Source organism: Rutidosis leptorrhynchoides, chromosome 7 (assembly GCF_046630445.1).
Source record: "Rutidosis leptorrhynchoides isolate AG116_Rl617_1_P2 chromosome 7, CSIRO_AGI_Rlap_v1, whole genome shotgun sequence".
NCBI classification, from domain to species: Eukaryota; Viridiplantae; Streptophyta; class Magnoliopsida; order Asterales; family Asteraceae; genus Rutidosis; species Rutidosis leptorrhynchoides.
The window spans coordinates 331840404-331984582 of record NC_092339.1 but is presented as its reverse complement, the minus strand read 5'-3'; the positions used below and the strand labels follow the sequence as shown (position 1 = coordinate 331984582).

Below are 144179 nucleotides of genomic sequence, written 5' to 3'. Positions count from 1 at the left end.
CATGGAATTGTGAAACTTCCTGGATCAGATAGTTTTTCTGGTATCTTATTCAACAGCACTGCTGAACAATTAGCATTCATAGTAACAGCCGAGAGTTCTTCCATTTTCTTTCTATTCGTGATTAGATCTTTCAAGAATTTAGCATATCTTGGCATTCCTGAAATCACATCAATGAAAGGAAGATTTACATTTATTTGTTTAAACATATCCAAGAATTTGGATTGCTCGGCTTCAAGTTTTTCTTTCTTCATTTTACTCGGATAAGGAAGTGGTGGTTGGTATGGTTTAACATAAGGTTTATCCTTAACTGTGTTATCTTCATTAACCTTTTTAACTACCGGTTCTTTTTCCTTATCTTGATCAGGTTGTGGTTCTTGTGGAGTAGGAATAGTTTCATCAGAAGTTACAGGTATTTCAGGTGGTTTAAGTGTTGTACCACTTCTTGTGGTAATAGCTTTAGCTGTTTCATTCCGGGGGTTAGCATTTGTATCGCTAGGTAGACTTCCCGGTTTTCTTTCACCTATTAACCTTGCTAGGTTACTTACTTCTTGTTCTAGATTTTGAATAGAAGCTTGTTGATTTCTAAATGCTTGAGCATTTTGTTCATTGGTTTGTTTTTGAGATGTGAAAAACTGCGTTTGAGTTTCAACTAGCTTCGTCATCATATCTTCTAAATTCGGCTTTTTATCATCGGTTTGTTGTGGTGGTTTGTTTTGAAAATTCGGTCTTTGCTGATTGTAAGTATTGTTGGATACTTGTTGATTGCTAGGACCTTGTTGGTTATTGTATGGAATATTTCGGTTATAATTCTGATTTTGATTATAAATCGGTCTTGGCGGTTGATAATTATTTTGATAATTATTTCCAGGCCTTTGGTTTATGTATGAAATATTCTCTCTTTGTTCCATTGTTAATTCAATACTGAGACAATCTTTTGTCAAATGTGGTCCTCCACACTGCTCACAACTAATTCGTATTGAGTGAATATCCTTAGTCATCTTTTCCATTCGTCTCTCCACAGCATCTATCTTTGCGGAAATGGAATCTAAGTCATGGCTAGAATCGGCTCTAGCTGCTTTAGATGATCTAATGATATCTTTTTCTTGGTGCCACTCATGTGAGTGGGAAGCAGTATTATCAATAATTTTGTAAGCATCGGTTTCGGTTTTCTTCATAATAGAACCACCAGCTGCTATATCTATGTCTTTTCTTGTAGTGATGTCGCATCCTTGGTAAAATATTTGTACTATTTGACAGGTGTCTAAACCATGTTGCGGACATCCTCTTAACAACTTTCCATATCTTGTCCACGCCTCATATAGAGTTTCATTTGGTTTCTGTGTGAACGTAACAATTTCTGCTTGAAGTCTTACGGCTTTAGATGCAGGAAAAAATTGTTTAAGAAATTTGTCAATTAAAACATCCCATGTATCGATCGCCCCTTCAGGTAACGATTCCAACCAATCTTTGGCTTCTCCCTTTAAAGTCCAGGGAAATAACATGAGATATATCTGTTCATCCTCCACTTCTCGTATTTTAAATAGTGTGCAGATCCTATTAAAGGTACGTAGATGTTCATTTGGATCTTCCTTCGGCGCACCACTAAATTGGCATTGATTAGTCACCATGTGTAGAATTTGTCCTTTGATTTCATAATCTGGCGCATTAATGTCTGGATGAGTAATTGCGTGACCTTGGCCAGTGCGTTTAGCTCTCATTCGGTCTTCCATACTTAAAGGTTCCAGATTCTCCATAATTGAATTTGTGGAATCGGTATCACTAGATGATTCTGATTTAATAGTTCGTTCCTCAACAATCTCTGTTTGAATGATTGGTGGTTCCGGAGGAAAGTTTAGTGGTTCAGGATCTACGAACCGTTCCTGAATATTTTCTGGATTCTCAATTGTGAGGTTTGTTTCAAAAACTGGATTATCGGAAATTTGAACTGAAGTACTTGGTCGACTGGATGACGATTCTAAAGAAAAATCAACGGCGGTTATATTTGTTAAACGATGTCTTGATCGAGTTACAGGTGGTGAACGTACAAAAGGTGATGAACGTCTTGCTCGGTGCATTCACAGAATATCCTATTAGTTTTTTAAAAGGAAAGAAAAATTAGAATAAGTTATCCAATAGATAGACTTTTCTGATTTTGCCCACGTTTCGAATAGCCAAAAGATGCAGCAGAGGGGCAGGATTCGTTTGGTCTCAATATAATTGAGGACTGTTTGGCTCCAATAACCCGGTCCACGTACAAATCCAACTATTACTACGAACCAGAAAATTTTGATGTCTATCAATTTAACCACTTAAAATAAATTTTCGTAATTTTAAGAAATTTAGATAAGAAGTAGAATAAAATTCTAAGTCCTAAAAACTAGAATGGCGAGAAATAAGAAAGAAAAAGAGTTCGTCGCAAAAGGTCGAAAAAGAAAAATGGTTAAAAAAAATAAAAGGTGACGGAAAAATAAAAGAAACTTATAAAAACTTAAAAATACTTAACTAATTTAACCTTATTACTATAACTAACTTAAAATTATAATCGCAAATTGAAATTACTAATTGGAATGATAATTGATACATAGTAAAAGGTCTAAAAATATTAAAGCTTACAAGAAAAACTAAATCCCAAATGGAAATAACTTAAAAAGAAACTAAAACTTAAAAAGGCGTCGCAAAATTCTAAAGCACCTAATTCTTAGTCTAAAGAAAAAGCACTTAAGGAATTCTACGGCAAAGCCTAAAAATCTAGGAGTAAAAATAACTATAGCTAAAACTAAGTTTAAAATTAATTATGAGCTAAAAAATACAAATATTACGCTACAACGATTAAAAAGGTACAAAATATAAAAATATACAAAAAGTTGTAAAAAGTACAATTTTTATAAAAATATTATTTTTATATTATTTATTTAATAAAACTACAAATAATACAATTTTATTAAAACTAATTTAACAAAATACAACAAATTAAATAAAAAGTAAAATTAAATCTAATAATAATAATAATAGTAATTAGGTTTTAATAATAATAATAATAATAATAAATAATAACCCGTGATTAGGGTTTTTGTCCGAGTGTCAGAGGCCCTCCGCGAGTTGCGGTGAATAACGAGGAAAACCCCGCGAGTCGCGGGGTTCAGGAATTCAGTTGACAGGTTTTGTTTTTACGCGTTTTTCTTTATTTTTTTTTTTTTTATTTTCTGTTTTCTGTTTTTTTATATTATTAAAAGATATTAAAATTAAAACTTATATTTTTATAAACTAAAATAGAAATAAAGAAACTTATAAAACTTAAATATTTAACAAAATCCTAAAAATACTAATATTTTTGTTTTTCTTTTTATATTTTTGAATATTTAAAACGTAATTTTTACAAAAACGACTTTTAATAAAAGTAAATAAAAATCTTTTTTTTTTTTATTAGCGTTGCGCTTCCGGCTTTTAAGAGTAATTCCCCGGCAGCGGCGCCAAAAATACTTGATGTCGAACGAGGTGTATATAAAATAGTTATTAAATTTTAGCAGAAAATACTATTAAATACGATACAATTTTACACAAGATATTTATTTATTTATAGAATGGATATACTTAAACCTTGCTACAACACTTATAGGCAGTGTACCTAATCGTACAGTAGTGTAGTTTTTAGTAAGTCCGGTTCGTTCCACAGGGAAATCTTTAAACAAAGCTCAACGCTATATTAATTTACTTTTATAAAAATACAAATATATATATAAGTAATATTATTATTATAAAGGGGGGTTTTTACCGTTTAATGACTGGTTTGTCGATTTTAAAACTTTAGTCGCAGTTAAAACCTAATGTAAAATATAAAATAAATACAAGACTTTAAATTAAAGCGTAAAGTAAATAACGATAATGAAATTGCGAATAATAAAAATGCGATAAAATTAAATTGCGATAATTTAAAAAGTACGATAATTAAAAGTGCGATAAAATAAAATAAATAAAAGTGCGATAATTAGAAGTGCAATTAAATATAAAATAAAGGAAATTAAATATGAAATAAAAGAATTATGCTTATTTAAACTTCCGTAATCATGATGTTTGACGTGTTGATTTTAGTTTTATGCCCATGGGTTAATTGTCCTTTGTCCTGGATTAATCAATATGTCCGTCTGGTTTTTGTCCATAACAGTCCATCAGTCATAAATATAAATTGCAAGTGTCCTTGTCAAATTATTATTATACCCGAAGATAAATATTCCAACTAATTGGGGATTCGAATTGTAACAAGGTTTTAATACTTTGTTTAATGAATACACCAGGTTATCGACTGCGTGTAAACCAAGGTTTTACTACTTTGTTAACAATTACACCAATTACCCTTGAATGTAATTTCACCCCTGTTTTGATTATTCTAGTGGCTATTAATCCATTTCCGTGTCCGGTTAAATGAACGATTATTCGTACATATAAATACCCCGCCCATCGTGTCCGATCGAGTGTATATGGTAATTTATAGGGACGCCCAATTGTAAATCTTTATATTAACATTAACAAACTTTCATTTAGTTAAACAAATATAAAGCCCATTAATAGCCCATAGTCTAGTTTCCACAAGTGTCGTTCTTTTGTCCAAACCCCAATTATGGTACAAAGCCCAATTACCCAATTTTAGTAATTAGCCCAACATCATGATTACTTCATTTTAAATAAGCATAATAATAACTTAGCTACGAGACATTAATATAAAAAGGTTGAACATAACTTACAATGATTAAAAATAGCGTAGCGTTACACGGACAGAATTTCGACTTACACCCTTACAACATTCGCTAACATACCCTTATTATTAGAATTATAATTAAAATTAAAATATAAATTATAAATATAAATATATTACGTATATATTGAGAGAGAGATTGAGAAAAAAAAGATGTGGTGTTTATTTTGATCAGAATTCGGGTTGATTTATAGCCAGGAATGATTTTTGGGGCTCCGCGACTCGCGGCAAAAAGCCCTTCAAACTCCGCGAGTCGCGGAGAGGTATTTTCAATTCACACCCTTGGAGTTTCTGGCTGCCGACAGTTTTAAATATATATATATAATATATATATAATTAATATAATTAATTATATATTATATTATATTTATATATATAGTTAACTTGTAATTTTTAGTCCGTTGCGTCGAGCGTTAAGAATTGACTCTGGTCCCGGTTCCGGATTTTCGAACGTCCTCGCGTACAATTTAATATCTTGTACTTTGCGTTTTGAATCTTGTACTCTTGTGATTTCGAGACGTTTCTTATCAATAATTGGAACCTTTTTGATTGTCTTTTGTACTTTTGAGCTTTTTGGTCGTTTGCGTCTTCAATTCGTCGAATCTGTCTTTTGTCTTCACCTTTTATTATTTAAACGAATATCTCTTGTAAATAGAACAATTGCAACTAAAAGCTTGTCTTTCTTGAGGAATAATGCTATGAAATATATGTTCGTTTTTAGCATTATCAGTTAGGTACGAGAGTGAAGAAGAAATTTCTGGAAACATAACAAAATGAGCTGGTCAAGGCTTATATATTTGTGTTAAACACAATACCCCATCACATACGGGTATTTACCAGTTATCTAATATCTTTCACACAAGATTAGGTAACCCAAACGAGGTCCAATTAAAATAAACAAACCTGTTCTGGGACCCTTGTCACAAACTGGTCACAACACAAATATAATAAAACACTAATAAAATAATTAAAATATAAACACTTAAGACTAAGCACAAACCCTACGGGCATAACAGGAAACTTACAACTAGCCCGGGTTTCAGTCTGTTACACAGTGCTTGGCTTGACTTCTATGTAACAGCAAAGTTATATACAGCGGAAGCAAAAAGTACCTGAGAATAAACATGCTTAAAAAGTCAACACGAGGTTGAGTGAGTTCATAGGTTTGTCATAATTAATGATTTTGATAATAGTAATAGATCACAAGATTTCAGTTTCCATAAATATCTTACACCGCAGTGTAATAAAAAGATTCTACAACCATGGGCACCTGGTAACAGCCTTAACGATAATAATATAATAATGAATACCCCTGATGTCTATAGAGCACCGAATCAAGTGCAAAAAAATACCCTCGAAGTACTAAACATCCGTTGACTGCTAGCGCGACTAGCCCGGATGGGGTTGTCAAACCCGATAGATCTATCAATAGGATTTGCGCCTATGGTACAGAGACCAGTAGATTAAGTTACCAAGTTAGGGGAATAATTTGTGATTCCAACTCACGTAGAATTAAGTTTAGTACTTGTATCTATTTTGTAAAACAGATATAAAACATTGCATGTATTCTCAGCTAAAAATGTATATAAAAAGGGAACTATGAAAACTCACGATACTGTATTTCGTAATAATTATGCGTATGACGGCACAGAACAAGTGCAGAGTTGACCTCGGATTCACGAACCTATATAAAGTATATATATTAACACATATACTCGTAGTCAAACAAGTTTATATATATATATATATATATATTATTTTAATTGTTATATATTTCTATATATATACTTATATATATATATATATATATATATATATATATATATATATATATATATTCTTAATATAAGTATTTATTTTATAAAATAATATTAATAACGATAATAAATAAAGAGTTGTATTATTTTGTAATAATAATAATAATATTATTAGTAGTAAAAATAATAATAATAATTATAATAATAGTAGTTTTTAATGAAAATGATAATAACAATAGTTCTTAATAATAAAAATACATATATTAATAATAAAATGATAATGAAAATAATAATTTTTGATAATAATACTTGATACTAGTAATAATAATAATAATAAGAATAATAATTATGATAATAATAATAATAATCAAAATGATAATTTTTGGAATAATATTAATGATAAAAATAATAATAATAATGTTAATTCCATTAAAATGATGGTTTTAATAATAATGAATATAATACTACTAATAATAATTATACTTATGTCAATTTTGATAATAATACTAGTAATGATAATACTAATAAGCTTTAACTGATAATACTTGTAATAATAATGATAGTAACATTCATAATATTAGTTTTAGTAATAACCATAATTAATCATAATAATAATAACATAATTAATAATAATGAAAATAATAGTAAAAAGTTTGATAATGAAACTACCTCAAAAAGCTTTTCAAAAAAATTTGCCACAGACGGGACTCGAACCCGCGACCTCTCGTCCACCCAAACTCACTTCAAACCATTTTTCTATTTTCGTTTTTCTGAAATTATACAGACCTTATTTATATTTATCCTTCTCTATTCTGTTACTCTTTCATCTTCTTAAATTTCAAACGACTCAAATCAAACAGCAAAAACTAATATAACGAATTTATAGTTTTGTTTAAAACTTGCAAATCGAATTACAGATGACCTGTGCTGGATTCTTCGATCAATAAAAAAAATGTAGCAGACCTGTTGCTGTTCGCGATTTCTTTTCTAAAAAAAAATTTCGATGTTTGATTTTTATGATGTTTTAGACAGTGCTTACAACATGAAATGTGTTTCAAAAGACTCCTAGAATGTTTCCAAATCATCAATTTAACTGCTAACATTAAAATGAGAACGAATTTCGTGATGAACACCAGGTTTGACTTTTTGAAATTGAATGTTTGACCTCAAAATTAGAACTCGATACTATGAATTGGAAATTGAAACTTTGCGGTTAGTTTAAGTCCGAGATTACTAACAAGACTACATTTATAGATTTTTAAAACTGATTCAGATTCGAGGTTTTGGTAAATTAAGTCAAGAACAGGGTACGGTTTCTTTTTTTTATTTATTTAAATTTATGTTTTAAATTGTCAATCAGTAGCAGATGCAAAATATAATAATAATGAGATTGATAAAACCAAAATTGAAACCAGTAGGAGAATAAAAAAAATACATCACGATTTGAAAAACAATTCCTCACGATCTTAATACAATCTGTTTCATACTTTTTTTTATAAATTTTAATAATAAATTAATAATAATAATATCAATAATAAATATTAATCATAATAATTATAATGATAATAATAATAATTAATATCAAGTATAATAGTTATAATAATATTAATAATAATAATATTATTAATGGTAAATAATAATAAAAATGATAATAATATTGATATGACAATATAAATAATAAAAATGATAATTTTAATTATAATTAGTAATAATGATAATAATCATTATAAAATGTTAATAATACTATTAATATTAATAATATTATTATTAATAATAAGTTGTAAATAATAATGATATTTATAATAATCTTATCACTTTTAGTAAAAGTGATAATACTAATAATATTAATAATAATAATAATAATAATAATAATGATATTTCATTATTTTCATATTAATGTTAAGTATTAATACTAATACTAATAATATTAATAATATATTAGTAATTATATTAATGATAATGAAAATTATTAATCATAATAATTATAATACTGATAATAATAATGATTGTAAATGATGTATACACACACACACACACACACACACACACATATATATTTACATATCTTTTTTTTAACCGGTTGTTCGTGAATCGTCGGAAACAGTCGAAGGATAATTGAATCCATATAAGCAGTTCAAAAATTTTGAGACTCGTGATAACAGACTTTGTTTATCGTGTTTGAATTATGAAAATAAGTCGAAATTTTCCCGGTCATTACAAATATACATGTATTTATTTATAAATATATATTTATTTTAAAAAACATAAAAGCCAATGTAAGTCAACATCCGAAATCTTTCCGAGATATTTTTGAGATGCCGAGATCTCTACAAAAATGTCTAAACGAGATCTCACCAAGATCCTAGTTCTCCAACCTTGATAACATCAATCATTCTATATATATCATCCATATATCTATACATCTATATAAACCAAAAAGTTTTGGTTGATTATGGTTGAAAGTTATTTAAGGATATATATATATATATGTGTATATATATATATATATATATATATATATATATATATATATATATATATTAATATAAATATATATATTATTACAATTAATATATTATTATTATTATTATATTATATAAAATAAAATATATATTACTCCGTAGAGTATAAAGCATTCAAAAGTTAATATGTGGACAAATGATATTTAACGAAAACCACCACAATCTGTGGTACGACTTAGGCCCTGTTTGAATTGGACTTATTTGTCTGAATCTGAATGAAGCCCTATCCAATAAGTCAACTAAATGTGTTTGTTTTTACCATATCAAATAAGCCATCTGAATTTGAGAGGTTAAAGAATTCTTTGGTAAATCATTTATTTTCAAATATGTCCTTCACTATCTCCACTCTTCCCACGTTGATGTTGGCGCCAAAAGAATATTTTTCCCACCTTCTCATGTGCTATTTAAGGTCAACAACCCTTCTTTGTTTCTCATCTTTAATTATTCATGATGTATTATTTTTGGAGTGTGACAAAGGAGATGTAACTAACGATGTGGAACAACATGAAGAGGGTGATGTAACAAATGATGTGGAATAATATGAAAAGGCTGAAATAGATCTTACTGGAACACAATGGGGTCCTTAAAGCATGCAATATATGGCAAATTTGCATGAAGAAATTGCTAATCATCTAACGGCAAGACATATCTCGACTTCAGAATAATTTTTATTTTACCTTGATTTATGTTTCTTTATTGTTGATATAGCTTACATTTGTTTTTTCATGTTTGTTATCAATGTAATGATAGGTTAATATATACTAAAAACTATTTAATTATAGGGTTAAATTAGTAATTGAAAGTCGTACAGAAAATACGTTCAACACAAAAAAAAACAGTAATTATTAATATGTGACTTTTTTCTCACAGACATATATTATTCAAATTCATAACTTAATAAAAAAAACAAACGGAGCCTTAATTATGTATGTATCTTGATATGCCTAATCACCTCCCATGATCATTAGTCAAAATTTAAATTACAACCCTACAAAAAGCTTAAAATGTAATTAGGAAAATAATTATAACACAATAAAACTTTATATAATCATTTTTGATGTGTTACAGCTTTTAATTACTAAAATATTAAATATAATAAATAATATTACGTAGTATATAATTTATATTTATATGTAAAATAATTAAAAATATATTAATGGTGAGATATAAAAAAAAATTGTAGCCGACCACTCAAATTCACTTTTAAAATTTGTCAACACCACGAGCTCTTAAACTTAACAGAATAATTGTTTGAAAAAATCTAAAACCACTTCTAAAGTTGTCAACAATACGGGCTCTTATACTTAAAAGAATTTATGTTATATGAAGGTATAAAGGTAGGTGATGTCTCACTATTGATACTGTTTGAAAATTTTAAAATTTCAAGTGATTTTTAACTATTTTTTAACTATCGTGTAATGTACGGGTTCAATATAAGTGTGCTTATCCATTAATATTAGGTTGTTTGCTTGCATTACCCTAATAATATTAATAGGTACTATACTAATTCGAGTATTAGTAATAATAATAATCTTGATGATGAAGATGATGATGACATGTGATATATATATGTATTATACAAGAATTCTTATAAAATGATAACATAGAACAAATATAACTTAGATTTACTAACGTGTTTTCATGTGAAATATTCCAAGACAAATTTTCAATAGACTCATATTTTCTCTAAATATTACGTAGTATATATAACTTATATATAACTAAAAAGATATTGATGGTGAGAAATAAAAAATTTTATAGACGCTAAGTTAATGACCCCCCCCCGAAATCACTTTTAAAATTTGTCAACACCACAGGTTCATAAACTCAAAAGAAAATTTTAAATTTCTCAATAACACGGGCTCTTAAACTCAAGAATAATTGTTTGAAAAAATCAATTAATTTTGCACGATTATTTTACCCTCACGTGCAACACACGAGCTCTAACGTTTTATTTGCTTTAGCTATTTACGTACTTGAATGATATAATCTTTTACGGTTTTTTCACGGCTTTTTACACACCCGTGCAACGCACGGGCTCTAAGACTTAGTTAGATATATACAAGAGGAAAAAGATTCACAATGAAATGAGCTTTTGCGAGAAATAAATATTAATTATACATATTTACAGAATATAATAGAATAGAATATTTCACTTATATTATTTTATACTTTTTACTCACTAGATGATATTTTTGTATAGTATTAATCTTTAATCTATAAGGGAATATAACAACTAATAAGAGTTTCTTTTGTTCTTCCTTCAAACCCTTAAAATCCGGTTTGATTTAAACTCAAGCCCCGTATAATGGAGTTTAGGCTGATATGCAGTTGAACCTAACTACCACAAATAAACAAATAAGTTTTCATGTTGAGAGGAGTATTTTTACTCTAATGTATGCAACCAAAATGGGTGATCTAGTGATCCTTTCCGACTCTTAAACTTGTGAAATTTGAACTTGAAACCCAGGGGCGGATGTATATTTTACCAATGGGCTAGGCTACCAGTGAAATACGTAACCTAGTGAAAAATATTTTGAGCTTTAACTAGTAACACCATTGGATAGTGTAACTTACTTTTGAGTTTTTAATTAGTGACACATGTGACTATGATTTCTAGATCCACCACTGCTATACCTCTTGTTGAAAAGAGAGAACTGAAAGTTTAGAAATCTGCAAACAATTAACTGAACAAGTTAGTGCAGTAGATTTCTTAACTTTCTTTCAATCAAAAGTTCTCTTTTGAAATTGGTGCACTTTTACATGTATGTTATGCTTTATGAAAATATTTTTGTTTGCACAAACCAATTTTGTGCACCATTCAAGTTAATATCTGATCCACTTGAATATAATCATCTAATATGGTAAAAAAGTTCCCACGAGATGGGAAGATTGAATTTCCTTGTTGAAGATGGTGGGAATGTCGGAGCAGAGTTGTTGAAAATCATCAGTTGCCTTCTTATGGGCAACGTTTAGTTCTTGATTTTGGGTGGCAAGGAGCTCTTTGTTAGCTTTTTCTTGGGACAAGTCTTTTTGTGCCTCGACTAAGTCCACAATGGCATGCTTCTCCTTCTCAGAAACAACATCCAAGTCTTTGATGGCCGTTGCGCCTGCTTCAACGCCTGCTCAGCTTCTGCAGTGGATTTTTTAGCCTGTTCTAGCTCCTTCCTGACAGACATAGCTTCAACATTCACTTCTTTGACAAGTGCTTCATCTCGGCAGTAGCGTTGTTCCATATTGTTTGACCTCATAATTTCATCACTGGTCAACGTTACACCGTGATAAAGATGTTGAATCCTCGCGCGATGCGCGATGTTGTCAGGAATCTTCATATGTTCCTCCATCAAGATTGGAGGGCAGATCCTCTGCAGATGCTCGAATTGTAATATAGCATCGCTATGGGGAATGTTCCAAATAACATCCAATGGGCTGAAGCTGGATTATTTTCCGTAACCAGGAGAATACGGGTCGGTGACCAAAGCCCTGTAGACCAGAATCGATCCCGGTGCTTGAAAGAACAACCGTCTTCTCCTTCTGCACCAAGGAAATATATTGATAATTGGGGAGGGAAGAGTCGATGTTTTGCTCTGAAGAAACAATAATTTTTATTAGTATCTGCCACTGTGATTTTGGAGACGTATTAAGATTATTATCGTGATTATAATAATACCCACCCTGGTTGGCATCAGTAAGGAAATTCTTGAAGTTGCTCTCCGCAACTTCCCTCACGGTTTTCCTTTTTTTTTTTGCTGCCGGGAGTCTCAATGAACTTCATTAGAATGTAAGGTCTCTTTTAGGATGCCACTTCGGGAGGCACAACGGAGATGGATCCGGATTGTTCACAGGAGTTGACATCCCCGTTTGAGTAACGGTAGCGGTTTCGGTGGTGGCGTTTGTTGAGGACCTAACTGCGTGTTGTTCCGTTTCCTTGCGGGGATCATCATCGGGCAGATTTGATTTCTTGATTCTCTTAAACTCAAGTCCCTGAAGAGTACAACGGCGCACATCTCCACCAAAATCAATCTCTGTGAATAAACAATATTTAAATATTGAAACGAAAAGAGAACATATACAAAGGACGCTACGACATGAAGAGCATACCCACTCCATTGAAAAGAAACACGAGAACTCTATTCATCCATGGCCAATAACATTGAACGCTACTAAGCTTTAACATCACTTCTCCATACTAGCGCATGTCAGGTTCGGCGACCTTGCAGAAATCGAACAATCGCTGCTCCTCTGTGTCTAGCTCAGGTGTTTTTGACAAGTCTGATGGACACGTGAAGTGCCATGGAACTAGATGGGCATGCCCTTTGCTGAGAGCGTCCTGATGAACATAACTATACATGTCCCTCCAGTCATGGAGGGACGGGGATTTCTTTGATGCAAATTTACATTTCTTTTCAAAAGTGTACCACCCCTTCCTAGAAGCCGACAATTTAAATGTCACGCGAAAGATGTTGAGGCGTGCCGGTCTATTCTGCCCCTTGAAGAACATCTCAAACTTATCACACACTGCCACGCGTGAGGGTGCACCTGTGAAACGACTATGTGATAATATTCCAAGACAGAAACTACGAATGGGGTTAACAGCAGGCATAGATTCCCAATCGACACGGCCTTCCAGTATAATGTGAAGTGATTCTCCGGCGGTGTATGGGCCCGCTGCGCTGGCGAGGCTATCATAATATGCTAGTCACCTAGCGGTAGATAGCCGCCGATAAATTCTTCTAATAATTTCGTCGTGATAGAACTTTTTTCTAACTTTACGTCAGCTCTATACACGGTGTTTACTAACCTTGAAAAGTACGAAACGCGTGATGAAAGGGGTTGAAGTACGTGATGGAATACTAACAACAGTTGATACGTATAATGTTTATTTGGAAATGGATAATAGAATGGTAAAAATAAGAGGTTAAAACCCCTTATTTATATGAAATATTTGAAATGGGCCACAACAGTGGGCTTTCATCCTGATAGTACATGCGTCCCTTCAACCTCAATTCATGTCCATCAGATTCGCGTCGTTTTGATTTCTACAGCTGTAATTTTCAAGGCAATGATGACAATTAACCTAGGAGGTGACAGGTTGGGAAGATGATGGGACGTCGATGGCGTGTCAGATTGCACATTTCAATTTAAACTAAGCTAATTGAGTTTGGTTACGATCAAATGTATTTTGAACCCAACCAAACCGAGGGGACTTAATGACGTACGTCACACATCAGTCGGTCACGTGAAACGCATAGCGTCTTAAACTTGAAGAAGTGATTAATTATCTATTTTCAACTGTTAGATTTTGGGCACATCATAAGTTCCCCCTTTGACCAGTCAATGTAACGCTACGCTACGGGAAGCGTAGTGTCTTATCATTGACCAAGTCATGTTGAGCTAGTGCATGTCTGAAATTATAGGAGGACGTGGACGTCATGGAGTAGGTTGTGGGTGATCAGAAGATTCTAGAGTTGGTTATTGATTGGGCAGTTATTAACATTGCGGTTATTGGCATAACCGCCAATTTTACCACTATATATACTAGCCTCAAGTGTCATTTGGAGGCCAATAATACACACTTATCCCTAATCTTCTCTTCAAACTCACCTTGGAGGCTCGGCAAAAGACAAGCACCACAACACCACCCAAATCCACCATTCTTAACCGTAGAAACACCTTCCGAAGGTTAGTCTACTTTTCACACATCTGCACTCAAGTCGATTTTGACTTGATCATATATCATCCATACATAGATATATACAAGAAGAAAAAGATCCACAATGAAATGAGCTTTTGCGAGGAATAAATATTAAATAGACATATATATATATATAATAGAACATAATATTGCACATATATTATTTTATACTTTTTACTCACTAGATGATAGTTTTGTATATTATTAAAAACCTTACTCTATAAGGAAATATAAAAAGTAATAAGAGTTGCTTTTGTTCTTCCCTCAAACCCTTAAAATTTGGTTAATTTAAACTCAAGCCCCATATATTGGAGTTTAGGCTGATATGCAGTTGAACCTAACTACCACAAATAAACAAATAAGTTTTCCTACTACATGCTGAGAGAAGTATTTTCACTCTGATGTATGGAACCTAACAGGGTAATCTAGTGATTGTTTCTGACCCTTAACCTTGTGAAATTTGAACTTGAAACCTTCGGGCGGATGTATATTTTAACCAACGGGCTGGGCTATCAGTGAAATTCGCAATATTGTGGAAGAAATTTTGGGCTTTTAACTAGTGACACCATGGGATAAATAACTTACTTTTGAGTTTTTAACTAGTGATACATGTGACTATGATTTCTAGATCCGCTATTACCGCGATCTTTTGTTGAAAAGAGAGAACTGAAATTTTAGAAATCTGATAACAATTAACCGAACAAGTTGGTGTTAGGGAATAAGCACTTGAGCCCTAACAAGACTTGATCACCCCAAGTTATCAAACCAACTTACAGTAAACAAAAATATTTGATGTGCATGAAGAAACTAGCAAGAATAATGAAGACAAGAGAATTTAACGAGGTTTTATGTATTCAAAGATGATTACTTTAATTCTAGGCCACCAAAGAGAGTTCTTTTTTTGATAATTTTTGTGGATTCATGTATGAGTTACAATAGGATGCTTAAATAGGCAAAACAATACAGGGAAATAGCTTTGGGAACAAGAATACACGTTTTCTTGAATTTTCTCCCATCCAGCTCTGACTCGCGATCTCGAGCTCATTGGGTTCACCAGTTTCGCGATCGCGAAACTCATCCCGGTAGAATCTCCGGTAGCGAGTTTCATACTCGTGATCTTGAACCCTGTGCAACAATTTTTGACTTTTTGATTCCTTGTTTAACTCGATTCGCACTTCTAACAATCTTTCACTCAAAGAGACGTTTAACAACACCCATCTTAACCTAACATCATTACAATCATCATCATCCCACAACAACCCGACCCGTTAATTATACCTCCTTTTGATACCGTCGAATTTTCACCCGAGTCACGTCGCACTTCTCCCGATAACCTTCGAGCAAGTGAAGTCTTTCGATACCAAAAAATACTATTGAGCTATAAATCGATCCTTTTGTTACTAGCTTAGGAAACAAGAACTTCTCTTTGGCCATGGAACCTACCTCCTTAGTTTTGGAGATAATGGGTCGTTTAAGTCCGACCCGACCCAATTAACTCCATATAACACCCCGTCAAAATCCATTAACCAGATTGTTAACTCTGGTCCCAGTGTTTGGCTTGACTTCTACGTAACAGCAACGTTCTACAGCGGAAGCAATTAATACCTGAGAAATAACACGCAAAATAGGTCAACAATAATGTTGAGTGAATCTACAGGTTTGAACAAATAGTTCATCGTATGTTTCATAAAACAGTTTCCAAAATTTGTTTATCAACAAATCAGTTATCAGAATCGTTTATCAGTAATCGGTATCCGAAAATTAGTGTTCAGAAGTCAGTAAACATTTATCAGTATAAAAACCACCAAGGTTTAATATCAAAAGTTTGCATACAGCAATGTCAAGTGTTAAACTATTTGTAATCAGTGATGTCAAGTTTCAACTGTGTGTGACATCAAAAATAGTTTCGTTTCAAATGTTTGTAGACATTACTATGTCTAGTTTAATTTCTCATGTTTGTAAATCACAGTTTTAAGTAAGGTAAAATAATATCTGAAAAACAGTATTCAGAAAAATAGTTTATTTGCATTTGACCACGAGATTTTAATAAGCACAACCCAATGTTGCAAAATGTACATAATCCATGAGCACTTGAATACTAGCATAATGACCTGCGTATAGTATACACTACACTTATCCTTTACCCCATAAAAATGTATACACTTGTTCGAGTGTACATAAAGTTTAAAGTAAATGCACCACAGTTATAGCAGGGTGAGGATTGTCTAACCTAACAGATCCGTCCATCTAAATTGTGCTTACCCAAAGGTAATAAAAGTATTCAAGATAGGGGCTTTGTGACCAATAACTCAATATGTAAGATAGTACTCGTGTCAAAAAGTAAAAGCATTTGTAAAATGTAATTGTAATAGCGTGTATTCTCATCCCAGAAAATATGTAAAAGTGGGATTGTAGACTCACCTTTGAAAAGCTCGGAATGAAAAGTAAGCGAAATAATTTGTACGGTTTACTTCCGAGTAATGAAACCTAAGTATACGTATTTAGGTTGGTCAATATTTATGTCTTATACAATAGTGGTTTTTCAGAGGGTAAATTGTCCTATTGCTCAGACTCGACGCGTTTCAAAGTAGAAGTCAACACATAGTCAACTAGTCATGCAAGTCAAAAAAAGTCAACCAAAGTCAAACAAAAGTTAAACTTGGTCAAAGTGGTCAAACTTGGTTCATGTCATTCAATTCAGTTTCAGTTTCAAGTTTCGTTAATTTCCGACTTCGTTGTCATACCGCATGTCAATTAGTGTGTAACTACGACACATATGAGCATATGACAATCAAGTACCACTTAAGACATGCAATTGATCATTAGTTAACTTATAACCATTCATGAGATCAAAATTATACTCTTAACATGAAGCACATAATCATTTTCATAAAACACGCTACACGAAATCAGTTTCAATCTGCGCATCAATCTCAAAATGGTCATAATCGGAGCTAGGAGTATGCAATTCAAGCAAGGTCAGTGGAAATGGTTCAAGGACAAGTCAAATTACCACATATCAAAAGTTGAGAAATTTTTGTTTAGCCATTTGGAACAGTTTATTCATGCATGCTAGGCGTTCTGTTTCAGCTCAATTCAGTAGTTATCAAAACTATGGCCTTATTTTGCATACAGTATCAGGTTTCAAGGTTTGCTATAAACTAGCCTTTGGTTACATATCATACAAAGTTCAGTTATCCAGAATTTCAAGTCCTCAAATCATCCACAACTCATCCAATAGAGCTAAAGGTGCATACGTAGCAGATTTGGACAGAATACAGGTTATCATTTTGACACGCACATTACGCAAGCTATACAAATCCATATAACACAAGGCTAAGATAAAAGTTATCTACAACATATGATTTTTCTAGATATGCAAAGACTTGATTCAATATCTGTGACGCCCCATACAAAACCATCGTGTACGGCTCGTCAATCAACAAGATCATCACAAGGTCAAACACTATATGCTGTTTGAAAATCAGTTTGCATTCATAAAAGATAACGTTTTACAAAAGATAGCGTGCATCCTATAAATAGGAGCATAGACATAATTATTTGACCCTAAGGTCGTTACAAAACCATTGTTTGAAATTAACATAAACTATGAATGCCAAAGAAAAGTTCCATGATTGAGACATCTCTAGTAATGCAGCGGATAACTAATACAGCAGGTCCTTAACAGCAAGACAGCAATTCTAACAGCGGAAGAAAGAAACCTCTAGGCACCTGAGAAATACACGCTTAAAATTCAACACGAATGTTGGTGAGTTATAGTTTAAGTTGTAACAGTAACGTAAGGTAGGCCACGAGATTTCAGTATAACAAACTGTATGAAAAGTATATGTATAACCGTGGGCACCCGGTAACTAGACTTAACGTTTATAGCCCCCTGAAAGTACACTTGGAGAGTGCGTATGTTCATGAAGTATTAAACACCCGTTAAATGCTAGCGCGACTAGCCCGAGTAGGGATGTCAAACCCTATGGATCCATATCTAAGATTCGCATTCACCAGTTCAAAAACCAATGACTAAATGTTACCGTGCTAAGGGGAATGTTTATGCCGTTGTATAACCCACACACATATAAAGTTTAAGTACTCGTGCCTAGTATGTAAAATGTAAAAGTGCATGTATTCTCAGTCCCAAAATAGTTAAAGTAAAAATGGATGCTATAACTCACAGTGATAAAAGCGATAAAGTCGGTAATGAAAGTACGCAAGTAGTAAGTCGGTCCGAAAGGTCGTCAACCTAAATCAAGGGTTACTAGGTCAGTAGGTTGTCTTTATAAGTTCTAATAGTGCATAAAATAAGTTTAAGTGTCATCATCATCATCATTCATCATCATAAAAGCTAAGTAAGTTCGACAAGAATGGAGATCGAAACAATAGGCTGACTTCGGTCAGCTTCTAAGACCTCTACGTAAATCTAAAAGACGCATAGTCAGTGGATATGGCTCCGTTTATGAGTCCCCTAACAGCTGACCAATTTTCAGAACCTAACTCGTCTTCGTTTGACCGTGGCGACGGTTTAAGTGCGAGTAGGTCAGAAATTTCAGCACAACGTTAATAGGGTGTAGTGACTCTCGGAGGGCTATAAATCCTAAACCGTAACTCGGATTAAGACAAGGCCTAAACAGAAAATCATCTATTCGAACCGAACTAACTGAAAATCACCTTTCCAGTAGCCCATGTGGTCTGATCAGATACGAAAATCAGTGGACAAGTGCTCCAGTGGGGTTCTTGGTGCTTGATGCTCATCATGGTTCTCATCCTTGATGCTTGTAGCTTCAAGTGTACAACTCGTTGATGGTTTAGCATCACTTTTGACCAAGATTCTATCATCAATACACAATATGTTAAGACCAAATGGTAACACAACTCATTTAAGAGTCTTAGATGGATGATGAACCAAGGTTACATCATATCCTTAGTCTTAACACAATTACAAGTCCTATTTACAACAAAGTTACAAACTTTACATCAATCAAACAAGTATGAACATGATCTAGGTTAAATGAAGTGATGGAACCCCAAGCTAGAGAGCTTGGATCCCTTTCACACAATTTATAAGGTCACAAAGCTAGAAAGCTTGAACCTTTAGTGTTCTTGAAGATCTTGAAGCATAAAGCTTGGATCTTTAAGTTACATGAAGATAACAAACACAAGTTTGAATCTTTTTAACAAAATAACAAGATAATAAGTTGGAAAACTTAGATCCATCAATAAGATATGAAGATTCAAGCTAGAAAGCTTGCATCTTGGTTGTTCTTGAAGATCTTGAAGCATAAAGCTTGGATCTTGAAGATACATGAAGATTACAAACAAAAGTTTGAATCTTTATCATAAAATAATAAGATTAAAGCATAAAAGAAGTAGATCTACAAAGTTGGTGAAGATTCAAAGCTAGAAAGCTTGAATCTTCCATGTTCTTGAAGGATTCATGTTTGAATCAACAAGATATAATCAAGATCAAAGCTAAAGAGCTTGATCTTCCATGATGATGATGATATGCCACGAAAATGATGAAGGAAAAGAAGAAGAAAAAAGAAAACTTACAAGTAATACAAGAAAGAAAAGAAAGAAAGAGCAAGTGTGTGTGAAAATCAAATGAGCAAGTGGTAAAATGAGAGGTAAATGGCTAGTATTTATAAGCAAAATTTTTGACATGGATTGATGACTTGGAAGGGCCTAGGGCCATGATTTTCAAAGGGGAGGGGAGGGGACACCATTTTGCTTTTTGGTTAGTGGTTGTCTAAAGCATGTACTTATGCTAGAATCCCATGTAACAATATGGATAATCCTTATCCAAATGCTTGTATGACTCATTAATTAATTTATTTTATTTATTATGGGTCACTAGTAATAATACTTGGGCTAATTAATTGGACCACTAGCTAGTGTAGGGTGGGCTAAGGTCCAATAAGGTAGAAAGTCCAACAAGACTAACTATTGTGATCTAGTAAATAATTAATTAAATTAAGCATCTAAAAGCCCAGGTAATTATTATTATAAAATAATAATTAATATTTCGCAGTCATAATATTTCGGTAACGACAAAAGTCAAACGTGCGCGCAGTTCGCCGTTTATTTGAAACGTTAAATAACACTAACGGTTATAAAAGCATCCGGTGAACAAGTTAAGTATCCTACGTACTCTAAGGCACGTTTTAACATATAATTGGAAGTAAACCACGTATAACAAGTTTCCAGAGTATAAAGTAACACAGTATGCACAGAATCGCAGTTTCGCAAAAATACAAGGCACAAAAGCAAGTCGAAAAAGTCGGGTCGTTACATTATCCCATTTTACATTGCCTTTAAAATTTATTTTGAGTTACCGAGCAAATCAATACTGCCAAGAACGTTCATTTAAGCATAACGTGAGCATTACAACTTCAAATAACATGATATCCTAGTCTAACTTGAGTGTTTTTGAATTCGCTACACAACTTAGATCAGTATATAACTTAATTCCATGCCCATTTTTCAGAATGCGAATAAATCACAGATTCATCAACAAAACTTCATTTTATCATAACTTACACATACGGTAATGAAAATACGCAAATCCAAAGCCTAACCCTAATCACATCAAACAATCGAATTAATGTAAGCAATTAACATAAACGCGTATAGACTTGAGCAATAGACATCTTACACTATCAAACATCAACAAAAACATATTTATATCAATTAGAGTTTAGAGAATTATACCTTAGATCACTAAATTGTTTACACCAACGCGTAGCTATCGATGTGAATTGCAACGTTTGTGTTGAAGGTTTAATCTAAAAGTGAAAATTTTGTGGTGTTATGGTGATGGGTTTGATCGACGATGGGGTAGAGAGAAGAGTGATATCTGGCTACTGAATTAGGAACACTTGCAGCTTGTAAAATAATCCAATTCAATTGTATCAAATTCTCTAATTTAATACAAGATCAGATTATATCTTTATCATATCAGGTTATCATTTTAACATGGTATCAGAGCGGTGTTGCTGATCTGGGATCATAGCATACACACTTGTAATCTCAATGATTTACCTTTCTAGATGGCTTCCATGCCTAATGAAGGCGTCAGCCCACCTTCGGTTTAATCAAGCCAACAAAGCCAAATCAATGATTTGAAAAATGAGTTGGTGAATTTGTTAAAAAAGAACCTGAAATACCAACAACCCAAAATTTTAGACACCTTGAAAATTGGTTTGAGTTTGAACAGCTCAAATTATACACTATGGTCAAGGATGATGTGAGTTGCAATTAGAGGTAGATCCAAAGCTCTTCTCAACCATTTGACCTCCAAACATCTTGATATTAACCATGAAGGATACGAAAAAAGGGAACAAGAAGATCTCATCATATCCTCATGACTAATTCAAAACATTGAACCAAACTTAGCCAGCAATCTGACCACGTTCTCAACTGCCAGCCTACTATGGGATGCATTGTCGACAACCTATAGTAGTGGTGTTGCAAACTCCAAACTTATGATTTGTTTGTTAAGGCTACTGAAATTAAACAAGGCAATTTGAATCTTGAAGAATTATGGATACGGTTACAAGGTATTTGGGGGGATCTCAAAATTAGAGATCCAAACCCCATGGAAAACGCATCCGATATCTCAAAATACAACAAGATTAGAGCTGAACAAAAGCTTTTTCAATTTTTAAAAGCTCTTGATCGAAAATATGACACAATCAAGAGAGAGCTCTTACGTTCTAATCCTCTACCGATAGCCGAGGAGCCTACGCCTCCGTGAGAAAAGAAACTGCTTATCGTCAAATTCTAGGGTTATCAACAAATGAACCGTCATCCATCCATGGTATTGCAACCGGTTTGGCTGCAGCTAACGGCAAAGGGTCTTCGAATCCTGTAACCCAAACTAATGGGTACTCATAAAGAATTGATAAATCACGACATACAAAAGAGAAGTGCTTCAAACTGAAAGGATTTCCAGAATGGTGGACAAAGCCAGGCAAGGCGGCGGCGGCGGTGGATGAACCTGCCATCACCATCACCGATCAAAGTTTCGGTGGAGTTGCAGCACCCAAAGAACCCACTGGTACACCACTTAAATCTTTTGTCTCTTTATTTTCAGATATAGGGAGAATCAAATCTAGGATTACTAGAGATGATAAATGATTTGGGGATAATAAAATTGGGGTACTAAACCACTCTAGGGTTAATAGAGATGGTGAAACGTGTGGGGATGATACAAAAAGGTGTATGCATCAACTCGATACCAGGGAAAGTTTTTGGGGAAACGTATCTGACCTTGGGAAATAAACAAATCCGGTTGAGTAAACTAACGGATAATGGAGAATCTGATCTTCGGAATAAACAAGGCCGTCTGATTAAACAAAGGGGTAATAGGCCATTTAGAAACCCAAGTAATTGGACTAATGGGTGGAATAAAATTAATAATGGGCTTGGGCAGTCCAAATCGAAAAAAGAAGAATTTAAGAACCTAAGATCTTGGACTAATGGTTGTAATAATTTCATAAGTGGGCCTGATCAGTCCAAAACAAAAACTAAGCCCAAAATTATCAATATGAGTTTACCAAATAATCCCAAACCTATTTTGTGTCAAAACAAATACAATGTTTTAACTAAAATGCAAAAAGACCCTTCCGAAGCAAACATTATTTCAAATAATGTCAAATCTAAATCGTGGATTTTCGATTGTGGGGCAACGGATACGATGACATTTGATGAAAAAGATATTATTTTTAAAACAAAACCTAGGAAAACTAAAATTCAAACGGCTAACGGGGAAATTGTCCAACTTAAGAGTGGCGGTACTATTAAAATCTCACCAACTATTAAACTACCTAATTGTCTATATATTCCAGCTTTGTCTCATAAGCTGTTATCGGTAAGTCATGTTACAAAAGAATTAAACTGTAAAGTCCTTATGTATCTGACTTTCTGCATCTTGCAGGACATCCAGACAGGACTATTGATTGGGCGTGGCACTGAAAAAGGAGGATTATACTATGTTGACGAGGTTTCTCAACAAGGTACCATGTCACTTGATCACGGAACACCTACAAGAGAAGCCTGGTTATGGCATAGGAGAGTGGGTCACCCTTCAGCCGGATATTTACATGCTTTATTTTCTAGTTTATTTTCGTCAAATGTTATTTTGAATTGTGAAACTTGTATGCCACCGTAGTACTTTTAAACCTAGTTATACTAGAAAAGATGTACCTTTTGCTTTAATTCATTCCGACTTGTGGGGTCTAGCTCCAGTTAATGGGGAAAAAACTTTCTGTATTTTTGATATTTATTGATGACCATACAAGAATAAAATGGATTTATTTTTTAACTCACAACTCAAAAGTGTTTGAAAAGTTTTCCCAGTTTTATAAAATGGTACAAACTCAATCTAACAAAAACATACAAATCTTATGATCCGATAATGGAGGCGAGTTTGTCAATGCCTCAATGAAACTGTTTTGCGAAAATAATAGTATTATTCACCAAACATCTTGTGCTCATACTCCCGAATAAAACGGAGTAGCTAAACGAAAAAATTGACTACTTTTATAAATGACAAGAGCTTTGTTAATAGAATCTAAAGTTCCAAAAAGTTTTTGGCCCGAAGCTCTTGCTTCCACTACCTATCTTATCAACCGTTTACCCACAAAAAGTTTGGGCACAAAAACTCCTAAAGATACTCAATCTCAATTTCACACCCTACCGACCTCATTAAGCATCGAACCACGAATATTTAGGTGCTCAGTCTTTGTTCACATTTCAAAAAATGATCGCACAAAACTTGATCCGTGTGCCGAAAAATGTGTTATGGTTGGTTATGGAATAAACTAAAAAGGATATCGATGTTATAGTCCTAGGAAACGTCATGTCTTTACCACAATGAACTGTGACTTTATCGAACCTGAATACTTTTATAATACCCAACTCACGAGTGAGGGGGAGACAAATAATAATGACACTCTAAGTTGGATAACATGGATACCTAAAGTTGACAATAATTCAACACCCAATCCCAATATCCAAACATCAACAACAAATCCCGATTCCGAACCATCAAATCCTAGTCCCGAACCATTAAATCATAGTCCTGAACCATCAAATCCTAGTCCTGAATCACCAAAAATTGAACCTACTGAAATTCCTTCAAATGATGAACAAAATAGTTCAAATTATGATACACCTATGGATAACGATTCAACTTCTGCTAATATCACCGAAAGATATGTTTTACCACAAAGAATAAACAGAATTGTTCCACCAAAGAGATACTCTCCGGAAAAGAGAGACCAAAGATCAAGGTACCCGATTGCTAATATAGCACAAGGGAATCTATCAAGTGAGGCACAAAAATTCAACTCTGCCTTATATTCTGAAGAGATTCTAACCACTGTGGATCAAGCCATGAGATCTGAGAAATGGAAAAAGGCTATGGAAGAGGAAAAAGGAGCACTTAAGAAAATGACACATGGGAAAAGTGTGCTATTCCTCAAGGGAAAAAACATGTAGGGTGTCGATGGGTATTTACAATCAAGCGGAAACCAGATGGCACCGTTGAAAGATACAAAGCCCGTCTTGTTCCCAAGGGATATACTCAAACCTATGGGATAAATTACTCCGAGACGTTTTCCCCTGTTGTAAAAATTGATACTATCAGGGTTCTTTTCTCTATTACCGCAAATGAAGAATGGCCACTTCACCAGTTTGATGTAAAGAATGCTTTTCTCCATGGCGAACTAAAAGAAGAAGTATGTGTGGAAGCTCCACCAGGATTTAAGGAAAACTTCAATGATAGAGAAGTTTGTCGACTTAAAAAATCTTTATATGAGTTAAAACAATCTCCACGAGCTTGATGTGGGAGATTTACGTTATTTATGAAAAAATATTATTTCAAACAAAGTAACTCGGATCACCTACTTTTTCTAAAACAAAAAGAAAACTTAATTACATGTTTAATCATTTATGTTGATGATATGATAATAACAGGAAATGATAAAGAAGAAATTTCTAACTTAAGATTAAACTTATTTAAAGAATTTGAAATGAAAGACTTAGGCAAACTTAAATACCTTTTGGGGATTGAAGTATTACGATCCCAACAGGGAATATTTATTTGTCAAAAGAAATATATTTTTGATCTTCTTGTAGAGACAGGAATGATTGATTGCAAACCAGCCGAGACTCCAATGATTCCAAATCAGAAGCTATTTATGGAAGATGATGCTGAGCTAGTGGATAAAGGACAATACCAAAGGATAGTGGGAAAGCTCAATTATCTTGCTCACACTCGACCAGATATAGCACATGCGGTATGTAACGACCCGGAATTTTCCGATCGTTCTATACTTATGAGATTAATATTTACATAAATTAAACCTTACCAACATAATAAGCAATCTAAACAGTTGAGACTTATATTTTTGAAAAGAGTTTTACACAACGTTTGACCGTCCAATTTGACCGATGATATCACGAACTATATAACACACGATAATTATACGATTATGTATATGTACATATCTATACGTATTTAACATGATTTAAGGATGGTTTAACATTTCATTGTGAACTAACAACAATGAGTTATAAGTATACTTTGAGACCACTAACTTAAGTTTTCAAAACGATAACTATATGTAACGTTCTTTGACATATATACTTACAATCTATAATGTGTTGTGATTTATGTCACCAATATGATTTAAGTGTAATGGGATTAATTTGTAACCAAAATAATCTTGATAAATATCGAACAAGTTTGGGGAAGTGTGGAGTGCACACTTGTTTGAACTTATCTTGATTATGACGGGGGTTCGGGGGCAGCGCCCCCGATAAGCGGGGTCCAAGGGGTGGCAACCCCTTGCGGGGTCCAAGGGGCAGAGCCCCTGGCTGGGGTCGAGCTGCCAGGTCAGCTTGGAAATTTTTTTTTTGGGCTAACATTGCTTTATTAAAAATGTCTTAAAATTTTATTTTTGGCCCGGTTGGACCCAAAATAAAAGCCCGATTTTGAGCTTCTTTTACCGTATCATACCCATCATCTATACGTATTTACTATTGATAAATACACATCAAATCAATATCTTTATCAGCCTTAGATCTGCCCTAGATAAGAGGGAATCTTATTTGTAAGCTAGCATACATTATTACTCAAAAATTCAACACAATAATTTGTCCTTGTTCCCTCAACAACCAGACTGTCCTATAAGTATCAACATCACCTTGGTTTTTCATTTCATTCTTACAACCATCTTTCTCTAACCAAAAACACACTCTTAGGAACTCTAAGTGTTCTTCACAGTCTCAGCAAATACTCATGAAGAACTAGCTTCATGAACAACCTATAATCATCATAAGAAAGTTTGATCAAGATTATTTTTCTATCTTTTCCAGTAGCTTTATCCAAGTAACTTGAGGTAGTAACCTTATTCATAATCTTATTCGATTCATATTTATATAGCTATCTTATTTTGTGTTATAAAATTTTTAACAACAAGAACATAGTTTGAATGATTTCAAACCTGTTCACAAACTAAATAGATCCTTCTAATTTGATTTTTAAAACACTTCAAAACCTGTAATATATCATATTATGACAAAATCGGATTAATCATATCTTGGCTAATTAACATAATATTTAATATATATTTACTTATGGTTTGATTTTATATATTTCAGGACCACCCGTAAACAACACGAGAAGATTAATCATAAGACCTCATGATTGTACGCAACACGTCATCTGACAACACGGTACTTTATGTACGCAACACGTCATTTGACAACATGGTACCATGGGTCGAGATTAATTATGATCAATACGAATACGATGGGGTCTTTATTTATTTTATTGAGCAACTAATTGTGGACCATTAACAACAGACTGCTAACTACGGACTAAGAAAATATTATAAGTATTATAAGTATATATATATGTAACGATTACTTGAAAAGAAAATATATTGATATATTATATATATGGTTAGGTTCGTGATATCTATCGGAGACCAAGTCGAGTTAAATACCTTCAAGGAAAAGGTGAGTATATAGTCCCACTTTTAAACTCTAAATATTTCGGGATGAGAATAATGCATTTTATGATTTACGTTATAGACACACGTACTTAAAAATATATTCTACGTTGAGTTGTACCACTGGCATATCTCCCTGTAACTTGGTAACTACAATTACATGCGGTATTGTAAACGCGAATCCTGTTGATAGATCTATCGGGCCTGACAACCCCAACCGGACTGGACGACCAGTATTCAACGGTTGCACAGTACTTCGTTTCGGTGACTACACTTGGTACGGTGTAGTAAGATTTCATAATAAAGGGAATATGCGACGTTGATTAAATGTTAAGTATGGTTATCAAGTGCTCAACAACTTAGAATATTTTTATTAAAACGTTTATATATGAAATCTTGTGGTCTATATTCATAACGCTGCAAGCATTAAACCTATATCTCACCAACTTTATGTTGACATTTTAAGCATGTTTATTCTCAGGTGATAACTAAAAGCTTCCGCTGCAACATGTTGAATTTAAGCAAGATCTTGAGTATGCATATTTGTGTCAAAAATAAAACTGCATATCGGAGGATTTGTAATGTAAAATATGTTGGAAGTCGTATTGTTATTATCACATGTAAAGTTTGTAAGTCTAACATTATCGCTAAACGATAATCATTATTATCTTGTTTAAACCTTGTATTTGTAATAAAAGTTATATGTTTGTATTGTAAAAACGAATGCAGTTTTTGAAAAAAACGTCGCATATAGAGGTCAATACCTCGCGATGAAATCATATGTTATTGTATTCGTCCTTATGATTAAGGTCGGGTTATGACACGGTAGGAGTTGTAAGCCAATTTATGCATCAACAACATGTTCATCATTTGGAAGCTGCAATGAGGATTATCCGATATCTAAAGAAGACACTAGGTCATGGAGTGGTATTTAGAAAAAATGGGCATCTAGAAACACAAATATACACAGATGTAAGCTGGGCTGGAGAAAAGGGAGATAGAAAGTCAACCTCTGGTTTCTTTTCCATTGTTGGAGGAAACTTAGTGGCATGGAGAAGTAAAAAACAAAAAGTTGTTTCTTTATCAAGTGCTGAATCAGAATTTAGAGGGATAGCAAAAGGAGTAGTCGAAGCTTTATGGATTCGAAAACTTTTAACAGAAATAGGTTTCCTTCCAAAAAAAGCCATTCAAATCTTGTGCGACAACGAAGCTGCCATTGTCATCTCAGAAAATCCGGTTTAACACGACAGGACGAAACATGTTGAAGTTGATAGACACTTTATTAGAGAAAAATTAGATGCTGAAATTATCTCTCTCCCAACAATTAGATCAGAAGACGAAGATCTGACATTCTCACCAAATCTGTAAATGGAAGATTCTTTAGCGAAGTACTTAGCAAGTTGAATATTGGAAACAACACTATTCAACTTGAGGGGGAGTGTTAGAATAAAACAACAAAGTCAACAAAATCAAATTACCTTTTTTAGGTAATTTGACTTTAGGATCAGAAGATGCTAACTTCATCATTTCCCAATATAGAGTATCACAAGAGTGCATATGCAGCTGAAATCAACGGTTACAAGTTATAATACAAACAACATTATTTCCTTTAATGTAAAAGTGATTCCAATGTGAATATGGATCCTAACTTAAACTAGAAGTAGCTGTTGCAATATTATATGTATATATGAACACTTGTATCCAATTCAATTGTATCAAATTCTCTCATTCAATACAAGATCAGATTATATCTTTATCATATCAAATTATCATTTTATCAATTTGCCCTTTCTAAAAAGTACATTGTTTTTACACATCACCAAGCTAGCTAACTATTTATACTCCATATTCTAGCCACATGATCAAGCAATATTTACAAACAATAATTTTATTCGTAGCAAGTTTTTTGTATCTACTTTCTTTTAAAAAATTTCTTAACCAACCAGACAACAAGCCCTCCAAACGCTACGATAATGACCGCAACACCTGCAAAGAAGGCTGCACAAAACCTTTAAATAAGTTTAGCAACCTCTAAGAGAAATAAGAGATACATATATAGGGATGAGCAAAAATCCCGAAATACCGAAACCGTACCGGTACCGTACCAGTATCAGTACTGAAACCGTATCGATACCGTACCATTCGATATCAGTACAGGTACGGTATCGGTACCATTCGATATCCGTACCTATGCAAATCACTTCATACAACTTTCGCACTACCTTCTATTTTTCAAAATGTCATGAAACCCTTGTCAAAAGATATATTCATGAATATAATTAAAAAAGTATATCAATATCAGTTGTGTGACAAAATTAGTTGAGTGAATTGAAAAAGAAAAGATGTAAAAATTGAAAAAAATATATAATCGGGAAAACGGATATAATACCAAAAATACTGGTACCGAACCAGTACCGATTTCGGTATTCGTACGGTATTCGGTTCTAGAATTTCGTTATTTTCAGTATTGGTACGGTACGGTACCTGTACAGATCTCATCCCTATTATATACTGTATGATAGGTTGACCGATATCTATTATACTGAACATAGGTCAAAATATGAAGGAACAAGGGAGGGATCCGCCCTTAGTGAATTTGTAATTTTTAGTAAATTTTTTTTTCTATATTTCGAAATTGTCCCCAGTGGATTTTTTTTTTTGCCAAAAAATCTTCATATCTTGCTGCAGAAACCTCTATATTATGTCCAAAAACCTCCATATTTTTCCTAAAAACCTTCACGTTTTGTCAAAATAAGTTGTTTCGCTTTTAAAAAAATTTCCGCCCCCAATAAAATAATTTCTGCTTCTGCCACTAAGTCTAAACAATGTATTTGGTGCAAGTGAAAGTTGGTCTGCTAACATACCTAGTAATATCCTCCATGAAGCTTCCAATAATGCTGTTTAAAAGTTTTTAAAACATCAGTTAACTACTAATTGTGCAACGAAACGCGAGAATTAGGGGTGGAAGCCATAGGGACTAGGGAGTGACTGCCCCAATAATTAGATTTAGAGCCTCTATATATATATATATATATATATATATATATATATATATATATATATATATATATATATATATATATATATATATATATATATATATATATATATATATATATATATATATATATATATTGGTAGGATCAAGATGGAAGTAACCATTCAGGGGAAGCGGGGGGAAGAAAAAACTTTTTTTTTTCGTTTTTTGAAAAAACTTTGTTCACGAACATTATAGATGAGATGAAAATATGAACATTTAGTAGAGACACTTTGTGATAAATGTTTTTATTTTGGCGGGAAAACGCTCGAAGAAGTAATATATAACAATTATCGTGTTTTTCGAGCGTATTTTGAGGTTTTAGCTATTGGAGTTTAGATATTAGGGTTTAGATATTAGGGTTTATAGGGTTTAGATATTAGGGTTTAGAAATTTAGGGTTTAGGGTTTAGATTTAGGGTTTAGATTTAGGATTTAGATTGAGTTTTTAACACGAACGGTTTAGAGTTTAGGGTTTAGGGTTTAGGGTTTAGGGTTTATTCCATAAACCCAAAATAAATCCTAAACCCTAAACCCTAAACTCTAAATCGGGCTAAATTTTACTTCACAAAACATGAAGAAAAAAAAACGTTCATATTCTTCACGAACAATATTATCTTGAATGTTATTTTTGTCGATCGTTTTTCCGCCTAAATAATAACATTCATCACGAAGTGTCTCTTCTAAATGTTCATATTTTCGTGTGATCTTGATACCGGAAAAAAATAAATTTAAAAAAAAAACGAAAAAAAAAATTTTGCTTCCCCCCGCTTCCCCCCGATTGGTTACTTCCCCATTGATCCTGCCCATATATATATATAGGCTTGAAGTATTTCTTTTGTTTATTTTAGACCCCCTCGATTAAATAGTTCAAGTTTGGCCGACAAATACTACCTTGTTCTTTATGTAAATGCCCTGTTAATAACTTCAGTTTTAAAAATGTTATCACTATATTATTACCGATAAGTTTTTTTTAAAAGGCAAGTTGTCAGCATCGCCCAGAAGGGACATAACCACCTTCGCGATCATATTTCACACACACGTGCTTTCGAGAGAAAACCCGAATCGCATTGCAGGACCCGATCCTTAAACCATCCTGAGAGGCTGGCGAACCAAGTTTGAATCCTGAATGGATCTGGTACAAAACTGATGTTGTAGGGATGGGGTACGAAATAGTATTATTTTTAGTACGAAATACTATTAAATATGCTACAATTTTACACAAGTTATTTATTTATTTATCGAGTGGATATACTTAAACCTTGCTACAACACTTATAGGCAGTGTACCTAATCGTATTATAATATAGTTTTTAGTAAGTCCGGTTCGTTCCACAGGGAAAGCTCGAGAAGTTTAACGCACACAAAATAGAAAAATATATATCTATAAAGTAGTAGTATTATTATTATATAAAAGGGGGGATTTTTACCGTTTAATGACCGGTTTGTCGATTTTAAAACTTTAGTCGCAGTTAAAACCAAATGTAAAATATTAAAAATAAATACAAGACTTAAATTAAAGCATAAAGTAAATAACGATAATGAAATTGCGAATAATAAAAGTGCGATAAAATAAACTTGCGATAATTAAAAAGTACGATAATTGAAAGTGCAATTAAATACAATAACAATAAAAATGCGAATATTAGAAGTGCAATTAAATATAAAATAAAGGAAATAAAAGAATTATGCTTATTTAAACTTCCGTAATCATGATGTTTGACGTGTTGATTTTAGTTTTATGCCCATGGGTTAATTGTCCTTTGTCCTGGATTATTTAATATGTCCGTCTGGTTTTTGTCCATAACAGTCCATCAGTCATAAATATAAAGTGCGAGTGTCCTCGTCAAATTATCCTTATACCCGAAGTTAAATATTCCAACTAATTGGGGACTTAAACTGTAACAAGATTTTAATATTTTGTTTAATAATTACACCAGGATGTCGACTGAGTGTAACCCAAGGTTTTAATATTTTGTTATCAATTATACCAAGTGTCCTTGTACATAATTTCACCCCTGTTTTAATTATTCTAGTGGCTATTAATCCATTCCCGTGTCCGGTTAAATGAACGATTATTCGTACATATAAATACCCCGCCCATCGTGTCCGATTGAATGTATATGGTAATTTATAGGGACGCCCAATTGTAAATCTTTATATTAACATTAACAAACTATCATTTAGTTAAACAAATATAAAGCCCATTAATAGCCCATAGTCTAATTTCCACAAGTGTCGTTCTTTTGTCCAAACCCCAATTATGGTACAAAGCCCAATTACCCAATTTTAGTAATTAGCCCAACATCATGATTACTTCGTTTTAAATAAGCATAATAATAACTTAGCTACGAGACATTAATGTAAAAAGGTTGAACATAACTTACAATGATTAAAAATAGCGTAGCGTTACACGGACAGAATTTCGACTTACACACTCAAATGATCTCTATCATAAATCTTATTATTATCATAATTTAAACTTAAAATTAAGATTATTGTTATATCTTATTACATTAACATTATGATAGAGATATAGAATATAGATATTGATAATTGATATTGATAATAGATAGATGGATCGAAAAAAGGATAGAAAAAATGATCGAAAAAGGTATATCCAATTGATCGTATTACATAGCCTTTTATAGGCGAAATTAGAATTGAAATTTTCATTTACGACCCCTGAACTATGCTCAATTAACAACTTTTTATTATTTAATATTATTCTTATTATGAATTATTTAAATATTATATTTTATTCTTGTGCATAGTTGACTCGTAATTTTTACACCGTTGCGTCGAGCGCTGAAAGTTGGTTCATGCCTCGGTTCCGGATTTTCGAACGCCCTTTCGTACAATTTTATATCGTGTACTTTGCGTTTTGTAACTTGTACTCTTGTCATTTTTAGACGTTCTTCATCAATAATTTGAACCTTTTTGATTGTATCTTGTACTTTTGAGCTTTTTGGACCTTTGTGTCTTCAATTCGTCGTTTTCGCCTTTTGTCTTCGCGCTTATTTAATATAAACGAATATTACTTGAAAATGGAACAATTGCAACTAAAATCTTGTATTTCTTGGGGGATAATGCTATGAAATGTATGTTCCTTTTTAGCCTTATCAATATTCCCACACTTAAGCGTTGCTTGTCCTCAAGCAATATAGTCTTGAAAAACACTTGAATCACTTCTTTATTCTTCACACTTTGTACATCAGTGATTTCAATACAGCGGTATAAACAATGGTAGTAACGATGTGGTTAAAGGTGGGTGTGTCTTTTATAGTTGCCTCGGGTTTAGGTCAACGACACTGGCAATCAAATAGCCGATTTACTTTCGGTTTCCAAAGCAAAGTGCACATTTGAAAGGCGGTTTACAGTCCCACATGACTATAAAAATTTAGATCCTTTAAGGAAATTGGATCTTTATGAAAACATTTGATCTTTTGAAAATTCAAGCTAGATTTTACCCTAGACAAGTTTTCTGATTTGATCCATCATTGGTGTTGCAAAATATATTTGTGGATCAATATTTTGGCTAAAACTTTTAGGCTCGTGTAATCCACTGCTATCCCGGTATCGAATAGCACACATCCAGTTTACTTGTTCTGTATATTACCTTTCGGTAAACTACCGTCCGGTTGTAAAGGAAAGCGATGAACAAGAAACTGTTAAGGCAATGTCCCGTGACATGCAGATGATTATGGTCTTTTAACGTGTCGGATGCTAGAACTATCCTTGGTAGGAGCAATAGTAAAGATCATCCTATGATTTTTCGGTCTGGCACAAGGTCCTGTCTCCGACCATGCTATGCAACCACCGTTCTTACGGTTGACACCCGATTTTGTTCAGGTGACCTAATGAATTCCAGGTGAATTCCTAGGATTTTACATTCAATGGTAATGAACGCATTGAAAATGGATTTTCAGAAAACAAATCGGTTTGTATTTTTGATCAAAATATTTTCTCGTTCAAGCTCGAGTTTAGACATCATCGAATTCCATGAGTTTGAATTCTCAATCTTTAAGGTCAATCTCAAGGATTGAGTAATATCAGTCTTAAAAGCTGATTTTTAATCTTTAAGGAGATTATCCTTTATGGGGATCTGATTCATTAGTCTTATCCAGCTAATTTGCACGGTGCCCCCCATTGTACGAGATAAATCCTTCTCATGGTTAGGATAAATCTGACCACCTGGCGACCCTGTTTGATGCTGAGGTCCGTGGATTTCCTGCTGATTTTAGTGATGACTTTTCTAGATTTTTCGTCAACCTATAGCTGATCTGGACGACAACTTCATGACCTAAATCAAGAAGCGCGTTTCTTTTTCGAAAGACTTTACTTCCTTTTAATGATGGAATTGATTCATCGTGTAGATCCATCTCTTCTTTTCTTTCATCGGGTAAAACAGTTTAGTTTAGTCCAAAGCAAAAGTATTTTCAGTTATTTGTTACAAAAATATGTGACATATGTTTAAGATAACTTGGTAAGTTTTTCCACACTTGGCTTTTATTTTCCTTTTTATCGTCCTCTATTCCATTTTAAATGAATTTCAACATTTTGGTTGTTTCTCAATTTATGTCCTTTCCGAGGTAACGATAATTTCGGCTCAATGACCTAGTTTTCATCGTTCATAAATATGTATAAACATGATTTTGAATTCATTTTGTTGAAAATTTTGAAAAATTTACTAGAAGTGGGTAGTCAGTATATAAGACTAGGGCTATTCCTTGTTATCAGAGAGCACTAGATTCTAATACAACTACTGCTTTACTAGTATTTTTAATGGTAACCAAGTGTATAAAGTAAAAAAAATTTTAAAATCCGAAAGAATTTAACCCCTTCCCACACTTAAGATCTTGCAATGCCCTCACTTGCAAGAAATCAGTAACAATTTAAATTATTGAGGGTGATAAGCGTAGAAAAGTGATTAAATTTTACCAAAGTTTCAAACATATTGTTGTTTGTTTGTTGAATGATAAATGGTGCACGTCATTTGTTTATTCCGTCTTGTTTGTTATTTCACACATATTTTGCATCTTGTCGTCAAAATTACTTGCTTTTGCTGAACTTAATGCCAGTCTTTGAAAACGCGTTGTTTTACCCTGTCATGTAAGATAAACTACAAACAAATATATACATACTATTTTTTTTTTATTTATAAAACCTTTAACTTATAAAACAAATACTAATTAATTTTAAAAATTTGTTTCTTTTAAGAATGAGGGCGTTTCGGAACGATGCCCTAGTCCGTCCCTCGACAAAATTTTAAAATTTGTCTTTTTGTAGCGATTGTTTTAAAAGCTAAGATTTTAGGGTTTTTTTTTTTTTTTTTTTAATGTTTTTGGCATACTTTAATTCAATAAGATTAAAAATAATGATAATAATAACTCTCGTCCCTCCCTCGGGTAAAGCAATTTCGGTTCAATGACCTAGTCTTCAACTTACGACGAATTTTAAAAATCATATTTTTAACTTAATGAGATAAAGTAAATTTTTGTTTTTAAATTCACACAATTTAAATATAAAATTCAAAATTAATATTAAAAATTCACACCAAACTTAAAATTTGAAATGCATAAAATTAAAAAATTCATATTAAAAATTCACACCAAACTTAATTTAAAAATTCATATTATAAATTCACACCAAACTTATATTAATTTTTCAAATATTTACAATTTTAAAAATATTGTTTTTACAAAGTTTACAATATTAATTTAAGATTTAAATATTAATTTTAAAAATATGGTAAAAATAAAATTAAAAATATTTTTGGCTTTTTATCCCACTTTAATCAATCAAATATTATCAAAAATATGCGCCCCTCTTTTCGGTAAAGTAATCTCGGTTCCAAGACCTAATTTAACTCATGACGAATTTTTGAAATATTTTGGGTTGATTGTTTAAAGATATTTATGCCTTAAGAATAAACGTTAAATTTCGCAGTGATGTAATAAATTTTTGAATGATATCAATAATTTCGGTCGCCAAACCTAATTTTATTCAATACCAATTTAATACTTTTTAGCGAACAAATTAGCGTTTATTATCAAAAGGTTAAAAATAAAAAAAAATAAAAATAAAAACTGTACAGACATACCTGTGAAATAGATTTCTTAGTTATATGATCTATCCCATTCATAAGATAGTCGGTTTAATTGGTTTTCCATGGCTACATAGGCGTAACCTCGAGCATTCAGTGTCTTTTCTTCTAAACATATGAACGGTCCGTCTCTGCATAAAGTAACAAATTCGGTATTTGAATAGGTTTGATTATTTGAACATTTACCTCCATGTGACCATTTTCTGCATTTGTGACATCTTTCTAGGTGTCGTGCTCTTCTTTTCGCTGCGGATTTTGATTTTCCTTTACCAAATTGTAACTTATTATCTTCGCATCTGGATTCTTTTCTAACTCCGTCCATTCTTTCTCTGATTACTGATACTAGTTCACTTGGTAGTATGTCATTATTTCTTTTAGTGATCAAAGCGTGTAGCATTAGACCATGGTTTAGTTCACGGGCAGTCTTCATTTTGTAAAAACCTAAAAAAAAATAAAAATTCAGAATGGGGGGAGAAGACTAGTTCTTTAGGGTCTGCTAGGGAAAGACCATTCGGGTTCCATTTTCGAGAACTACACGAAAACAGACAATCTAACTCTAACAAAAATACATATTATCCTTTAAAGACTTGATTCTCCCCACACTTAGTTAGCTGTGGTGTCAAAATTGTGATTAACTTCGTTGTCGACTTCCATCGGACCATGTATGTAATGTTTAACTCTGTGACCATTAACTTTAAATTCAATCACATTTGAATTTATTAATTCTATCGTTCCGTATGGGAAAACTCTTTTGACTATGAATGGTCCAGACCATCTTGATTTCAATTTTCCAGGAAATAGCTTGAATCGTGAATTGAAAAGAAGAACTCTGTCTCCTTCTTTAAATTCTTTTGAACTTCTGATTCTTTTATCATGCCATTTCTTCGTTCTTTCTTTATAGATTAACGAATTTTCGTATGCTTCATGTCTTAATTCTTCTAATTCGTTTAGTTGACTTAATCGTAGACGTCCAGCTTCATGTAAATCAAGATTACATGTTTTCAAAGCCCAAAATGCTTTGTGTTCAATTTCTACTGGAAGATGACATGCTTTTCCATAAACAAGTCTAAAAAGTGTGGTTCCAATTGGAGTTTTGTAGGCTGTTCTAAAAGCCCAGAGTGCATCCTCCAATTTAATGGACCATTCCTTCGGATTTGATCCTACGGTTTTCTCTAGAATACGTTTTAAAGCTCGGTTGGTATTTTCAACTTGTCCACTTGTTTGTGGATGATATGCGGTTGAGATTTTATGAGTTACTCCATAACGTTTGAGAACTTTCTCAAGTTGATTATTACAAAAATGAGTTCCCCGATCACTTATTAAAGCTTTCGGTGTTCCAAACCTTGCAAAAAGACGTTTTAAAAAGTTGACTACAACTCGTGCATCGTTAGTTGGGAGAGCTTGTGCTTCCGCCCATTTAGATACATAATCAATGGCTACGAGTATATATAGATTATTATGAGATTTTGGAAATGGACCCATAAAGTCAATACCCCAAATGTCAAATACTTCACATACTTGGATGACATTTTGTGGCATTTCATCACGTTGACTTATTTTTCCGGCCCTTTGACAAGCATCACAGGATTTGCAAAGAAAGTGTGCGTCTTTGTAAATTGTAGGCCAATAGAATCCAGCATCATAAACTTTTCTTGCTGTTAGTTGAGGCCCATAATGCCCTCCTGTTGGTCCTGTGTGACAATGGTTTAATATTTTACTAGCTTCATCTCCAAATACACATCGGCGTATTATTCCATCGGGACAACTTTTAAACAGATGTGGATCTTCCCAAAAATAGTGTTTTATATCACTGAAGAATTTCTTTCGTCTTTGGTACGATAATCCTTTTTCAAGGAATCCACAAACTAAGTAGTTTGCATAGTCTGCAAACCATGGGATTTCTTTATAATTTATCTTCAATAGATATTCATCAGGAAAGTTGTCTTGTATGGCCGATTCATTTAGAACTTCTAACTCAGGATTTTCAAGACGAGAAAGATGATCAGCGGCGAGATTTTCTGCTCCTTTTTTATCTCGGATTTCAATATCGAACTCTTGTAAGAGTAAGATCCAACGGATTAATCTTGGTTTAGCATCTTGTTTTGAAAATAGGTATCTAAGAGCAGAATGGTCGGTATAGACCACCGTTTTTGCTAGAACGAGATATGATCGAAATTTGTCAAAAGCAAAGACAATAGCAAGGAGTTCTTTTTCAGTAGTTGTATAGTTTGTTTGTGCTCCTTGTAACGTCTTACTAGCATAATATATAGGTTGAAATCGTTTTTCAATCCTTTGTCCTAAAACGGCTCCCATTGCAAAATCACTTGCATCGCACATTAGTTCAAATGGTAGATTCCAATTTGGTGTTATCATGATCGGCGCATTAGTGAGTTTTTCTTTAAGAATATTAAAATATTTGATACACTCATCTGAAAAGATGAATGGCGCATCCTTTTCTAGGAGTTTATTCATAGGAGTGGCAATTTTAGAAAAATCTTTTATGAAACGTCGGTAAAAACCGGCATGCCCTAGAAAACTCCTAACTCCTTTAACATTTGTGGGATGTGGAAGTTTAGCAATTACATCTACTTTAGCTCTATCCACTTCAATTCCTTCTTTTGAAATTTTATGTCCAAGAACGATGCCTTCTTTAACCATGAAATGGCATTTCTCCCAATTAAGTACTAGATTTGATTGTTCGCATCTAAGAAGCATTCGTTCAAGATTAGCTAGACATGATTCAAATGTATCACCGAAGACTGAAAAGTCATCCATGAAAACTTCCATGCATTCTTCTATCATGTCATGAAAAATCGCCATCATACACCTTTGAAAGGTTGCAGGGGCATTACAAAGTCCAAATGGCATGCGTTTGTAAGCAAAAGTACCATAAGGGCACGTGAATGTGGTTTTCTCTTGGTCCTCGGGTGCTATTGGAATTTGAAAATATCCGGAAAATCCATCTAGAAAACAATAGTAACTATTTCCGGCTAATCTTTCCAACATTTGATCTATGAAAGGTAAGGGAAAGTGATCTTTTCTGGTGGCGTCATTTAATTTTCTATAATCAATACATACACGCCATCCTGTTACAGTCCTAGTAGGAATAAGCTCATTTTTCTCATTTGTAATGACAGTCATGCCACCCTTCTTAGGCACGCATTGAACTGGGCTTACCCATGGACTATCAGAGATTGGATAAATTAGACCTGCGTCTAGCAGTTTAATAATCTCTTTCTTAGCTACATCTTGCATATTAGGATTTAGTCTTCGTTGGCGTTGCACATACGTTTTATGACCTTCTTCCATAAGGATTTTATGTGTGCAATATGAAGGACTTATTCCTTTAATATCATGAATCTTCCATGCAATGGCTGGTTTATGGGCTTTCAACACAGAAATGAGTTGTGATTTCTCATTTTTAGTAAGAGAAGACGATATTATTACAGGTAATTCAGATTCACCATGTAAATAAGCGTATTCCAAATGGTTTGGAAGTGGCTTTAACTCTAGTTTCGGAGGTTCTTCTATCGATGATTTGTATCGATATCTGTCTTCTTCTTTTAGCATTTGAATTTCTTCTGTTGTTGGTTCATATCCATTAGCTATAAGTGTAGCTAACATTTCAGCTTCATCAATTGGTTCATTACCTTCTCCTAAAGAACATTCTCCTGTTCCTTGTAATTCTGGAAATTCTTCTAATAATTCTGCATATGCATCTATAGTTTGAATATAATAACATGTATCATCTGCAGATTGTGGTTGTTGCATTGCTCTATCAACTGAAAAGGTAACACTCTCGTCCTCTATACTTAGGGTCAGTTTCTTACCGAACACGTCTATCATTGCTTTAGCCGTGTTTAAGAATGGTCTTCCTAATATGAGAGGAACTTGAGAATCTTCTTCCATGTCCAAAACAACAAAATCTACTGGAAATACTAAATTACCAACTTTAACTAGCATGTTCTCCATTATCCCTCTAGGATATTTTATTGATCTATCGGCTAGTTGTATGCTTATTCTGGTTGGTTTCAATTCTCCAAGGTCTAGTTTAGCGTATAGTGAATACGGCATTAGATTTATACTAGCACCTAAGTCTGCCAATGCTTCTATTGAACTAAGACTACCCAGAAAACATGGAATTGTGAAACTTCCTGGATCAGATAGTTTTTCTGGTATCTTATTCAACAGTACTGCTGAACAATTAGCATTCATAGTAACAACCGAGAGTTCTTCCATTTTCTTTCTATTTGAGATTAGATCTTTCAAGAATTTAGCATATCTAGGCATTCCTGAAATCACATCAATGAAAGAAAGATTTACATTTACCTGTTTAAACATATCCAAGAATTTGGATTGCTCGGCTTCAAGTTTCTCTTTCTTCATTTTACTCGGGTAAGGAAGTGGTGGTTGGTATGGTTTAACATAAGGTTTAGCCTTAACTGTGTTATCTTCATTAACCTTTTCAACTACCGGTTCTTTTTCCTTATCTTGATCAGGTTGTGGTTCTTGTGGAGTAGGAATAGTTTCATCAGAAGTTACAGGTATTTCAGGTGGTTTAAGTGTTGTACCACTTCTTGTGGTAATGGCTTTAGCTGTTTCATTTCGGGGGTTAGCATTTGTATCACTAGGTAGACTTCCCGATTTTCTTTCACCTATTAACCTTGCTAGGTTACTTACTTCTTGTTCCAGATTTTGAATAGAAGCTTGTTGATTTCTAAATGCTTGAGCATTTTGTTCATTGGTTTGTTTCTGAGATGTGAAAAACTGCGTTTGAGTTTCAACTAGCTTCGTCATCATATCTTCTAAATTTGGCTTTTTATCATCGGTTTGTTGTGGTGGTTTGTTTTGAAAATTTGGTCTTTGCTGATTGTAAGTATTATTGGATACTTGTTGATTGCTAGGACCTTGTTGGTTGTTGTATGGAATATTTCGGTTATAATTCTGATTTTGATTGTAAATAGGTCTTGGCGGTTGATAATTATTCTGATAATTATTTCCAGGCCTTTGGTTTATGTATGAAATATTCTCTCTTTGTTCCATTGTTAATTCAATACTGAGACAATCTTTTGTCAAATGTGGTCCTCCACACTGCTCACAACTAATTCGTATTGAGTGAATATCTTTAGTCATCTTTTCCATTCGTCATTCCACAACATCTATCTTTGCGGAAATGGAATCTAAGTCATGGCTAGAATCGGCTCTAGCTGCTTTAGATGATCTAACGATATCTTTTTCTTGGTGCCACTCATGTGAGTGGGAAGCAGTGTTATCAATAATTTTGTAAGCATCAGTTTCAGTTTTCTTCATAATAGAACCACCAGCTGCTATATCTATGTCTTTCCTTGTAGTGATGTCGCATCCTTGGTAGAATATTTGTACTATTTGACAGGTGTCTAAACCATGTTGCGGACATCCTCTTAACAACTTTCCATATCTTGTTCATGCCTCATATAGAGTTTCATTTGGTTTCTGTGTAAACGTAACAATTTCTGCTTGAAGTCTTACGGCTTTAGATGCCGGAAAAAATTGTTTAAGAAATTTTTCAACTAATACGTCCCATGTATCGATCGCCCCTTCAGGTAACGATTCCAACCAATCTTTGGCTTCTCCCTTTAAAGTCCAGGGAAATAACATGAGATATATCTGTTCATCCTCCACTTCTCGGATTTTAAATAGTGTGCAGATCCTATTAAAGGTACGTAAATGTTCATTTGGAACTTCCTTCGGCGCACCACTAAATTGGCATTGATTAGTCACCATGTGTAGAATTTGTCCATTGATTTCATAATCTGGCTCATTAATGTCTGGATGAGTAATTGCGTGACCTTGGCCAGTGCGTTTAGCTCTCATTCGGTCTTCCATACTTAGAGGTTCTAGATTTTCCATAATTGAATTTGTTGAATCGGAATCACTAGAGGATTCTGATTTAATGGTTCGTTCCTCAACAATCTCTGTTTGAATGATTGGTGGTTCCGGAGGAAAGTTTAGTGGTTCAGGATCTACGAACCGTTCCTGAATATTCTCCGGATTCTCAATTGTGAGGTCGGGTTCAAAAAATGGATTATCGGAAATTTGAACTGAAGTACTTGGTCGACTGGATGACGATTCTAAAGAAAAATCAACGGCGGTTATATTTGCTAAATGTCTTGATCTAGTTACAGGTGGTGAACGTACAAAAGGTGGTGAACGTTTTGCTCGGTGCATTCACAGAATATCCTATTAGTTATAAAAATAATAAGAAAAACTTATATAAGCTATCCAATTAATAGACTTTTCTGATTTTGCCCACGTTTCGAATAGCCAAAAGATGCAGCAGAGGGGCAGGATTCGTTTGGTCTCAATATAATTGAGGACTGTTTGGCTCCAATAACCCGGTCCACGTACAAATCCAACTATTACTACGAACCAGAAAAATGTCAACGTCTATTAATTTAACCACTTAGATAATTTTCCTTTTCGTTTAAGAAATATTAGATAAGAAGTAGATAAAATTCTATGTCCTATAACTAGAATGACGAGAAATAAGGAAGAAATAGATTGCGCGTCGAAAAGTGTCGAAAAATGAAAAAGGCGAAGAGTGGCTTGTAAGACTTAAAAACACGCGATTAATCCAACCTTATAACTATCACTATCTTAAAATTAAAACTACAAATGGAGATCACTAATTGGAATTGTAATTGATACATAGGTAAACGGCGTCGAAAAATAAGAAAATAGCACGAAAAATAGCGTCGCAAAATTTTAAGGCACCTAAATCTTAGACTAAGGATTAAGCACTTAAGGGATTTTACGGCAAAGCCTAAAAATCTGGTAGTATAAAAATAACTACGGCAAAAAAAACTAAATTTAATACGAAAAGTTGTGACTATAGTCTAAAAAAAACTAAAGGTAATAAAACTTAAAATATATTTTTTTTTAATTTTATAGACAAAATCTTAAAAATATAAATTTTTTTTTTAATTTTTTTTTTAAATATATATATTTTACAAGAACTAAAAAAAACTTAATAAAAAAAACTTTTATGTGGCGTTTCGCTTCGGCGTGTCCCCGGCAGCGGCGCCAAAAATACTTGATGTTGTAGGGATGGGGTACGAAATAGTATTATTTTTAGTACGAAATACTATTAAATATGCTACAATTTTACACAAGTTATTTATTTATTTATCGAGTGGATATACTTAAACCTTGCTACAACACTTATAGGCAGTGTACCTAATCGTATTATAGTATAGTTTTTAGTAAGTCCGGTTCGTTCCACAGGGAAAGCTCGAGAAGTTTAACGCACACAAAATAGAAAAATAGAAAAATATATATCTATAAAGTAGTAGTATTATTATTATATAAAAGGGGGGTTTTTACCGTTTAATGACCGGTTTGTCGATTTTAAAACTTTAGTCGCAGTTAAAACCAAATGTAAAATATTAAAAATAAATACAAGACTTAAATTAAAGCATAAAGTAAATAACGATAATGAAATTGCGAATAATAAAAGTGCGATAAAATAAACTTGCGATAATTAAAAAGTACGATAATTAAAAGTGCAATTAAATACAATAACAATAAAAATGCGAATATTAGAAGTGCAATTAAATATAAAATAAAGGAAATAAAAGAATTATGCTTATTTAAACTTCCGTAATCATGATGTTTGACGTGTTGATTTTAGTTTTATGCCCATGGGTTAATTGTCCTTTGTCCTGGATTATTTAATATGTCCGTCTGGTTTTTGTCCATAACAGTCCATCAGTCATAAATATAAAGTGCGAGTGTCCTCGTCAAATTATCCTTATACCCGAAGTAAAATATTCCAACTAATTGGGGACTTAAACTGTAACAAGATTTTAATATTTTGTTTAATAATTACACCAGGATGTCGACTGAGTGTAACCCAAGGTTTTAATATTTTGTTATCAATTATACCAAGTGTCCTTGTACATAATTTCACCCCTGTTTTAATTATTCTAGTGGCTATTAATCCATTCCCGTGTCCGGTTAAATGAACGATTATTCGTACATATAAATACCCCGCCCATCGTGTCCGATTGAGTGTATATGGTAATTTATAGGGACGCCCAATTGTAAATCTTTATATTAACATTAACAAACTATCATTTAGTTAAACAAATATAAAGCCCATTAATAGCCCATAGTCTAATTTCCACAAGTGTCGTTCTTTTGTCCAAACCCCAATTATGGTACAAAGCCCAATTACCCAATTTTAGTAATTAGCCCAACATCATGATTACTTCGTTTTAAATAAGCATAATAATAACTTAGCTACGAGACATTAATGTAAAAAGGTTGAACATAACTTACAATGATTAAAAATAGCGTAGCGTTACACGGACAGAATTTCGACTTACACACTCAAATGATCTCTATCATAAATCTTATTATTATCATAATTTAAACTTAAAATTAAGATTATTGTTATATCTTATTACATTAACATTATGATAGAGATATAGAATATAGATATTGATAATTGATATTGATAATAGATAGATGGATCGAAAAAAGGATAGAAAAAATGATCGAAAAAGGTATATCCAATTGATCGTATTACATAGCCTTTTATATGCAAAATTAGAATTGAAATTTTCATTTACGACTCCTGAACTATGCTCAATTAACAACTTTTTATTATTTAATATTATTCTTATTATGAATTATTTAAATATTATATTTTATTCTTGTGCATAGTTGACTCGTAATTTTTACACCGTGGCGTCGAGCGCTGAAAGTTGGTTCATGCCTCGGTTCCGGATTTTCGAACGCCCTTTCGTACAATTTTATATCGTGTACTTTGCGTTTTGTAACTTGTACTCTTGTCATTTTTAGACGTTCTTCATCAATAATTTGAACCTTTTTGATTGTATCTTGTACTTTTGAGCTTTTTGGACCTTTGTGTCTTCAATTCGTCGTTTTCGCCTTTTGTCTTCGCACTTATTTAATATAAACGAATATTACTTGAAAATGGAACAATTGCAACTAAAATCTTGTATTTCTTGGGAGATAATGCTATGAAATATATGTTCCTTTTTAACCTTATCAAAAACCCTCCTGGATCAATCCGGAGCTCCATATTTCAGCCAGATTGATTAATAGGATGGACAGAGCGAAGTTCGAACCCATGATCTAAACCCAAGCCCCACACACAAAGTGTGGGGATACTGTCCACATCCCTCCCATTCAACACATACCCGCGACCGTTTCTCCACCTATTTTGTGCAAGTGAAAGTTTGAATGCCTACTTACGCTTTATAAGCTTCCTTATAGCTCTCATGAACCCTGTTTTTAAAAAAATATAAAAGGTAATTAAAATAGTTGATAAAAACAAATTATGGTTGTTTTAAAACTGTGAACTCTATTAGAATAAAAACAAAAATGCTAAAGGACTAGTAATTTGTAATGAGGATAAACAAATCAATGAGTCGCATGTCATTTTCATATAAGATGAAGAGTTTGTTCTTGGTTTAGGCACAAACACAAGAACCCATTTGTAAGAGAGAATCATAGTTTTCTCTATTATCAGATGTTCAAATTGAGTTTTATATCAAGGCTTGTTAACAAAATTACCCTAATAGTCTTACTAATCCTAATAACTTAGATAAGCTTTATACTCCAACTTACTTGAGTCAGTCATATCGAATTAGAAAATAAACATTAAATTACGCCATTAGATAAGCTTTATATACCTTTTGGCTGTAGGCAACTGGTGCCTTCTTTGTACCCATCGCCAGGGAATCCACTTCTACACTTACACCGAAACCCACGGCTTGCATCCATCGGAGATACAATCGGCGTACAATCAGCTCCATCCGAAAAATCGCATGTCCCCTTAAGCCACCACCCCAACCTAACCATTTGAAAGTCGTAGGACACCACCTGCGTTTTATTTCGATTTGTGTTAACTGCTGAAACTAAATTCCTGCATCCCATCCTTGTCATGTTCCTATAATCAAGAAACATACGAGTACTAGCATCATCATCAGAGTAGCAACTAACGTTACCGAAACCATCCTGAGCATCACTGCAATTGACAATTTCCAAGTGGGTTTGTAACGTAGTTAACGGAATAATACAAGAATTTGTCCGTTCTGTGCAGTTTTGCGTAAGAATGGCGTTAGCAGATGTGGGAGCGTAGTGGTAACTGTAGAGGCGGTTGAGGGCGTCAAATGGACGGTTGCACTTGGTTGGAAGACTAACGAGTAATTCATTCGTTGTGATTTGGCTTACTGAAAATTCACCAATAAAAACGTGGCCGTTTGAGGTACAATTGAGCTGGATTGCGCAACTTGAGGAGAACCCGAAGGGGTATGGGACGGGACTGAGGATGCTGCCCAGGCACGTGTTATCGCAGTGTGTTAGTTTCTGAGATATGATGGATGGTAATATGAAGAAAAGTGTGAAGAAGTTATGCAGATTGATCATCATTTAGCTTAATTAGCTTGGAAATTAACAAGTATGTTGCTTCTTATAATAGATAGATAAATATATATATTTACCATTACTTCATATGTTTTTTTTATATTATTATCATCACTATTAATTACGATAGCACGTACAGTAAATTAACAACTACCGGCGACCTCTTCTGCACTTATCATTATCTGGTCTATTAAAAAATGTATTTGGTGCAAGTGAAAGCTTAACTTAATTACATATCATACGCTTACTTGAAGCTTTTATTGGTTCTTGTTAAAAAAATGGTAAATTGGGAGTGAAATTCATTGATAGAAACAGTTTTGATTGTTTCAACTGTCAACTCTAATAGATTAAGAACAAAAAAGTTGGAGAATTTGTGTGTAACGAGCGAGGCTAAAGATCGAATTCAAGGAACTGATCTCTCAATGAATTGAAGTATTCTAAGAACTACCCTTCAGCTCCATTTCTCTGAAGTTATCTTGACACTAACTATACTAGCAATGTGTTCATACTCATCATGAATGTTAATAAGCTAAAAGTCCAAAGGCTTTCACATAGGTAGGTTTTTTAATTCATGTACATACTCTTGAACTATTTCAAATGAGCTATTTAGAAGTATACTTCCCTTACCATCACCATGTCCAAACACATAACCTTGGGATGACACATATAACAATGTGCTTCAATATCTAGATGTAAGCTTTCCACATTAATATTAACTCATAAATCTAGTGAGGACAATAAATTACCAACAGGTTTCTGGGCTTCTAACCTAGCGATATAAGGGAACTCACTTGAGGTTGTGAGTTCGAGACCCGTCGTCTGTAAAAAGGGTGCATGTGTTTGGTGTAAAAAAATGAGGACTTTAAACTCATTCCTAATGCTAATTTGTTAACTAGGCTACTAACTAATACATTTGACTTCAAAATTTCATAAATTATGTTTTGTCATTCGGTCATTCTTCTTCATTACCAGCAACAACTAAATCAACAAAGTCACATTCTATTATTAAGCTTGTAATACAAGTTTGATTTTGGAAACTCGTGATATGGCACCTCTCCTGAGCAAGATTACCCCCACCACTTGTTGAATTGGTTATCCAACTTACATTAAAATAAAATAAGTTTGGATCATGATTATCGTTGGAAGGGGAGGTCCAATGTACTTTAAGTTTGAGAGGAGTATTATTGGGTGTAAATCTTTTTCTTACATCCAAACTAAAAGAAAATAATGTCTACATCCCTCTACCCATGTCTTACATACTGAAACAACTAACCATGAAACATAACAATGAAATGAACTGTGACTTTTGTGATTTCTTGAGACTGTATCCTTTTTGGTTAACCCTATAGCTGAAAGGACCCGTTCATACCGAATATAAACGATTCACAATAGTTGATTTCATTGCGAGGTATTTGACCTCTAAATGATACATTTTACAAACATTGCATTCGTTTTTAAAAGACAAACTTTCATTACATCGAAAGTTGACGACATGCATACCATTTCATAATATATCCAACTATAATTGACTTAATAATAATCTTGATGAACTCAACGACTCGAATGCAACGTCTTTTGAAATATGTCATGATTGACTCCAAGTAATATCTCTAAAATGACCAAATGCACAGCGGAAGATTTCTTTAATACCTGAGAATAAACATGTAAAAAGTGTCAACCAAAAGGTTGGTGAGTTCATAAGTTTGTCATAAACAGTAAAATTCATCATTTTGATAGACCACAAGATTTAAACACAGTACACCTATCTCGTGTACAAAACCATTTTTCATAATGTTTGGCAGAGTAGGTTCGTATCCTTTTCTCCCCCGTAGGTTGCCTCGCGATTTTTAAATAACCGTACACATATCTCGTGTACAAAATATAATACACATAACCTATGTATAAAAATCATTCTCTTGTTACATAACATTCACTTTGATTTCATTGCTCAACATGGTAACCGACCTTAACATATAATGCGCATCAATAATATCCCCAAAACAGGACATCTCGTCTCTAAAAATATATAAACTTCGAAGTACTAAACACCACACCCACTAGCTCTTCCGTCTAGTGAACATTCTGGGTGGGGGTGTTAAATCCGGTAGCTACCTTTAGGATTCGCGTGAATTAGGGCCATACCCGTTTCTAATTCTTAGGTTACCAAGCAATAATAATCAGGGGAAATATTCACAACAATTAGTGGAAATTATAACGTCCAACTAATTCAATAATAATCAACAGAACTTCTGTCTGCATAATAATTCATTCGAGGAATGTTTTGCTTGTGTCTGTCTCGTCAAACATTTATAAAAGCATCTCATGTATTCTTAGTCCAAAAATGTAGATTTCAAAAGCATTTAATAAAGCAGTTGTAAAACAGTTAGAAAAACAGCGGATGTATTCTCAGTCCCAAAAATGTAAAGAGTAAAAGGGAATCAAATAAACTCACGATACTGTATTTTGTAGTAAAAATACATATGACGACATTGAACAAGTGTAGGGTTGTCCTCGGATTCACGAACCTATATCATTTATATATATATATATATTAACACATATAATGGTAATCGAACAATTTTATATATTATTAGTGATTTAATTGTTATTTTAATTATGTGTTTCATTAATATAGTTATGTTATATGTAATAATTATATTTTATATAAATAATATTTGTTGTATTAGTAATAATAATACTAATGGTAATATTAGTAATACAAATAATGATAATAATGTTAAAGGTAATAATAATACTTATCTTTTATAATAATAATGATGTGATAATAATGATATCAATAATAAGAATAATAATAATAATAATAATAATAATAATAATAATAATAATAATAATAATAATAATAATAATAATAATAATAATAATAATAGAAGTAATAATAATAATAAATAGGAATTCTACCTCAAAAAGAAAATGGCTTAAAATAATGCCCCAGCCCGGGCTTGAACCCGCGACCTCCCGATAATCCGAAAACTACTACTCCATTTACCATTTTCTGTTTTAATCACCTCCCTAAATTCTTTTAACCTTGATCTGTTTCCATTTTCATAAACCAAACATTATCATCTCATTAATTTCATCATTCTTTTAAATCATGTATCATCTATCATCACCATAATCCTAATCATCATCATACTTATTTTATCATCATCTTACTTACGTACTTCATCAACATCATCCTGGATCCTTATTATCATCATATTTCTATGGTATACACATACTAACTTAATTCGTTATCATGGTTCTACCATCTCCATAAACACCGTTAATATTTATCACGATCATCATCATACATGAACGCATCACCATTTTAATAATTATCATTGATTATCATCATACGTATCCCTTATCATTATCATTTATATATCATTTTCATGATATCATTATCAAGCTTTTTATCACCTATCATCTTACGTATCCCCTTCGGCCCAACAAGAAAACACAAATGATGTCTCGACCCAACAGAAGCATAACTATATCTCGGCTCAACAGAAGCATAACTATGTCTCGGCCCAACATACATAAACATTTCGGCCCATACAACAAAATCACAAACCCAATAAAATTCAAATGGCCCGCTAGAAAGAAAAATAATAAAAATACGGTAATGAACTTGATAGAAACGAAAATAGAACTGCCACCCTTTATGGATATCACTTTCATTAACCCCACTTGTACGTTGCTTTCCATTAACAATATCAAAAAGACAGTTCACTGACAATTAGAATAATATTACTTTTGTATGAATAAATAACTAATTGCGTATGATCATAACATGTTCCACTTTTAATTGTACAGTTTACATGAATAATTCATCGTGGGTACTGCATATGTCGATAGGTTGAGTGGTGGTGGTTTGGCAGCTGTGTAGAACAGTGATGGTTGCAGTAGCATGACAGATATGTGATTAGTTGGTGGTGGTTGCGTGGTGTGACAGAAACCAGACGGCAGAACTGATGTAGCAGTTGACAAAAAAATAGAATGGGAAGCAGGAACAATGGTGTTGAAAAGTGGTTGTCGTGAGTGTGAGAGGTGGTTTATGGTAGTTTAACACAAGAAATAACATAAATTAAGGATGGTGTGGAATGTGGTTTACGATTGGTGGGTTATGGTGATATAGGTTTGGGTACTGATAGTTCAGAATTGTTAAATGACGATGGTAGTGATGGTTCGAAAGGAAAACAGAAATTTTGCGAGTGATATGAGGGATGAAGAAAGGTGGCGTGTGGTTTGTTTATGGGTTCATGGTTGCTAAAAGTAGGAACAAAAGTAGTAATAAATAAGATGCTAAACGAATGGGTTGGGATGTGTTCGCACAATAAATAGAAATGGAATCAGTAAGACAGCTGCAGTTTTGGAGTTTCAAGAATAGAAAAAAAAATGTAAATGCAGCAGTGTTTTGTGGGTTTGACGTTGGTGTTTGTGGTGGTCTAGACCGTGGTGGATGGTGTTCATTTATCAAACTTGAAATAATAACGGCTGTGGTAGGAACACAACTCGATGGTGCAATAAAAAGAAGGGTGTTGGCGGTGTTGATCAAGAAGAGCCTAAAAGAGTACAACAACAATTGAAACGAGTTCGATGATGGTGGTTTAAGGTGATCTAGTGATGATCAACGGTTTAAATGTTGTTCATTTGATGATGGTAGACTATGGTTGTTGTTGATCAAAGAAGTAGCAAAAATAAAAGTTGGTGATGGGTTGTTAATAATTCTCATATGCATATGCATATATAGATGATAGATAATTGAGATAGATGGTAGTGGAAAACATTTAATCAATCAAATTCAGTGAACATAAGGTTAATAATTCACTCACGGATATTTTCTCTGCCGACACTATTTCACTTTAACTTTATGGACTGGAATATCGGGCTCCGTTGTTAATTAGTGGTGGATAAAAGTCTTCGGAAAAATCTCAAAATTTTAAATTAACTATATTAATTTATTTTGGTCATTATGGTATAAAATTCAATCATTAATTTATTAAATAAAAATTATATCAACTGTCCCTCTCGATTCTGGGTAAAATATAAAAAGTGTTAAAATTTAATAACTAGATCCTAAATACATTTTTAGTAAGCCCAAAAGTTATAGAACTCATTTTCGGATCACCGTTTATTTTAAAATCATATGAGTTCGAATTAAACTTGCTTAATATCAATCGGCACATTAAACGAGTATTACAATCATTTAATATTTATTTTTAATATACTTTTATGTATATATAGATATGTTTTAAATAATAATTATTATTTTTACATAACTAATTTATAGCAATTACATCATAAATTATATTTCAAATTATATATATTTATTTAAATATATACATATCTATTTACAAATAGTTGTTCGTGAATCGTCGAGAACGGTCGATGATCAATTGAACAGTTCAAAATTTTGAGACTCAACCTAACAGACTTTGCTTATCGTGTCAAAATCATATAAAGATCAAGTTTAAATTTAGTCAGAAATTTCCGGGTCGTCACAGTACCTACCCGTTAAAGAAATTTCGTCCCGAAATTTGATTAGGATGGTCATGACTGACAATAAGTATGTTTTCATGACGCATACGAGCTAGAAATTAGAGTTTTTATCATTAGTGAGTAATATGGATAAAACGATTCATTTATGTGAAGAGTACGAGTGAAGCTATCACAAAAAAGTGAATTGATTAAATGCAAGTTCATCTTAACCGGTGACGTAGTCACGGTTGATTTCATGAATTCAAGGGAAAAGATAGAACTATCAAGAATATATGTTCTTGATATGCTTAGAGGTTAGATAGAATGTAAGAGTCGTGTAACATGGCACCTGATGACGTTAAGGTCTGTGAATCATCAAGTTCCATTAGAAACTTAGCATGACTTACTGTAATATAATCACGTTGATCAAGTGTCATTATATTATACTAACTCATGCTTCAATTCTTAACATTACTTTAAAAATATTCATACTTTAAACTTGAAGGTTTCAGAATTTAGAAACTAACAGTTTCCTTTATGATGTAATACAGATAACGCGAAGAGATAAATGATTTCAGATAAGAATAGTTATGAAAATATCTTCAGAAATATCGAGGATATTTATAATGAAAGATACGATGATATCTTAGAATTTATAATATCAAAAGATGATGAAGAAGATTTGTCCGCAAAGGTTTAGAGTCAGGAGCAAGGTATTCGTTAATGACTTCAGTAGATACTGAATCATTTGGATTCTTTGAAGGCAGGTTAGTCTTTGTGATTTGTCCACAGCCTCCTTCATGATTTGCTCAATCCGTTTATCAGTTCCAACTTTTCTGAGCTTCTTCAGCCATTATTCTTTATCATTAAACTTCCGATGGTTAGGGTGGTTTACAGTTGTCTACAGTTTCTGCTGTTTCGTTCAGCTTTTTCAAAAGTTGGAGTTTCGATTCGTAAACTGGGTGCTTTTCAGAATTTCAGAATGGAAGATCATAATTCTAAGAGATAAATGTTATACATATAACTGTTGATGAGACATGCTGCGAGTTTTCAAAGTGCTGATTACTGATTCACAGTAATTAGTATGGCAGTTCTTGTTACAAGATGCGGATGAATATATGATAGGGTTTTAATGAACAAATATAATTGTCTTTCAGAGAGACTTAAGCCAATGAGTAATGCAGTTACTGGTAAGTTTACTGCTAATGTGGTGGAATATAAACGGTTCTCCGGTAACGACGATGAAGGGCAAACTTTGTGACGACCCGAAAATTTCCGACCATATTTAAACTTAATCTTATATAGTTTCGATACGATAAGCAAAGTCTATTAAATCGAGTTTCAAAACTTTTGAACTATTTACATGGATTCAGTTAACCTTTGACTGTGCTCGACGATTCTCGAACAATTGTATGTAAATAAATATGTATGTATATATATATAAATGTAAATATATGTAATAGTCTGAAATTAAAAATATTATTTAAACATTAGAATTAAATATGTAAAATAAGATACAAAATAATTAAGTGTAATTTAAAATGAATCTATATATAAATATATATGATTTCTAAGTATAATTATAATATGTATATTATAATTTATAAAGAATCAATAAAAGATATTATATGATTGTTAAATATTACATAATTAATAATTAACAAATTAAAATATAGCCCTTATAGTAATATTATTATTACTTTTATTATTATTAATACTAATAGTAAAATAAATAATTAATCTTGGTATTAGTTACATCGTTATAGATAATATATAGATATGAAATTTAACACATCTAATTTGTCATTTTTACTATTATTATTATTAATACTTTCATTACTATTATTAGACTAAATATTAAAAATTAATATCAGTATTATTGTTATTATGTATAATACATAAATATGAAATTTGATACAATTAATTTTTTATATAATTATTATTATTAATATCATTATTATTATAAATAATAGTAAAGTTATAAGTTTATTTATTATGATTAGTATTAGGATTATTATTATTAGATATTATTATTACCATTATTATTAAAAATTATTATTATTATAGTTATTAGAAAATAGCACAATTTATTATCATTAGCATTAATAATATTGTTATCATTTTTATGATTATTAAAATTATTATTATTATTATTATTATTATTATTATTATTATTATTATTATTATTATTATTATTATTATTATTATTATTATTATTAATAATTATATATATATATATATATATATATATATATATATATATATATATATATATATATATATTAATTATTAATATTAATTTAATTATATAAATTATAAATCATGAAAACTAGTACGATTTTCTTTAATCTCAATCAAACTGTATGATTATTTGTTTCTATCTGATAATTGGTACGAATGAATTCTGTTAATTCCATAATCAAACAAAATCAGTTAGCCATTTTAATCAAAAATTGTACTCTTTTTATTTTTTTCTACTGAACGTATCATTCCTGTCTCCAAATCTGTTAAACGTCTATTTCATATCACTATACGAATCAATTATGAACCAAATTAACTGTTAAATTATGTAATCACTTACATTATATATATACATTTTGCAATTCAGAAATCAAAAACACACGAAGTCTATTTATTTTTTTTACGCCCTGTTCTTATCCCATTTTTCAAATTAAAAGATTTCGTAATCAATTTCAAATTGTGTTAATATAGTTCGGTTAGGAAATTAATAATTAATCTTTCTGCAAAACTTGAAGATCCAATTCTTAGTATTGAATTCTAATTTTGAGGTCAAAGTCGATTTTCAAAAAGGTCAAACAATCTGTTCATAGCAAAATTCGTAATTGTTTTGATGTTTTAATTCAAAGTGATGATTCAAACAGTTTCTAATAATGATTTGGAACCTCTTTCATATTGGAATCATGGTCTATAATAGTCTCAAAACTTCAAATTGATTTCGAGTTCATGTGGGTTTAAAAATAACCCGTTACAGTTTTATTTATTTATTTTTGTTGTTTTATTTATTTCATACACCTACAACAGAGTATTTGTTTTAATTACAAAGTCTAAGGTAAACTATAAATTCGATGTTTAGTTTATAGCATTCTTGGTCGATGGAATTTTGATGAAGAAGATGGAACAGAAACAAGAGAACGGTTTAAATAAATATAGGATTCATATGATTACAGAAAACAGAAAACGGATCAATTGTTGGGTGTGTTTGTGATAAGCGAGGGGCGGGGGTTCGAGCCCGGTCTTGAGCAATTCTTTTTAGGACGGATTTTAAAAAGGGTATACCTTGTTCTTTTTTTTTACTTCTATTATTATCATTATTATAATAATAATAATAATAATAATAATAATAATAATAATAATAATAATAATAATAATAATTATTATTATTATTATTATTATTATTATTATTATTATTATTATTATTATTATTATTATTATTATTATTAATGTTATTATTAATATTGTTATTATTAATTTTTGTTATTAACACTAAATATTATAGATTTTAATTATTATTATTACTAATAAGTATTAGTTATCCTTTATCATTATTATTATTATGATTATAGTTATAATTAAGAATATTGTTATTATTATTATTATTATTATTATTATTATTATTATTATCATTAAGTAATAGAATTATTATTATTATTAGTAAGTATTATGAACATTAATTATTCCTGTTATTATTACTAATATAAGTATTAGTTACCAAATATTATTATTGTTATCATAACCCTAGTTGCAATTATAATTATTATTATTATCATAGTTATTACTAATATTATTATCAATATAAGAATTATTGTTAAGTAATATGATTATTAATATTATCATTATTAATATCAAAAACTACTTTTTAAACAGATAAATATTTTGTACCTAAAATATACTTGATACATATGCTATAATTACAATAAAATTTCACAATTATATATATCAAACCTATTAATATCAATTATATAAATACATACAAATAACAAACTATTGATTTTAAATATAATATTAAACAATTATGTATATAAATATGAATATATTAATATAACTATATAAATATTAACCATTATGAATATATACACAAATTAAACGTACATAATATATAAATTAAAGATATAATAAATAAATTTGTTCAGTTACGATTATTATGTTTTAATATATATATAAATGATATAGGTTCGTGAATCCGAGGCTAACCCTACATTGTTTAGTATCGTCGTATGAATATTTTTACTACAAAATATCGTATTGTGAGTTCATTTGATTCCCTTTTACTCTTTACATTTTTGGGACTGAGACTACATGCGCTGTTTTTACAACTGCTTTATTAAATACTTTTGAAATATATTTTTGAACTGCGAATACATGAAATGCTTTTATAAATGTTTGACGAGATAGACACAGGTAAAACATTCCTCGAATGAATTATTATGCAGACAGAAGTTCTGTGGAATATTTTTGAAATATGTGGACATGATAATTGCCACCATTAAATTATGTGGACATGATAATTGCCACCAATTGATGAATATATTTTTTCCCTGATTATTATTGCTTGGTAACCTAAGAATTAGAATCGGGTATGACCCTAATTCACGCGAATCATAAAGGTAGCTACTGGGTTTAACACCCCCACCCGGAATGTTCACTTGTGGACGTGGTGTTTAGTACTTTGAAGTTTATATATTATACAGACGAGATGTTCTATTTTGGGGATATTATTGATGCGCATTATATGTTAAGGTCGGTTACCAAGCTAAGCAATGAATGCAAAGTGAATGTTATGTATCGAGAGAATAATTTTTATACACAGGTTTTGTGTATTATATTTTGTACACGAGATATGTGTACGGTTACTAAGATTTATAAAAAAATGGATTTTGTACATGAGAAAGGTGTCCTGTATTTAAAAGATATCGCATGTACATTACAGGTGGGTGTAGGATTCGGGCCCATTTGTACCATGCATCATTTAAATCTTGTGGTCTATCAAAATGATGAATTTTATTGTTTATGATAAACCTATGAACTCACCAACCTTTTGGTTGACACTTTAAACCATGTTTATTCTCAGGTATGAAAGAAATCTTCCGCTGTACATTTGCTCATTTTAGAGATATTACTTGGAGTTATTCATGACCTATTTCCAAAGACGTTGCATTCGAGTCGTTGTGTTCATCAAGATTATTATTAAGTCAATTATAGTTGGATATATTATGAAATGGTATGCATGCCGTCAACTTTCGATGTAAAGAAAGATGGTCTTTTAAAAACGAATGCAATGTTTGAAAAATGTATCATATAGAGGTCAAATACCTCGCGATGTAATCAACTATTGTGAATCGTTTATAATATATATGAACGGGTCCTTTCAGTTGGTATCAGAGCGGTAGTCTTAGCGAACCACGTCTTGAATTAGTGTGTCTAATTGATAGTTATTATGATGCATTAGTGAGTCTGGACTTCGACCGTGTCTGCATGTCAAAAGTTTTGCTTATCATATTGTGTCAAAAATTACCTACTTATCATTCATTGGGAATCACTTGCTTATCATTCTTAGTCTAGACACATCTTACTGGATTGATTTCATGAATAGTGTATAGACAAAATTCATATCTTAGCGTATCTGCTAATTCATATCTTAGCGTATCTGTTACTGTAAACTTTTCCTAACAGCTTCCGTAGTTTCCTCCGTAACTTACGGAATTTTAGTATTATGTATGCATATGTAAAATATGTATCGCAGGGTACTAATCTACGTCCTATAATCTATTTTCTATCAAAAATCAAATTTTCTGATCGTGCGAGATGGATGCCTCAACTAGTTCAAGTTCTTCGGAACCCGACAGCTATTCCGACATGGATGTTCACATAAGCTCCGGAAGCAGCGTCACCAGAATGAATCAACCAATCAGCCATTCCCAATTGATCTGATGGGTTCGTAGCCTACTTAATCACTAGAGACAAGAAGAAGGTAATCCCTTCCATCCACCTTATTGCCCTCTCGGTGAAGAACCTGAAATACTTACCGGTGAACCTGTCCGAAATACTATTTTCTCTCTCATTTCCAGAATATCTCGTCATGATTATATACTATCTCAAATTCTAGATCTTATTCATCCACACGTCCAATTCGACAACCATCCCGGTGTAATAGAAGAAGTCAACGAATTTTGCGCTCGAGTAATCAATTTGGAGAATATGGTGCAAAACTTACCAGCTTCAGCAACATCACCGGCACCAACAGTACCACCAACATCAACACCGGTATCCCCAACAATCCAAATTTTAACATCACACACTTCCATATCACAATCAATACCTCGAACTTAATCATCGTTTTACATATAGTTCTATATCATTTATCTTCGTTCTATCTATCATTCTATTTACTTTATCTTCGTTCTACATCATTATCTTCGTTCCTTATGGCAATTATGTAATCTCTAATATTTTAGAGATTATGTACTTTAGTTCTAACCATAAATCAAATGAGTTTAATATCATATTAACTCATTAAATCCATAATTACATCTGAAGAAAATATACATGTATATATGTTTTCATAAGAATTGTAATTAAAAATTCTTTTGTACAAACTTTTAATGGTGAAAATATTTTAACGGGTAGGTAATACCCGAGGAATATTTAGATTTCACATTAATAAGTTACACTGTACATTCTTCGAATCTGATTCAATAGTCATTTACTATCCTACTTACATCCACCGATATATGAATCCGTTCACCACAGAATAACCATCTTCATTCAATTTCATATTTGGATTTTAACCTATCAGAATCCAGCAAGTGGCATAATGAAGAAAACATTTGAAAAAATAAAATTTGTTATAAACAAATAAATTAACTATGAGAAATCCTGTTAAGAATCCACGCTAACAACATCCTAGCTAACTGTTCCTAGCTAACTGTTAATTCTGTATTACATTTCATTTATCGCAATTTATTTATCGCAATTTTCATTCTCGCAATTTTATTTATCGTCATTTAATTTCTGTATTTATTTTACGCACTTTAAATATCGGGACACGTATGCAAGGTTTTGACATATCGTATCGACGCATCTATATATATTATTTGGAATAACCATAGACACTCTTTATGCTGTAATGCTCGAGTTCGCTATACAGGGTTGAGGTTGATTCTTAAATAATATATATACTTTGAGTTGTGATCGAGTCTGAGACATGTATATAATGGGTCACGACACGTATTAATTAATTCGAATATTATATATTAAACTATGTATGAATTGTTGAACTACTAATTATGGACTACTAGCTGTGGACTAATGACATTGGACAATTAAAATGAATTAAAATATTGATTATAACATATGAAACTAAACATTTCTTCAAGTTTGCCACTTGATTTCATCTTAAACCTCATTTGTATCTTGACGATTACAATCAGCGTTCAAACCTTTCATGACTCTTGAAAACATCTCAACTGAGAGGATGAACCAACCGCACTTCATCTACGGAAGAAAAGATTGATGCATATAGTTTTGAACCTGAAAAACTCTTGGAAAGTGAGTAAACGTTTAACACATATCTGTGCTAGCTCCTTTGGCATTGTTATTACTGAAAATAACTTTGCAATCCCTCTCCAAATTAGTCAATTTTGTCATAGCTACAGTAAATCAACTTCGACTTTTTGTTCGAAACAACCTTATTATAATTTTGATATATATGCGTGCTCTTTTATTGTTACCGGGGAACCTTTTACATTCCACCATATTGCCATCAGCGTTTAATCATCTAAAAACACAATTCTATTGAAACCACCTCGGATTGATAACCGATGATTCAGATATGGTAGCATTAAATGCAGAGGAAACAGCAAAAATCGTAAATGGTCTAAACGGCCAAAAGTTTGATAATAAAGAATGGAATGTTGGGAACGCTCGATAGAAAATTTGGTACTGAAAAATAGATTGAGCTAACCATGAAGGAGACCAAGGACAAATACAAGGACCAAGCCCTATATTCAAAGAATCCAGGTAATTCTGGATCCGATGAAATCTTCAGAGAATATCCTGCTCCGAAGTCATGTTAAAATCTTGCGAAAAATTTTTCCTTATCAACTTTCGAACTTAGAAATTCCAAAATATCATCATAAATATCTTCGATACTTCTGAAGATATTTTCATAAATATTCTCATCTGAAATTATATACCTCTTCGTGCTATCTGTAATACATTATATTGGAAATTTCTGTAAAATCTAAGTATAAACTATGAATGAATTCTGAAGTAGTGTTGAGAACTGAAGCATGAGTTCGTATAATATAATGACACTTGATCAATGTGATTATATTACAGTAAGTCATGCTGAGTTTCTAAATGGAACGTGATGATTCACAGATCATAACGTCATCATGTGCTATGTTATACAACTCTTATATTCTACCTAACCTCTAAACCTATCAAGAAAATATTTTTTCCTTAATGATTCGGTCTTGTCCGAGGTATTCTGGTAATTTGACAAATCAAGATCGTGCCATTACAATTTCCTTCTTAGAACATTATCCATGTTCATTCAAAACTCCGTAACTATAAATTCTGGAACATTATTTGCTGTGTTTAATAGATAGAAGAGAAAACAGAGCATGAAGATCCAAAATAGAAATTGGAGTATAAATCACAGCAAATAGAAGAGAGCATTAACTGTGGATGACAATGATTATGGAAGACAGGAGCGGGGACTTTGAAATATAAGAGAAGATATAAAACTCAACAACAACCCAGAAATTACAAACCGTATATGTCTATGCATATAGCAATATAAAGACATGGGAGAACTAAAACACTATAAAACCAAGAATATAGTAGAAGTAAATAGATTCTTCCGGAGGCAGATGAAAAAGAAGAACGACAGATATGAAAGTGAGGAGTATATCGAGAATCAGCACTGGATGAAGCATATTGACGAATATTTTGGAATATGAGTTGAGGGAGAAAGAATAGAAGGTGTGAGTTGTAAGGAAACGAAGGAGGTGGATTTATAGTGAAATATCCGACAGAGAAATCAAGACAGATCATCGCATTTAATCATAGAGGATCATAATTTCCTTAATTATCAAAGAATCAAATCTTATCACGAAGATTTTCTCCAAATCCCTTGAACTCCGGAAATCAACCATATCTATGTCAAAGGATATGACGAAATATTATTTTCTCATTTCACTCTTTTGTGATAGTTTCACTTATACTCCTCGCGTAATCAAATTGTTTTATCCATATTACTCAATGATGATAAAACTCTAATTTCTAGCTCGTATGCGTCATGAAAACATACTTATTGTCAGCCATGACCATCCCAATCAAATTTCGGGACGAAATTTCTTTAACGGGTAGGTACTGTGACGACCCGGAAATTTTCGACCAAATTTAAACTTAAGCTTATATAGTTTCGATATGATAAGCAAAGTCTATTAAACCGAGTTTCAAAATTTTTGAACTATTTACATGGATTCAGTTAACCTTTGACTGTGCTCGACGATTCACGAACAATTGTATGTAAATAAATATGTATGTATGTATGTATGTATATATATATATATATCTATCTATATATATATATATATATATATATATATATATATATATATATATGTAAATATATGTAATAGTCTAAAATTAAAAATATAATTTAAACATTAGAATTAAATATGTAAAATAAGATACAAAATAATTAAGTGTAATTTAAACTGAATCTATATGTAAATATATATGATTTCTAAGTATAATTATAATATGTATATTATAATTTATAAAGAATCAATAAAAGATATTATATGATTGTTAAATATTACATAATTAATAATTACCAAATTAAAATATAGTCGTTATAGTAATATTATTATTACTTTTATTATTATTAATACTAATAGTAAAATAAATAATTAATCTTGGTATTAGTTACATCGTTATAGATAATATATAGATATTAAATTTAACACATCTAATTTGTCATTTTTACTATTATTATTATTATTAATACTTTCATTACTATTATTAGACTAAATATTAAAAATTAATATCAGTATTATTGTTATTATGTATAATACATAAATATGAAATTTGATACATTAATGTGTTATATAATTATTATTATTATTATTATTAATTTCATTATTATTATAAATAATAGTAAAGTTATAAGTTTATTTATTATGATTAGTATTAGGATTATTATTATTAGATATTATTATTACCAATATTATTAAAAATTATTATTATTATAGTTATTAAAAAATAACACAATTTATTATCATTAGCATTAATAATATTGTTATCATTTTTATGATTATTAGAATTATTATTATTATTATTATTATTATTATTATTATTATTATTATTATTATTATTATTATTATTATTATTATTATTATTATTATTATTATTATTATTATTTATTATATATATATATATTAATTATTAATATTAATTTAATTATATAAATTATAAATCATGAAAACTAGTACAATTTTCTTTAATCTCAATCAAACTGTATGATTATTTGTTTCTATCTGATAATTGGTACGAATGAATTCTGTTAATTCCATAATCAAACAAAATCAGTTAGCCATTTTAATCAAAAATTGTACTCTTTTTATTTTTTTCTACTGAACGTATCATTCCTGTCTCCAAATCTGTTAAACGTCTATTTCGTATCACTATACGAATCAATTATGAACCAAATTAACTGTTAAATTATGTAATCACTTACATTATATAAATACATTCTGCAATTCAGAAATCAAAAACACACGAAGTCTATTTATTTTTTTTACGCCCTGTTCTTATCCCATTTTTCAAATTAAAAGATTTCGTAATCAATTTCAAATTGTGTTAATGTAGTTCTGTTAGGAATTTAATACTTAATGTTTCTGCAAAAGTTGAAGATCCAATTCTTAGTATTGAATTCTAATTTTGAGGTCAAAGTCGATTTTCAAAAAGGTCAAACAATCTGTTCATAGCAAAATTCGTAATCGTTTTGATGTTTTAATTCAAAGTGATGATTCAAACAGTTTCTAATAACGATTTGGAACCTCTTTCATATTGGAATCATGGTCTATAATAGTCTCTTAACTTCAAATTGATTTCGAGTTCATGTGGGTGTAAAAATAACCCGTTACAGTTTTATTTATTTATTTTTGTTGTTTTAATTATTTCATACACCTACAATAGAGTATTTGTTTTAATTACAAAGTCTAAGGTAAACTATAAATTCGATGTTTAGTTTATAGCATTCTTGGTCGACAGAATTTTGATGAAGAAGATGGAATAGAAACAGGAGAACGGTTTAAATAAATATAGGATTCATATGATTACAGAAAACAGAAAACAGATCGATGGTTGGGTGTGTTTGTGATAAGCGAGGGGTCGGGGGTTCGAGCCCGGTCTTGAGCAATTCTTTTTAGGACGAATTTTAAAAAGGGTATACCTTGTTCTTTTTTTTTTTACTTCTATTATTATTATTATTATTATTATTATTATTATTATTATTATTATTATTATTATTATTATTATTATTATTATTATTATTATTATTATTATTATTATTATTATTATTATTATTAATGTTATTATTAATATTGTTATTATTAATTTTTGTTATTAACACTAAATATTATAGATTTTAATTATTATTATTACTAATAAATATTAGTTATCCTTTATCATTATTATTATTACGATTATAGTTATAATTAAGAATATTATTATTATTATTATTATTATTATTATTATTATTATTATTATGATTATTATGATTATTATTATCATTAAGTAATAGAATTATTATTATTATTATTAGTATTATTATTAGTAAGTATTATGAAGATTAATTATTACTGTTATTATTACTATTATAAGTATTAGTTACCAAATATTATTATTGTTATCATAACCTTAGTTGCAATTATAATTATTATTATTATCATAGTTATTACTAATATTATTATCAATATAAGAATTATTGTTAAGTAATATGATTATTAATATTATCATTATTAATACCAAAAAATACTTTTTAAACAGATAATATTTTTGCACCTAAAATATACTTGATACATATGCTATAATTACAATAAAATTTCCCAATTATATATATCAAACCTATTAATATCAATTATATAAATACATACAAATAACAAACTATCAATTTTAAATATAATATTAAACAATTATGTATATAAATATGGATATATTAATATAACTATATAAATATTAACCATTATGAATATATACACAAATTAAACATACATAATATATAAATTAAAGATATAATAAATAAATTTGTTCAGTTACGATTATTATGTTTTAATATATATATAAATGATATAGGTTCGTGAATCCGAGGTCAACCCTACATTGTTAAGTATCGTCGTATGAATATTTTTACTACAAAATATCGTATTGTGAGTTCATTTGATTTGCTTTTACTCTTTACATTTTTGGGACTGAGAATACATGCGCTGTTTTTACAACTGCTTTATTAAATGCTTTTGAAATATATTTTTGAACTGCGAATACATGAAATGCTTTTATAAATGTTTGACGAGAAAGACACAAGCAAAACATTCCTCGAATGAATTATTATGCAGACAGAAGTTCTGTGGAATATTTTTGAATTATGTGGACATGATAATTGCCACCATTGAATTATGTGGACATGATAATTACCACCAATTGATGAATATATTTTTCCCCTGATTATTATTGCTTGGTAACCTAAGAATTAGAATCGGGTATGGCCCTAATTCACGCGAATCCTAAAGGTAGCTACCGGGTTTAACAGTCCCACCCAGAATGTTCACTAGACGGAAGAGTTTGTGGGCGTGGTGATTAGTACTTCGAAGTTTATATATTATACAGACGAGATGTTCTGTTTTGGGGATATTATTGATGCGCATTATATGTTAAGGTCGGTTATCAAGCCAAGCAATGAATGCAAAGTGAATGTTATGTATCGAGAGAATGATTTTTATACACAGGTTATGTGTATTATATTTTGTAGACGAGATATGTGTACGATTACTAAGATTTATAAAAAAATAGATTTCGTACACGAGAAAGGTGAAATGTCCCGTTCTTATTGATTAAAAACGTTCCATATTAATTGATTTCGTTGCGAGGTTTTGACCTCTATATGAGACGTTTTTCAAAGACTGCATTCATTTTTAAAAGAAACCATAACCTTTATTTCATAAATAAAGGTTTAAAAAGCTTTACGTAGATTATCAAATAATGATAATCTAAAATATCCTGTTTACACACGACCATTACATAATGGTTTACAATACAAATATGTTACATCGAAATCAGTTTCTTGAATGCAGTTTTTACACAATATCATACAAACATGGACTCCAAATCTTGTCCTTATTTTAGTATGCAACAGCGGAAGCTCTTAGTATTCACCTGAAAATAAACATGCTTTAAACGTCAACAAAAATGTTGGTGAGTTATAGGTTTAACCTATATATATCAAATCGTAACAATAGACCACAAGATTTCATATTTCAATACACATCCCATACATAGAGATAAAAATCATTCATATGGTGAACACCTGGTAACCGCCATTAACAAGATGCATATATAAGAATATCCCCATCATTCCGGGACACCCTTCGGATATGATATAAATTTCGAAGTACTAAAGCATCCGGTACTTTGGATGGGGTTTGTTAGGCCCAATAGATCTATCTTTAGGATTCGCGTCAATTAGGGTGTCTGTTCCCTAATTCTTAGATTACCAGACTTAATAAAAAGTGGCATATTCAATTTCGCTAATTCAACCATAGAATGTAGTTTCACGTACTTGTGTCTATTTTGTAAATCATTTATAAAACCTGCATGTATTCTCATCCCAAAAATATTAGATTTTAAAAGTAGGACTATAACTCACTTTCACAGATTTTTACTTCGTCGGGAAGTAAGACTTGGCCACTGGTTGATTCACGAACCTATAACAATATATACATATATATCAAAGTATGTTCAAAATATATTTACAACACTTTTAATATATTTTGATGTTTTAAGTTTATTAAGTCAGCTGTCCTCGTTAGTAACGTACAACTAGTTGTCCACAGTTAGATGTACAGAAATAAATCGATAAATATTATCTTGAATCAATCCACGACCCAGAGTATACGTATCTCAGTATTGATCACAACTCAAACTATATATATTTTGGAATCAACCTCAACCCTGTATAGCTAACTCCAACATTCACATATAGAGTGTCTATGGTTGTTCCGAAATATATATATAGATGTGTCGACATGATAGGTCAAAACATTGTATACGTGTCTATGGTATCTCAAGATTACATAATATACAATACAAGTTGATTAAGTTATGGTTGGAATATATTTGTTACCAATTTTCACGTAGCTAAAATGAGAAAAATTATCCAATCTTGTTTTACCCATAACTTCTTCATTATAAATCCGTTTTGAGTGAATCAAATTGCTATGGTTTCATATTGAACTTTATTTTATGAATCTAAATAGAAAAAGTATAGGTTTATTGTCAGAAAAATAAGTTACAAGTTGTTTTTGTAAAGGTAGTCATTTCAGTCGAAAGAACGACGTCTAGATGACCATTTTAGAAAACATACTTCCACTTTGAGTTTAACCATAATTTTTGGATATAGTTTCATGTTCATAATAAAAATAATTTTCCCAGAATAACAACTTTTAAATCAAAGTTTATCATAGTTTTTAATTAACTAACCCAAAACAGCCCGCGGTGTTACTACGACGGCGTAAATCCGGTTTTACGGTGTTTTTCGTGTTTCCAGGTTTTAAATCATTAAGTTAGCATATAATATAGATATAGAACATGTGTTTAGTTGATTTTAAAAGTCAATTTAGAAGGATTAACTTTTATTTGCGAACAAGTTTAGAATTAACTAAACTATGTTCTAGTGATTACAAGTTTAAACCTTCGAATAAGATAGCTTTATATGTATGAATCGAATGATGTTATGAACATCATTACTACCTCAAGTTCCTTGGATAAACCTACTGGAAATGAGAAAAATAGATCTAGCTTCAAAGTATCCTTGGATGGCTTGAAAGTTCTTGAAGCAGAATCGTGACACGAAAACAATTTCAAGTAAGATTTCCACTCGAAATAAGATTGTTATAGTTATAGAAATTGAATTAAAGTTTGAATATGATTATTACCTTGTATTAGAAAGATAACCTACTGTAAGTAACAAAGGTTTCTTGATCTTGGATGATTACTTGGAATGGATTTAGAAAACTTGGAAGTAAACTTGCAATCTTGGAAGTATTCTTGATTTTATGAAACTTGAACTTTTGGAATTTATGAAGAACACTTAGAACTTGAAGATAGAACTTGAGAGAGATCAATTAGATGAAGAAAATTGAAGAATGAAAGTGTTTGTAGGTGTTTTTGTTCGTTGGTGTATGGATTAGATATAAAGGATATGTAATTTTGTTTTCATGTAAATAAGTCATGAATGATTACTCATATTTTTGTAATTTTATGAGATATTTCATGCTAGTTGCCAAATGATGGTTCCCATATGTGTTAGGTGACTCACATGGGCTGCTAAGAGCTGATCATTGGAGTGTATATACCAATAGTACATACATCTAAAATCTGTGTATTGTACGAGTACGAATACGGGTGCATACGAGTAGAATTGTTGATGAAACTGAACGAGGATGTAATTGTAAGAATTTTTGTTAAGTAGAAGTATTTTGATAAGTGCCTTGAAGTCTTTCAAAAGTGTATGAATACATATTAAAACACTACATGTATATACATTTTAACTGAGTCGTTAAGTCATCGTTAGTCGTTACATGTAAATGTTGTTTTGAAACCTTTAGGTTAACGATCTTGTTGAGTGTTGTTAACCCATTGTTTATTATAACAAATGAGATGTTAAATTGTTATATTATCATGATATTATGATATATAATATATCTTAGTATGATATATATACAGTTAAATGTCGTTACAACGATAATCGCTACATATATGTCTCGTTTCGAAATCATTAAGTTAGTAGTCTTATTTTTACATATGTATTTCATTGTTAATACACTTAATAATATATTTACTTATCATTTAACATAATTAACCAAGTGTATCAATATCTTAATATGATTCATATGTACCTAGTAAGACGTTGTTATAACGATAATCGTTATATATATCGTTTTCGAGTTTCTTAAATTAGTAGTCTCATTTTTATGTATATAACTCATTGTTAAAATACCTAATGAGATACATACTTATAATAAAATCATGTTAACTATATATATAACCATATATATGTCATCGTATAGTTTTTACAAGTTTTAACGTTCGTGAATCACCGGTCAACTTGGGTGGTCAATTGTCTATATGAAACCTATTTCAATTAATCAAGTCTTAACAAGTTTGATCGCTTAACATGTTGGAAACACTTAATCATGTAAATAGCAATTTCATTTAATATATATACAAACATGGAAAAGTTCGGGTCACTACAGTACCTACCCGTTAAATAAATTTCGTCCCGAAATTTTAAGCAGTTGGAGGTGTTGACGTATCTTCTGGAAATAAATGCGGGTATTTCTTCTTCATCTGATCTTCACGCTCCCAGGTGAACTCGGGTCCTCTACGAGCATTCCATCGAACCTTAACAATCGGTATCTTGTTTTGTTTAAGTCTCTTAACCTCACGATCCATTATTTCGACGGGTTCTTCAATGAATTGAAGTTTTTCATTGATTTGGATTTCGTCCAACGGAATAGTGAGATCTTCTTTAGCAAAACATTTCTTCAAATTTGAGACGTGGAAAGTGTTATGTACAACCGCGAGTTGTTGAGGTAGCTCCATTTGGTAAGCTACTGGTCCGACACGATCTATAATCTTGAATGGTCCAATGTACCTTGGATTTAGTTTCCCCCGTTTACCAAATCGAACAACGCCTTTCCAAGGTGAAACCTAAAGCATGACCATTTCTCCAATTTCAAACTCTATATCTTTTGTTTTACTATCCGCGTAGCTCTTTTGTCGACTCTGGGCGGTTTTCAATCTTTGTTGAATTTGGATGATTTTCTCGGTAGTTTCTTGTATTATCTCCGGACCCGTAATCTGTCTATCCCCCACTTCACTCTAACAAATCGGAGACCTGCACTTTCTACCATAAAGTGCTTCAAACGGCGCCATCTCAATGCTTGAATGGTAGCTGTTGTTGTAGGAAAATTCTGCTAACGGTAGATGTCGATCCCAACTGTTTCCGAAATCAATAACACAAGCTCGTAGCATGTATTTAAGCATTTGTATCATCCTTTCGCTTTGCCCATCAGTTTGTGGATGATAGGCAGTACTTATGTCTAGACGAGTTCCCAATGCTTGCTGTAATGTCTGCCAGAATCTTGAAATAAATCTGTCATCCCTATCAGAGATAATAGAGATTGGTATTCCATGTCTGGAGACGACTTCCTTCAAATACAGTCGTACTAACTTCTCCATCTTGTCATCTTCTCTTATTGGCAGGAAGTGTGCTGACTTGGTAAGACGATCAACTATTACCCAAATAGTATCATAACCACTTGCAGTCCTTGGAAATTTAGTAATGAAATCCATGGTAATGTTTTCCCATTTCCATTCCGGGATTTCAGGTTGTTGTAGTAGACCTGATGGTTTCTGATGTTCAGCTTTGACCTTAGAATACATCAAACATTCTCCTACATATTTAGCAATATCGGCTTTCATACCTGGCCACCAAAAATGTTTCTTAAGATCATTGTACATCTTCCCCGTTCCAGGATGTATTGAGTATCTGGTTTTATGAGCTTCTCTAAGTACCATTTCTCTCATATCTCCAAATTTTGGTACCCAAATTCTTTCAGCCCTATACCGGGTTCCGTCTTCCCGAATATTAAGATGCTTCTCCGATCCTTTGGGTATTTCATCCTTTAAATTTCCTTCTTTTAAAACTCCTTGTTGCGCCTCCTTTATTTGAGTAGTAAGGTTAGTGTGAATCATTATATTCATAGATTTTACTCGAATGGGTTCTCTATCCTTTCTGCTTAAGGCGTCAGCTACCACATTTGCCTTCCCCGGGTGGTAACGAATCTCAAAGTCGTAATCATTCAACAATTCAATCCACCTACGCTGCCTCATATTCAGTTGTTTCTGATTAAATACGTGTTGAAGACTTTTGTGGTCGGTATATATAATACTTTTGACCCCATATAAGTAGTGCCTCCAAGTCTTTAATGCAAAAACAACCGCGCCTAATTCCAAATCATGCGTCGTATAATTTTGCTCGTGAATCTTCAATTGTCTAGACGCATAAGCAATCACCTTCGTCCGTTGCATTAATACACAACCGAGACCTTGCTTTGATGCGTCACAATAAATCACAAAATCATCATTCCCTTTAGGCAATGACAATATAGGTGCCGTAGTTAGCTTTTTCTTCAATAATTGAAATGCCTTCTCTTGTTCATCCTTCCATTCAAATTTCTTCCCTTTATGCGTTAATGCAGTCAAGGATTTTGCTATTTTGGAGAAATCTTGGATGAATCTTCTGTAGTAACCAGCCAATCCTAAAAATTGACGTATATGCTTCGGAGTTTTTGGGGTTTCCCACTTTTCAACAGTTTCGATCTTTGCCGGGTCCACCTGGATACCTTCTTTGTTCGCTATGTGACTGAGAAATTGAACTTCTTCCAACCAAAATGCACACTTTGAAAACTTAGCGTACAGTTTTTCTTTCCTCAATACTTCTAGCACTTTTCTCAAATGTTCTTCATGCTCTTGATCATTCTTTGAGTAAATAAGTATGTCATCGATGAAAACAATGACAAACTTGTCAAGATATGGCCCACACACTCGGTTCATAAGGTCCATGAACACAGCTGGTGCGTTAGTCAATCCAAACGGCATAACCATAAACTCGTAATGACCATAACGCGTCCTAAAAGCAGTTTTTAGAATATCATCCTCCTTTACTCGCATTTGATGATATCCAGAACGTAAATCGATCTTCGAATAAACCGACGAGCCTTGTAGTTGATCAAATAAGTCATCAATTCTCGGCAGTGGATAACGGTTTTTGATGGTAAGTTTGTTCAACTCTCTGTAGTCAATACACAACCTAAATGTACCATCCTTCTTCTTGACAAAACAAACAGGAGCTCCCCATGGTGATGTGCTTGGTCGAATGAAACCACGTTCTAATAGTTCTTGCAGTTGGCTTTGCAGTTCTTTCATCTCGCTGGGTGCGAGTCTATAAGGAGCACGAGCTATTGGTGCAGCTCCTGGTACAAGATCTATTTGAAATTCAATAGATCGATGTGGAGGTAGTCTCGGTAATTCTTTCGGAAATACATCGGGAAATTCTTTTGCGACGGGAACATCATTGATGCTCTTTTCTTCAGTTTGTACTTTCTCGATGTGTGCTAGAACAGCATAGCAACCTTTTCTTATTAGTTTTTGTTCCTTCAAATTACTAATAAGATGTAGCTTCATGTTGCCTTTTTCTCCGTACACCATTAAGGGTTCTCCTTCTTCTCGTACAATGCGAATTGCATTTTTATAACATACGATCTCTGCTTTCACCTTCTTCAGCCAGTCCATGCCAACTATTACATCAAAACTCCCTAACTCTACTGGTATCAAATCAATCTTAAATATTTCGCTACCCAGTTTAATTTCTCGATTCCGGCATATATTATCTGCTAAAATTAATTTACCGTTTGCTAATTCGAGTAAAAATTTACTATCCAACGGCGTCAATGGACAACTTAATTTAGCACAAAAATCTCTACTCATATAGCTTCTATCCGCACCCGAATCAAATAAAACGTAAGCATATTTATTGTCAATAAGAAACATACCCGTAACAAGCTCCGGGTCTTCCTGTGCCTCTGCCGCATTAATATTGAAAACTCTTCCGCGGCCTTGTCCATTCGTGTTCTCCTGGTTCGGGCAATTTCTAATAATGTGGCCCGGTTTTCCACATTTATAACAAACTACATTTGCATAACTTGCTCCGACACTACTTGCTCCACCATTACTCGTTCCGACACCATTTGTTCCTTTCGTTCTGTTAACCCCTGGTCCGTAGACCTCACACTTCACCGCGCTATGACCATTTCTTTTACACTTGTTGCAAAATTTGGTGCAGAACCCCGAGTGATACTTTTCACACCTTTGGCATAGCTGCTTCTGATTGTTGTTGTTGTTGCGGTTGTTATTGTTGTTGGGATGATTGTTGTTGTTGTTGTTGTTGTTGTTGTTGTTGTTGTTGTTGTTGTTGTTGCGGTTGTTATTGTTGTTGGGATGATTGTTGTTGTTGTTGTTGTTGTTGTTGTTGTTGTTGTTGTTGCGGTTGTTATTGTTGTTGGGATGATTGTTGTTGTTGTTGTTGTTGTTGTTGTTGTTGTTGTTGTTGTTGTTGTTGTTGTTGTTGTTGTTGTTGTTGTTGTTGTTGTTGTTGTTGTTGTTGTTGTTGTTGTTGTTGTTGTTGTTGTTGTTGTTGTTGTTGTTGTTGTTGTTGTTGTTGTTGTTGTTGTTGTTGTTGTTGTTGTTGTTGTTGTTGTTGTTGTTGTTGTTGTTGTTGTTGTTGTTGTTGTTGTTGTTGTTGTTGTTGTTGTTGTTGTTGTTGTTGTTGTTGTTGTTGTTGTTGTTGTTGTTGTTGTTGTTGTTGTTGTTGTTGTTGTTGTTGTTGTTGTTGTTGTTGTTGTTGTTGTTGTTGTTGTTGTTGTTGTTGTTGTTGTTGTTGTTGTTGTTGTTGTTGTTGTTGTTGTTGTTGTTGTTGTTGTTGTTGTTGTTGTTTGGCCGTTTGTTGTAGTTGCGATTGTTGGGATAATTGTTGCGATTATTATTGTAATTGCTGTTGTTGTTGTATTGGTGATTCTTATCACCGTTTTCCTCCCACTTTCTTTTGACTTGCTTCACATTGGCCTCTTCAGCCGTCTGTTCTTTAATTCTTTCCTCAATTTGGTTCACTAGTTTGTGAGCCATTCTACATGCCTGTTGTATGGAGGCGGGCTCGTGTGAACTTATATCTTCTTGGATTCTTTCCGGTATTCCTTTCACAAACGCGTCGATCTTCTCTTCCTCATCTTCGAACGCTCCCGGACACAATAGGCACAATTCTGTGAATCGTCTTTCGTACGTGGTAATATCAAATCCTTGGGTTCGTAACCCTCTAAGTTCTGTCTTGAGCTTATTGACCTCGGTTCTGGGACGGTACTTCTCGTTCATCAAGTGCTTGAATGCTGACCACGGTAGTGCGTACGCATCATCTTGTCCCACTTGCTCTAGATAGGTATTCCACCATGTTAACGCAGAACCTGTGAAGGTATGCGTAGCGTACTTCACTTTGTCCTCTTCAGTACACTTACTTATGGCAAACACCGATTCGACCTTCTCGGTCCACCGTTTCAATCCGATCGGTCCTTCGGTTCCATCAAATTCCAAAGGTTTGCAGGCAGTGAATTCTTTGTAGGTGCATCCTACACGATTTCCTGTACTGCTAGATCCAAGGTTATTGTTGGTATATAGCGCAGTCTGTACTGCGGCTATGTTTGAAGCTAGAAAAGTACGGAATTCCTCTTCATTCATATTCACGGTGTGTTGAGTAGTCGGTGCCATTTGCTTCAAAATAGTCAAATGGAACAAGTTAATCATAAAGAATATTAAGAGTAGTTAATAGTATTTCGTAGCATAATATGAACTCATTTATAAAAGCTTTTTCTTCATATTAGCGTTTTATAAGTTTGAATTCGGGTAGTACCTACCCGTTAAGTTCATACTTAGTAGCTAATATACAATTCAACTACTACAATTCTATATGAAAAACTGATTATAATAATATTTCCTGTTCAAACTTTTATACAATATTTTACAAACTTACAATACTGCTTATTTTACATAAAGCATGAAATATAGCACACAATAACTTTGATACAAGATAGTTGTGAAGATAATTCTAGCTAGTACACAAGTCGTTCAGCAAAGGCAATAAAGACACGTAATTCATACGTCCAGAAACAAGTCATGCATTCTGGTTTTACTAGGACTACTTCCCATCCTTGGTCTTGTGGAACATAACCGTTATGGCCGTTGATAATACAGCGTGTTGTAACGTCGTCAAAGGGACGAGGGTTATGTAATGACCAACAGTCTCGTAATAACCTAAAAACCACATTTCTTACCCCAATTACTGACTCCGTCACTTGTGGGAACGTTTTGTTTAATAGTTGTAGCCCGATGTTCTTTTTCTCACTTTGGTGAGAAGCGAACATTACTAACCCGTAAGCATAGCATGCTTCTTTATGTTGCATGTTAGCTGCTTTTTCTAAATCATGAAGTCCTATATTCGGATACATTGAGTCAAAATAATTTCTTAACCCGTTGCGTAAAATAGCATTTGGGTTCCCCGCAATATATGCGTCAAAGTAAACACATCGTAACTTATGGGTTTCCCAATGTGATATCCCACATCTTTCAAACGAAAGTCTCTTATAAACCAAGACATTCTTGGAATGTTCTTCGAATGTCTTACAAACTGATTTCACCGTAAATAGTTGTGCCGAAGAATTCTGACCGACTCTAGACAAGATTTCATCAATCATGTCTCCGGGTAGGTCTCTTAAAATATTGGGTTGTCTATCCATTTTGTGTTTTTATACTGTAAAATAGACAAGAGTTAGATTCATAAAAAAAATACTTATTAATACAAGCAATTTTTACATCTATCATAAAGCATAAGCACACTATATTACATATATTACACCACACGAATATAACTATCTTATTCCGACTCGCTCATTTCTTCTTCTTCGGTTTTGGTTCGTTTTGCCAAGTTTCTAGGGATATATGATGTTCCCCTAATACGAGCTGTCATTTTCCACAACGGTTTAGAAAAACCTGGTGGTTTAGAGGTTCCCGGGTCATTGTTACTGAAATGTCCCGTTCTTATTGATTAAAAACGTTCCATATTAATTGATTTCGTTGCGAGGTTTTGACCTCTATATGAGACGTTTTTCAAAGACTGCATTCATTTTTAAAACAAACCATAACCTTTATTTCATCAATAAAGGTTTAAAAAGCTTTACGTAGATTATCAAATAATGATAATCTAAAATATCCTGTTTACACACGACCATTACATAATGGTTTACAATACAAATATGTTACAACAAAATAAGTTTCTTGAATGCAGTTTTTACACAATATCATACAAACATGGACTCCAAATCTCTTCCTTATTTAAGTATGCGACAGCGGAAGCTCTTAATAATCACCTGAGAATAAACATGCTTAAAACGTCAACAAAAATGTTGGTGAGTTATAGGTTTAACCTATATATATCAAATCGTAACAATAGACCACAAGATTTCATATTTCAATACACATCCCATACATAGAGATAAAAATCATTCATATGGTGAACACCTGGTAATCGACATTAACAAGATGCATATATAAGAATATCCCCATCATTCCGGGACACCCTTCGGATATGATATAAATTTCGAACTACTAAAGCATCCGGTACTTTGGATGGGGTTTGTTAGGCCCAATAGATCTATCTTTAGGATTCGCGTCAATTAGGGTGTCTGTTCCCTAATTCTTAGATTACCAAACTTAATAAAAAGGGGCATATTCGATTTCGATAATTCAACCATAGAATGTAGTTTCACGTACTTGTGTCTATTTTGTAAATCATTTATAAAACCTGCATGTATTCTCATCCCAAAAATATTAGATTTTAAAAGTGGGACTATAACTCACTTTCACAGATTTTTACTTCGTCGGGAAGTAAGACTTGGCCACTGGTTGATTCACGAACCTATAACAATATATACATATATATCAAAGTATGTTCAAAATATATTTACACCACTTTTAATATATTTTGATGTTTTAAGTTTATTAAGTCAGCTGTCCTCGTTAGTAACCTACAACTAGTTGTCCACAGTTAGATGTACAAAAAAAAATTGATAAATATTATCTTGAATCAATCCACGACCCAGTGTATACGTATCTCAGTATTGATCACAACTCAAACTATATATATTTTGGAATCAACCTCAACCCTGTATAGCTAACTCCAACATTCACATATAGAGTGTCTATGGTTGTTCTGAAATATATATAGATGTGTCGACATGATAGGTCGAAACATTGTATACGTGTCTATGGTATCTCAAGATTACATAATATACAATACAAGTTGATTAAGTTATGGTTGGAATAGATTTGTTACCAATTTTCACGTTGCTAAAATGAGAAAAATTATCCAATCTTGTTTTACCCATAACTTCTTCATTTTAAATCCGTTTTGAGTGAATCAAATTGCTATGGTTTCATATTGAACTCTATTTTATGAATCTAAACAGAAAAAGTATAGGTTTATAGTCGGAAAAAAGGTTACAAGTCATTTTTGTAAAGGTAGTCATTTCAGTCGAAAGAACGACGTCTAGATGACCATTTTAGAAAACATACTTCCACTTTGAGTTTAACCATAATTTTTGGATATAGTTTCATGTTCATAATAAAAATCATTTTCTCAGAATAACAACTTTTAAATCAAAGTTTATCATAGTTTTTAATTAACTAACCCAAAACAGTCCGTGGTGTTACTACGACGGCGTAAATCCGGTTTTACGGTGTTTTTCGTGTTTCCAGGGTTTAAATCATTAAGTTAGCATATCATATAGATATATAACATGTGTTTAGTTGATTTTAAAAGTCAAGTTAGAAGGATTAACTTTTGTTTGCGAACAAGTTTAGAATTAACTAAACTATGTTCTAGTGATTACAAGTTTAAACCTTCGAATAAGATAGCTTTATATGTATGAATCGAATGATGTTATGAACATCATTACTACCTTAAGTTCCTTGGATAAACCTACTGGAAAATAGAAAAATGGATCTAGCTTCAACGGATCCTTGGATGGCTTGAAGTTCTTGAAGCAGAATCATGACACGAAAACAAGTTCAAGTAAGATCATCACTTGAAATAAGATTGTTATAGTTATAGAAATTGAACCAAAGTTTGAATATGATTATTACCTTGTATTATAATGATAACCTACTGTAAGAAACAAAGATTTCTTGAGGTTGGATGATCACCTTACAAGATTGGAAGTGAGCTAGCAAACTTGAAGTATTCTTGATTTTATGTAACTAGAACTTGTAGAATATATGAAGAACACTTAGAACTTGAAGATAGAACTTGAGAGAGATCAATTAGATGAAGAAAATTGAAGAATGAAAGTGTTTGTAGGTGTTTTTGGTCGTTGGTGTATGGATTAGATATAAAGGATATGTAATTTTGTTTTCATGTAAATAAGTCATGAATGATTACTCATATTTTTGTAATTTTATGAGATATTTCATGCTAGTTGCCAAATGATGGTTCCCACATGTGTTAGGTGACTCACATGGGCTGCTAAGAGCTGATCATTGAAGTGTATATACCACTAGTACATACATCTAAAAGCTGTGTATTGTACGAGTACGAATACGGGTGCATACGAGTAGAATTGTTGATGAAACTGAACGAGGATGTAATTGTAAGCATTTTTGTTAAGTAGAAGTATTTTGATAAGTGTATTGAAGTATTTCAAAAGTGTATAAATACATATTAAAACACTACATGTAAATACATTTTAACTGAGTCGTTAAGTCATCGTTAGTCGTTACATGTAAGTGTTGTTTTGAAACCTTTAGGTTAACGATCTTGTTAAATGTTGTTAACCCAATGTTTATAATATCAAATGAGATTTTAAATTATTATATTATCATGATATTATCATGTATGAATATCTCTTAATATGATATATATACATTAAATGTCTTTACAACGATAATCGTTACATATATGTCTCGTTTAAAAATCATTAAGTTAGTAGTCTTGTTTTTACATATGTAGTTCATTGTTAATATACTTAATGATATGTTTACTTATCATAGTACCATGTTAACCATATGTATATCCATATATATATCGTCATGTCATTTTTACAAGTTTTAACGTTCGTGAATCGCCGGTCAACTTGGGTGGTCAATTGTCTATATGAAACATATTTCAATTAATCAAGCCTTAACAAGTTTGATTGCTTAACATGTTGGAAACATTTAATCATGTAAATATCAATCTCAATTAATATATATAAACATGGAAAAGTTCGGGTCACTACAGTACCTACCCGTTAAATAAATTTCGTCCCGAAATTTTAAGCTGTTGAAGGTGTTGACGAATCTTCTGGAAATAGATGCGGGTATTTCTTCTTCATCTGATCTTCACGCTCCCAGGTGAACTTGGGTCCTCTACGAGCATTCCATCGAACCTTAACAATTGGTATCTTGTTTTGCTTAAGTCTTTTAACCTCACGATCCATTATTTCGACGGGTTCTTCGATGAATTGAAGTTTTTCGTTGATTTGGATTTCATCTAATGGAATAGTGAGATCTTCTTTAGCAAAACATTTCTTCAAATTCGAGACGTGGAAAGTGTTATGTACAGCCGCGAGTTCTTGAGGTAACTCAAGTCGGTAAGCTACTGGTCCGACACGATCAATAATCTTGATTGGTCCAATATACCTTGGATTTAATTTCCCTCGTTTACCAAATCGAACAACGCCTTTCCAAGGTGCAACTTTAAGCATGACCATCTCTCCAATTTCAAATTCTATATCTTTTCTTTTAATGTCAGCGTAGCACTTTTGTCGACTTTGGGCGGTTTTCAACCGTTGTTGAATTTGGATGATCTTCTCGGTAGTTTCTTGTATAATCTCCGGACCCGTAATCTGTCTATCCCCCACTTCACTCCAACAAATCGGAGACCTAAACTTTCTACCATAAAGTGCTTCAAACGGTGCCATCTCAATGCTTGAATGGTAGCTGTTGTTGTAGGAAAATTCTGCTAACGGTAGATGTCGATCCCAACTGTTTCCGAAATCAATAACACATGCTCGTAGCATGTCTTCAAGCGTTTGTATCGTCCTTTCGCTCTGCCCATCAGTTTGTGGATGATAGGCAGTACTCATGTCTAGACGAGTTCCTAATGCTTGCTGTAATGTCTGCCAGAATCTTGAAATAAATCTGCCATCCCTATCAGAGATAATAGAGATTGGTATTCCATGTATGGAGACGACTTCCTTCAAATACAGTCGTGCTAACTTCTCCATCTTGTCATCTTCTCTTATTGGCAGGAAGTGTGCTGATTTGGTGAGACGATCAACTATTACCCAAATAGTATCAAAACCACTTGCAGTCCTTGGCAATTTAGTGATGAAATCCATGGTAATGTTTTCCCATTTCCATTCTGGGATTTCGGGTTGTTGAAGTAGACCTGATGGTTTCTGATGCTCAGCTTTGACCTTAGAACACGTCAAACATTCTCCTACGTATTTAGCAACATCGGCTTTCATACCCGGCTGAAATGTCCCGTTCTTATTGATTAAAAACGTTCCATATTAATTGATTTCGTTGCGAGGTTTTGACCTCTATATGAGACGTTTTTCAAAGACTGCATTCATTTTTAAAACAAACCATAACCTTTATTTCATAAATAAAGGTTTAAAAAGCTTTACGTAGATTATCAAATAATGATAATCTAAAATATCCTGTTTACACACGACCATTACATAATGGTTTACAATACAAATATGTTACATCGAAATCAGTTTCTTGAATGCAGTTTTTACACAATATCATACAAACATGGACTCCAAATCTTGTCCTTATTTTAGTATGCAACAGCGGAAGCTCTTAATATTCACCTGAGAATAAACATGCTTTAAACGTCAACAAAAATGTTGGTGAGTTATAGGTTTAACCTATATATATCAAATCGTAACAATAGACCACAAGATTTCATATTTCAATACACATCCCATACATAGAGATAAAAATCATTCATATGGTGAACACCTGGTAACCGACATTAACAAGATGCATATATAAGAATATCCCCATCATTCCGGGACACCCTTCGGATATGATATAAATTTCGAAGTACTAAAGCATCCGGTACTTTGGATGAGGTTTGTTAGGCCCAATAGATCTATCTTTAGGATTCGCGTCAATTAGGGTGTCTGTTCCCTAATTCTTAGATTACCAGACTTAATAAAAAGGGGCATATTCGATTTCGATAATTCAACCATAGAATGTAGTTTCACGTACTTGTGTCTATTTTGTAAATCATTTATAAAACCTGCATGTATTCCCATCCCAAAAATATTAGATTTTAAAAGTGGGACTATAACTCACTTTCACAGATTTTTACTTCGTCGGGAAGTAAGACTTGGCCACTGGTTGATTCACGAACCTATAACAATATATACATATATATCAAAGTATGTTAAAAAATATATTTACAACACTATTAATATATTTTGATGTTTTAAGTTTATTAAGTCAGCTGTCCTCGTTAGTAACCTACAACTAGTTGTCCACAGTTAGATGTACAGAAATAAATCGATAAATATTATCTTGAATCAATCCATGACCCAGTGTATACGTATCTCAGTATTGATCACAACTCAAACTATATATATTTTGGAATCAACCTCAACCCTGTATAGCTAACTCCAACATTCACATATAGAGTGTCTATGGTTGTTCCGAAATATATATAGATGTGTCGACATGATAGGTCGAAACATTGTATACGTGTCTATGGTATCTCAAGATTACATAATATACAATACAAGTTGATTAAGTTATGGTTGGAATAGATTTGTTACCAATTTTCACGTAGCTAAAATGAGAAAAATTATCCAATCTTGTTTTACCCATAACTTCTTCATTTTAAATCCGTTTTGAGTGAATCAAATTGCTATGGTTTCATATTGAACTCTATTTTATGAATCTAAACAGAAAAGTATAGGTTTATAGTCGGAAAAATAAGTTACAATTCGTTTTTGTAAAGGTAGTCATTTCAGTCGAAAGAACGACATCTAGATGACCATTTTAGAAAACATACTTCCACTTTGAGTTTAATCATAATTTTTGGATATAGTTTCATGTTCATAATAAAAATCATTTTCTCGGAATAACAACTTTAAAATCAAAGTTTATCATAGTTTTTAATTAACTAACCCAAAACAGCCCGTGGTGTTACTACGACGGCGTAAATCCGGTTTTACGGTGTTTTTCGTGTTTCCAGGTTTTAAATCATTAAGTTAGCATATCATATAGATATAGAACATGTGTTTAGTTGATTTTAAAAGTCAAGTTAGAAGGATTAACTTTTGTTTGCGAACAAGTTTAGAATTAACTAAACTATGTTCTAGTGATTACAAGTTTAAACCTTCGAATAAGATAGCTTTATATGTATGAATCGAATGATGTTATGAACATCATTACTACCTTAAGTTCCTTGGATAAACCTACTGGAAAAGAGAAAAATGGATCTAGCTTCAATGGATCCTTGGATGGCTCGAAGTTCTTGAAGCAGAATCATGACACGAAAACAAGTTCAAGTAAGATCATCACTTGAAATAAGATTGTTATAGTTATAGAAATTGAACCAAAGTTTGAATATGATTATTACCTTGTATTAGAATGATAACCTACTGTAAGAAACAAAGATTTCTTGAGGTTGGATGATCACCTTACAAGATTGGAAGTGAGCTAGCAAACTTGAAAGTATTCTTGATTTTATGAAACTAGAACTTTTGGAATTTATGAAGAACACTTAGAACTTGAAGATAGAACTTGAGAGAGATCAATTAGATGAAGAAAATTGAAGAATGAAAGTGTTTGTAGGTGTTTTTGGTCGTTGGTGTATGGATTAGATATAAAGGATATGTAATTTTGTTTTCATGTAAATAAGTCATGAATGATTACTCATATTTTTGTAATTTTATGAGATATTTCATGCTAGTTGCCAAATGATGGTTCCCACATGTGTTAGGTGACTCACATGGGCTGCTAAGAGCTGATCATTGGAGTGCATATACCAATAGTACATACATCTAAAAGTTGTGTATTGTACGAGTACGAATACGGGTGCATACGAGTAGAATTGTTGATGAAACTGAACGAGGATGTAATTGTAAGCATTTTTGTTAAGTAGAAGTATTTTGATAAGTGTATTGAAGTCTTTCAAAAGTGTATAAATACATATTAAAACACTACATGTATATACATTTTAACTGAGTCGTTAAGTCATCGTTAGTCGTTACATGTAAGTGTTGTTTTGAAACCTTTAGGTTAACGATCTTGTTAAATGTTGTTAACCCAATGTTTATAATATCAAATGAGATTTTAAATTATTATATTATCATGATATTATCATGTATGAATATCTCTTAATATGATATATATACATTAAATGTCTTTACAACGATAATCGTTACATATATGTCTCGTTTAAAAATCATTAAGTTAGTAATCTTGTTTTTACATATGTAGTTCATTGTTAATATACTTAATGATATGTTTACTTATCATAGTATCATGTTAACTATATATATATATCCATATATATGTCATCATATAGTTTTTACAAGTTTTAACGTTCGTGAATCACCGGTCAACTTGGGTGGTCAATTGTCTATATGAAACATATTTCAATTAATCAAGTCTTAACAAGTTGGATTGCTTAACATGTTGGAAACATTTAATCATGTAAATATCAATCTCAATTAATATATATAAACATGGAAAAGTTCGGGTCACTACAGTACCTACCCGTTAAATAAATTTCGTCCCGAAATTTTAAGCTGTTGAAGGTGTTGACGAATCTTCTGGAAATAGATGCGGGTATTTCTTCTTCATCTGATCTTCACGCTCCCAGGTGAACTCGGGTCCTCTACGAGCATTCCATCGAACCTTAACAATTGGTATCTTGTTTTGCTTAAGTCTTTTAACCTCACGATCCATTATTTCGACGGGTTCTTCGATGAATTGAAGTTTTTCGTTGATTTGGATTTCATCTAACGGAATAGTGAGATCTTATTTAGCAAAACATTTCTTTAAATTCGAGACGTAAAAAGTGTTATGTACAGCCGCAAGTTGTTGAGGTAACTCTAGTCGGTAAGCTACTGGTCCGATACGATCAATAATCTTGAATGGTCCAATATACCTTGGATTTAATTTCCCTCGTTTACCAAATCGAACAACGCCTTTCCAAGGTGCAACTTTAAGCATGACCATCTCTCCAATTTCAAATTCTATATCTTTTCTTTTAATGTCAGCGTAGCTCTTTTGTCGACTTTGGGCGGTTTTCAACCGTTGTTGAATTTGGATGATCTTCTCGGTAGTTTCTTGTATAATCTCCGGACCCGTAATCTGTCTATCCCCCACTTCACTCCAAAAAATCGGAGACCTGCACTTTCTACCATAAAGTGCTTCAAACGGCGCCATCTCAATGCTTGAATGGTAGCTGTTGTTGTAGGAAAATTCTGCTAACGGTAGATGTCGATCCCAACTATTTCCGAAATCAATAACACATGCTCGTAGCATGTCTTCAAGCGTTTGTATCGTCCTTTCGCTCTGCCCATCAGTTTGTGGATGATAGGCAGTACTCATGTCTAGACGAGTTCCTAATGCTTGCTGTAATGTCTGCCAGAATCTTGAAATAAATCTGCCATCCCTATCAGAGATAATAGAGATTGGTATTCCATGTCTGGAGACGACTTCCTTCAAATACAGTCGTGCTAACTTCTCCATCTTGTCATCTTCTCTTATTGGTAGGAAGTGTGCTGATTTGGTGAGACGATCAACTATTACCCAAATAGTATCAAAACCACTTGCAGTCCTTGGCAATTTAGTGATGAAATCCATTGTAATGTTTTCCCATTTCCATTCCGGGATTTCGGGTTGTTGAAGTAGACCTGATGGTTTCTGATGCTCAGCTTTGACCTTAGAACATGTCAAACATTCTCCTACGTATTTAGCAATATCGGCTTTCATACCCGGCCACCAAAAATGTTTCTTGAGATCCTTGTACATCTTCCCCGTTCCAGGATGTATTGAGTATCTGGTTTTATGAGCTTCTCTAAGTACCATTTCTCTCATATCTCCAAATTTTGGTACCCAAATCCTTTCAGTCCTATACCGGGTTCCGTCTTCCCGAATATTAAGATGCTTCTCCGATCCTTTGGGTATTTCATCCTTTAAATTTCCCTCTTTTAAAACTCTTTGTTGCGCCTCCTTTATTTGAGTAGTAATGTTATTATGAATCATTATATTCATAGATTTTACTCGAATAGGTTCTCTGTCCTTCCTGCTTAAGGCATCGGCTACCACATTTGCCTTCCCCGGGTGGTAACGAATCTCAAAGTCGTAATCATTCAATAATTCAATCCACCTACGCTGCCTCATATTCAGTTGTTTCTGATTAAATATGTGTTGAAGACTTTTGTGGTCGGTATATATAATACTTTTAACCCCATATACGTAGTGCCTCCAAGTCTTTAATGCAAAAACAACCGCGCCTAATTCCAAATCATGCGTCGTATAATTTTGTTCGTGAATCTTCAATTGTCTAGACGCATAAGCAATCACCTTCGTTCGTTGCATTAATACACAACCGAGACCTTGCTTTGATGCATCACAATAAATCACAAAATCATCATTCCCTTCAGGCAATGACAATATAGGTGCCGTAGTTAGCTTTTTCTTCAATAACTGAAACGCTTTCTCTTGTTCATCATTCCATTCAAATTTCTTCCCTTTATGCGTTAATGTAGTCAAGGGTTTTGCTATTCTGGAAAAGTCTTGGATGAACCTTCTGTAGTAACCAGCTAGTCCTAAAAACTGGCGTATATGTTTCGGAGTTTTCGGGGTTTCCCACTTTTCAACAGTTTCTATCTTTGCCGGATCCACCTTAATACCTTCTTTGTTCACTATGTGACCGAGGAATTGAACTTCTTCCAACCAAAATGCACACTTTGAAAACTTAGCGTACAATTCTTCCTTCCTCAATACTTCTAACACCTTTCTCAAATGTTCACCGTGTTCTTGGTCTTTCTTTGAGTAAATAAGTATGTCATCAATGAAAACAATGACAAACTTGTCAAGGTATGGTCCACACACTCGGTTCATAAGGTCCATGAACACAGCTGGTGCATTAGTTAAACCAAACGGCATGACCATAAACTCGTAATGACCGTAACGTGTTCTGAAAGCAGTCTTTGGAATATCATCTTCTTTCACCCGCATTTGATGATACCCGGAACGTAAGTCAATCTTTGAATAAACAGACGAGCCTTGTAGTTGATCAAATAAGTCATCGATTCTCGGTAGTGGGTAGCGGTTCTTGATGGTAAGTTTGTTCAACTCTCGGTAGTCGATACACAACCTGAATGTACCATCTTTCTTCTTGACAAACAAAACAGGAGCTCCCCACGGTGATGTGCTTGGTCGAATGAAACCACGCTCTAAAAGTTCTTGTAATTGGCTTTGTAGTTCTTTCATCTCGCTGGGTGCGAGTCTATAAGGAGCACGAGCTATTGGTGCAGCTCCTGGTACAAGATCTATTTGAAATTCAACGGATCGATGTGGGAGTAATCCCGGTAATTCTTTCAGAAATACATCAGGAAATTCTTTTGCGACGGGAACATCATTGATGCTCTTTTCTTCAGTTTGTACTTTCTCGACGTGTGCTAGAACAGCATAGCAACCTTTTCTTATTAGTTTTTGTGCCTTCAAATTACTAATAAGATGTAGCTTCGTGTTGCCCTTTTCTCCGTACACCATTAAGGGTTTTCCTTTTTCTCGTATAATGCGAATTGCATTTTTGTAACAAACGATCTCCGCTTTCACTTCTTTCAACCAGTCCATACCGATTATCACATCAAAACTCCCTAACTCTACTGGTATCAAATCAATCTTAAATGTTTCGCTAACCAGTTTAATTTCTCGATTCCGACATATATTATCTGCTGAAATTAATTTACCATTTGCTAATTCGAGTAAAAATTTACTATCCAAAGGCGTCAATGGACAACTTAATTTAGCACAAAAATCTCTACTCATATAGCTTCTATCCGCACTCGAATCAAATAAAACGTAAGCAGATTTATTGTCAATAAGAAACGTACCCGTAACAAGCTCCGGGTCTTCCTGTGCCTCTGCCGCATTAATATTGAAAACTCTTCCACGGCCTTGTCCATTCGTGTTCTCCTGGTTCGGGCAATTTCTAATAATGTGGCCCGGTTTTCCACATTTATAACAAACTACATTGGCATAACTTGCTCCGACACTACTTGCTCCGCCATTACTCGTTCCGACACCATTTGTTCCTTTCGTTCTATTAACCCCTGGTCCGTAGACCTCACACTTCGCCGCGCTATGACCATTTCTTTTACACTTGTTGCAAAATTTGGTGCAGAACCCCGAGTGATTCTTTTCACACCTTTGGCATAGCTGCTTCTGATTGTTGTTGTTGTTGTTGCGGTTATTATTGTTGTTGGGATGATTGTTGTAGTTGCTGTTGTTGTTGTTGTTGTTGTTGGGCCGTTTGTTGTAGTTGCGATTGATGTTGCGATTGTTGGGATAATTGTTGCGATTATTGTTGTAATTGCTGTTGTTGTTGTATTGGTGATTCTTATCACCGTTTTCCTCCCACTTTCTTTTGACTTGCTTCACATTGGCCTCTTCAGCAGTCTGTTCTTTAATTCTTTCTTCAATTTGGTTCACGAGTTTGTGAGCCATTCTACATGCCTGTTGTATGGAGGCGGGCTCGTGTGAACTTATATCTTCTTGGATTCTTTCCGGTAATCCTTTCACAAACGCGTCGATCTTCTCTTCCTCATCTTCGAATGCTCCCGGACACAATAGGCACAATTCTGTGAACCGTCTTTCGTACGTGGTAATATCAAATCCTTGGGTTCGTAACCCTCTAAGTTCTGTCTTGAGCTTATTGACCTCGGTTCTGGGACGGTACTTCTCGTTCATCAAGTGCTTGAATGCTGACCACGGTAGTGCGTACGCATCGTCTTGTCCCACTTGCTCAAGATAGGTATTCCACCATGTTAACGCAGAACCTGTGAAGGTATGCGTAGCGTACTTTACTTTGTCCTCTTCAGTACACTTACTTATGGCAAACACCGATTCGACCTTCTCGGTCCACCGTTTCAATCCGATCGGTCCTTCGGTTCCATCAAATTCCAAAGGTTTGCAGGCAGTGAATTCTTTGTAGGTGCATCCTACACGATTTCCTGTACTGCTAGATCCAAGGTTATTGTTGGTATGTAGCGCAGCCTGTACTGCGGCTATGTTTGAAGCTAGAAAAGTACGGAATTCCTCTTCATTCATATTCACGGTGTGTCGAGTAGTCGGTGCCATTTCCTTCAAAATAGTTAAATGGAACAAGTTAATCATACAGAATATTAAGAGTAGTTAATAGTATTTCGTAGCATAATATGAACTCATTTATAAAAGCTTTTTCTTCATATTAGCGTTTTATAAGTTTAAATTCGGGTAGTACCTACCCGTTAAGTTCATACTTAGTAGCTAATATACAATTCAACTACTACAATTCTATATGAAAAACTGTATATGAAAAACTGATTATAATAATATTTCGCGTTCAAACTTTTATACAATATTTTACAAACTTACAATACCGCTTATTTTACATAAAGCATGAAATATAGCACACAATAACTTTGATACAAGATAGTTGTGAAGATAATTCTAGCTAGTACACAAGTCGTTCAGCAAAGGCAATAAAGACACGTAATTCATACGTCCAGAAACAAGTCATGCATTCTGGTTTTACTAGGACTACTTCCCATCCTTGGTCTTGTGGAACATAACCGTTATGGCCGTTGATAAGACAGCGTGTTGTAACGTAGTCAAAGGGACGAGGGTTACGTAATGTCCAACAGTCCCGTAACAATCTAAAAACCTCATTTCTTACCCCAATTACTGACTCCGTCACTTGTGGAAACGTTTTGTTTAATAGTTGTAGCCCGATGTTCTTGTTCTCACTTTGGTGAGAAGCGAACATTACTAATCCGTAAGCATAACATGCTTCTTTATGTTGCATGTTAACCGCTTTTTCTAAATCATGAAGTCCAATATTCGGATATATTGAGTCAAAATAATTTCTTAACCCGTTGCGTAAAATAGCATTTGGGTTCCCCGCAATATATGCGTCAAAGTAAACACATCGTAACTTATGGGTTTCCCAATGTGATATCCCCCATCTTTCAAATGAAAGTCTCTTATAAACCAAGACATTCTTGGAACGTTCTTCGAATGTCTTACAAACTGATCTCGCCTTAAATAGTTGTGCCGAAGAATTCTGACCGACTTTAGACAAGATTTCATCAATCATGTCTCCGGGTAGGTCTCTTAAAATATTGGGTTGTCTATCCATTTTGTGTTTTTATACTGTAAAATAGACAAGAGTTAGATTCATAAAAAAAAATACTTATTAATACAAACAATTTTTACATATATCATAAAGCATAAGCACACTATATTACATATATTACACCACACGAATACAACTATCTTATTCCGACTCGCTTGTTTCTTCTTCTTCGGTTTTGGTTCGTTTTGCCAAGTTTCTAGGGATATATGATGTTCCCCTAATACGAGCCGTCGTTATCCACATTGGTTTAGAAAAACCTGGTGGTTTAGAGGTTCCCGGGTCATTGTTACAACTTAAGGACTTTGGGGGTTGACCATACATATAAAGTTCATCGGGGTTGGAATTAGATTTCTCTATTTTTATGCCCTTTCCCTTATTATTTTCTTTTGCCTTTTTAAATTCAGTTGGGGTAATTTCTATAACATCATCGGAATTCTCGTCGGAATCCGATTCATCGGAGAATTGTTAATCCTCCCAATATTTTGCTTCCTTGGCGGAAACACCATTGACCATAATTAACCTTGGTCGGTTGGTTGAGGATTTTCTTTTACTTAACCGTTTTATTATTTCCCCCACCGGTTCTACTTCTTCATCCGGTTCCGATTCTTCTTCCGGTTCCGATTCTTCTTCCGGTTCCGACTCTTCTTCCGGTTCCTCTTCGGGAACTTGTGAATCAGTCCACGAATCATTCCAATTTACATTTGACTCTTCATTATTATTAGGTGAGTCAATGGGACTTGTTCTAGAGGTAGACATCTATCACATAATATCAAACGCGTTAAGAGATTAATATATCACATAATATTCACATGTTAAAAATATATAGTTTCCAACAAAATTTGTTAAGCAATCATTTTTCAAGTAAACACGGTCGAAGTCCAGACTTACTAATGCATCCTAACAAACTCGATAAGACACACTAATGCAAAATTCTGGTTCTCTAAGACCAACGCTCGGATACCAACTGAAATGTCCCGTTCTTATTGATTAAAAACGTTCCATATTAATTGATTTCGTTGCGAGGTTTTGACATCTATATGAGACGTTTTTCAAAGACTGCATTCATTTTTAAAACAAACCATAACCTTTATTTCATAAATAAAGGTTTAAAAAGCTTTACGTAGATTATCAAATAATGATAATCTAAAATATCCTGTTTACACACGACCATTACATAATGGTTTACAATACAAATATGTTACATCGAAATCAGTTTCTTGAATGCAGTTTTTACACAATATCATACAAACATGGACTCCAAATCTTGTCCTTATTTTAGTATGCAACAGCGGAAGCTCTTAATATTCACCTGAGAATAAACATGCTTTAAACGTCAACAAAAATGTTGGTGAGTTATAGGTTTAACCTATATATATCAAATCGTAACAATAGACCACAAGATTTCATATTTCAATACACATCCCATACATAGAGATAAAAATCATTCATATGGTGAACACCTGGTAACCGACATTAACAAGATGCATATATAAGAATATCCCCATCATTCCGGGACACCCTTCGGATATGATATAAATTTCGAAGTACTAAAGCATCCGGTACTTTGGATGGGGTTTGTTAGGCCTAATAGATCTATCTTTAGGATTCGCGTCAATTAGGGTGTCTGTTCCCTAATTCTTAGATTACCAGACTTAATAAAAAGGGGCATATTCGATTTCGATAATTCAACCATAGAATGTAGTTTCACGTACTTGTGTCTATTTTGTAAATCATTTATAAAACCTGCATGTATTCTCATCCCAAAAATATTAGATTTTAAAAGTGGGACTATAACTCACTTTCACAGATTTTTACTTCGTCGGGAAGTAAGACTTAGCCACTGGTTGATTCACGAACCTATAACAATATATACATATATATCAAAGTATGTTCAAAAATATATTTACAACACTCTTAATATATTTTGATGTTTTAAGTTTATTAAGTCAGCTGTCCTCGTTAGTAACCTACAACTAGTTGTCCACAGTTAGATGTACAGAAATAAATCGATAAATATTATCTTGAATCAATCCACGACCCAGTGTATACGTATCTCAGTATTGATCACAACTCAAACTATATATATTTTGGAATCAACCTCAACCCTGTATAGCTAACTCCAACATTCACATATAGAGTGTCTATGGTTGTTCCGAAATATATATAGATGTGTCGACATGATAGGTCGAAACATTGTATACGTGTCTATGGTATCTCAAGATTACATAATATACAATACAAGTTGATTAAGTTATGGTTGGAATAGATTTGTTACCAATTTTCACGTAGCTAAAATGAGAAAAATTATCCAATCTTGTTTTACCCATAACTTCTTCATTTTAAATCAGTTTTGAGTGAATCAAATTGCTATGGTTTCATATTGAACTCTATTTTATGAATCTAAACAGAAAAGTATAGGTTTATAGTCGGAAAAATAAGTTACAAGTCGTTTTTGTAAAGGTAGTCATTTCAGTCGAAAGAACGACGTCTAGATGACCATTTTAGAAAACATACTTCCACTTTGAGTTTAATCATAATTTTTGGATATAGTTTCATGTTCATAATAAAAATCATTTTCTCAGAATAACAACTTTAAAATCAAAGTTTATCATAGTTTTTAATTAACTAACCCAAAACAGCCCGCGGTGTTACTACGACGGCGTAAATCCGGTTTTACGGTGTTTTTCGTGTTTCCAGGTTTTAAATCATTAAGTTAGAATATCATATAGATATAGAACATGTGTTTAGTTGATTTTAAAAGTCAAGTTATAAGGATTAACTTTTGTTTGCGAACAAGTTTAGAATTAACTAAACTATGTTCTAGTGATTACAAGTTTAAACCTTCGAATAAGATAGCTTTATATGTATGAATCGAATGATGTTATGAACATCATTACTACCTTAAGTTCCTTGGATAAACCTACTGGAAAAGAGAAAAATGGATCTAGCTTCAATGGATCCTTGGATGGCTCGAAGTTCTTGAAGCAGAATCATGACACGAAAACAAGTTCAAGTAAGATCATCACTTGAAATAAGATTGTTATAGTTATAGAAATTGAACCAAAGTTTTAATATGATTATTACCTTGTATTAGAATGATAACCTACTGTAAGAAACAAAGATTTCTTGAGGTTGGATGATCACCTTACAAGATTGGAAGTGAGCTAGCAAACTTGAAAGTATTCTTGATTTTATGAAACTAGAACTTTTGGAATTTATGAAGAACACTTAGAACTTGAAGATAGAACTTGAGAGAGATCAATTAGATGAAGAAAATTGAAAAATGAAAGTGTTTGTAGGTGTTTTTGGTCGTTGGTGTATGGATTAGATATAAAGGATATGTAATTTTGTTTTCATGTAAATAAGTCATGAATGATTACTCATATTTTTGTAATTTTATGAGATATTTCATGCTAGTTGCCAAATGATGGTTCCCACATGTGTTAGGTGACTCACATGGGCTGCTAAGAGCTGATCATTGGAGTGTATATACCAATAGTACATACATCTAAAAGCTGTGTATTGTACGAGTACGAATACGGGTGCATACGAGTAGAATTGTTGATGAAACTGAACGAGGATGTAATTGTAAGCATTTTTGTTAAGTAGAAGTATTTTGATAAGTGTATTGAAGTCTTTCAAAAGTGTATAAATACATATTAAAACACTACATGTATATACATTTTAACTGAGTCGTTAAGTCATCGTTAGTCGTTACATGTAAGTGTTGTTTTGAAACCTTTAGGTTAACGATCTTGTTAAATGTTGTTAACCCAATGTTTATAATATCAAATGAGATTTTAAATTATTATATTATCATGATATTATCATGTATGAATATCTCTTAATATGATATATATACATTAAATGTCTTTACAACGATAATCGTTACATATATGTCTCGTTTAAAAATCATTAAGTTAGTAGTCTTGTTTTTACATATGTAGTTCATTGTTAATATACTTAATGATATGTTTACTTATCATAGTATCATGTTAACTATATATATATATATCCATATATATGTCATCATATAGTTTTTACAAGTTTTAACGTTCGTGAATCACCGGTCAACTTGGGTGGTCAATTGTCTATATGAAACATATTTCAATTAATCAAGTCTTAACAAGTTGGATTGCTTAACATGTTGGAAATATTTAATCATGTAAATATCAATCTCAATTAATATATATAAACATGGAAAAGTTCGGGTCACTACACCGGCCACCAAAAATGTTTCTTGAGATCCTTGTGCATCTTCCCCGTTCCAGGATGTATTGAGTATCTGGTTTTATGAGCTTCTCTAAGTACCATTTCTCTCATATCTCCAAATTTTGGTACCCAAATCCTTTCAGCCTTATACCGGGTTCCGTCTTCCCGAATATTAAGATGCTTCTCCGATCCTTTGGGTATTTCATCCTTTAAATTTCCCTCTTTTAAAACTCCTTGTTGCGCCTCCTTTATTTGAGTAGTAAGGTTATTATGAATCATTATATTCATAGATTTTACTCGAATGGGTTCTCTGTCCTTCCTGCTCAAGGCATCGGCTACCACATTTGCCTTCCCCGGGTGGTAACGAATCTCAAAGTCGTAATCATTCAATAATTCAATCCACCTACGCTGCCTCATATTCAGTTGTTTATGATTAAATATGTGTTGAAGACTTTTGTGGTCGGTATATATAATACTTTTGACCCCATATAAGTAGTGCCTCCAAGTCTTTAATGCAAAAACAACCGCGCCTAATTCCAAATCATGCGTCGTATAATTTTGTTCGTGAATCTTCAATTGTCTAGACGCATAAGCAATCACCTTCGTTCGTTGCATTAATACACAACCGAGACCTTGCTTTGAGGCATCACAATAAATCACAAAATCATCATTCCCTTCAGGCAATGACAATATAGGTGCCGTAGTTAGCTTTTTCTTCAATAACTGAAACGCTTTCTCTTGTTCATCATTCCATTCAAATTTCTTCCCTTTATGCGTTAATGTAGTCAAGGGTTTTGCTATTCTGGAAAAGTCTTGGATGAACCTTCTGTAGTAACCAGCTAGTCCTAAAAACTGACGTATGTGTTTCGGAGTTTTCGGGGTTTCCCACTTTTCAACAGTTTTTATCTTTGCCGGATCCACCTTAATACCTTCTTTGTTCACTATGTGACCGAGGAATTGAACTTCTTCCAACCAAAATGCATACTTTGAAAACTTAGCGTACAATTCTTCCTTCCTCAATACTTCTAACACCTTTCTCAAATGTTCACCGTGTTCTTGGTCATTCTTTGAGTAAATAAGTATGTCATCAATGAAAACAATGACAAACTTATCAAGGTATGGTCCACACACTCGGTTCATAAGGTCCATGAACACAGCTGGTGCATTAGTTAAACCAAACGGCATGACCATAAACTCGTAATGACCGTAACGTGTTCTGAAAGCAGTCTTTGGAATATCATCTTCTTTCACCCGCATTTGATGATACCCGGAACGTAAGTCAATCTTTGAATAAACAGACGAGCCTTGTAGTTGATCAAATAAGTCGTCGATTCTCGATAGTGGGTAGCGGTTCTTGATGGTAAGTTTGTTCAACTCTCGGTAGTCGATACACAACCTGAATGTACCATCTTTCTTCTTGACAAATAAAACAGGAGCTCCCCACGGTGATGTGCTTGGTCGAATGAAACCACGCTCTAAAAGTTCTTGTAATTGGCTTTGCAGTTCTTTCATCTCGCTGGGTGCGAGTCTGTAAGGAGCACGAGCTATTGGTGCAGCTCCTGGTACAAGATCTATTTGAAATTCAACGGATCGATGTGGGGGTAATCCCGGTAATTCTTTCGGAAATACATCGGGAAATTCTTTTGCAATGGGAACATCATTGATGCTCTTTTCTTCATTTTGTACTTTCTCGACGTGTGCTAGAACAGCATAGCAACCTTTTCTTATTAGTTTTTGTGCCTTCAAATTACTAATAAGATGTAGCTTCGTGTTGCCCATTTCTCCGTACACCATTAAGGGTTTTCCTTTTTCTCGTATAATGCGAATTGCATTTTTGTAACAAACGATCTCTGCTTTCACTTCTTTCAACCAGTCCATACCGATTATCACATCAAAACTCCCTAACTCTACTGGTATCAAATCAATCTTAAATGTTTCGCTAACCAGTTTAATTTCTCGATTCCGACATATATTATCTGCTGAAATTAATTTACCATTTGCTAATTCGAGTAAAAATTTACTATCCAAAGGCGTCAATGGACAACTTAATTTAGCACAAAAATCTCTACTCATATAGCTTCTATCCGCACCCGAATCAAATAAAACGTAAGCAGATTTATTGTCAATAAGAAATGTACCCGTAACAAGCTCCGGGTCTTCCTGTGCCTCTGCCGCATTAATATTGAAAACTCTTCCGCGGCCTTGTCCATTCGTGTTCTCCTGATTCGGGCAATTTCTAATAATGTGGCCCGGTTTTCCACATTTATAACAAACTACATTGGCATAACTTGCTCCGACACTACTTGCTCCGCCATTACTCGTTCTGACACCATTTGTTCCTTTCGTTCTATTAACCCCTGGTCCGTAGACCTCACACTTCACCGCGCTATGACCATTTCTTTTACACTTGTTGCAAAATTTGGTGCAGAACCCCGAGTGATACTTTTCACACCTCTGGCATTGCTGCTTCTGATTGTTGTTGTTGTTGCGGTTATTATTGTTGTTGGGATGATTGTTGTAGTTGCTGTTGTTGTTGTTGTTGGGCCGTTTTTTGTAGTTGCGATTGATGTTGTGATTGTTGGGATAATTGTTGCGATTATTGTTGTAATTGCTGTTGTTGTTGTATTGGTGATTCTTATCACCATTTTCCTCCCACTTTCTTTTGACTTGCTTCACATTGGCCTCTTCAGCAGTCTGTTCTTTAATTCTTTCTTCAATCTGGTTCACTAGTTTGTGAGCCATTCTACATGCCTGTTGTATGGAGGCGGGCTCGTGTGAACTTATATCTTCTTGGATTCTTTCCGGTAATCCTTTCACAAACGCGTCGATCTTCTCTTCCTCATCTTCGAACGCTCCCGAACATAATAGGCACAATTCTGTGAATCGTCTTTCATACGTGGTAATATCAAATCCTTGGGTTCGTAACCCTCTAAGTTCTGTCTTGAGCTTATTGACCTCGGTTCTGGGACGGTACTTCTCGTTCATCAAGTGCTTGAATGCTGACCACGGTAGTGCGTACGCATCGTCTTGTCCCACTTGCTCTAGATAGGTATTTCACCATGTTAACGCAGAACCTGTGAAGGTATGCGTAGCGTACTTCACTTTGTCCTCTTCAGTACACTTACTTATGGCAAACACCGATTCAACCTTCTCAGTCCACCGTTTCAATCCGATCGGTCCTTCGGTTCCATCAAATTCCAAAGGTTTGCAGGCAGTGAATTCTTTGTAGGTGCATCCTACACGATTTCCTGTACTGCCAGATCCAAGGTTATTGTTGGTATGTAGCGCAGCCTGTACTGCGGCTATGTTTGAAGCTAGAAAAGTACGGAATTCCTCTTCATTCATATTCACGGTGTGTCGAGTAGTCGGTGCCATTTCCTTCAAAATAGTCAAATGGAACAAGTTAATCATACAGAATATTAAGAGTAGTTAATAGTATTTCGTAGCATAATATGAACTCATTTATAAAAGCTTTTTCTTCATATTAGCGTTTTATAAGTTTAAATTCGGGTAGTACCTACCCGTTAAGTTCATACTTAGTTGCTAATATACAATTCAACTACTACAATTCTATATGAAAAACTGATTATAATAATATTTCGCGTTCAAACTTTTATACAATATTTTACAAACTTACAATACCGCTTATTTTACATAAAGCATGAAATATAGCACACAATAACTTTGACACAAGATAGTTGTGAAGATAATTCTAGCTAGTACACAAGTCGTTCAGCAAAGGCAATAAAGACACGTAATTCATACGTCCAGAAACAAGTCATGCATTCTGGTTTTACTAGGACTACTTCCCATCCTTGGTCTTGTGGAACATAACCGTTATGGCCGTTGATAAGACAGCGTGTTGTAACGTCGTCAAAGGAACGAGGGTTACGTAATGTCCAACAGTCCCGTAACAATCTAAAAACCTCATTTCTTACCCCAATTACCGACTCCGTCACTTGTGGGAACGTTTTGTTTAATAGTTGTAGCCCGATGTTCTTGTTCTCACTTTGGTGAGAAGCGAACATTACTAATCCGTAAGCATAACATGCTTCTTTATGTTGCATGTTAGCGTCTTTTTCTAAATCACGAAGTCCAATATTCGGATATTTTGAGTCAAAATAATTTCTTAACCCATTGCGTAAAATAGCATTTGGGTTCCCCGCAATATATGCGTCAAAGTAAACACATCGTAACTTATGGATTTCCCAATGTGATATACCCCATCTTTCGAATGAAAGCCTTTTATAAACCAAGGCATTCTTGGAACGTTCTTCGAATTTCTTACAAACTGATCTCGCCTTAAATAGTTGTGCCGAAGAATTCTGACCGACTCTAGACAAGATTTCATCAATCATGTCTCCGGGTAGGTCTCTTAAAATATTGGGTTGTCTATCCATTTTGTGTTTTTATACTGTAAAATAGACAAGAGTTAGATTCATAAAAAAAATACTTATTAATACAAGCAATTTTTACATATATCATAAAGCATAAGCACACTATATTACATATATTACACCACACGAATACAACTATCTTATTCCGACTCGCTCGTTTCTTCTTCTTCGGTTTTGGTTCGTTTTGCCAAGTTTCTAGGGATATATGATGTTCCCCTAATACGAGCCGTCGTTATCCACATTGGTTTAGAAAAACCTGGTGGTTTAGAGGTTCCCGGGTCATTATTACAACTTAAGGACTTCGGGGGTTGACGATACATATAAAGTTCATCGGGGTTGGAATTAGATTTCTCTATTTTTATGCCCTTTCCCTTATTATTTTCTTTTGCCTTTTTAAATTCAGTTGGGGTAATTTCTATAACATCATCGGAATTCTCGTCGGAATCCGATTCATCGGAGAATTGGTAATCCTCCCAATATTTTGCTTCCTTGGCGGAAACACCATTGACCATAATTAACCTTGGTCGGTTGGTTGAGGATTCTCTTTTACTTAACCATTTTATTATTTCCCCCACCGGTTCTATTTCTTCTTCCGGTTCCGATTCTTCTTCCGGTTCCGATTCTTCTTCCGGTTCCGACTCTTCTTCCGGTTCCTCTTCGGGAACTTGTGAATCAGTCCACGAATCATTCCAATTTACATTTGACTCTTCATTATTATTAGGTGAGTCAATGGGACTTGTTCTAGAGGTAGACATCTATCACATAATATCAAACACGTTAAGAGATTAATATATCACATAATATTCATATGTTAAAAATATATAGTTTCCAACAAAAATGTTAAGCAATCATTTTTCAAGTAAACACGGTCGAAGTCCAGACTCACTAATGCATCCTAACAAACTCAATAAGACACACTAATGCAAAATTCTGGTTCTCTAAGACCAACGCTCGGATACCAGCTGAAATGTCCCGTTCTTATTGATTAAAAACGTTCCATATTAATTGATTTCGTTGCGAGGTTTTGACCTCTATATGAGACGTTTTTCAAAGACTGCATTCATTTTTAAAACAAACCATAACCTTTATTTCATCAATAAAGGTTTAAAAAGCTTTACGTAGATTATCAAATAATGATAATCTAAAATATCCTGTTTACAGACGACCATTACATAATGGTTTACAATACAAATATGTTACAACAAAATAAGTTTCTTGAATGCAGTTTTTACACAATATCATACAAACATGGACTCCAAATCTCGTCCTTATTTAAGTATGCGACAGCGGAAGCTCTTAATAATCACCTGAGAATAAACATGCTTAAAACGTCAACAAAAATGTTGGTGAGTTATAGGTTTAACCAATATATATCAAATCATAATAATAGACCACAAGATTTCATATTTCAATACACATCACATACATAGAGATAAAAATCATTCATATGGTGAACACCTGGTAACCGACATTAACAAGATGCATATATAAGAATATCCCCAACATTCCGGGACACTCTTCGGATATGATATAAATTTCAAAGTACTAAAGCATCCGGTACTTTGGATGGGGTTTGTTAGGCCCAATAGATCTATCTTTAGGATTCGCGTCAATTAGGGTGTATGTTCCCTAATTCTTAGATTATCAGACTTAATAAAAAGGGGCATATTTGATTTCGATAATTCAACCATAGAATGTAGTTTCATGTACTTGTGTCTATTTTGTAAATCATTTATAAAACCTGCATGTATTCTCATCCCAAAAATATTAGATTTTAAAAGTGGGACTATAACTCACTTTCACAGATTTTTACTTCGTCGGGAAGTAAGACTTGGCCACTGATTGATTCACGAACCTATAACAATATATACATATATATCAAAGTATGTTCAAAATATATTTACAACACTTTTAATATATTTTGATGTTTTAAGTTTATTAAGTCAGCTGTCCTCGTTAGTAACCTACAACTAGTTGTCCACAGTTAGATGTACAGAAATAAATTGATAAATATTATCTTGAATCAATCCACGACCCAGTGTATACGTATCTCAGTATTGATCACAACTCAAACTATATATATTTTGGAATCAACCTCAACCCTGTATAGCTAACTCCAACATTCACATATAGAGTGTCTATGGTTGTTCTGAAATATATATAGATGTGTCGACATGATAGGTCGAAACATTGTATACGTGTCTATGGTATCTCAAGATTACATAATATACAATACAAGTTGATTAAGTTATGGTTGGAATAGATTTGTTACCAATTTTCACGTAGCTAAAATGAGAAAAATTATCCAATCTTGTTTTACCCATAACTTCTTCATTTTAAATCCGTTTTGAGTGAATCAAATTGCTATGGTTTCATATTGAACTCTATTTTATGAATCTAAACAGAAAAAGTATAGGTTTATAGTCAGAAAAATAGGTTACAAGTCATTTTTGTAAAGGTAGTCATTTCAGTCGAAAGAACGACGTCTAGATGACCATTTTAGAAAACATACTTCCACTTTGAGTTTAACCATAATTTTTGGATATAGTTTCATGTTCATAATAAAAATCATTTTCTCAGAATAACAACTTTTAAATCAAAGTTTATCATAGTTTTTAATTAACTAACCCAAAACAGTCCGTGGTGTTACTACGACGGCGTAAATCCGGTTTTACGGTGTTTTTCGTGTTTCCAGGTTTTAAATCATTAAGTTAGCATATCATATAGATATAGAACATGTGTTTAGTTGATTTTAAAAGTCAAGTTAGAAGGATTAACTTTTGTTTGCAAACAAGTTTAGAATTAACTAAACTATGTTCTAGTGATTACAAGTTTAAACCTTCGAATAAGATAGCTTTATATGTATGAATCGAATGATGTTATGAACATCATTACTACCTTAAGTTCCTTGGATAAACCTACTGGAAAAGAGAAAAATGGATCTAGCTTCAAAGGATCCTTGGATGGCTCGAAGTTCTTGAAGCAGAATCATGACACGAAAACAAGTTCAAGTAAGATCATCACTTGAAATAAGATTGTTATAGTTATAGAAATTGAACCAAAGTTTGAATATGATTATTACCTTGTATTAGAATGATAACCTACTTTAAGAAACAAAGATTTCTTGAGGTTGGATGATCACCTTACAAGATTGGAAGTGAGCTAGCAAACTTGAAGTATTCTTAATTTTATGTAACTAGAACTTGTAGAATATATGAAGAACACTTAGAACTTGAAGATAGAACTTGAGAGAGATCAATTAGATGAAGAAAATTGAAGAATGAAAGTGTTTGTAGGTGTTTTTGGTCGTTGGTGTATGGATTAGATATAAAGGATATGTAATTTTGTTTTCATGTAAATAAGTCATGAATGATTACTCATATTTTTGTAATTTTATGAGATATTTCATGCTAGTTGCCAAATGATGGTTCCCACATGTGTTAGGTGACTCACATGGGCTGCTAAGAGCTGATCATTGAAGTGTATATACCAATAGTACATACATCTAAAAGTTGTGTATTGTACGAGTATGAATACGGGTGCATACGAGTAGAATTGTTGATGAAACTGAACGAGGATGTAATTGTAAGCATTTTTGTTAAGTAGAAGTATTTTGATAAGTGTATTGAATTATTTCAAAAGTGTATAAATACATATTAAAACACTACATGTAAATACATTTTAACTGAGTCGTTAAGTCATCGTTAGTCGTTACATGTAAGTGTTGTTTTGAAACCTTTAGGTTAACGATCTTGTTAAATGTTGTTAACCCAATGTTTATAATATCAAATGAGATTTTAAATTATTATATTATCATGATATTATCATGTATGAATATCTCTTAATATGATATATATACATTAAATGTCTTTACAACGATAATCGTTACATATATGTCTCGTTTAAAAACCATTAAGTTAGTAGTCTTGTTTTTACATATGTAGTTCATTGTTAATATACTTAATGATATGTTTACTTATCATAGTACCATGTTAACCATATGTATATCCATATATATATCGTCATGTCGTTTTTACAAGTTTTAACGTTCGTGAATCGCCGGTCAACTTGGGTGGTCAATTGTCTATATGAAACATATTTCAATTAATCAAGCCTTAACAAGTTTGATTGCTTAACATGTTGGAAACATTTAATCATGTAAATATCAATCTCAATTAATATATATAAACATGGAAAAGTTCGGGTCACTACAGTTACAACTTAAGGGCTTCGGGGGTTGACGATACATATAAAGTTCATCGGGGTTGGAATTAGATTTCTCTATTTTTATGCCCTTTCCCTTATTATTTTCTTTTGCCTTTTTAAATTCAGTTGGGGTAATTTCTATAACATCATCGGAATTCTCGTCGGAATCCGATTCATCGGAGAATTGGTAATCCTCCCAATATTTTGCTTCCTTGGCGGAAACACCATTGACCATAATTAACCTTGGTCGGTTGGTTGAGGATTTTCTTTTACTTAACCGTTTTATTATTTCCCCCACCGGTTCTATTTCCTCCTCCGGTTCCTCCTCTTCCGGTTCTGATTCTTCTTCCGGTTCTGATTCTTCTTCCGGTTCTTCTTCGGGAACTTGTGAATCAGTCCAATATATATTCGACTCTTCGTTATTATTAGGTGAGTCAATGGGATTTGTGCTAGAGGTAGACATCTATCACACAATATCAAACATGTTAAGAGATAAATATATCACATAATATATACATGTTAATAATATATAGTTTCCAACAAAAATGTTAAGCAATCATTTTTAAAGAAAACACGGTCGAAGTCCAGACTCACTAATGCATCCTAACAAACTCAATAAGACACACTAATGCAAATTTCTGGTTCTCTAAGACCAACGCTCGGATACCAACTGAAATGTCCCATTCTTATTGATTAAAAACGTTCCATATTAATTGATTTAGTTGCGAGGTTTTGACCTCTATATGATACGTTTTTCAAAGACTGCATTCATTTTTAAAACAAACCATAACCTTTATTTCATAAATAAAGGTTAAAAAAGCTTTACGTAGATTATCAAATAATGATAATCTAAAATATCCTGTTTACACACGACCATTACATAATGGTTTACAATACAAATATGTTACATCGAAATCAGTTTCTTGAATGCAGTTTTTACACAATATCATACAAACATGGACTCCAAATCTTGTCCTTATTTTAGTATGCAACAGCGGAAGCTCTTAGTATTCACCTGAGAATAAACATGCTTTAAACGTCAACAAAAATATTGGTGAGTTATAGGTTTAACCTATATATATCAAATCGTAACAATAGACCACAAGATTTCATATTACAATACACATCCCATACATAGAGATAAAAATCATTCATATGGTGAACACCTGGTAATCGACATTAACAAGATGCATATATAAGAATATCCCCATCATTCCGGGACACCCTTCGGATATGATATAAATTTCGAAGTACTAAAGCATCCTGTACTTTGGATGGGGTTTGTTAGGCCCAATAGATCTATCTTTAGGATTCGCGTCAATTAGGGTGTCTGTTCCCTAATTCTTAGATTACCAGACTTAATAAAAAGGGGCATAATCGATTTCGATAATTCAACCATAGAATGTAGTTTCACGTACTTGTGTCTATTTTGTAAATCATTTATAAAACCTGCATGTATTTTCATCCCAAAAATATTAGATTTTAAAAGTGGGACTATAACTCACTTTCACAGATTTTTACTTCGTCGGGAAGTAAGACTTGGCCACTGGTTGATTCACGAACCTATAACAATATATACATATATATCAAAGTATGTTCAAAATATATTTACAACACTTTTAATATATTTTGATGTTTTAAGTTTATTAAGTCAGCTGTTCTCGTTAGTAACGTATAACTAGTTGTCCACAGTTAGATGTACAGAAATAAATCGATAAATATTATCTTGAATCAATCCACGACCCAGTGTATACGTATCTCAGTATTGATCACAACTCAAACTATATATATTTTGGAATCAACCTCAACCCTGTATAGCTAACTCCAACATTCACATATAGAGTGTCTATGGTTGTTCCAAAATATATATAGATGTGTCGAAATGATAGGTCGAAACATTGTATACGTGTCTATGGTATCTCAAGATTACATAATATACAATACAAGTTGATTAAGTTATGGTTGGAATAGATTTGTTACCAATTTTCACGTAGCTAAAATGAGAAAAATTATCAAATCTTGTTTTACCCATAACTTCTTCATTTTAAATCCGTTTTGAGTGAATCAAATTGCTATGGTTTCATATTGAACTATATTTTATGAATCTAAACAGAAAAAGTATAGGTTTATAGTCGGAAAAATAAGTTACAAGTCATTTTTGTAAAGGTAGTCATTTCAGTCGAAAGAACGACGTCTAGATGACCATTTTAGAAAACATACTTCCACTTTGAGTTTAACCATAATTTTTGGATATAGTTTAATGTTCATAATAAAAATCATTTTCCCATAATAACAACTTTTAAATCAAGGATTATCATAGTTTTTAATTAACTAACCCAAAACAGCCTGCGGTGTTACTACGACGGCGTAAATCCAGTTTTACGGTGTTTTTCGTGTTTCCAGGTTTTAAATCATTAAGTTAGCATATAATATAGATATATAACATGTGTTTAGTTGATTTTAAAAGTCAAGTTAAAAGGATTATCTTTTATTTGCGAACAAGTTTAGAATTAACTAAACTATGTTCTAGTGATTACAAGTTTAAACCTTCAAGTAAGATAGATTTATATGCATGAATCGAATGATGTTATGAAGATCATTACTACCTCAAGTTCCTTGGATAAACCTACTGGAAATGAGAAAAATAGATCTAGCTTCAGAGGATCCTTGGATGGCTTGAAAGTTATTGAAGCAGAATCATGACACGAAAACAATTTCAAGTAAGATTTCCACTCGAAATAAGATTGTTATAGTTATAGAAATTGAATTAAAGTTTGAATATGATTATTACCTTGTATTAGAAAGATAACCTACTATAAGTAACAAAGGTTTCTTGATCTTGGATGATTACTTGGAATGGATTTAGAAAACTTGGAAGTAAACTTGCAATCTTGGAAGTATTCTTGATTTTATGAAACTAGAACTTTTGGAATTTATGAAGAACACTTAGAACTTGAAGATAGAACTTGAGAGAGATTAATTAGATGAAGAAAATTGAAGAATGAAAGTGTTTGTAGGTGTTTTTGGTCGCTGGTGTATGGATTAGATATAAAGGATATGTAATTTTGTTTTCATGTAAATAAGTCATGAATGATTACTCATATTTTTGTAATTTTATGAGATATTTCATGCTAGTTGCCAAATGATGGTTCCCACATGTGTTAGGTAACTCACATGGGCTGCTAAAATCTGATCATTGGAGTGTATATACCAATAGTACATACATCTAAAAGCTGTGTATTGTACGAGTACGAATACGGGTGCATACGAGTAGAATTGTTGATGAAACTGAACGAGGATGTAATTGTAAGCATTTTTGTTAAGTAGAAGTATTTTGATAAGTGTCTTGAAGTCTTTCAAAAGTGTATGAATACATATTAAAACACTACATGTATATACATTTTAACTGAGTCGTTAAGTCATCGTTAGTCGTTACATATAAATGTTGTTTTGAAACCTTTAGGTTAATGATCTTGTTGAGTGTTGTTAACCCATTGTTTATTATAACAAATGAGATGTTAAATTGTTATATTATCATGATATTATGATATATAATATATCTTAGTATGATATATATACAGTTAAATGTCGTTACAACGATAATCGTTACATATATGTCTCGTTTCGAAATCATTAAGTTAGTAGTCTTATTTTTACAAATGTATTTCATTGTTAATACACTTAATAATATATTTACTTATCGTTCAACATAATTAACCAAGTGTATCAATATTTTAATATGATTCATATGTACCTAGTAAGACGTTGTTATAACGATAATCGTTATATATATCGTTTTCGAGTTTCTTAAATTAATAGTCTCATTTTTATTTATATAACTCATTGTTAAAATACCTAATGAGATACATACTTATAATAAAATCATTTTAACTATATATATAACCATATATATGTCATCGTATAGTTTTTACAAGTTTTAATGTTCGTGAATCACCGGTCAACTTGGGTGGTCAATTGTCTATATGAAACCTATTTCAATTAATCAAGTCTTAACAAGTTTGATTGCTTAACATGTTGGAAACACTTAATCATGTAAATAGCAATTTCATTTAATATATATATATATATATATATATATATATATATATATATATATATATATATATATATATATATATAAACATGGAAAAGTTCGGGTCACTACAAAAGGTGTACTGTATTTAAAAGATATCGCATGTACATTACAGGTGGGTGTAAGATTCGGGCCCATTTGTACCATGCATCATTTAAATCTTGTAGTCTATCAAAATGATAAATTTTATTGTTTATGATAAACCTATGAACTCACCAACATTTTAGTTGACACTTTAAAGCATGTTTTTCTCAGGTATGAAAGAATTCTTTCGCTGTGCATTTGCTCATTTTAGAGATATTACTTGGAGTCATTCATGACATATTTCCAAAGACGTTGCATTCGAGTCGTTGAGTTCATAAAGATTATTATTAAGTCAATTATAGTTGGATATATTATGAAATGGTATGCATGCCGTCAACTTTCGATGTAAAGAAAGATGGTCTTTTAAAAACGAATGCAATGTTTGAAAAATGTATCATATAGAGGTCAAATACCTCGCGATGTAATCAACTATTGTGAATCGTTTATAGTGTATATGAACGGGTCCTTTCAAACTTATATATCAAAGTTATAATAAAGTTTATTCGAATGAAAAGTCGAAATTGATTTGCTGAAGCTGTGACAAAATTGACTACTTTGGAAAGGGATTGCAAAGTTATTTTTGGTAATAACAACGCCAAAAGAGCTAGCACAGATACGTGTTTAACGTTTACTTAGGTTCCAAGAATTTTTCAGGTGCATAACTATGTTCATAAATCTTTTCTTCCGTAGATGAAGTGCGGTTGGTTCATCCTCTCGATCGAGGTGTTTTCAAGAATCATGAAAAGTTTGAACGCAGATTGTAATCGTCAAGATACAAATGAGGTTTAAGATGAAATCAAGTGGAAAACTTGAAGAATTGTTTAGTTTCATATGTTATAATCAATATTTTAATTCGTTTTAATTGTCCAATGTTAGTAGTCCACAGTTAGTAATTCAATAATTCATATTTAGTGTAATATGTTATATTCGAATTAATTAATACGTGTCGTGACCCATTGTATACATGTCTTAGACTCGATCACAACTCAAAGTATATATATTATTTTAGAATTAACCTCAACCCTGTATAGCTAACACGATCATTACCGCATATATAGTGTCTATGGTTATTCCAAATAATATATATAGATGACGTCGATATGATATGTCAAAACTTTGTATACGTGTCCCGATATTTTAAATGAGTAAATAACACTATTTAAATGACGATAAATAAAGTGCATAAAATAAATAACATAAATAAAATGACGACAAATAAAATTGCGAGAATTAAAATTGCGATAAATAAATTGCGATAATTAAATGTAATAAGGAATTAACAGTTAGCTAGGAACAGTTAGCTAGGATTTTGTTAGCGTGGTTTCTTAACAAAATTTCTCATAGTTAATTTGTTTGTTTCTAACAAATTTTATTTTTGTCCAATGTTTTCTTCATTATGCCACTTGTTGGATTCTGGTAAGTCAAAATGCAAATATGAAATTGAATGAAAATGGTTATTCTGTGGTGAATTGATTCGTATATCTGTGGATGTAAGTAGGATAGTAAATGACTGTTAAATCAGATTCGAAGAATGTACATTGTAACTTATTAATGTGAAATCTAAATATTCCTCAGGTATTACCTACCCGTTAAAATATTTTCACCATTAACAGTTTGTACGAAAGATTAATCTCATTTAGTTTTTGGTTGGAACTAGAATAAATAATCTCTAAAACTTTAGAGATTACGTAATCGCCATGAAGAACGAAGATAATTGATGTAGAATGATACATAGTATGATGATTATACTCGAGGTACAGAATGAGATGTTGAGGCATGGATTGTTAATGGTACTGGTCCTTTTATTAATGGTACTGTTGGTGCCGGTGATGTTGCTGAAGCTGGTAAATTTTGCACTATATTCTCCAAATTGATTAATCGAGCGTGAAGCTCGTCGACTTCTTCTATTACACCGGGATAATTGGCGATTCGGACGAGTGGATGAATAAGATCTAGAATTTTAGCTAGAATATAATCGTGGCGAGATGTACTGGAAATGAGTGTGAAAATGGTGTTTCGAACAGGTTCACCGGTAAGTGCTTCAGGTTCTTCGCCAAAAGGTGAATTCGATTGGTAGAAGGGATTGTCTTCTTCGCTTCTCCATTGACTAAGTCGACTACGAACCCATCCCCAATTCATCCAAAATTGATGATCGCTGATTGGTTGATTCATTCCGGTGACGTTGCTTTCGGAGCTTCGGTGAACATCCATGTCGTAATAGCTATCGGATTCCGAAGAACTTGAACTAATGACGAGTTCCATTTCGTACGATTGAATAAAGAATTTTCGATATGAAATGATTTCCGACTATCGGGTGGTATTCTAATTATATAGAATATCTATATATATAGAACAAAAGATTTCGTAGATTACAGAGGAATTTACTGAATATACTAGGCAAAGTTTACAGTAACAGATACGCTAAGATATGAATTAGCAGATACGCTAATATATGCATTTTGTCTATACACTATTCATGTAATCAATGCAGTAAGATGTGTCTAGACTAAGAGTGATAGGCAAGTGATTCCCTAAGAATGATAAGCAGGTAATTTTCGACACAAAATGATAAGCAAAACTTTTGACATGCAGACACGGTCAAAGTTCAGACCCACTAATGCATCTAAACAACTATCAGTTAGACACACTAATGCAAGACCTGGACCACCGCTCTGATACCAACTGAAAGGACCCGTTCATATCGGATATAAACGATTCACAATAGTTGATTTCATTGCGAGGTATTTGACCTCTAAATGATACATTTTACAAACATTGCATTCGTTTTTAAAAGGCAAACTTTCATTACATCAAAAGTTGACGACATGCATACCATTTCATAATATATCCAACTATAATTGACTTAATAATAATCTTGATGAACTCAACGACTCAAATGCAACGTCTTTTGAAATATGTCATGATTGACTCCAAGTAATATCTCTAAAATGACCAAATGCACAGCGAAAGATTTCTTTAATACCTGAGAATAAACATACTAAAAAGTGTCAATCAAAAGGTTAGTGAGTTCATAAGTTTTTCATAAACAGTAAAATTCATCATTTTGATAGACTACAAGATTTAAACACAGTACACCTATCTTGTGTACAAAACCATTTTTCATAATGCTTGGCAGAGTAGGTTCGTATCCTTTTCTCCCCCGTAGGTTTCCTCACGATTTTTTAATAACCGTACACATAACTCGTGTACAAAACATAATACACATAATCTGTTTATAAAAATCATTCTCTCGATACATAACATTCACTTTGATTTCATTGCTCAACATGGTAACCGACCTTAACATATAATGCGCATCAATAATATCCCCAAAACAGAACATCTCGTCTGTAAAAATTTATAAACATCGAAGTACTAAACACCACGCCCACTAGCTCTTCCGTCTAGTGAACATTCTGGGTGGGGGTGTTAAACTCTGTAGCTACCTTTAGGATTCGCGTGAATTAGGGCCATACGGGTTTCTAATTCTTAGGTTACCAAGCAATAATAATCAGGGGAAATATTCACAACAATTATTGGCAATTATAACGTCCAACTAATTCAATAATAATCAACAGAACTTCTGTCTGCATAATAATTCATTCGAGGAATGTTTTGCTTGTGTCTATCTCGTCAAACATTTATAAAAGCATCTCATGTATTCTTAGTCCAAAAATGTAGATTTCAAAAGCATTTAATAAAGCAGTTATAAAACAGTTATAAAAACAGCGCATGTATTCTCAGTCCCAAAAATGTAAAGAGTAAAAGGGAATCAAATGAACTCACGATACTGTATTTTGTAGTAAAAATACATATGACGACATTGAACAAGTGTAGGGTTGGCCTCGGATTCAAGAACCTATATCATATATAGATATATTAACACATATAATGGTAATCGAATAATTTTATATATTATTAGTGATTTAATTGTTATTTTAATTATGTGTTTTATTAATAATTTAATTAACTATATTTATTTTATATACTTTAGATAAATAAAAAAATATTAATATAGTTATGTTATATGTAATAATTATATTTTATATAAATAATATTTTTTGTATTAGTGATAATAATACTAATGGTAATATTAGTAATACAAATAATGATAATTGTAACGACCCGACAAAATCATCATTGACTGCGCCGTTAACTTAGGTCCCGTAATGTGGTCGTAGTCCCTAAATGAGGCGCATTTGACCAAAATTATGTCGCATTCATTTGAAACTTACAAGACTTACAAATTTTAGTTTACCAAACGGTTCGACAACAATTTTAAGTTTACAAAAGTTATAAGGTATAAATGAAATAACTTGCGACATAATTATTTGAAAATCACAGTTGCTATAATTAGCGTAAGTATGTAAACATTTGTTTGAATCCAAAGGTTCTATCACTAGCGTATGCATGTATGCTTGACTCCAAGCAAGTAATCAAAGTGTATGCATGTATGCATGACCCCAAGCAAGTATGAGTGTACGCGGAAGCATGTATCAAATTGTAGTGACCCGAACTTTTCCATGTTTATATATATATTAAATGAAATTGATATTTACATGATTAACTGTTTCCAACATGTTAAGCAGTCAAACTTGTTAAGACTTGATTAATTGAAATAGGTTTCATATAGACAATTGACCACCCAAGTTGACCGATGATTCACGAACGTTAAAACTTATAAAAACTATATGATGACATATATATGATTATATATATAGTTAACATGATATTATGATAAGTAAGTATCTCATTAGGTATTTTAACAATGAGTTATATACATAAAAATGAGACTATTGAATTTAAGAAACTCGAAAACGATATATATAACGATTATCGTTATATCAACGTCTTACTAAGTACATATGAATCATATTATGATATTGATACACTTGATTAATTATGTTAAATGATAAGTAAATATATCATTAAGTGTATTAACAATGAACTACATATGTAAAAAAATAAGACTACTAACTTAATGATTTCGAAAGGAGACATATATGTAACGATTATCGTTGTAACGACATTTAACTGTATATATATCATACTAAGATATATTATATATCATAATATCATGATAATGTAACAATTTAACATCTCTTTAGATATAATAAATATTGGGTTAACAACATTTAACATGATCGGTAACTTAAATGTTTCAAATCAACATTTACATGTAACGACTAACGAAGACTTAACAACTCAGTTAAAATGTATATACATGTAGTATTTTAATATGTATTCATACACTTTTGAAAGACTTCAAGACACTTATCAAAATACTTCTACATACCAAAAATGCTTACAATTACATCTTCGTTCAGTTTCATCAACAATTCTACTCGTATGCACCCGTATTCGTACTCGTACAATACACAGCTTTTAGATGTATGTACTATTGGTATATACACTCCAATGATCAGCTCTCATGTGAGTCACCTAACATATATGGGAACCATCATTTGGCAACTAGCATGAAATATCTCATAAAATTACAAAAATATTAGTAATCATTCATGACTTATTTACATGTAAACAAAATTACACATCCTTTATATCTAATCAATATACCAACGACCAAAAACACCTACAAACACTTTCATTCTTCAATTTTCTTCATCTAATTGATCTCTCTCAAGTTCTATTTTCAAGTTCTAAGTGTTCTTCATAAATTCTATAAGTTCTAGTTTCATAAAATCAAGAATACTTCCAAGTTTGCTAGCTTACTTCCAATCTTGTAAAGTGATCATCCAACCTCAAGAAATATTTCTTATTTACAGTAATATATCTTTCTAATACAAGGTAATACTCATATTCAAACTTTGATTCAATTTCTATAACTATAACAATCTTATTTCGAGTGGAAATCTTACTTGAACTTGTTTTCGTGTCATGATTCTGCTTCAAGAAATTTCAAGCCATCCAAGGATCCTTTGAAGCTAGATCCATTTGTCTCTTTTCCAGTAGGCTTATCCACAAAACTTGAGGTAGTAAGATGTTCATAACATCATTCGATTTATTCATATAAAGCTATCTTATTCGAAGGTTTAAACTTGAAATCACTAGAACATAGTTTAGTTAATTCTAAACTTGTTCGCAAACAAAAGTTAATCCTTCTAACTTGACTTTCAAAATCAACTAAACACATATCCTATATCTATATTATATGCTAACTTAATGATTTAAAACCAGAAAACACGAAAAATGCCGTCGTAGTAACACCGAAGGCTGTTTTGGGTTTGATAATTAAAAACTATGATAAACTTTGATTTAAAAGTTGTTCTTCTGGGAAAATGATTTTTCTTATGAACATGAAATTATATCCAAAAATCATGATTAAACTCAAAGTGGAAGTATATTTTTCAAAATGGTCATCAAGACGTCGTTCTTTCGACTGAAATGACTACCTCTTACAAAAATGACTTGTAACTTATATTTCTGACTATAAACCTTCTATTTAGATTCATAAAATAGAGTTCAATATGAAACCATAGCAATTTGATTCACTCAAAACGGATTTAAAACGAAGAAGTTATGGATAAAACAAGATTGGATATTTTTTGATTGTTGTAGCTACGGAAAATATTGTAACAATTCTATACAAATCATATCCTAGCTAACTTATATGGTATTATACATGTATTATAATATAATCTTGGGATACCATAGACACGTATGCAAATGTTTTGACATATCATATCGACCCATGTATATATATTATTTGGAACAACCATAGACACTCTATATGCAGTAATGTTGGAGTTATCTATACAGGGTTGAGGTTGATTCCAAAAATATATATACTTTGAGTTGTGATCTAGCCTGAGATATGTATACACTGGGTCGTGGATTGATTCAAGATAATATATATCAATTTATTTTTGTACATCTAATTGTGGACAACTAGTTGTAGGTTACTAATGAGGACAGCTGACTTAATAAACTTAAAACATTAAAACGTATTAAAAATGTTTTAAATATATTTTGAACATACTTTGATATATATGTACATATTTGTTATAGGTTCGTGAATCGACCAGTGGCCAAGTCTTACTTCTCGACGAAGTAAAAATCTGTGAAAGTGAGTTATAGTCCCACTTTTAAAAACTAATATTTTGGGATGAGAATACATGCAGTTTTATAAATATTTTACGAAATAGACACAAGTAAATGAAACTACATTATATGGGTGAATGATCGAAGCCGAATATGTCCCTTTTGCTTGGTAGCCTAAGAATTAGTAAACCGATCTACTAATTGACGCGAATCCTAAAGATAGATCTATTGGGCCTAACGAACCCCATCCAATGTACCGGATGCTTTAGTACTTCGATATTGTTTTTTATCATGTTCGAAGGATTTCCCAGAATGATAGGGGATATTCTTATATGCATCTTGTTAATGTCGGTTACCAGGTGTTCACCATATGAATGATTTTTATCTCTATGTATGGGATGTATATTGAAATATGAAATCTTGTGGTCTATTATTATGATTTGATAATATATAGGTTAAACCTATAACTCACCAACATTTTTGTTGACGTTTTAAGCATGTTTATTCTCAGGTGATTATTAAGAGCTTCCGCTGTTGCATACTAAAATAAGAACAATATTTGGAGTCCATGCTTGTATGATATTATGTAAAAACTGCATTCAAGAAACTTATTTTTGATGTAATATATTCTTATTGTAAACCATTATGTAATGGTCGTGTGTAATCGGTATATTTTAGATTATTATTATTTGATAATCTACGTAATGTTTTTTTAAACCTTTATAGATAAAATAAAGGTTATGGTTGTTTTAAAAATGAATGCAGTCTTTGAAAAACTTCTCATATAGAGGTCAAAACCTCGCGACGAAATCAATTAATATGGAACGTTTATAATCAATATGAGCAGAACATTTCAGTTGGTATCCGAGCGTTGGTCTTAGAGAACCAGAAAATTGCATTAGTGTGTCTTACCGAGTTTGTTAGGATGCATTAGTGAGTCTGGACTTCGACCGTGTTTTTCTTCAAAAACGATTGCTTAACATTTTTGTTGGAAAATATATATTATTAACATGTAAATATTATGTGATATATTAATCTCTTAACGTGTTTGATATTGTGTGATAGATGTCTACCTCTAGTACAAATCCTATTGATTCACCTAATAATAATGAAGAGTCGAATATATTTTGGGAAGATTCACAAATTCCCGAAGAGGAACCGGAAGAGGAGGAACCGGAAGAGGAGGAACCGGAAGAGGAGGAACCAGAAGAGGAGGAATCGGAAGAGGAGGAACCAGAAGAAGAGGTTCTGGAGGAAGAAATATTGATACCTATAGTAAATCGATTAAATAAAAGAAAATCCTTGAAATGTCCCGTTCTTTTTGATTAAAAACGTTCCATATTAATTGATTTCGTTACGAGGTTTTGACCTCTATATGAGACGTTTTTCAAAGACTGCATTCATTTTAAAACAAACCATAACCTTTATTTCATCAATAAAGGTTTAAAAAGCTTTACGTAGATTATCAAATACTGATAATCTAAAATATCCTGTTTACACACGACCATTACATAATGGTTTACAATACAAATATGTTACAACAAAATAAGTTTCTTGAATGCAGTTTTTACACAATATCATACAAGCATGGACTTCAAATCTCGTCCTTATTTAAGTATGCGACAGCGGAAGCTCTTAATAATCACATGAGAATAAACATGCTTAAAACGTCAACAAAAATGTTGGTGAGTTATAGGTTTAACCTATATATATCAAATCATAATAATAGACCACAAGATTTCATATTTCATTACACATCCCATACATGGAGATAAAAATCATTCATATGGTGAACACCTGGTAACCGACATTAACAAGATGCATATATAAGAATATCCCCATCATTCCGGGACACCCTTCAGATATGATATAAATTTCGAAGTACTAAAGCATCCGGTACTTTGGATGGGGTTTGTTAGGCCCAATAGATCTATCTTTAGGATTCGCGTCAATTAGGGTGTCTGTTCCCTAATTCTTAGATTACCAGACTTAATAAAAAGGGGCATATTCGATTTCTATAATTCAACCATAGAATGTAGTTTCACGTACTTGTGTCTATTTTGTAAATCATTTATAAAACCTGCATGTATTCTCATCCCAAAAATATTAGATTTTAAAAGTGGGACTATAACTCACTTTCACAGATTTTTACTTCGTCGGGAAGTAAGACTTTGCCACTGGTTGATTCACGAACCTATAACAATATATACATATATATCAAAGTATGTTCAAAATATATTTACAACACTTTTAATATATTTTGATGTTTTAAGTTTATTAAGTCAGTTGTCCTCGTTAGTAACCTACAACTAGTTGTCCACAGTTAGATGTACAGAAATAAATCGATAAATATTATCTTGAATCAATCCATGACCCAGTGTATACGTATCTCAGTATTGATCACAACTCAAACTATATATATTTTGGAATCAACCTCAACCCTGTATAGCTAACTTCAACATTCACATATAGAGTGTCTATGGTTGTTCCGAAATATATATAGATGTGTTGACATGATAGGTCGAAACATTGTATACGTGTCTATGGTATCTCAAGATTACATAATATACAATACAAGTTGATTAAGTTATGGTTGGAATAGATTTGTTACCAATTTTCACGTAGCTAAAAATGAGAAAAATTATCCAATCTTGTTTTACCCATAACTTCTTCATTTTAAATCCGTTTTGAGTGAATCAAATTGCTATGATTTCATATTGAACTCTATTTTATGAATCTAAATAGAAAAAGTATAGGTTTATAGTCGGAAAAATAAGTTACAAGTCGTTTTTGTAAAGGTAGTCATTTCAGTCGAAAGAACGACGTCTAGATGACCATTTTAGAAAACATACTTTCACTTTGAGTTTAACCATAATTTTTGGATATAGTTTCATGTTCATAATAAAAATCATTTTCTCAGAATAACAACTTTTAAATCAAAGTTTATCATAGTTTTTAATTAACTAACCCAAAACAGCCCGCGGTGTTACTACGACGGCGTAAATCCGGTTTTACGGTGTTTTTCGTGTTTCCAGGTTTTAAATCATTAAGTTAGCATATCATATAGATATAGAACATGTGTTTAGTTGATTTTAAAAGTCAAGTTAGAAGGATTAACTTTTGTTTGCGAACAAGTTTAGAATTAACTAAACTATGTTCTAGTGATTACAAGTTTAAACCTTCGAATAAGACAGCTTTATATATATGAATCGAATGATGTTATGAACATCATTACTACCTTAAGTTCCTTGGATAAACCTACTGGAAAAGATAAAAATGGATCTAGCTTCAATGGATCCTTGGATGGCTCGAAGTTCTTGAAGCAGAATCATGACACGAAAACAAGTTCAAGTAAGATTATCACTTGAAATAAGATTGTTATAGTTATAGAAATTGAACCAAAGTTTGAATATGATTATTACCTTGTATTAGAATGATAACCTACTATAAGAAACAAAGATTTCTTGAGGTTGGATGATCACCTTACAAGATTGGAAGTGAGCTAGCAAACTTGAAAGTATTCTTGATTTTATGTAACTAGAACTTGTAGAATATATGAAGAACACTTAGAACTTGAAGATAGAACTTGAGAGAGATCAATTAGATGAAGAAAATTGAAGAATTAAAGTGTTTGTAGGTGTTTTTGGTCGTTGGTGTATGGATTAGATATAAAGGATATGTAATTTTGTTTTCATGTAAATAAGTCATGAATGATTACTCATATTTTTGTAATTTTATGAGATATTTCATGCTAGTTGCCAAATGATGGTTCCCACATGTGTTAGGTGACTCACATGGGCTGCTAAGAGCTGATCATTGGAGTGTATATACCAATAGTACATACATCTAAAAGCTGTGTATTGTACGAGTACGAATACGGGTGCATACGAGTAGAATTGTTGATGAAACTGAACGAGGATGTAATTGTAAGCATTTTTGTTAAGTAGAACTATTTTTATAAGTGAATTGAAGTCTTTCAAAAGTGTATAAATACATATTAAAACACTACATGTATATAAATTTTAACTGAGTCGTTAAGTCATCGTTAGTCGTTACATGTAAGTGTTGTTTTGAAACCTTTAGGTTAACGATCTTGTTAAATGTTGTTAACCCAATGTTGATAATATCAAATGAGATTTTAAATTATTATATTATCATGATATTATCATGTATGAATATCTCTTAATATGATATATATATACATTAAATGTCTTTACAACGATAATCGTTACATATATGTCTCGTTTAGAAATCATTAAGTTAGTAGTCTTGTTTCTACATATGTAGTTCATTGTTAATATACTTAATGATATGTTTACTTATCATAGTATCATGTTAACTATATATATATCCATATATATGTCATCATATAGTTTTTACAAGTTTTAACGTTCGTGAATCACCGGTCAACTTGGGTGGTCAATTGTCTATATGAAACATATTTCAATTAATCAAGTCTTAACAAGTTTGATTGCTTAACATGTTGGAAACATTTAATCATGTAAATATCAATCTCAATTAATATATATAAACATGGAAAAGTTCGGGTCACTACAGTACCTACCCGTTAAATAAATTTCGTCCCGAAATTTTAAGCTGTTGAAGGTGTTGACGAATCTTCTGGAAATAGATGCGGGTATTTCTTCTTCATCTGATCTTCACGCTCCCAGGTGAACTCGGGTCCTCTACGAGCATTCCATCGAACCTTAACAATTGGTATCTTATTTTGCTTAAGTCTTTTAACCTCACGATCCATTATTTCGACGGGTTCTTCGATGAATTGAAGTTTTTCGTTGATTTGGATTTCATCTAATGGAATAGTGAGATCTTCTTTAGCAAAACATTTCTTCAAATTCGAGACGTGGAAAGTGTTATGTACAGCCGCGAGTTGTTGAGATAACTCAAGTCGGTAAGCTACTGGTCCGACACGATCAATAATCTTGAATGGTCCAATATACCTTGGATTTAATTTCCCTCGTTTACTAAATCGAACAACGCCTTTCCAAGGTGAAACTTTAAGCATGACCATCTCTCCAATTTCAAATTCTATATCTTTTCTTTTAATGTCAGCGTAGCTCTTTTGTCGACTTTGGGCGGTTTTCAACCGTTGTTGAATTTGGATGATCTTCTCGGTAGTTTCTTGTATAATCTCCGGACCCGTAATCTGTCTATCCCCCACTTCACTCTAACAAATCGGAGACTGCACTTTCTAAAATAAAGTGCTTCAAACGGCGCCATCTCAATGCTTGAATGGTAGCTGTTGTTGTAGGAAAATTCTGCTAACGGTAGATGTCGATCCCAACTGTTTCCGAAATCAATAACACATGCTCGTAGCATGTCTTCAAGCGTTTGTATCGTCCTTTCACTCTGCCCATCAGTTTGTGGATGATAGGCAGTACTCATGTCTAGACGAGTTCCTAATGCTTGCTGTAATGTCTGCCAGAATCTTGAAATAAATCTGCCATCCCTATCAGAGATAATAGAGATTGGTATTCCATGTCTGGAGACGACTTCCTTCAAATACAGTCGTGCTAACTTCTCCATCTTGTCATCTTCTCTTATTGGCAGGAAGTGTGCTGATTTGGTGAGACGATCAACTATTACCCAAATAGTATCAAAACCACTTGCAGTCCTTGGCAATTTAGTGATGAAATCCATGGTAATGTTTTCCCATTTCCATTCCGGGATTTCGGGTTGTTGAAGTAGATCTGATGGTTTCTGATGCTCAGCTTTGACCTTAGAACACGTCAAACATTCTCCTACGTATTTAGCAACATCGGCTTTCATACCCGGCCACCAAAAATGTTTCTTGAGATCCTTGTACATCTTCCCCGTTCTAGGATGTATTGAGTATCTGGTTTTATGAGCTTCTCTAAGTACCATTTCTCTCATATCTCCAAATTTTGGTACCCAAATCCTTTCAGCCCTATACCGGGTTCCGTCTTCCCGAATATTAAGATGCTTCTCTGATCCTTTGGGTATTTCATCCTTTAAATTTCCCTCTTTTAAAACTCCTTGTTGCGCCTCCTTTATTTGAGTAGTAAGGTTATTATGAATCATTATATTCATAGATTTTACTCGAATGGGTTCTCTGTCCTTCCTGCTCAAGGCATCGGCTACCACATTTGCCTTCCCCGGGTGGTAACGAATCTCAAAGTCGTAATCATTCAATAATTCAATCCACCTACGCTGCCTCATATTCAGTTGTTTCTGATTAAATATGTGTTGAAGACTTTTGTGGTCGGTATATATAATACTTTTGACCCCATATAAGTAGTGCCTCCAAGTCTTTAATGCAAAAACAACCGCGCCTAATTCTAAATCATGCGTCGTATAATTTTGTTCGTGAATCTTCAATTGTCTAGACGCATAAGCAATCACCTTCGTTCGTTGCATTAATACACAACCGAGACCTTGCTTTGATGCGTCACAATAAATCACAAAATCATCATTCCCTTCAGGCAATGACAATATAGGTGCCGTAGTTAGCTTTTTCTTCAATAACTGAAACGCTTTCTCTTGTTCATCATTCCATTCAAATTTCTTCCCTTTATGCGTTAATGCAGTCAAGGGTTTTGCTATTCTGGAAAAGTCTTGGATGAACCTTCTGTAGTAACCAGCTAGTCCTAAAAACTGGCGTATGTGTTTCGGAGTTTTCGGGGTTTCCCACTTTTCAACAGTTTCTATCTTTGCCGGATCCACCCTAATACCTTCTTTGTTCACTATGTGACCGAGGAATTGAACTTCTTCCAACCAAAATGCACACTTTGAAAACTTAGCGTACAATTCTTCCTTCCTCAATACTTCTAACACCTTTCTCAAATGTTCACCGTGTTCTTGGTCATTCTTTGAGTAAATAAGTATGTCATCAATGAAAACAATGACAAACTTGTCAAGGTATGGTCCACAAACTCGGTTCATAAGGTCCATGAACACAGCTGGTACATTAGTTAAACCAAACGGCATGACCATAAACTCGTAATGACCGTAACGTGTTCTGAAAGCAGTCTTTGGAATATCATCTTCTTTCACCCGCATTTGATGATACCCAGAACGTAAGTCAATCTTTGAATAAACAGACGAGCCTTGTAGTTGATCAAATAAGTCGTCGATTCTCGGTAGTGGGTAGCGGTTCTTGATGGTAAGTTTGTTCAACTCTCGGTAGTCGATACACAACCTGAATGTACCATCTTTCTTCTTGACAAACAAAACAGGAGCTCCCCACGGTGATGTGCTTGGTCGAATGAAACCACGCTCTAAAAGTTCTTGTAATTGGCTTTGCAGTTCTTTCATCTCGCTGGGTGCGAGTCTGTAAGGAGCACGAGCTATTGGTACAGCTCCTGGTACAAGATCTATTTGAAATTCAACGGATCGATGTGGGAGTAATCCCGGTAATTCTTTCGGAAATACATCGGGAAATTCTTTTGTAATGGAAACATCATTGATGCTCTTTTCTTCAGTTTGTACTTTCTCGACGTGTGCTAGAACAGCATAGCAACCTTTTCTTATTAGTTTTTGTGCCTTCAAATTACTAATAAGATGTAGCTTCGTGTTGCCCTTTTCTCCGTACACCATTAAGGGTTTTCCTTTTTCTCGTATAATGCGAATTGCATTTTTGTAATAAACGATCTCTGCTTGCACTTCTTTCAACCAGTCCATACTGATTATCACATCAAAACTCCCTAACTCTACTGGTATCAAATCAATCTTAAATGTTTCGCTAACCAGTTTAATTTCTCGATTCCGACATATATTATCTGCTGAAATTAATTTACCATTTGCTAATTCGAGTAAAAATTTACTATCCAAAGGCGTCAATGGACAACTTAATTTAGCACAAAAATCTCTACTCATATAGCTTCTATCCGCACCCGAATCAAATAAAACGTAAGCAGATTTATTGTCAATAAGAAATGTACCCGTAACAAGCTCCAGGTCTTCCTGTGCCTCTGCCGCATTAATATTGAAAACTCTTCCGCGGCCTTGTCCATTCGTGTTCTCCTGGTTCGGGCAATTTCTAATAATGTGGCCCAGTTTTCCACATTTATAACAAACTACATTGGCATAACTTGCTCCGACACTACTTGCTCCGCCATTACTCGTTCCGACACCATTTGTTCCTTTCGTTCTATTAACCCCTGGTCCGTAGACCTCACACTTAGCCACGCTATGACCATTTCTTTTACACTTGTTGCAAAATTTGGTACAGAACCCCGAGTGATACTTTTCACACCTTTGGCATAGCTGCTTCTGATTGTTGTTGTTGTTGCGGTTATTATTGTTGTTGGGATGATTGTTGTAGTTGCTGCTGCTGTTGTTGTTGTTGTTGTTGTTGTTTTTGTTGGGCCGTTTGTTGTAGTTGCGATTGATGTTGCGATTGTTGGGATAATTGTTGCGATTATTGTTGTAATTGATGTTGTTGTATTGGTGATCTTATCACCGTTTTCCTCCCACTTTCTTTTGACTTGCTTCACATTGGCCTCTTCAGCAGTCTGTTCTTTAATTCTTTCTTCAATCTGGTTCACTAGTTTGTGAGCCATTCTACATGCCTGTTGTATGGAGGCGGGCTCGTGTGAACTTATATCTTCTTGGATTCTTTCCGGTAATCCTTTCACAAACGCGTCGATCTTCTCTTCCTCATCTTCGAATGCTCCCGGACACAATAGGCACAATTCTGTGAATCGTCTTTCGTATGTGGTAATATCAAATCCTTGGGTTCGTAACCCTCTAAGTTCTGTCTTGAGCTTATTGACCTCGGTTCTGGGACGGTACTTCTCGTTCATCAAGTGCTTGAATGCTGACCACGGTAGTGCGTACGCATCGTCTTGTCCCACTTGCTCTAGATAGGTATTCCACCATGTTAACGCAGAACTTGTGAAGGTATGCGTAGCGTACTTCACTTTGTCCTCTTCAGTACACTTACTTATGGCAAACACCGATTCGACCTTCTCGGTCCACCGTTTCAATCCGATCGGTCCTTCGGTTCCATCAAATTCTAAAGGTTTGCAGGCAGTGAATTCTTTGTAGGTGCATCCTACACGATTTCCTGTACTGCTAGATCTAAGGTTATTGTTGGTATGTAGCGCAGCCTGTACTGCGGCTATGTTTGAAGCTAGAAAAGTACGGAATTCCTCTTCATTCATATTCACGGTGTGTCGAGTAGTCGGTGCCATTTCCTTCAAAATAGTCAAATGGAAATAGTTAATCATACAGAATATTAAGAGTAGTTAATAGTATTTCGTAGCATAATATGAACTCATTTATAAAAGCTTTTTCTTCATATTAGCGTTTTATAAGTTTAAATTCGGGTAGTACCTACCCATTAAGTTCATACTTAGTAGCTAATATACAATTCAACTACTACAATTCTATATGAAAAACTGATTATAATAATATTTCGCGTTCAAACTTTTACACAATATTTTACAAACTTACAATACCGCTTATTTTACATATAGCATGAAATATAGCACACAATAAATTTGATACAAGATGGTTGTGAAGATAATTCTAGCTAGTACACAAGTCGTTCAGCAAAGGCAATAAAGACACGTAATTCATACGTCCAGAAACAAGTCATGCATTCTGGTTTTACTAGGATTACTTCCCATCCTTGGTCTTGTGGAATATAACCGTTATGGCCGTTGATAAGACAGCGTGTTGTAACGTCGTCAAAGGGACGAGGGTTACGTAATGTCCAACAGTCCCGTAACAATCTAAAAACCTCATTTCTTACCCCAATTACCGACTCCGTCACTTGTGGGAACGTTTTGTTTAATAGTTGTAGCCCGATGTTCTTGTTCTCACTTTGGTGAGAAGCGAACATTACTAATCCGTAAGCATAACATGCTTCTTTATGTTGCATGTTAGCCGCTTTTTCTAAATCACGAAGTCCAATATTCGGATATATTGAGTCAAAATAATTTCTTAACCCATTGCGTAAAATAGCATTTGGGTTCCCCGCAATATATGCGTCAAAGTAAACACATCGTAACTTATGGATTTCCCAATGTGATATCCCCCATCTTTCGAACGAAAGCCTTTTATAAACCAAAGCATTCTTGGAACGTTCTTCGAATGTCTTACAAACTGATCTCGCCTTAAATAGTTGTGCCGAAGAATTCTGACCGACTCTAGACAAGATTTCATCAATCATGTCTCCGGGTAGGTTTCTTAAAATATTGGGTTGTCTATCCATTTTGTGTTTTTATACTATAAAATAGACAAGAGTTAGATTCATAAAAAAAAAATACTTATTAATACAAGCAATTTTTACATATATCATAAAGCATAAGCACACTATATTACATATATTACACCACACGAATACAACTATCTTATTCTGACTCGCTTGTTTCTTCTTCTTCGGTTTTGGTTCGTTTTGCCAAGTTTCTAGGGATATATGATGTTCCCCTAATACGAGCCGTCGTTTTCCACATTGGTTTAGAAAAACCTAGTGGTTTAGAGGTTCCCGGGTCATTGTTACAACTTAAGGACTTCGGGGGTTGACGATACATATAAAGTTCATCGGGGTTGGAATTAGATTTCTCTATTTTTATGCCCTTTCCCTTATTATTTTCTTTTGCCTTTTTAAATTCAGTTGGGGTAATTTCTATAACATCATCGGAATTCTCGTCGGAATCCGATTCATCGGAGAATTGGTAATCCTCCCAATATTTTGCTTCCTTGGCGGAAACACCATTGACCATAATTAACCTTGGTCGGTTGGTTGAGGATTTTCTTTTACTTAACCGTTTTATTATTTTCCCCACCGGTTCTATTTCTTCATCCGGTTCCGATTCTTCTTCCGGTTCCGATTCTTCTTCCGGTTCCGACTCTTCTTCCGGTTCCTCTTCGGGAACTTGTGAATCAGTCCACGAATCATTCCAATTTACATTTGACTCTTCATTATTATTAGGTGAGTCAATGGGACTTGTTCTAGAGGTAGACATCTATCACATAATATCAAACGCGTTAAGAGATTAATATATCACATAATATTCACATGTTAAAAATATATAGTTTCCAACAAAATTTGTTAAGCAATCATTTTTCAAGTAAACACGGTCGAAATCCAGACTCACTAATGCATCCTAACAAACTCGATAAGACACACTAATGCAAAATTCTAGTTCTCTAAGACCAACGCTCTGATACCAACTGAAATGTCCCGTTCTTTTTGATTAAAAACGTTCCATATTAATTGATTTCGTTGCGAGGTTTTGACCTCTATATGAGACGTTTTTCAAAGACTGCATTCATTTTAAAACAAACCATAACCTTTATTTCATCAATAAAGGTTTAAAAAGCTTTACGTAGATTATCAAATAATGATAATCTAAAATATCCTGTTTACACACGACCATTACATAATGGTTTACAATACAAATATGTTACAACAAAATAAGTTTCTTGAATGCAGTTTTTACACAATATCATACAAGCATGGACTTCAAATCTCGTCCTTATTTAAGTATGCGACAGCGGAAGCTCTTAATAATCACCTGAGAATAAACATGCTTAAAACGTCAACAAAAATGTTGGTGAGTTATAGGTTTAACCTATATATATCAAATCATAATAATAGACCACAAGATTTCATATTTCATTACACATCCCATACATAGAGATAAAAATCATTCATATGGTGAACACCTGGTAACCGACATTAACAAGATGCATATATAAGAATATCCCCATCATTCCGGGACACCCTTCGGATATGATATAAATTTTGAAGTACTAAAGCATCCGGTACTTTGGATGGGGTTTGTTAGGCCCAATAGATCTATCTTTAGGATTCGCGTCAATTAGGGTGTATGTTCCCTAATTCTTAGATTACCAGACTTAATAAAAAGGGGCATATTCGATTTCGATAATTCAACCATAGAATGTAGTTTCACGTACTTGTGTCTATTTTGTAAATCATTTATAAAACCTGCATGTATTCTCATCCCAAAAATATTAGATTTTAAAAGTGGGACTATAACTCACTTTCACAGATTTTTACTTCGTCGGGAAGTAAGACTTGGCCACTGGTTGATTCACGAACCTATAACAATATATACATATATATCAAAGTATGTTCAACATATATTTACAACACTTTTAATATATTTTGATGTTTTAAGTTTATTAAGTCAGCTGTCCTCGTTAGTAACCTACAACTAGTTGTCCACAGTTAGATGTACAGAAATAAATCGATAAATATTATCTTGAATCAATCCATGACCCAGTGTATACGTATCTCAGTATTGATCACAACTCAAACTATATATATTTTGGAATCAACCTCAACCCTGTATAGCTAACTCCAACATTCACATATAGAGTGTCTATGGTTGTTCCGAAATATATATAGATGTGTCGACATGATAGGTCGAAACATTGTATACGTGTCTATGGTATCTCAAGATTACATAATATACAATACAAGTTGATTAATTTATGGTTGGAATAGATTTGTTACCAATTTTCACGTAGCTAAAAATGAGAAAAATTATCCAATCTTGTTTTACCCATAACTTCTTCATTTTAAATCCGTTTTGAGTGAATCAAATTGCTATGGTTTCATATTGAACTCTATTTTATGAATATAAACAGAAAAAGTATAGGTTTATAGTCAGAAAAATAAGTTACAAGTCATTTTTGTAAAGGTAGTCATTTCAGTCGAAAGAACGACGTCTAGATGACCATTTTAGAAAACATACTTTCACTTTGAGTTTAACCATAATTTTTGGATATAGTTTCATTTTCATAATAAAAATCATTTTCTCAAAATAACAACTTTTAAATCAAAGTTTATCATAGTTTTTAATTAACTAACCCAAAACAGCCCGCGGTGTTACTACGACGGCGTAAATCCGGTTTTACGGTGTTTTTCGTGTTTCCAGGTTTTAAATCATTAAGTTAGCATATAATATAGATATAGAATATGTGTTTAGTTGATTTTAAAAGTCAAGTTAGAAGGATTAACTTTTGTTTGCGAACAAGTTTAGAATTAACTAAACTATGTTCTAGTGATTACAAGTTTAAACCTTCGAATAAGATAGCTTTATATATATGAATCGAATGATGTTATGAACATCATTACTACCTTAAGTTCCTTGGATAAACCTACTGGAAAAGATAAAAATGGATCTAGCTTCAACGGATCCTTGGATGGCTCGAAGTTCTTGAAGCAGAATCATGACACGAAAACAAGTTCAAGTAAGATCATCACTTGAAATAAGATTGTTATAGTTATAGAAATTGAACCAAAGTTTGAATATGATTATTACCTTGTATTAGAATGATAACCTACTATAAGAAACAAAGATTTCTTGAGGTTGGATGATCACCTTACAAGATTGGAAGTGAGCTAGCAAACTTGAAAGTATTCTTGATTTTATGTAACTAGAACTTGTAGAATATATGAAGAACACTTAGAACTTGAAGATAGAACTTGAGAGAGATCAATTAGATGAAGAAAATTGAAGAATTAAAGTGTTTGTAGGTGTTTTTGGTCGTTGGTGTATGGATTAGATATAAAGGATATGTAATTTTGTTTTCATGTAAATAAGTCATGAATGATTACTCATATTTTTGTAATTTTATGAGATATTTCATGCTAGTTGCCAAATGATGGTTCCCACATGTGTTAGGTGACTCACATGGGCTGCTAAGAGCTGATCATTGGAGTGTATATACCAATAGTACATACATCTAAAAGCTGTGTATTGTACGAGTACGAATACGGGTGCATACGAGTAGAATTGTTGATGAAACTGAACGAGGATGTAATTGTAAGCATTTTTGTTAAGTAGAACTATTTTGATAAGTGAATTGAAGTCTTTCAAAAGTGTATAAATACATATTAAAACACTACATGTATATAAATTTTAACTGAGTCGTTAAGTCATCGTTAGTCGTTACATGTAAGTGTTGTTTTGAAACCTTTAGGTTAACGATCTTGTTAAATGTTGTTAACCCAATGTTTATAATATCAAATGAGATTTTAAATTATTATATTATCATGATATTATCATGTATGAATATCTCTTAATATGATATATATATACATTAAATGTCTTTACAACGATAATCGTTACATATATGTCTCGTTTAGAAATCATTAAGTTAGTAGTCTTGTTTCTACATATGTAGTTCATTGTTAATATACTTAAGGATATGTTTACTTATCATAGTATCATGTTAACTATATATATATCCATATATATGTCATCATATAGTTTTTACAAGTTTTAACGTTCGTGAATCACCGGTCAACTTGGGTGGTCAATTGTCTATATGAAACATATTTCAATTAATCAAGTCTTAACAAGTTTGATTGCTTAACATGTTGGAAACATTTAATCATGTAAATATCAATCTCAATTAATATATATAAACATGGAAAAGTTCGGGTCACTACAATCCTCAACCAACGGATCAAAGTTAATAATGGTCAATGGTGTTTCCGCCGAAGAAGCAAAATATTGGGAAGATTACCAATTTTCTGATGAATCGGATCCCGATGAGGATTTCGATGATTTTATAGAAATTACCTCGACCCAATTTAATAAAGCGAAAGAAAATAATAAGGGAAAAGGTATAAAAATAGAGAAACCCGATTCCAACCCTGATGAACTTTATATGTATCGACAACATCCGTATTTCCTAAAATGTAACAATGACCCGGGAACCTCTAAACCACCAGGTTTCTCTAAACCATTGTGGAAAACGACGACTCGTATTAGAGGAACACCATATATTCCTAGAAAATTAGGAAAACGAACCAAGTCCGAAGAAGAAGAAACCAGCGATTCATATTAGAGGGTTGTAATCATGTTGTATATTATATGTATTGTAGTGTGCTTGTACTTTTATGTTCTATGTAAAAAAAATTGCTTGTATTGTTTGTTAATTATCTTTTACGAATCTAATCCTTGTCTATTTTACAGTATAAAAACAAAATGTACGTTAAGGGTAGACAACCGAATATTTTAGAAGAACTACCAGAGGATATGATTGAGGAAATCTTGTCTAGAGTCGGTCAGAATTCATTAGCACAATTAATTATGGCAAAATTAACTTGTCAAATATTTGAAAGACTTTGCAGAAATGCCTTAGTTTATAAAAGGCTTTCCTTTGATAGGTGGGGTATATCACATTGGGGAGACCGTAAGTTACGCCGTGTTTTCTTTAAAGCGTTAAATGCGGGGAACCCAAATGCAATTTTATGCTACGGGTTAAGAACCTATTTTGACTCAACATATCCCAACATAGGATTTCATGAATTAGAAAGAGCTTCTAACATGCAACATAAAGAAGCATGTTATGCTTACGGGTTAGTGATGTTCGCTTCTTACCAAAGTGAGAAAAGAACATCGGACTGCAGCTTTTAAATAAGACCTTCCCACAAGTGACGGATTCAGTAGTTGGGGTGAGAAACCAGGTTTTTAGATTATTACGGGGCTGTTGGACATTACGAAACCCTCGTTCTTTTGACGACATTACAACATGCTGCCTAGCCAATGGTCATAACGGTTATTTTCCACAAGACCAAGGATGGGAAGTCATCTTAGTAAAACCAGAATGCATGACTTGTTTCTGGACTTATGAATTACGTGTCTTTATTTCCTTTGCTGAACAACTTGCGTATTAACTAGGTTTCTCTTCAAAATTGTCCTGTATCAAAGTGTATTATATTTCATGTTATATGTAATGTCAAAACCCGTCCTAAACCATAAGGACAAATATAATAACATATGATTTCATCGCGAGGTATTGACCTCTATATGCGACATTTTTCAAAGAAAACTGCATTTGTTTTTACAATACAAACCATAAATTTTATTAAAAATACAAAGTTTAAACAACATAATAATGATTAGTTTGCGAACAAGTTTGAAATCATTCAAACTATGTTCTTGTTGTTATAATTTATAACTCAAAATAAGATAGATATATAAATATGAATCGAATAAGCTTATGAATAAGGTTACTACCTCAGGTTACTTGGATAAAGCTACTGGAAAAGATAAGAAAAATCTTGGAATCAAAAGAGTGGTGGAGTGGGATTGAAAGATTGGAAGTAATCTCCTTGAAATCGGATGACTATATTGATACGTTCTTGAGTAGGTACATGAAGAGAGATTAGGGAGTGAATTAACTTAAAAAAAATTGGAAATGAAATTGTATGTGTGTGTGTGTGTGCAAAATGATGTGATTATGGGATGGATATATAGGAGATTTAGTTTGTTTTCTTGCATATAAGTCATACATGAGGTTAAATGGTTGGTTCCCACATGTAACATCATGTCTAGTGGCTGATCATTGGAGTTTATTGTTGGTATATACTAATAGTAAATACGTATAGAAGCTGGGTATGATACGGTTACATATACCTTAGATATACTTGTAGAAATTTTTAGGAAATGGAACGATAATTCAAATATGGACGGGTTTATAACTGTAAAAGAGGCTCAAAACCGGGCTTTTATTTTGGGTCAAACCGTGCCACCCCTTGGACCCCGCTATCGGGGGCGCTGCCCCCGAACCCCCTTCATGATCAAGATAAGTTCAAACAAGTGTGCACTCCACACTTTCCCAAACTTGTTCGCTATTTATCAAGATTATTTTGGTTAACAAATTAATCCCATTACACTTAAATCATATTGGTGACATAAATCACCAACATATTATAGATTATAAGTATATATGTCAAAGAATGTTACATATAGTTATCGTTTTAAAAACTTAAGTTAGTGATCTCAAAATATACCTATAACTCATTGTTGTTAGTACACAATGAGACGTTAAACCATCCTTAAATCATGTTAAATATGTATAGATATGTATATATACATAATCGTATAATTATCATGTGTTATATAGTTCGTGATATCATCGGTCAAATTAGACGGTCAAACGTTGTGTAAAACTCTTTTCAAAAACATAAGTCTCAACAATTTGGATTGCTTATCATGTTGGTAAGGTTTAATTTATGTAAATATTAATCTCATAAGTATAAAACGATCGGAAAAATCCGGGTCGTTACATGTAATATAGCGAAGTTGTAAGTTTGAAGAATATTTGTATATGATATATTATTATAATCAGTTTTTCATATGGAATTGTAGTAGTTGAATTGTATATTAGCTACTAAGTATGAACTTAACGGGTAGGTAGTACCCGAATTTAAACTTATAAAACGCTAATATGAAGAAAAAGCTTTTATAAATGAGTTCATATTATGCTACGAAATACTATTGACTACTCTTAATATTCTGTATGATTAACTCGATTCAATTGGCTATTTTGAAGGAAATGGCACCGACTACTCGACACACCATGAATATGAGCGAAGAGGAATTTCGTACCTTTCTTGCTGCAAACATAGCCGCAGTATAGGTTGCGCTACATACCAACAATAACTCTAAATCTAGCAATGCAGCTAACGGCGCGAGAAATCGTGTAGGATGCTCCTACAAAGAATTCACTGCCTGCAAACCTTTGGAATTTGATGGAACCGAAGGACCAATTGGATTGAAACGGTGGACCGAGAAAGTCGAATCAGTGTTTGCCAAAAGTAAGTGTACTGAAGAGGACAAAGTTAAGTACGCTACACATACCTTCACAGGTACTGCGTTAACGTGGTGGAACACCTATCTTGAACAGGTAGGACAAAATGCTGCTTACGCACTACCGTGGTCGGCATTCAAGCAATTGATGAACGAGCAGTATCGTCCTAGAAACGAAGTCAATAAACTCAAGGCAGAACTTAGAGAGTTACGAACACAAGGGTTCGACGTTACCACATATGAATGACGATTCACAGAGTTGTGCCTATTATGTCCGGGAGCATTCGAAGATGAAGAAGAGAAAATCGACGCATTTGTAAAAGGGTTACCAGTAAGGATTCAAGAAGATGTGAGTTTACACGAGCCTGCTTCTATACAGAAGGCAAGTCGAATGGCTCATAAACTCATAAATCAGATTGAGGGAAGAATTAAAGAGCAGACGGCCGAAGAAGCCAACACAAAACAACTCCAGAGGAAGTGGGAGGAAAACAGTGACAAGAGTCACCAGTACAACAACAACAACAATTACAACCACAATCGCAACAACTATCCCAACAACCGCAACAATAATCGCAACAATAACCGCAATCCTAATAATAATTACAACAAGCATCTCAACAACAACAACAACTACAACAACCGTTTCAACAACAATAATAATCCCAACAACAACCTCAATAACAACAACGGCAACAAAAACCAAAAACAGCCATGTCATAGGTGTGAAGAAAATCATCAGGGGTTTTGCACGACATTTTGCAACAGGTGTAAAAGAAATGGTCATAGCGCGACAAAGTGTGAGGTCTACGGACCAAAGTTTAATAGAACCAAAGGAACAAATAATGTCGGAACAAGTAATGCCGAAACGAATAGTGTCAGAGCAAGTAATACCAACCCTGTTTGTTATAAATGTGGAAAACCGGGCCACATTATTAGAAATTGCCCGAATCAGGGAAATACTAATGGGCAGGGCCGTGGAAGAGTTTTCAATATTAATGCGGCAGAAGCACAGGAAGACCCGGAGCTTGTTACGGGTACGTTTCTTATTGACGATAAATCTGCTTATGTTTTATTTGATTCGGGTGCGGATAGAAGCTATATGAGTAGAGAATTTTGTGCTAAATTAAGTTGCCCATTGACGCCTTTGGATAGTAAATTTTTACTCGAATTAGCAAACGGTAAATTAATTTCAGCAGATAATATATGTCGGGATAGAGAAATTAAACTAGGTGATGAAACGTTTAAGATTGATTTAATACCAGTCGAGTTAGGGAGTTTTGATGTAATAATTGGCATGGACTGGTTGAAGAAGGTGAGAGCAGAGGTCGTTTGTTACAAAAACGCGATTCACATTATGCGTGAAAAAGGAAAACCTTTAATGGTGTACGGAGAAAAGAACAATGCGAAATTAAATCTTATTAGTAGTTTGAAGGCAAAAACTAATAAGAAAAGGTTGTTACGTCATTCTAGCACACATCGAGGAAGTTAAACCTGAAGAAAAGAACATCAGTGATGTTCCCGTCGCAAAAGAATTTCCCGATGTATTTCTGAAAGAAATACCGGGATTACCCCCACATCGATCCGTTGAATTTCAAATAGACCTTGTACCAGGAGCTGCACCAATAGCTCGTGCTCCATACAGACTCGCACCCAGCGAAATGAAAGAATTACAAAGTCAGTTACAGGAACTTTTAGAGCGTGGTTTCATTCGAACAAGCACATCACCATGGGGAGCTCCTGTTTTATTTGTCAAGAAGAAAGATGGTACATTCAGGTTGTGTATCGACTACCGAAATTTGAACAAACTTACCATCAAGAACCGCTACCCACTACCGAGAATCGACGACTTATTTGATCAACTACAAGGCTCGTATATTTATTCGAAGATCGATTTACGTTCTGGGTATCATCAAATACGGGTGAAGGAGGATGATATTCCAAAGACTGCTTTTAGGACACGTTACAGTCATTATGAGTTTATGGTTATGCCGTTTGGATTGACGAACGCACCAGCTGTGTTCATGGACCTCATGAACCGAGTGTGTGGGCCATATCTTGACAAGTTTGTCATTGTTTTTATCGATGACATACTTATTTACTCGAAGAATGATCAAGAGCATGAAGAACATTTAAGAAAAGTGCTAGAGTTGCTGAGAAAAGAAAAACTGTACGGTAAGTTTTCAAAGTGTGCATTTTGGTTGGAAGAAGTTTAATTCCTCGGTCACATTGTGAACAAAGAAGGTATTCAGGTAGATCCAGCAAAGATTGAAACCGTTGAGAAATGGGAAACCCCGAAAACTCCGAAGCATATACGCCAATTTTTAGGACTAGCTGGTTACTACAGAAGGTTCATCCAAGACTTTTCCAGAATAGCAAAACCCTTGACTGCATTAACGCATAAAGGGAAGAAATTTGAATGGAAAGATGAACAAGAGAAAGCGTTTCAATTGTTAAAGAAAAAGTTAACTACGGCACCTATATTGTCATTACCTGAAGGGAATGATGATTTTATGATATATTGTGACGCCTCAAAGCAAGGTCTTGATTGCGTATTAATGCAACGAACGAAAGTAATTGCTTATGCATCTAGACAATTGAAGATTCACGAACAGAATTATGCGACGCATGATTTGGAATTAGGCGCGGTTGTTTTTGCTTTAAAGACTTGGAGGCACTACTTATATGGGGTCAAAAGTATTATATATACCGACCACAAAAGTCTTCAACACATATTTAATCAGAAACAACTGAATATGAGGCAGCGTAGGTGGATTGAATTGTTGAATGATTACGACTTTGAGATTCGTTACCACCCGGGGTAGGCGAATGTGGTAGCCGACGCTTTGAGTAGAAAGGACAGAGAACCCATTCGAGTAAAAACTATGAATATAATGATTCACAATAACCTTACTACTCAAATAAAGGAGGCGCAACAAGGAGTTTTAAAAGAGGGAAATTTAAATGATGAAATACCCAAAGGATCGGTGAAGCATCTTAATATTCGGGAAGATGGAACCCGGTATAGGGCTGAAAGAATTTGGGTACCAGAATTTGGAGATATGAGAGAAATGGTACTTAGAGAAGCTCATAAAACCAGATACTCAATACATCCTGGAACGAGAAAGATGTACAAGGATCTCAAGAAACATTTTGGTGGCCAGGCATGAAAGCCGATGTTGCTGAATACGTAGGGGAATGTTTGACGTGTTCTAAGGTCAAAGCGGAGCATCAGAAACCATCAGGTCTACTTCAACAACCCGAAATCCCAGAATGGAAATGGGAAAACATTACCATAGATTTCATCACTAAATTGCCAAGGACTGCAAGTGGTTTTGATACTATTTGGGTAATAGTTAATCGTCTCACCAAATCAGCACACGCCAATAAGAGAAGATGACAAGATGGAGAAGTTAGCACGACTGTATTTGAAGGAAGTCGTCTCCAGATATGGAATACCAATCTCTATTATCTCTGATAGGGATGGCAGATTTATTTCAAGATTCTAGCAGACATTACAACAAGCATTAGGAACTCGTCTAGACATGAGTACTGCCTATCATCCACAAACTGATGGGCAGAGCGAAAGGACGATACAAACGTTTGAAGACATGCTACGAGCATGTGTTATTGATTTCGGAAACAGTTGGGATCGACATCTACCGTTAGCAGAATTTTCCTACAACAACAGCTACCATTCAAGCATTGAGATGGCACCGTTTGAAGCACTTTATGGTAGAAAGTGCAGGTCTCCGATTTGTTGGAGTGAATTGGGGGATAGACAGATTACGGGTCCGGAGATAATACAAGAAACTACCGAGAAGATTATCCAAATTCAAAAACGGTTGAAAACCGCCCAAAGTCTACAAAAGAGCTACGCTGACATTAAAAGAAAAGATATAGAATTTGAAATTGGAGAGATGGTCATGCTTAAAGTTGCACCTTGGAAAGGCGTTGTTCGATTTGGTAAACGAGGAAAATTAAATCCAAGATATATTGGACCATTCAAGATTATTGATCGTGTCCGACCAGTAGCTTACCGACTTGAGTTACCTCAACAACTCGCGGTTGTACATAACACTTTCCATGTCTCGAATTTGAAGAAATGTTTTGCTAAAGAAGATCTCACTATTCCGTTAGACGAAATCTCAAATCAACGAAAAACTTCAATTCATCGAAGAACCCGTCGAAATAATGGATCGTGAGGTTAAAAGACTTAAGCAAAACAAGATACCAATTGTTAAGGTTCGATGGAATGCTCGTAGAGGACCCGAGTTCACTGGGAATGAGAAGATCAGATAAAGAAGAAATACCCGAACTTATTTCCAGAAGATACAACACCTCCAACTGCTTAAAATTTCGGGACGAAATTTATTTAACGCGTAGGTACTGTAGTGACCCGAACTTTTCCATGTTTATATATATTAAATGAAATTGATATTAACATGATTAAGTGTTTCCAACATGTTAAGCAATCAAACTTGTTAAGACTTGATTAATTGAAATAGGTTTCATATAGACAATTGACCACCCAAGTTGACCGGTGATTCACGAACATTAAAACTTGTAAAAACTATATGATGACATATATATAATTATATATATAGTTAACATGATATTATGATAAGTAAGTATCTCATTAGGTATTTTAACAATGAGTTATATACATAAATTTGAGACTACTGAATTTAAGAAACTCGAAAACGATATATATAACGATTATCGTTATATCAACGTCTTACTAAGTACATATGAATCATATTATGATATTGATACACTTGGTTAATTATATTAAATGATAAGTAAATATATCATCAAGTGTATTAACAATGAACTACATATGTAAAAAAATAAGACTACTAACTTAATGATTTCGAAACGAGACATATATGTAACGATTATCGTTGTAACGACATTTAACTATATATATATATATATATATATATATATATATATATATATATATATATATATATATATATATATATATATATATATATATATATATATATATATATATATATATATATATATATCATACTAAGATATATTATATATCATAATATCATGATAATGTAACAAATTAACATCTCTTTAGATACAATAAACATTGGGTTAACAACATTTAACATGATCGGTAACTTAAATGTTTCAAATCAACATTTACATGTAACGACTAACGATGACTTAATGACTCAGTTAAAATGTATATACACGTAGTGTTTTAATATGTATTCATACACTTTTGAAAGACTTCAAGACACTTATCAAAATACTTCTACTTAACAAAAATACTTACAATTACATCCTCGTTCAGTTTCATCAACAATTCTACTCGTATGCACCCGTATTCGTACTCGTACAATACACAGCTTTTAGATGTATGTACTATTGGTATATACACTCCAATGATCAGCTCTTAGCAGCCCATGTGATTCACCTAACACATGTGGGAACCATCATTTGGCAACTAGCATGAAATATCTCATTAAATTACAAAAATATTAGTAATCATTCATGACTTATTTACATGTAAACAAAATTGCACATCCTTTATATCTAATCCATATACCAATGACCAAAAATACCTACAAACACTTTCATTCTTCAATTTTCTTCATCTAATTGATCTCTCTCAAGTTCTATCTTCAAGTTCTAAGTGTTCTTCATAAATTCTATAAGTTCTAGTTTCATAAAATCAAGAATACTTCCAAGTTTACTAGCTTACTTCCAATCTTGTAAATTGATCATCCAACCTCAAGAAATCTTTCTTATTTACAGTAATATATCTTTCTAATACAAGGTAATACTCATATTCAAACTTTGATTCAATTTCTATAAGTATAACAATCTTATTTCGAGTGGAAATCTTACTTGAACTTGTTTTCGTGTCATGATTCTGCTTCAAGAACTTTCAAGCCATCCAAGGATCCTTTGAAGCAAGATCCATTTGTCTTTTTTCCAGTAGTTTTATCCACAAAACTTGAGGTAGTAATGATGTTCATAACATCATTCGATTCATACATATAAAGCTATCTTATTCGAAGGTTTAAACTTGAAATCACTAGAACATAGTTTAGTTAATTCTAAACTTATTCGTAAACAAAAGTTAATCCTTCTAACTTGACTTTTAAAATCAACCAAACACATTTCCTATATCTATATTATATGCTAACTTAATGATTTAAAACCTGGAAACACGAAAAACACCGTAAAACCGGACATACGCCGTCGTAGTAACACCGCGGGCTGTTTTGGGTTTGATAATTAAAAACTATGATAAACTTTGATTTAAAAGTTGTTCTTCTGGGAAAATGATTTTTCTTATGAACATGAAACTATATCCAAAAATCATGATTAAACTCAAAGTGGAAGTATATTTTTCAAAATGGTCATCAAGACGTCGTTCTTTCGACTGAAATGACTACCTCTTACAAAAATGACTTGTAACTTATATTTCTGACTATAAACCTTCTGTTTATATTCATAAAATAGAGTTCAATATGAAACCATAGCAATTTGATTCACTCGAAACGGATTTAAAACGAAGAAGTTATGGGTAAAACAAGATTGGATATTTTTTTGATTGTTGTAGCTACGGGAAATATTGTAACAATTCTATACAAATCATATCCTAGCTAACTTATATGGTATTATACATGTATTCTAATGTAATCTTGGGATACCATAGACACGTATGCAAATGTCTTGTAACGACCCGACCAAAACCGTTATTGACGGCGCCGCTACTTAGGTCCCGTTGCGTGGTCATAGTCCCTATATGAGACGCGTTTGACCAAAATTATGTCGCATTCATTTGAAATGTGCATGACTTGCAAAGTTTAGTTCACCACACGGATCGACAACGAGTTTAAGTTTACAAAAGTAGTAAAGTACAAATGAAATATCTTGCGACATAATTAGTTTAAAATCACAGTTGCTATAAATAGCGTAAGTATGTAAACAAAAGTTTGAATCCAAAGGTGCTATCACTAGCGTATGTATGTATGTATCTTGACTCCAAGAAAATAATCAGAGTGTATGCATGTATGCTTGACCCCAAGCAAGTATGAGTGTACGCGGAAGCATGTATCAAATAGCCAAGTATGAACCTGAGAAACATATAGAAAACTGTCAACGCAAAAACGTTGGTGAAATCATAGGTGTATTAGTAAAAGTTATATTTTGAACCACAAGATTTAGTATTTCCATAAATTGATCATCCAAAAGTTGCATTCCAAAAGTTGGTTCGCGAGCACCCAATTATCAAGACTTAACGTTTCCTTCCATAGAACCCCATCACAATAGTGTTAGAACATACACTGTTTCCCGAAAATATATTTCATCCGTAGACGGTAGCGAACCGTCCGTAATGAGGGTTTGTCAAACCCGTATGGCCACACAATATAAGTTCTCGCTTACACCCTGCAAGTGTAACTAATGATAATCGAATTGAGGATTTTTGTTCTAACTCGCTGTGGAATGTTTGTTTTCCTTGTACTTGTGTTCAAAGTATAAAAGTAAGTAGTACAAAATGTAACAAAGTATATGTTTCTCAGCCCACAATTTAAAAGTATAAAAAGTTGTTGAAAAGGTGGGACTATGATCTCACCTCGAGTGCACGAGTATAAAAGTACTTCACAAAGTAACGTATGCATGAAAGTTGCTTAGCCTTGACCTAAACAAGTAAGTTATATCAATTTACCGGTTACGACACAAGGTCGGGTGAAATGTGTTCAATTAGTCCTATGGCTCGTTACGACTCGATTAAGTATAGCATGTGAATCACGTTGTCAAGTTTCATACAAGAAACAAGTATAAAAGCATGTTAGAATGATTGTATAAAAGTTTGGTTAAGTTTGACTAAAAGTCAAACTTGGTCAAAGTCAACGAAAAAGTCAACACATTCGGGTTCGGTCCCGAACTATTTTTCTGAGGTTTTTATTCATATATAAGCATATTAGAACAAGTTTCATGTGAATCGGAGGTCGATAGCTAGTCAAACATTTCGCGTGAAATGGGACAAAGTGGGCAGAATCTGGCCAGGCCAGATTGCGCGCCGCGCGGGGAAGGGGCGCGCCGCGCCACCCTCTGTGCAGAGAATTCTGGTCAGTTTTCAAAGTATGCACGAACCAAAACACAAACAATCACATTTTATGATCCGCAAACAATTAGAACATGTATTTTATATCATCGGAAAGCTATTTCAACAAGGAATACAACTAACCACATATCATCAATCAAAAACATCATTTACAATAACCGAAAACTCGTCAATTGATCAAGGAAGGTTTATTTTCAAAGTTTCAAGTTCGTAAAACGTATTTTGAGTTCCGGGAATCCAATTCACACATATGATATGCCGTTTTGAAGGTAATGAAGCATACATTACTACTAAACACTAACAATTAACATTCCATGGCATTTAAGCATCCAAAAGTTCATGTCAAAAACTATCAAACCCTAGTCAAACATCACAAAATCATTAATCGGGTTTTTGAAGTTTTCTTAATCAACCTACACATCCAAATGTGGCTAATGATACTAGTAACACAATTAAAACATGCACTTTAAAAATCTAACAACATTAACTCATCCAAAATCAAGGATTAAGCACACCCATTTCAAGTTCATGCTAGTTACTCCAAAAACAACAAATCGAGCAAACCAAACATATATTCATGTTAGACTTGAGCCATAGACACTAACTAACACCATTTCAAATCAAAAACACGAATTTAGAGAAATCTAGAGTTTTTAGAAAGTTACCCAAACGAGATGAAGTTGGTATCAAATTGTAGAGGATGAAGAGAGGATTCCAAATATGTAATTTGTTTTGAAGTTTGCTTCCCGATCCGGATTTAGATGATGATTTATTGAATTGGGTGTTTGTGTGTGTTCTTGCTAGAGAGAAAGAGAGAGAGGTGGAGGTGGTTGAATGGTGGTGATTGGGGTGGACTAGTTGACCTAGTCAACTAGTTTGCCCCGTGTCAATTTTAGTCCCTCGAGTTTAGAAGCGGGTGCGGGATTTAACCGATCGAATATTTTTAAAACGCTCGAGTACACGGGTGATGTCAAAATTGAATAGCGGAAATATTATGAACGTTAGTCAACGGAAACTGGGAATTTAAATAGCGAAAGATATTATAAAAAAAAAGACTGTGTTAAAAATAAATTTAACGGAAAAACGCGGGATGTTACATTATCCACACCTCAAAAGAAATTTCGTCCCGAAATTTAGTTGGAAGTAGTAGTTGTTGAATCTTACTCGAGACCTTGCGTTGTAAATTCTACGAATAAGTGAAGGTACGTCCTTGAGTATTTCAACGAATTTTGACGGTCGGGATCATATGTTGTTTTAAGGTTTGGCTTCACGATTTATGGTTTCAACCGGTCCTCCTAGGAAGTGAGGGTTATCGTCGATAGTGAGTTCATTAAAGGAGATAACAAGTTCTCGTTTCGCAAAACACGTCTTTGAGTTGATACATTGAATGTAGGATAAACGGAGACCCAAAATGAGTCGGAAAAGTCTAAACGGCTAGCGACGGTTCCAAAACACCCCAAGGATTTAAAGGATCAAAATATCGCGGATTTAGCTTCCTACGTTTTCCCGAAACGGATTGCACCTTTCCAAGGTGCGACTCTTAACGTGACGCGGTTTCCCACGTGGAATTTGAAATGTTTACGTCTAACATCGGCGTAGCTCTTGGTGATTACGAGTCGCGTAGGGTTTTACCTGAATATGAATAAATTTTCTCGGTTGCTCATGAATAACCTCGGCCCCGGTGAATTGATCATCGTTTACTTGGTTCGACAAAGGAGAATGACGTTTCCGGTCACATGTGGTTTCAAAAGGAGTGACGTTAAAACTCGAATGAAAATCATTGTAGTACGAGGATCCGGTTAAAGGAAAATACTTTTCTCAAGTAAATTTAAAGTTGGTAATACAAACTTGTATTATGGTTTCCAAGGTTTAAATCGCATGTTTGTTCGGTCCGTCGGGTTGTGGATGGTACGCGGTACTCATGTCTAAACGCGGTCTCGAGACTTTTTGTAAGGTACTCCAAAATCTAGAAGTGAAACGAGGATCTCGATCCGAAACGGGGTACATTTCCCTAAGGCATATTGAACAAGTTTGCTAGGAATTGAAAACGTTAGCTAGGACAAGTTTCTCAAGAAAATTCGCGTCGCGGAAGATTTATCGGTTTTCAAATACGTTAGTCGAGACTATTCACCCTCGAGGCGAATACTAGTATAACGTGGAGAGTCTCTCCCCCCATTGAGAGTTTAGAGTAAAGATTTCCTGAACCGGAAGTACGAGTGTGATGAGAGGGAAGTTTCCGCCTCGGTGCGAGCATAACGAGTAAATCGTAATTAGTCAATAAGACTGTGCGAGGACGAGATAGTATACACGTGTAACATACGGTTGAAGTCGAGAGGAATCGGTAATTCATTCGGAAGCATAAGTATAGTTCGACAAAAGTCGAAGGGGTGTCCCCGGTATGGTTGTTATCAATATTCTCGGAGTTTTCGGATGTCCAAACATGAAAGGATGAAGTCATGTACATGGCACATGGTGGTGTTTAGGTTGATCGAGTCTAACCACCATCAGGCGTCACTAGAACTTTGGTATGTCTTACCGTAATATAACCACGTTGATCGAGTGTCGTTATATTACGCTAACTCATACCTCCATTCCCACATCACTCTATAGATTCAAGTTCGTGTCATCGCGAAAATCTAAAATGAACAAAATGTAACGACGTCTCAAACGTGACTCGTATTAAATCGAAATAGTTTCTACAACTCTAAAGAAGCGTTTCCCCGCGGGAAGTGTATAAATGATTGTTAACGTCAAATCGGTTCGATTCAAACAATAATGTATTTAGGTATGAAAAGAGTAACGAGTCATGATAACGAGTAGCACGCAACCGTAGTGATAAATGTTGATGACGATACTCACCTAGAGTAGTGATGGTAGTAACACCAAAAAGTAGATAGTAAGAAACACCAGTGGGAAACCGATAGTAAGTTGAAACGGTGGCAAATAACAATCCGGGAGACAGAGTTCCCGAACAAGTGTGACTAATGAAGTCGTCGTCATCCATACGTGTATGAATCAAGAATTTACGTGTGTTACCAAAAAGTGGCGGAATACGAGTTCGTATGATGAAGGTTGGGTACCATTGAAAAGTTTGCCTAAGAATGATTTAAGTATAATGCACAAGTAGTCAAGTAAGTGCTATCTATAGCAAATGTATGTCAGAATGCAAATGCTAACTATCCGGTTGTAGTCTAGACTCACTAATGCGTCCTAACGACTCTGTTAGACACACTAATGCACGTCCTAGTTCCCTACAACCAACGCTCTGATACCACTTGTAACGACCCGACCAAAACCGTTATTGACGGCGCCGCTACTTAGGTCCCGTTGCGTGGTCATAGTCCCTATATGAGACGCGTTTGACCAAAATTATGTCGCATTCATTTGAAATGTGCATGACTTGCAAAGTTTAGTTCACCACACGGATCGACAACGAGTTTAAGTTTACAAAAGTAGTAAAGTACAAATGAAATATCTTGCGACATAATTAGTTTAAAATCACAGTTGCTATAAATAGCGTAAGTATGTAAACAAAAGTTTGAATCCAAAGGTGCTATCACTAGCGTATGTATGTATGTATCTTGACTCCAAGCAAATAATCAGAGTGTATGCATGTATGCTTGACCCCAAGCAAGTATGAGTGTACGCGGAAGCATGTATCAAATAGCCAAGTATGAACCTGAGAAACATATAGAAAACTGTCAACGCAAAAACGTTGGTGAAATCATAGGTGTATTAGTAAAAGTTATATTTTGAACCACAAGATTTAGTATTTCCATAAATTGATCATCCAAAAGTTGCATTCCAAAAGTTGGTTCGCGAGCACCCAATTATCAAGACTTAACGTTTCCTTCCATAGAACCCCATCACAATAGTGTTAGAACATACACTGTTTCCCGAAAATATATTTCATCCGTAGACGGTAGCGAACCGTCCGTAATGAGGGTTTGTCAAACCCGTATGGCCACACAATATAAGTTCTCGCTTACACCCTGCAAGTGTAACTAATGATAATCGAATTGAGGATTTTTGTTCTAACTCGCTGTGGAATGTTTGTTTTCCTTGTACTTGTGTTCAAAGTATAAAAGTAAGTAGTACAAAATGTAACAAAGTATATGTTTCTCAGCCCACAATTTAAAAGTATAAAAAGTTGTTGAAAAGGTGGGACTATGATCTCACCTCGAGTGCACGAGTATAAAAGTACTTCACAAAGTAACGTATGCATGAAAGTTGCTTAGCCTTGACCTAAACAAGTAAGTTATATCAATTTACCGGTTACGACACAAGGTCGGGTGAAATGTGTTCAATTAGTCCTATGGCTCGTTACGACTCGATTAAGTATAGCATGTGAATCACGTTGTCAAGTTTCATACAAGAAACAAGTATAAAAGCATGTTAGAATGATTGTATAAAAGTTTGGTTAAGTTTGACTAAAAGTCAAACTTGGTCAAAGTCAACGAAAAAGTCAACACATTCGGGTTCGGTCCCGAACTATTTTTCTGAGGTTTTTATTCATATATAAGCATATTAGAACAAGTTTCATGTGAATCGGAGGTCGATAGCTAGTCAAACATTTCGCGTGAAATGGGACAAAGTGGGCAGAATCTGGCCAGGCCAGATTGCGCGCCGCGCGGGGAAGGGGCGCGCCGCGCCACCCTCTGTGCAGAGAATTCTGGTCAGTTTTCAAAGTATGCACGAACCAAAACACAAACAATCACATTTTATGATCCGCAAACAATTAGAACATGTATTTTATATCATCGGAAAGCTATTTCAACAAGGAATACAACTAACCACATATCATCAATCAAAAACATCATTTACAATAACCGAAAACTCGTCAATTGATCAAGGAAGGTTTATTTTCAAAGTTTCAAGTTCGTAAAACGTATTTTGAGTTCCGGGAATCCAATTCACACATATGATATGCCGTTTTGAAGGTAATGAAGCATACATTACTACTAAACACTAACAATTAACATTCCATGGCATTTAAGCATCCAAAAGTTCATGTCAAAAACTATCAAACCCTAGTCAAACATCACAAAATCATTAATCGGGTTTTTGAAGTTTTCTTAATCAACCTACACATCCAAATGTGGCTAATGATACTAGTAACACAATTAAAACATGCACTTTAACAATCTAACAACATTAACTCATCCAAAATCAAGGATTAAGCACACCCATTTCAAGTTCATGCTAGTTACTCCAAAAACAACAAATCGAGCAAACCAAACATATATTCATGTTAGACTTGAGCCATA

The 144179-nt window shown here is 33.2% G+C and overlaps 1 protein-coding gene across 1 annotated transcript; it reads left to right on the top strand.

Annotated features, from left to right (window-relative positions):
• The first annotated feature begins 28601 nt into the window (after positions 1–28601).
• On the top strand, positions 28602–28997 carry LOC139860304 (secreted RxLR effector protein 161-like). The gene has a single exon (XM_071849068.1). The coding sequence runs from the start codon at positions 28602–28604 to the stop codon at positions 28995–28997; it is 396 nt and encodes a 131-aa protein (XP_071705169.1).
• The last annotated feature ends 115182 nt before the right edge of the window (positions 28998–144179 follow it).

Excerpts from the sequence above, each read along its gene's own strand:
- LOC139860304 (XM_071849068.1), top strand. The coding sequence starts at position 28,602 with ATGCATCAACAACATGTTCATCATTTGGAAGCTGCAATGAGGATTATC.